The sequence below is a fragment of the Aulonocara sp. 'chitande type north' Nkhata Bay genome, linkage group LG7 (genome assembly GCF_057382095.1).
Source record: "Aulonocara sp. 'chitande type north' Nkhata Bay isolate Kocher_YH1m ecotype deep benthic linkage group LG7, A_spYH_male_GT1.1, whole genome shotgun sequence".
Classification (NCBI taxonomy): domain Eukaryota; kingdom Metazoa; phylum Chordata; class Actinopteri; order Cichliformes; family Cichlidae; genus Aulonocara; species Aulonocara sp. 'chitande type north' Nkhata Bay.
Window position 1 is genome coordinate 43793784 of NC_141350.1, and position 119460 is coordinate 43913243.

Consider the following 119460-nt stretch of genomic DNA (forward strand, 5'->3'; position numbering starts at 1 on the left):
TTTCACTTAGGCTTAGTAGCTGTTGTTGACATTTCACCTTCAAATGTCAAGCCAGTGATGACATACCTGTTGAAGAAGAGGAGATAAAGCTCCAGGTGTGACGGAAACATTTGCGTCAGGCATGTTTTGATGTATATGAATACAAAAACGTTCACACTCACACACACACACACAAATGATATGCACCGTTGCCACCATTTTTTCCCTCTGGTTCACATAACATCTTGACTCGTTTAAGTAAACACCTCGCTGATCTTATTTTGGTCTCCCCTTGTTGTACAAGCCGCTGTGCACTGAAGAGCACCAGTGTTTGGCGGCACACAGTCTCATACTGTGTTTTTTCATAACTGTTAACAACCAAGCCTCACGATTAACACACTGCTGTTCAGGCTACATTAAGTCTGGAGATAATCGTTTGGATGTAATGTTCATATAATTAAATGATAATGGCTTTCATCCTATATTTTCTTAATTAAAAAAAAAAGAATAAAAAAATATCACTGCTTTCATCTTTTTACTGCTTTTAGACTCAAAACCGTTCTTTTTCTTCTTAAAGGGAGCGTGTTTTGCTTTTCCATTTATATCGTCACAGTGGTGGACTGTCATACTAAACATGGCAAAAGGTTTAAAATAAAGAGGTTAAAAGGCTATTAGCCAAAAAGTTCAGACTGCTCTAGACTCTATAGCAGCGGTCCCCAACCTTTTTTGCGCCACAGACCGGTTTATGTCCAACAATATTTTCACAGACCGGCCTTTAAGGTGTCGCGGATAAAAACAACAAAATAAAACCAGTACCAAAAAAAAGAAAATGTATTCATAACACATGGGAAAAGACCAAGTTAACGATTAAAAAACAACGATAAAAAACCTGAAAACCATCAATTTCACACCCGAGCTTCAACTCTCGCGGCCCGGTACCAAACGACTCCGGTCCGCAGCCCAGGGGTTGGGGACTGCTGTTCTATATGGTCGTCTCGGGCACATGGCTGACATGTGGCACACGGGAGGGTGGCCTTTAGGGGAGAGCAGGTCAAACAGCTTGTTTCAGACACCAGATGAAGAGCCACTATAAAATAAATGAGGATTTATTTTTGAACCGTGAATCATCAAAAGTTAACAGTAATAACAAATAAAAAATAGGGAGCTGCTATGGAGCATAAGGGCTTCACTTTAAGTAAGATTTAACATGCCCATGGAGATATTTCTGCAACAGCTAGTGTGTGCATGGCTACTGCAGAGTACAAGATCTTAAAAAGAAAGAGCATCTTAAAAGGAAATAGTTCACTTAAAGTAGTATGTAGCACTAATAGTGGCCCAAAATAAAAATATAAGTGAACTTAACAGATGAGTGATGGTCAAAAAGTGTTAAAAACGAAGAAAATTGCCACCCTGAAATATAGGAAGCTGAATCATACTGCTAAGAGAAAATGGTTAAAAAATAGTTCAAACTGACACATTTAATCTTTGATGAAGTTAGGTAAGTCCAGTAAGGCTAAACTTGCTATAATGTCTTTTAAATCCTAAAAATAAGTTTTGCAGAAAGATCCTTTTATATTTTTATGTTTGCTTTATTATTACTGTGTACAATCATTGGTTTTATGTTTTATAAAACTTCAGCATTCCTCCATCCCTTTCACTCTCCATATTCCTTTTTGTCTCTCCCAGATTGTCTCTGTGCCTCTCACAGCTTCCTGTCTCCCTAATCCTTAATCCTGTGGAAATCGGTCAGGCAGAATGAGCCAGCTTTGATCAGGCTCTCATATCAGGCGTGCTAACAGTGTAAGCGCACCCGGATCCCACAGAACCCCGGAGCCCAGGGGGAGAACTTCAAACAGGCGTTCACCCCTGACTCTGCCTGAGAGGAAGGTGAAAGCGAGGCAGCAGAGATCCTGTCTCGAGAGACTGTGAAAGAAGCTGTCTCTTTCTATAAATTTAGCAAACATTTACATACGGACGTGTCACCATCCAGCTGTAATGACACACTTTCTTTCCTGTGTGAACTAAACTTGCTGTGGGAACAGAGATCAGTACAGGGTGTAAAGCAGAGATGTAAAAGTCGCTTTTGTGAGCAGTGTCTCTGACACCAAGCATAGAGTCTGTGTCACTGGTGTTCCTGTGTTGTGATTTATGGCTGAGGATTGTAATACTTATCCTCAGCCTTATCATAAAACGACTAATGGACAACCTTTTAAGCTTAGGCTTCTTTAAATGGTTGTACAGAGCACCAACAAAAAGTCCAAAACAAACATGGCACATATGCCATATTCATTTGGTAATTCGGAATGAATCCCATGAGGTACACAAGTTATGAAAATGACATCATCCTTTCAATCATTCATTCTCTTCAGACTTTGTGCACAGGGGCAGGTATTCTAAGTGGAGAGGTTATCGTACATTGCTAGATAGTGATCACATAAAAAAAAAAAATGAATCACAGAGGCCAGCCTTGTAAAACCAACAGACAGGGTACATAAAGGATTTCCTTTCTCACAACCACATGACCTGGAGGTTTGTGCTCTCTGCAGATGTACAACAATACTGACAGTGTACTCAGACTCTCTGTTTAATCAGTTCAGAAGTATAATCAGGTGCTTTAAATCAGCCAGAGAAATGAAGCATTTAGCAGGGCCAGCGTGAGCGCAAGATGTGCACCATCTGATCTGTGATATGTGACTACCTGCTGCTGTAATAATTTTTCCTCCTTTTCTCCTTTTGAAAACATCACTTTTGGCAATACTGGACTTTAAAAACTTAGTTTCAGCAAACATGGCCTATATAAACTGAATTTTATCTGATAATAACAGCAAATAACAAACAATGAGAAAAAATAGAAAGCCCTGCATTTACATGATCTTCCAAGTGTTGCGCTCTGGTGTGGCATCTAGCTTGGTTTTACTGTAAATGCTGACACCTAGTGGCCAAGCATGTACATAACATTTAAGAGGAAACAGTTTGGATGTACCAGCTGTGGTGAGCCCTGGTGAATAAGGGAGCAGCTGAAAGTTTCTTCTCCTTCTTTTTGTTTCACCACATAATTATATATCCAAAAGCATTGTCATAGATGCAACTTCACCTGCAACCTCAATCAGGTACAAATGTTTTCAATTAAAAACATTAAAATATACACATGCAGCCTATTATCATTGTTGTAGTGTGTGTTTCTCTCTGTGTGAAGACATATTATGACAATGTAATCCATCATATTTATTGTGTGAAAAAGTCCATTGTCGCTGATAAGTAATTCTGGTTCAGCTATATTTTGGTACTTTTCCACTATTTTTAAACCTTGCCCAAGGTCCTCATTTCATTTTTTGCAATATTTATCTATAGACATAAAAACACACATTAGACAAGATGTGTCACCTCTGAGCTCATGTGTGCTAATTACGGGAAACGGTTCAATATTTGTAATTATGTACTTTATAATTTCTTTTAACAAAGTTAGCTTTTACCAAATACATAATTCCCATTTTTATGTCATTTGTAGGCATAATTTGCACTTCTTGTTTCATATTTTCACATTTCATTATATCTGGAAGATTTTTCTTGTGGTGTTTGATTAAGTGCTGTTATTCTTAAGCTTCTGACCAAATAAAATTATTTTAGGGAGAAACTGGTATTTTAATGACTTTCAAACACCACTTCAACCATCTGTTTCACCCAAAAGATCTCCCCATTTTATCCTCATTCTACCCGTTGTTTAGAAAAGATTAACTTAAGATTCCTACATAGTATTCATTTTTTTAATTAAACATTCTGCATGTGCTTTCTGTTTACTTTTGGGATAATTCTGCAAGGCCAAACGCGCTCATGCACCAGTGGATGCACTGATGGACATTTGCCTATAGACACTTTGACATGTGGATTGAAAGAACCAGGGATTGAACCTGTGACCTTCTGTCTGGAGCTACGGGGACAAACTTTTTATGTAAACATTGAAGTGCTTCATCGTGTATGCACACCACTGGGCTATGGTGCATTTCTACATATGCCCGATGTATCTGCCATTCCCCTGTTGGTGTTCTTCCTTCGTTATTGGAATAATGTTGGTCCAGGATCAAAATTGCAGCTACTCAATCACACTGTTGTGACGTCATAGCTTTATAATGTGTGGAGGGGGGCGGAGAAAGAAAAATGACTTTTTTATAAATTAACCTGTCTTTTAGAACAAACAGTAAGCACTTTTTTGTGTTTTTCCTTTATTAATTTATACAATATAATAAACATATTATCCAGTTAGATTTGCCGTTAGCTAAATTTAGGTCGCGTTCGTCTGCTAACTTCTTGGCTAATGCTAACTGACTGCTCAGACAACACCAACGCAGGGATATCAGTTCAGGCCATGTAACCACTGACATTAGTCAATTGTAATCCCACAATCAAATGTTAGACTGCATAATCAGCTCATAGATCCATATGTTCATGTCCACCTGTCACCGTGTGGACAAAAATTTTCATTACTACTTGGCAGCTTTTTAAAATGTTTTTTAAAGGCTAAGAAACGTCAAAGATAACAGGATTATGTCTTGGAGTAGCACTTTTTTCAGTAGGTTTTTTTCTTTTAGATATTTTATCACTTATTCATCTGTTACTTTTGGCTCTGTATCTTTGAGCTAAGACACACATCCTTTAATGAGCTTTTCTTTGTTCAAGAAATATGTTTGTTTCAAAAAACATTTAATGGTTTTCATATTTTTGTGATTTATTCTTGGATGTTACTGCATGCAGGACCAGAAGCTTTCATTACTAATGTGCTAAACAAGTTCTTAAGTCACACTTGTTGGCTGAGGTGGTTAGGAGCTGTGCTTAGTGTTCCCACAGTGCAGCTCATAACTGATCTCAGAGTAGTGACAACTTGTCTTGCACGCTAATCTCCTGTCAGAAAACAAATAGATTTCACAAGCACATGGCTTGCCTGCCCTGAGGGAACGCAACTGATTGAGACCATTTCTACGTTTTTAGCTAATATCTTGGGAATCATCTTGAGGTGTAATCTCACCCCAACCAGTCGCAGTAGATGGCTGCCCCTCCCTGAGCCTGGTTCTGCCGGAGGTTTCTTCCTGTTAAAAGGAAGTTTTTCCTTCCCACTGAAAGGAAGTGGGGAGTGCTTGCTCATAGGGGGTCATATGATTGTTGGGTTTTCTCTGAATCTATTATTGTACGATCTACCGTAAATATAAAGTGCCTTGAGGCGACTGTTGTTGTGATTTGACGCTATATAAATCAACAGTTTGCCCCAAAGAGATATAATCAACACTAAATGGTTTCAGTTCCTCCATTGGATGGACTTTAAAATACAGTATGTTCAATATTTCTCTCTATTACTGTCCGCACATAGAGATGTTTGCTTTTCAATTGTATGATCAACATGTTCATGTGTCTTTGCTCTAGATATTATTTTTACAAAATCGTAGAGAAAGTTTATTTAAACATCAGTTAATTAAGAGCATTAAGAGCATTATTTGATGTAAGCACATGGGTCTAAAATGAATAACCTGCCAACTGTGTTACAGCCATGTAACTGACAATGTACCTGTCACAGACTGGGCCTCTGACCCAGCGCTCTGAGTTTATTTTTGTATTCTTCTCATGTTAGCGTTGTGATCGTGTGTTATTCCTATTTAGTTTAGGTTAAAGGCAGCCATTATTTATTGTTTCCTTGTGTTGTGTTTTAGGTCTGTGAGCTTAGTGTTGCCATGTCTACTTTCTTGTTTTATTTTGAAGTAAATCGTGTGTTCTGGGTTCCTGTGGTTACTTTTTCTCTCCCGTGTTGCCATTATGTTTGATTCTAGTCAGCTGTGTCCCCGTGTGTCTCCACTTCCCCTGATCACCTCATGTGTGTATTTAAGTCCTCAGTCTTCCTGTGTTCAGCATTGCGTCGTCTGTTAGCTCTCAATCAATCAATCAATCACTCTTTATTTATAAAGCACTTTTCATACAGAACAAATGTAGCACAAAGTGCTTTACATAGTTAAAAGCAGCCCACCCCACCCTCCAACTCACTCCCCACACTCTCAATACACATATATCCCCCCACCCCCACCCACACACACATACACACACGCGCACACTTAAAGAGTAAAAATTGGGCTGGGTTCGCATGAGCCAAGTGAGGAAACATTATAACAGAGAGCCGTCTGCACCGGGAGCCGGTCACAGACCGCAGCCTCCGGGCTGGGCACACAGCAGGAGGGAGGCCAAGGAGCCCCCCAACCAGGCTGAGAGGACCCCAGAGACCCAGCAGCCACGGTCAATAACAGCCCCGGTGCAGAGAGCGCCCTCCGAGGAAACACTGGAGATATGACGCAATACGATATATACAGGGTAAAATGATAAAATAAATAAGAACAGGATACAATATAAATATAAATAGAGTAAGAAGATTAAAAAATGAATAAGAATAAAATCAAAAAATATTAGGTAAATCCTAAATTAATAATAGAATAACAGGATAGAATAAATAAGCATAAAAAATAAATAAACGCTAAGTAAAAGCTAAATTAAAAAGGTGGGTCTTGAGCCTGTTCTTAAAAACATGTACGTTCTCTGCGGCCCTGAGCTCCTCCGGCAGGCTGTTCCACAGACGAGGACCATACCACTGAAAAGCTGCCTCTCCGTGAGTATGTGTCCTGACTTTAGGGACAATCAAAAGGCCAGTACCAGAGGACCTCAGGGTCCGCGAGGGTTCGTATGGTAAAAGCAGATCTGAGAGATAAGAAGGCCCAAGACCATTAAGACATTTAAAAACCAATAAAAGAACTTTAAAATCGATCCTGAAACACACGGGGAGCCAATGCAGCGATTCTAAAACCGGTGTAATGTGGGCCCGCCCTCTGGTCTTCGTCAGCACACGAGCTGCCGAGTTTTGCAAAAGTTGTAAAGTTGAAATATTCTTCTTAGGAAGACCAGAGAGCAGGGCATTACAGTAATCAATGCGACTGGTAATAAAAGCATGCATCAGCATCTCCGTGTTGGCCCGAGAGAGAATAGGGCGGACTCTGGCTATATTTTTTAGATGATAAAATCCAATTTTGGTTACATGTTTAACATGTGGGATAAAACCAAGCTCAGAGTCAAAAATAACACCCAGGTTTTTCACTTGTAGCGAAGGACATAGTGAAAATGCCTCTAATTTAGACAAGAGTTTCTCTCTCTGAGCCTCAGGACCGACAATTAAAACTTCAGTTTTGTCCTGGTTAAGCTGTAAAAAGTTTTCTGCCATCCAAGATCGTATATCCAAGATACAGTTAAAAAGGGCATCCATTGGTCTGGTGTCATCAGGAGACACGGAGATGTACAGCTGCGTGTCATCAGCGTAACTGTGGAAGTTCACTCCATGCCTCCTGATGACACTGCCGAGAGGCAACATATACAAATTAAAAAGTACGGGGCCTAGAACTGACCCTTGAGGCACACCACATGTCATTCTATGGATCTTAGAGGAGCATGTATCCATACTCACCATAAAAGATCTGTCAGAGAGATAGGAAGTGAACCAGTTGTGTACAGCACCAGAGAGGCCCACCATGTGTTTCAGTCTGTTTAAAAGAATAGCGTGGTCTACTGTATCAAAGGCTGCGCTTAGATCCAGTAGCACCAGGACTGAGAGCTTTTGGGCATCCTAGTTACATCTAAGATCATTTAAAACCTTTAGGAGAGCAGTCTCTGTGCTGTGGTTCACCCTAAATCCAGACTGGAATATCTCCAGGATCTGTCTATCATTGAGAAAATCAGTAATCTGAGTAAAAACAAGTTTTTCTAAGACTTTACTTAAAAATGGTAAGTTGGATACAGGTCTGTAGTTATTAAAATCATTACAATCCAAATTGCTCTTCTTCAGAAGGGGCCTCACCACCGCCGTTTTAAAGGCAGCAGGGAAGACACCCAACTGAAGAGAGCAATTCATCATGTATAAAAGCTCAACCTCAAAAAATCCATAGTCATAGGTTGTTGTTTTTTTGTCTTCACTATGTTTCATAGTCACTCAGTGTTCATGGTTTCCTCATAGTTTTTTCACTGAGTTTCATAGTCTTTTAGTTACACAGTGTTCACAGTCCTCTTTGTTTTAAGTTTCATGCTTTGTCTAGCTTTATTTAGCTGACAACGCCTCTCTCTCTGCATCTGCATCTGGGTCCTGAAGTCAAAACACTCCGGCGCACCTCGTTGTTACAGTACCAGGGTTTAAGCCCATTATCATAGTGTTTGATTTTTTTTTTTAAAAACATTCCTTATTATTAGTAGTAGTAGTAGTAGTAGTAGTATTGCCTCCACAAAGAAGATTGCATGCGTGTTTTTCTGTCTAAAACATGATAGTTCAAAACGTTTTGAATTAATTCTGATAAAACTTTGTAGGGGTGTAGAGTGGGGTTAAAATTGGGCTTACATCCACCAACATCCACCAAGGTCTTCAAAGTTAACATAAAAATTTATTGGTCAAAAATTGACAAAAAGCCTTATAACCTAGCTTAACTATGATTCTTACAGATGTGGTACACACTGTCAACATATACAGAGCACTGTATAAAGATTTCAAACCAACTGTCACATTGACCAACTGTTACATTGACCTTTGACCTCTCATTCAAGGTTAATAAATTGATCTGAATGGCATAGTAATGCTAATATAGATCTATTTAAAACTGCCACTGTTTGTATTAACAACATATAGGAATACAGGGCATGATGTATGGCAATTTTAAATAAAAGATTACTTTGGACCTCTGACCTCTTCTTCCAGGTCAAATAAGGTCACATTTCTTTAAAACTATCCTTCAAACTCTGCTGTCTTTGTTTGTTTGTTTTGGTAACTTTTAACAAACGATATGGGTGAATGGGGATTTTTTTTAATATACCATCATAGTTTGGATCCAAATATCATGTCATATTTGACCTCTGACCTCACTTTTACTTTTCACATCTGCCTTTCTTTTAAGTTGACCTTAAAGGTGTTATTTTTTTAAAGAAAATGGTTTTTGTTGTTGTGACTTGGGAAAAAGTAATTTGCAAAGTAACTGCATAAAAGGGTGTGCTGTGCATGATACTTTTATAATAAATTAATGTAACTGATCTAAAAACTGTGATAATGTTTAGACACAGTATATATGAATAAATCCCTACACTCTAACTAGACTTCACTGTCTGATTACATTCACAGGGGTAAATCTGCAGTGTTATATGCATTATTATTACTAAACAGAGTGTTTTATGTTTCAGGGAGATGAGGTTATCAGATGCTGATTCTGAGAGATGAGCTTCTTATTTATAGAAACAGAGAGAAAATAAAAAGCCTTTTTCCTCTTTAACAGTTTCTCTTTTTCTCCTAATGCGGCACGTCAGCTGTGTTACTTTGTCTGTCAAAATGTACGTTTTGTGTCATAAATCTTTTAAATGTTGGCTGAAGTGCAATAAAAATATTCAACTACATTAGTGTAGAGGCAAGTCTCACGTAAGGACCTTGAATAAGCCTAAATTCAGTGTAATGTGGATTTATGTTGCAAAGGTTATTCATCCTTGGAGATATCCCTCGTAGTGAGTAAAACAGAGCTGTTAAACTTCATCACTATAGTAAAGATATTTTATTTACCCCTTTCCTTGCTTGTCCATGGCTCAGGTCCCTTACCTCACTTCCTGTCTTTGTTTTCCCATCGCTGATTGGCTCCTGTTTTTTCTGCGTTCCTTAATTGACTCACCTGGTACACATAAGACGACTGCACTTCCTTGCGCTCTCACATGGCGCAGCGGCGAAGGGGAGCTTATTTTGGTCTTCTCTTGAGTTTACTGAATAAATTTTTCTTCAAGTTAATGTCTAACCTTCTAAAAACAAAATGAACCTTAAACACTGGAGAATCATTGACATCTGTATTCTTTACAGCAGTCCTTTCATTTGAACCCCCTAATTAAAATGGTACTTTGAGCTGGAGTTATGTTACTGTCATTCACAGGGAACAACTGAAACCCTCAGATGTTCCGGTCACGAAAGTCAACACTTTGCTTTCCTGCAAGATGATAACGTTTGGTATCCTGGAGCTAAAGGTGCTGGATGTGAAACAGGAAGCCAAACAGTATGTCAGCATGTTGACACAGACACACAATGGCTGCAGGATAATAAACAAGACTAGCAAAGCCAACAAGATCCAGACCCTGATCCTCTGCTTGCTAATTATTATATTTATGAAGGAACTTTAAGCGATAATAAAGGAAGCTGGTTTATGATTAACTCATCCACTCCCCATTCTCAATGATTCTTCAGATATCCAAATCTGGATCTGGAGATATCAAACCCTCTGTATGTAAATAACCAGCAGTTTCCCAAATACAAAGGCAACCTGAACAGTACCTGGTAATTAAACCACCAACCTTTCAGTCAAGTTCTTGTCCGCCGCAGGTTAGCCATCACCCTACATCTGTTTCCTCTGCCATGTCCCAGTTACAATGATTTGTCAGTTCTCGATGCTTCAGCTAGTTTACTATACCAATCCTCGCTGCACAAGATGATGAGATACCTTCTAGTTTTCTTGCATCACTATTACAGGGTCCCCTACTGAGTTGTTGTGATCAGCTTTCAAATTCTCTAGTTGCAGGCTCCACTCAGCCTCTTATTTCCATTTCCTCTGGGCAGAGGCAGTGTTCTACTTTAAGGCCATAATCATCTACATCTCATGCCTTGCAAAGGCAGCCAGTACTACGACCACTTACTAGTAGAGCACGTGCATACCAGCTTGAGCGCCCTTCATTCACCACACTTTACTAAAGATGAAATGCAGTGCGGGATATTGCAGATGGCACTAAGTAACTTACTTGACCCTAATGAGACAGTACTTTAAATATAAAGCTAAGTGACTAGCCCTTGCCTTTTATATTCATCATCATCATCATCATCAACTTTATTTATAAAGCACTTTAAAACAACCACAGCTGACACAAAGTGCTGTACATTGGAACTGTAAAATAAAATTACATGAGATATAAATAAAAAACAAATAAAAGAAGAGTGAAATCATTAATTAAATAACTACTGCATTAAAAAAGAAACTAAGTCTCACTGAGGTTAAAAGCCAAGGAATAAAAGTGGGTTTTAAGACGTGATTTAAAAGTGGACAGTGAAGGGGCCTCTATATGGGTATATTGTTTATACCCATAAATTCAAACTGTTAAAGGCAGATATTCTTTATCTCCTTTTATCTCTCCATTCTTTATCAGAGTAGGTGAAGGCCATGCTCTTAATAACTTTTCGTTGTTGTGTACAAACTCTTCTTCTTGGCACCAAGGATGATCAAGGACATCCAGAACTACGCTATGGCTGCAATGTTGTTCTTCTCCTTGAAAAGCTGCCTGCAGAATGCACTAGTCACTTTAAACAGCATCTCTAGAGGTAATGACGACATAAAATATGACTTACCATTTTTCTCATCTTAGTTGGAAACTGTATCAATCAAGAAAAGAGATTTATACCATCTTCGTTACTATGTTACTACGTGTCCTTTTGGCTCTCGGAGGAGGCGGACGCACTTTTCTCCTCTCTTCTCCCTTATCTTCCCTGCTTAGCTCTTATGTCCTTGTCTAGTCTCGTTTTTTTTGTATTACTTTCCCTGGAACACTCTCTCACAGTCTGTTTCTAAAACCTAAAGAGAATTATGGATTTGATCAACTGGTCTCTGAATGCTATTGACACCCTTTTCTCAATGAGAAGTCTGGGCTCAGGAGAGCCCGAGTGCCCTGGAGGGACTTTCCCTGCCGGATACACGATGGACGGGTGGCAGAAATGGGGGGTCGTGTGCCTGGCGGGACTGTCGATCGAGGACGCTGAAGATATCTACCTATTCGGAACCATGATAACAGGGTTCTTGCTGATCTGAACTGGCTTGGCCCTGGCTTATCGGAGAATTAAGAAAGTGGAACTGGCTGTTCAAACCCCCCAAGGCTGCCCGCTGGGATTGAAACGATGGGACGAGGCACGACTTCTCAGAACGGGCTCATTGAAAGCAGCATGGTTAAGACCTTGGAGACGCTTACAGCTGCCGTGAATACTCGGAATAACACCTCTGAGCGTATATTGGGTTACATCAAGGAGAGGCCTGCTCAGAATAACACCTTTGAGCGAAAGTTGGATTACATCGTGGAGCAGCTAACTGCAGTCGTGAGGTCTCAGAATCGGCTCTCTGAGCAAAAGAATGACAACACCAGTAAGTTTGATACCATCACGGGGAAGCTCGTGGTTCTCCAACGAGAGATTGAGAGACCAGTGTCGGAGTGTTAAAGAACAGCTTTGAAATTCTCATGAGTTGTTGCAAAAGAAAAATTACCATCACAATCCGGCTACCCCTTCAGCGCCAGCTGTGGGCTCAAATCTGGAGCCGAACAAAAACTCTCTGATAACGACTGTGTTTAGTCTGTTCCTTCCCATTCCATGCAAGGCCACCTAGGTTGGCTGGAAGACTGTTTACTTAGCCTGGCAGGGCGAAGGACACTGTCTCAGCTGAACTATGGACACGCACACACATACATATACTGATAAGCACTCACTGACGCATCACCCTCCCTACCCCGGATCCAACGCCACCTCCAATGCTTACCTCCCCTCTGATGTGGACATTGGGACAGTTGGAGGCGCAGTCGAAGATTGCAGCGGTCCCAGATCAGATGTACACACTGGAACTCTTTCCCATGTTGCTTGTCTGCGTTTATTGTGCTATGGTGTGTTGATATCTGTGCATTCCTGTATTATCCTTTTGTGTTACATATTTCGATGTTTTTTTTCCTCGCTACCTAGCCTGACCTGTCTCCCCAATGTGATGTTTGTGTATTGTATGTACGGTCGGCAAGGTCTGTCATCTTGGTTGTGGGCAAAAGACCTGCAACTGACAAATAAAGGCTATCTCATCATCATCATCTCATAACGCCATACTTCCCCCTAAAACAATTCTACATAGAGCAAATAAACTTTGTGTTTTAGTGCAGCCTTCAGAGCCTTTTGCAATGTGTACAAAAAAAGAGCAACTTGTGTATATTGTTGCTTCTCTGAACAACACATTAGCAAATGTCCCGGGTTCACTGATGTATGAAAAGATAAAAAAGTACTAGGACTCACCAGGCTGCTTCAGAGAACACCTACAAGTCCTGTGAGAGGTAAATCAGAGATCTAACAATGTTGCTAGCTTTATAGTGCAGATATTGTATCTGCACTATAAAGTGCAGATACAGCATGCTGACTGTGACAGCATATTTCTCAAAGTTGTGAAATGTTTCTACATAATAGCAAAAGAACCCTTGAAACATGTACTGTTCTTGTAGTATGTCCACCTAAATGGGAAAGCTGAAAGTTGTCACTCTTTTCTATTTACCAAGAAGTTGAAACCATTCGAGGTTCTTTAAGAGTCCTGATCGCTTCTGTCCTACACCTAGATAAGGTTTTCACTATGAATGCTTTAACTGCAGGCACTAACTAGCACTTTCAGACCTCACATATCTTGTATTGTCTCTTCATAGAAAGTAAAAGCATCTTCAAAGCATCACATTGTCATCTATTAAGGCCTTTCTACTGCTTCTCATAGGCTTTGACTATACCCACCTTATTACTCCTATTTCTCCAGTCAGATGCATTATCTTAAGTCTTATGGGTCTCTGCTGCAGTCAAAACCCATTTAGGATGGATACTCCAAGGCCCCCTCACAGATCTCCCGTCACATAACCGTCCAGTGCTGCATGGGAGTGTTGAAAGGTTTTATAAACTTGACAAAGTGCCAGTGTGCAGTTAAAAAAACTATCAAATCCAACCAGGACCCACAACAGAAGCCTTAGAGGTTCAAGATGGCAGTTACCATTATGGCACTCCCCTTGCAAGGCCAGCAAGCTCCCCCCTCACAACTCCAGAAAGGTGTGAAGAGACAAAGTATAAATACTTTGTTACCGTATTTTACTTGAGTATTTTTCTGACAACTTGTTACTTTCACTTCCTTCCTTTTTGCACAATTATCTTTACTTTCTACTCCTCACACTTTCAAAATAGGCTTGTTACTTTAGGTTTAACACATTTGAGTGAAGCTTTTATTTCAGATTGCCACACGCTTTGAAACATCAAACTAATTTGAGCCTAAATGGAGGGAACAATAATACAGTACTATTGGTGTATCCATGACAGAGGCTTATCAACAACACATACTTTTATAGCATTTACAGTTCTATAATCAGGGATCTATAATTGGGTCAGAACAATCAGGAACTGCGTTTTTGGTGCAAATGTCCATAAGCTGTAGTGCAGTACTTTGGCATCTAGCTAGTGCTACAAATGAGAAGTGAGCATAAAAGGAGCAATGTTGGGCGATCAGCTCAACAAAAATCAGTAAACACACAAAGTGTGTGCAGTTTGTCAGTCTGCTAGCTAAAGGTGCAGCAGCTGCTCCTTAATTTCCCAGAATGAGACACAACTTCACCCAAAGATGGAGAAAGATTTTAAAAAAAAAGATGGGCCATGAGAGGAAGAAGAGAGGTTATTTTTAAAGGTATGCTTGATAAACTGAAAATGTAAAGCTTCCATGTAATGTCATAATTATTTAAATCAGATATTGGTTTTTTAAATGATATGAAGTTATGGGTTTGTTTGTTTTTTTCACTTTGTGAAACATCCTGCAAAAGCAAATTTTATATTGTTTAAAGGTTGCATGAAGCCCGAGTCTGAGTTAGGTTACATCAAGTGCAAAGATTCATTCATTCATTCATTCAAGATTTAGATTCATTTGCTGAATTCAACCTTTATACCAACATTATATGGTCCATTATTAAGTTAGTATAAACGGCATACTGACAATGTAGGGAATGGAAATCGGGTAAATCCACAAAGAGCAATAAACCTCAAATCAGCAGCAGCAGCACAGTTCACATGAGCTCTCAGTATAAATTATTGTGTTATGATTCTTTTCGATCGGCCAAATCCCACTTTAAGCCCCAACTGTTCTCACTTTTCTTTGTAAGCATGGAGGCAAACAAAAAAAAGTTTTTCAAGTTCTTTCAATTTTCAAGTGTTAATATTATTTCGTAATTATAGTAATATAACACAAGGTTTATTTAACTTTATGCAAAGACAGTGGGTAGCTATCTTCAAAGAGCTTTAAAGAGCTATACTTTCTTACTTGGAGTGCATTTCAGAGCCTGCACTTTGTCACATATTATTTGTATTTGTACTTCAATATTTGTATATGTACTCACGTAAAGAATGTGCCACTGCTGCATGCACTGTCTCTTATCTGTTGATCCAATCAAAGCAATCTTGTCTGCAGACTGTTATGAACCCTAGTTGATTGTTTATCCTAGATTAGTGACTGGTTCTCCAACAATTACCTTTAAATTTTAACAAGCATGAGTAGGGATGGGTATTGATAAGATTTTCACAATTCCGATTCCAGTTTCGGTTCTGTTTAATGATTCTATTCTTTATTGATTCTTTTTAAAAAAAAGGAGAACACTAAGGTCGATTAGCTTAGAACTTTGTTTTATATCTTCTCTTTGAACAAGATAGAAATTTAGGAGTACCATGGCCTTACAAACCCAACAGTGACATCTTAAGAGATCCAGCCTATGGTGGGGTGTCACAGGGTCCCCAGGAAAAAAAATTGTAAATGTAAAATTGTAAAATAAATATTCTTCTGTAGCAATAACAAAGTATAACATAAATTATTCTGTAGCAATTACACAAGAATATCCAGTAATGTCCCTGCCAACAATTAAACACATTCACTTACCGAAAATCGGGGCATCTTCTGTGGCAAATGGGTGCAAACCTTTTACCACAAACTTAGACACTGCTCGGTGACATTCGTCTATCCTGGCCTGAAAGGAGACGCTACCGGTAGACTGCAGCGAGAACTGCCAGCATCTGAGCCAGCCAGACTCTGTCTGTCTCTCTCATCATGGTCACCTAAATGCACAGTAATGGCAGGTTTTGTAATAAGGCAGATCGCGCTAACATAATATGCACTGTTAGTTGATTATTTACCTGCCGCATTAACGGGAGAGGACGTGCAAACGTTACCGCTGCCGCTGGGTTGAGATTCACGAGTCCGGAGCGGAATTAAAAACATGACATTCATTTAAGGTCATCATGTGTTTTGTGAGCAAATGCTTTTGCATATTCGTAGTGTTTCCTCCCTTAAATGAAATATCTACTTTTCAAGTATTGCAAGTTGCCCTGTTGTCATCCGTTCTCGTAAAGTATAACCAAACTTTTGAGCATTTGAGCCGCTTAGGCGCTGTGTTTTCTGCCAGGTAAATGACGCTCCGCAACGTGGTGACATCATTTGGGGCGACTGGAATCGATAAGGGAATCGTTTGCAAAAATGGCAAACAATTCCAAGGAATTGAAACAGTGGGAACCGGTTCTCAACAAGAACCGGGTTTCGATACCCATCCCTAAGCCTGAGGCCATGATTGTATCTCCACATGAACTATATCCTTAACAGCAGTAAAACACTCACTTCCTTTTGTTCAACTGTGCAATGTTCATAATCTTTATGCATTATCAGATTCCTCACATATAAAAACCATTTCACATCTCTGTCTTTCATTTAATGAACATTTTGAAATTGTAACAATTGCAATTGGTCTCTTTGACTGGACTGGGAAAAAAATCATTGTTTTGTGATCATAATTAAATTGCAAAGGCCTGTTTACTGGTTTAGATGAATCATCTGTCTCTCACCTCCATAATACACAAAATGCCCTTCCAAACTATTAACAATAAGTTCTAGTAACTCAGCTCACCTCGACCCTATTATATACTCTTTATTGGCTCACAATTTATTTTAGAATTGATTTTTAAATTCTTGTAATCGCATAAGGAGTATAAACAGACAAGACTATTTATCTTCTTATCAACCTCCTAGAACCTGGCGTCCACATATGTGGACATCAGTTTGGGTTGTCTAGACCAAAATACAAGGTTTTGATCTACAAGGGCCTGATATCCACTTACGAGGACATTATACTGCCACTGTTCTATTAAAATTTAAAACAAATGTCCTCGTAGATGCCGCTGGCACAGCTGGCAGCCTTAACCCAATTTCCCTCGGGATGAATAAAGTATTATCAATCAATCAATCAATCAATCAATCAATCAATCAATCAATCAATCAATCAATAAGTGGATCTAATTTTTCTCAGAAACAAAAGTCAGGTAAAAAAAAAAAAAAAGCAGGTAATTCTTTGTCTTTACATTCATCAGATCCCAATCAGCCCAAATAGCAAAGAGAAGTTAAATGCATGCCATGAAAGATTTGGGGTCTTAGGAGGTTAAACACACTGCTGCTCACTCTTTGTGATGTTCAGAATTTTTTGGTTGCTCCACGTATGAGATTACAGACTCTGGGAAGACAGAGCCTTTCAACCTGTGGCACCAAGGACCTAGAGTAAATCCCACTGGATTCTTTTAAAGAGCAGCTAAAACCTTTTTTGTTAAACCACTGATCACTGACATGGTTAAACAACTGCACACTGGCAGGGCCCCTGGGGATAAGATTTGCTCTAAGTTCCTGGATGGTGGTGGTTCCTATCTTTAAGAAGGTGGGACCCAGGACGTGCTCCAGCTACAGAGGGATCATACTCTTCGGCTTCCATGGGAAAGTCTATGCCAGAGTGCTGGAGAGGAGAGTCCATTCGTTAGTCAAACCTCGGATTCAGGAGGAACAATGCAGTTTTTGTCATAGCTGTGGAACAGTGGACCAGCTCTCTATCCTCCCGAGGGTACTTGAGGGTGTGTGGGAGTTTGGCTAAGGGGTCTACAAGTGCTTTGTGGACTTTCAGAAGATATTATGGGTCATTCTATCCCTGTATAAACGTAACAAGAGTTTGGTTCATATTGCCGGCAATAGGTCAGACTTGTTTTCGGTGGGTATTGGAATCCGCCAGGGTTGCCCTTTATCACTGATTCTGTTCATAGTTTTTATGGATAGAATATTATGTCTTACCGGGAGAATGCTGCAGTGCAGACCCAGGACTCGCTGGAGAAGATATATTTCTCGGATGGCTTGGCAATGTCTCAGCTCAATATGAGTTGAAGGAGGTGTCTGGGCTGAGGGAGATCTGGGGTTCTCTGCTGACTGCTGCCCCCGCAACTTAACCCCAGAGAAGTGGCAGAAAATGGATGGGTGGAGGTGATTCATCATTGCCAGGTTCAGTGGATTGAACTTTGGAGCAGCCATTTGATAGGTGTGGTGGGCCACTGGTTCATCTGTTTGGGATGATAAGATTTGACAAGAATTTGTCTCTTGTGTAATCTTTACCAGCATTATGGGTTAGAGGAGAAGTGTATTAGGCTTCTTTAGTGCTGTGATCCACTTTAGGGGTTAGCTTAGCCACATATTCAGTGTACTCTAGGATTGGAAAGTGCTGTAGAGTAATAAATCTGCTAGTTGTTTAAGTTTCAACTCTTGGAAATCACCAACAAATCTCCCCATTCCTTCCAGTTAACCCAAGAGCAGAATAAGAAACTCCCCGTACACAAATGGGCAACTTTAACATTCTGGATCCAGTCCTAAAGGAAGTATGAGTCACTTGCCTTAGTGTCTTATCCTGGCTCTGATCTCTTTGGTCAGTGACACTGGCAACATGGGCAAATACTAGCAGATCATTTGTAGGACCAGTTTATCAAATTTCTATCAGGCCTATAGCCTGTCAGCCCTCCCTGAAGATACTTCCAATTACGGTTTCTTTAAACATTTTTCTCTCTAAAAAATGGGAGTGTAATAAACTTCTCTATTTAGCCTTTTCCTATCCACGCCTCCCCACCCTTATCTCACTTCTTGTCCTTATTTTTCTTATAGCTGATTGGCTCTTGTGTTTCTTTATTTCTTAATTGAGCTCATCCGCCACACATAATTCAAAAAAGGCACTCCCTTCACCACCACATGGGGTGGCGGCTGAGTTATTGTGTCTCTGTCAGAGCTCAGCGTGTTGTGCATATGTTCCCTTTGTTTAAACTACCTATAATAAACCCATAATACTGGAGTAGTCATTCATGAATGTGTTCTTTGCATTTTGACCAGATGTTCATGCTGATAATAATCCCTTTGTTTGACCCTTGTAATTACAAAAAAGAAGAAGAGTGCATTTTTATGATATTTTCTCACTCATTGTTTGATGTCTCATGAAATACAGCTATTTAGCTATCTCTTGTCATGAATCTAGAAGTTTTCTTGCATGGTGAAAAGTGACTGGAGCTGCTCCGAGGCAGCCGGGAGTTCTACATAGCCAGGATGTTTTTACCTTAAATGGCTTCATTTATACTCTAACATCGGTAATCAGGTAAACGGTATGAACTTGATAAGTCAGCCTGAGGTTTTTCAATCTAGATTTGAGCATGTTAACATAAAAGAGGTTTATTAGCAGCAGAATGATATTCATTTCAAAGTAGCAGCTCAAAGTATAATTTTAGAAGAATACAAAAAGCATAAAAAGCATATAGGTTAAAAAAAACAGCACAGCTACTGCAGACAAGAAGCAGCGGGTGTGAGTGTGTATTCTACGATAAGTGATGTACACTGGCATTGTATTATTAAAAGGCACCGTATTAATGTGTGCACTTTAAGCACTGTGGTCAGTGAGACTTCACTGTAAGCTGACAGACCTCTACAGCTCAGACTGGGACTCCAAATTTTGTTTTTACTTAAGTTAGCAGTCTATGCTGTTTAGTGTGCTAAACTCACGACCTTATTCTTTCAGCTGCAGACATGGAGGTGTTAAATAATCAGAGAGTAAGAAAATTAATTCCAAAAAACTAAACAAACAAGCAAAAAAAACCACATCTCCATATTAAGGATTATAAAACAATACAACTGTTTTGAAAGTGCAACCAACAGGAGAAATCAAAGACAAAAACTAGCCTGTACCACATCCTCACACAACCAGTTCCTGGGACCCTCTAGGAATAGTGACACTAATATACGGGGAATTAATCAGTTAGTGGGGGTTGACATTGTACATTCCTCCCATCTTGAGCATAACCTGATCCAGAGCAGATTAGACCTGCAGGAAAAGTTACCATGGCAATCTAAGGTGTGATGTAAAATGTGAACCACATTAATTGAACTGAGAACCCAACAGTCAAACAGTCAAACCTTGTGGTACCTGTTAAGTCCCAATTCTTGTTGGTACACGCCCATAGTGTCCAAAAGTTTAACTGTTTATGCAACAACAGTGTTAAACCTAATGCTCAGCAATCCTACTGCGTGTTCAGTGACAGCACCAGCTAAACCGCAGAAAGGTAAATTACCATGAAGCTTTGGGTTGAGCGCAGCTGCTCCTCTCGTGAGCCGGTGCAATCTCGTGCTGCGTTTAAGTCCCAAAGGTAATTGCCAGTTTCACCATTTACAAATAAAGTTCTTTGAAGTTGTAAACATGGGATCTTCACATCAGTAACCTGCAATTCCCACATGACATCAATGCAGCACCGTGGGTCCGACCAATAAAATGCTGAAATAAGTAGCAACAGGACGGGGCACTTCAGGGACCAATCAGATCTCAGTTCTCATTGCCCCCGCACCTGGACCTGCCCGTTATTTAACAATAACTTTCCAGGTAGTTCTTGGAAATTGTTATAATTACAGGCATTTTCTTGGTATTTTGTCACTAATAGCAACCCCTTTGTTCCAGGAAGCTTTTGACTACAGCTCCTGATTTCAAGGAACACAGAGATTTTTATCACAAGCACTACACAAGGCAAGATCTGTTTGACGTCTGTCTCAGTAAATAAGCACGCCATGGTTACGGGCGCCAAAATACATAATTTAAGAGTTCTGACATCTAAAGTTACTATAACTATTGTGCTTGGGGTTGCAAAGGTTATTTAATATCACTTAACATTAATTCGCTGAAAGGCTGTGTGTTACAAGGTTAGCTCATAGTTCCTTCTTGCCTCTGTCAGTCCCGATCTGAAAGCGAAACCACTCCAACTGGTGTCTAGAAAGAAAGAAAAAAAAACATCCTCTCAAACTAAACCAGCAAGTGGTTTCTAAGAAATGAAAGGCTAAACTTGCTCTCACGAAAGACTGGGGTAATCTCGTGTTTTATTTCACGAGGCAGTTAAATGTAGGATGGTCGATTATGCCCTAGAATTTCAGCTGTTTTTTTATGCTGATTCTGTGACTATGTGTCTCTCGTGCTGAGAACAGATTGTACATAATCTGTAAGAAAAGAAGCTCTTTATGGACTTTGGTAATCCCAGCACTCATTGGCAAGAGGGAATCCCACTGCCCCATTTATGACCCCTCATGGTATTTGTAAGGAAAAACCTCCCTTCTTCTGTTTTCAAGCATCTTATTTTCCTCTGATGAATATATGTACAGTCAAAACTACGTATTTTGACAGCTTGAATGTGGGTGTTACAAATATGCAAGAACTAAATAGGAGACTTTTAAGGCATAGTTTAGAGGTTCAGAAGTAATTATACTGATCTGCATGAAGCTCAAACAAAATTATCATCTGCAGTGCTTTGTTTAAAAGCTGTCTGCAGTCATGCATAAACTATACACACATGAGCAGAAGGCCATACTCTCTCAAGCGTTCTCTGCAGCTTCTTTCAGCCTATGTTGTTGTAAGGTGTTAGGATTCAGCCACTTCGTGTATACCTAATATTCAAAATTGATTTTTTTAAGTGTCTACATTGGCATAACCACAATCCTCAACTTCCTCATCACATAAGAAAAAATACTGATAACAACAAGTTAGCTTTCCAAGACACACTACTAAAAATGAACAAGCCACACACAGATTTAGTTTACTTCAAATAAATGTTGTTTAAGTCAAACTGAATGACAGACAAACGAAAATATAGAAAAAAATATAGTCAAACATGAAAGTTGCTCACTTAGAAATGAACAAAAATCAAATCCAAATGCAAATTCTTAGTGATAAAATCAAAGACAAGGGAATTTCAAGTTTTCGGTAGACAATATGTACATTTGCATGCTTGAATCTATTCAAATGAGGGGAACACTGTGTATGACCTTCAGAGTGTCAGTGAATGTTTCCAGCAATTCGTATGAGAAGAGTAAGTGTGTATTTGTTAGGGTTTTAATGCCCAAGAAGTTTAGAAGATGAGAAACATTAACGTGAAACAAGGACCCACAAAGACAAAGAGGTCACTGCTGTTTCCCAGCAGGTCAGAAATCAGCTCATTTTCCTCTTTGTCTGCATGCCAGGAAAATTCAGACAGGTCTGTGAGCTCTCTGTAGCACTTATGGTTACAGTTTATGAGTACTTCTGCTGCTTTTTCTTTCCCTATCTCTCAGTCTGGTTAACCTTCCTCCCTTCCCATCGTCAAAATGGAACGGGCTGTTCTGGAAAGATATTCTTCGCTGTCTGCTTGGCATTGTTGTCGCAACACTTCTGTCAGCAGTAAAATCATCAATGAAATTAATGTCAGTGTGCCAGTTTTATTGGCAGCTGTAGATGCTCACTCTGTTACTGAACCAACAACATGTTTGACAGATTGCTTTATGATCTGGGTCATGAGCCGTTCCCCTTTCTTTTCTTTCATCAACCCATCATTCTCTTATATTAAATCTGGTGAATTACACGTTCATGTGTCTTGTCTTGTTAGATAAGGTCAACACCTTGCTTATGTGCTTATTATTATTATAATATAATGTAGTTTTGTTTCCATGCACTCATCTGAATACAGTTTGATCATCCAAAGTATATCTATGGAAAATTCCTAGTGAATATCAGACCCCTGCCATGACCCTGCCTAATGCCAGGACTTTTCAGCACAACTGCTTGTGACAGTGTATCTAAAAAAAAGATAATGTCCACGAGATATGTCAAATATATTGAGTCATTGCCTAATTCTTCTTTCATCCCCATCAAACCAACATTTCCACCGTAGCACAAGAAATACTGAGCAGATTACCATCAAATTTCCTGACCACACCCATGATACCTAAAGAATACGCCAGTTCTATTTTGGACATCTGTCCTTTAAGACCCCATCTCATCAGTTTGTACATTTTGTGTGGCCTTTGATGGTCCTCCTGGGAACTGAGTCCTTAATGGTTTTGGTGACCCCCTCTGACCTTTCCTCTCTTACCACCGTCTGGCCAAAATATCCACTTGAGGACTTCAAAGTCTAAAGGGCAGATTGTCATTCAGTTTACTAATATATGCTATCCAGAGGATAAAAGGTAAAATTTGCATTCTTTTGTGCACATTTGCTCAAAAATGCATCTTTATCAGATTGGCGTATTGATTGTGAGAAACTCTTACAAAGCATTTGTGTCATTCTCAAAGCAACAAACCCTGGCTTTAATGATACATTGATCTTTTAGATGTGTTGTGTACTGATAAGGCTTCTTTAAAAGGACAAACAGTCTATAGATGTGTCACTGCAATTGTGAGTGATGAGAAAAATAAACTGTTGCAAAACGTGGCTACAGGAGAAATCAGGTACAGAAACGAAATTCCAGAAATTCACAAAAGTCTGCACAAAAACAGAGCAATTCATACAATAACTGCAAATCACAAAAAAATAACAGCCACGGGTTAAAGAAAAAACCCAATGTTCATCCTTTACACAAGACTTTGTGGCAGTCTGTACAATTATAAAGCCTGAACCAAAGTCAGAGACCGGCAGACAATGCCATCACTAGAGCTATACATTTAACAGGACTGATAATAATAATTTTGTGGTCTTTGGGTGCCATTTGGGCATTAGACCAGTTGGGTATTGCAGTGTTTTTGTTCCCATAAAATCTCCATTCCATGTTCACAGAGGGAATCAATATTTTATTAGTGGGTAGGCTGTGGTATCACTAGTAGGAAAGGACAATAGAAGGCAGCAATATGAAGTTACACAATGGCACCCAACATTTACCGCTGCATGACTGACATAAAACATTTAGAAATTAAAGCTGAGCCAGTCTTAACTTTTCTTTCAGTGCTCCAGTGGTGCAGGCAAGCATCAACCAAACATATGCTTCCATTGTTTGCTTACTCACAGTGGATTTATACTTTTGTGTTAAATCTGTGCTGTAGTTACATTGTAATTGCAAACCCTATGTGGTAACTGGACATTTACCTCCCTAGAAGTGTAACTACATGTTGCCATCGACACAGAAGCACAGATATAATTGCAGGAAATGGCGTTGGCCACAGAACTATAAATTAAGCTACGGATAAGTCCGCCCATGGATAACGTCACTGAGTGTTTGAGCAGAGATCTTGTAACTTGGTCAAGCCCAATACACGTTGACCTTTATTTCACCTGCAAAGTCCCAATCTTCATGTGGAGTTTATGTTTTTTTTACCACTAAAAGGGGAACGACAGTGAATGCCCTACTATGGTTATTACATTGAGGAGCCAGAGGGGGCGACACAACAAATGGATTTATTTACGTAATCATCATCATAAACATTGAGAACATAAACATTGAGAAAAAAAACAAAGAACTAGGCCCAATATATTTTTTATATAAATTTGACTTGATTATTTCAGTAAATATTGCTATGTTGCACACTCTTTTATTTATATTTTGATAAAGGGCATCTATGGGGTGATTCACATTTCCAGTCAACATATTGTCCTGACAACTTGATAACCGCACGACATTTCTTTTATCGGCTTTTGGTCCCTTTTAAAAAACAAAAAATCACCAAAGGAGTCGCATTATGCAAAACAATATTTTTAAAAATCTTAAAACGAATTTATTTTTTATAATTATACACACGTATTCAATTTAATTTGCTCTGAAAAAAAGTTGTTTTTCTTTTTAATTTAATTTACAATTTTATTTTTTGTCATAATACTAAAGTAAATTGGTTAAATATTCATGCACGGCCCGTTTTTTCCGTATTTTGTATGTCACATAATTCAGCAATTAATTGCAACAACTCGTTGCCTTTCACAATCGCTGTGTATATGATAGGCTGCAGTGCTGCCGGGAGGGGAAACCATTACAAACGTTTTCGATGCATGAAAGCGTTTCAGTGCACGTCCTATTTGTAAACCTCTTCAGTAGGGCGATTTTGCGCGCTCCCGTGGACTCGCCATAGAAAACAAAGCTGAACGTCTTCCATAACAGCTAGAGGTGCAGACTTGAGGAATATCCGAATTTAGTCTGCATACAGCGAGCTGAATATGGATTTACTGTGGGTGTAGCATCGTTGGAGACCGAGCCTTCTCGGTTGGAGTGACAGCAGGACACTAGCGAAACCACCGAAAATAACAGCTGTGTCTTTTTTTTCTCGGGGTGCTTTGTCTAGTCCACCTAACGATAGCAAACCATCACTGTCGTTTTAACCGCAAGATATTCAGCTAGTTCTTACTAGCTGCTGCCGGGATGTATCACCATGTTGTCACCAAAAAGTAACCGCTAAGACGTCGAATTGTGAAGGAAACGCAAGAAAACATCTCCCGGGTCCCGACGGGTTGTCACTGGGACCTGAATCTGTGTTAGCCACAGTCGCGGAACCCACTGTTTTTGGCGATATGGCGGAGCAAGGCTACTCATCCTGGTGAGTGCGTACAGGCATTGCGCTACCGATTGGTAGCCGCTGTTGCTATTGCTAAACCAGATTGCAATAGGTCATTAAACCAACGAACCGTATTTCTGTCAGTATACAGAAACCTTTGTCTCTTCACATCGACACTTCACATGCATTTATCAACGTCTTCAGAACAAAAGGTCACTCATCCAGATATTTTTCCATCAGCTTGATTTTTTTTTTTTTTTTTGCTAAACTGCTAACTTTGGCTAGCCCTAGCTAACGAGCAGCCCCAGCTGATGCCGTGCTAACATTGTCCAGCATCGGTTAAATCCAATGGTGGCTGTTGCAAGGAAATGCTAACGAGTTAGCTGCCCTGCTGATAGCTAAAGCACAATGGGGTGGTCATTTTAAAAATTTTCCTTCGCTTTTTGGAGTACGGCTGGCTTTGTTGGTAAACCCAGTTGTGCACAATAAACGCAGCGTTTCATGACAGTGTTAAAAGGCTTAGTTTGTTGTCTGTGCCAACAAATTAGCGCTAGCTGGCATTCGTCGTCGACCTGCTGCTCACACAATAACAAAGGTTCGGCTGTAGCTAAGCTAGCATCGGTGTCAAGTCACAAAAATGCAGTTTTTCCATACAGTGACAAGCGATAGGCGGTCACAGATGGCACCATCAGGTCTCGAGGTATAGAAACGATATATAACTATAGTGTCATAGTAATTTTTGTGGTCGGCGAAAGTATAGATTGCACGAAATCATTCAGAGATGATGTGATAAGTGAAATGCGTTGTCTCCGAAAACGACCTCTTTCTTATGGCCTAGTTAATCTATACTAGGTTATACTTGTCTGATCTATGAACTAAAGATTAAGTGTTTGTGTCATGTCTACTACAAGATTGTTTTGAGTCTGAGAAGGCCGAGCCAACCGGGTCTTCCCTAAGAGAGTGCATTCATTGAGTTGTACGAGTCGACTGTTTATTTCATATACTAACCTTTATTTAATGTCACACCTTCTGCCTCTGAAAATCCCAGTATTCATGCTCTTTAAAAAAAATCACAATTGAATATCTTTCATCAGTTTTAGATCAGTGAGCAAAAGTCTTTCCCAGTACAGCGATATCTGTAAATGCAGATAAAACAAAGTTTTTCCCAACGTTTTTGCCAGCAGTGTGCCACTGTGTGCTTTTAGCTTCATAAGTGGTCTATCAAACTGTTTGTGTGGTAAATGTGTTGTATAAAAAGTCCAAATCACTGTAAAATGTGAGGCCAAAGAAAGAAAATAGTTTGTATATTTTTTTTAATGCACAATTTTTATGACTACACCCAGTCCACAGGCTTTTACAATGAAACTTGATATTTGAAAGGGTTGTTGTCATAAATTTTGTGTGCAATGTTATTGGATCTCAGAATGCAAATTAGTGTCCAAAAAACAAGCTTCATGATCCCGTTTGACTTGTCAACGGCTGTGATATATCAGAAGATAAGCGAAGCACTGGTGAGGATTAATTAACATAGTAAGCTTAATTTATGTGACCCAGCAGCAATAAAACCCACTGCCGATCAAGATGGATTTACACCTCGATGAGATCGGATCAAAGCACAAGCAAAACTACCTCCAGATGTGGTTAAATCAGTGGATTGATTCGTAACACAGCAGATAATGTCCATTTATTCTTTTGCTTTAAATGGGACTAACATTGAAATATGTCTTCACAATATTACAGCCCCATCATTTTTCTTTTTTTAATTACATTTATAGGACTGAGATCATCTCTGACTGGGAGGGGAGGAGGGTTAACTTTATGTTTGATTATTTATTTATTTTTTTAAAAAAGGTATGAATAGAAATATTCAGGCATGCCTTATATGATCAAATTAAGAATATTTTCCAGGTGCACTGTTATCTATACTGTTCTACAAACATAAAAAATGATTTGGGGTTATTTTATGTGCGCTCCTACACATGACCATTTTGCATGTGTTTGTTTTATATATGCTGATATTTAAGTTATAGTGATGCAGATTAAATCAAGTATGAATTCAAAAGCTAATGATGATGATTTAACATGTTATTGGGAAAACAACCTGTAACAATCCTCTTGATCGGTAAGCTATCTGGGATTGCTCTGAACATATTTATTATCATCTGTCCCCAGGCCTTGCTTTAACAGTGTTAACGTATTGTTCATTCTCAACCTTTTAACACTTGTTGAAGGTAGCTTAGTACAAAGGGAATCTGAAAAACGGATAACCTCCATCCAAGAGAGTGAAAAAGAGGAATCAGAGACATTATACTGGTTGAAATTTATTCAGAACAGCAAAGATGGTTATGAAATTTTAACTGAGAGGGGGGGAAAGGGAAGGGGGGGAAAACCCCTTGCTTTTGGGGAAAATCTGTACATAATTTCATTATGATTTAAAACATTTCATTTGTGAGTGTAGTTTGTCTCAATTGCCGCTTAAGTTCGAGTTCATTAGATACTTGCTTTAAACTAACTCCCCAAACAAGTGCCACAAAGCTTTACCCAGATGGCTGCTCAGTGGCAAGACTTTCTTCTAGAAGGATTTTGGGAAAATTCAGCCACTTCAAAATTCTCTCTGGTCTAATTTGCATACATTAGTCTATTTTTTTTGAGGAAAAAAGAGGAAGAAAAGAACCACACACACCCACAGAGGCAGTTTATAGAGGGGAAAAAAGAAAACATACAGAAACACAATAGAAGCACTGATAAGAACATGCCAAGTGGACAAACCATAAAGCCATGTCGGCCAATCAGAACCACAGGCTCTGCAACGTCAAAAACTGCCAACCCTGCAAATGCCTTTTCTGAATTTCTTGACCCATGATTTCCAAAAGGCCAGTTTCAGTGACCTAAAACTGCGTGTGTGGCTAAAAGGCTAAAGTCCATGGAGAAGGAAAATCTGTTTTGTTTTTTAAACACGTAGTGTCAACAAAGCCTTGTACATTTTGTGACTTAATGATTTTGTGTTAACCATGGCTAAAGAGTTGTTGATATAAGGATTCCTGCTTAGAGATGTATTTATTGTAATATTTATGATTTAACTCAAGCTCCTCAAAAGAAATTAGTCTAAATGGGGTTTAGATACATAGTTGCTTGTGTTGATTTGCAAGCTCAGCAGAAAAACATTAGACCGTGACTATCTATTGTGCTTGAAATAGCTTAAATGTCACTGAGGAGCTTCAGAGATGAATAATGAGTAAATGTGGAATTATAGTTGAATCTCAAAGCTTGTGTGCTCGCACTAAATTTTCTTTTTGCTTTGCAGCCAACCTGAGATTTATTTTAATTACTACAGTGTGCACAGCCAACCATCAGGGCAGAATATCATAGTGTTTGTAGACATAAGCTGTTTTCAAACACAAATTTAGGACAGTTTTGGAACAATCTGGTTGAGATATTTTCTGCTTTTCTCACTTGTAGTGAACAGCAGGAAATAAATTTGCAGTGTGCTGGAAATGTTAGATTTGCTGCAGTATTAGGTGCTCTGTTCAAACATCACATGGACCCATGAAGCTGACAGGTTCCCCCCCCCCCAAAAAAAAAACCCCAAAAACTCATCCGATCCAATTGCGTGGGATATTTGCATTTTGCCCTACACTTCTCCTGATGTAATCTGATAGAAGTTAAGAGCAAATGCATGAAAATGGCTTCATATTTTCTACATTTTTATTGGTGTTATCTAGTAGTGATGTTTTCTCTTCATATCAGCATCATCAGGTTAATATAGTTTAATATTGCACTAGATCAATTTTAAGTCATCCTGTTACAGTAGAGTAAGTGATGCCACTTTTGTCCTCACCTCAGTACCCGTTTGTCAGAAGAGCAGCAGCTAGGCCCAGTGCAGCTACCTCGCACACTGAGCCACTGAATGCAATGTGTTCCTAGTAACTTTCAGAAGACACCAGAAAGCACTGCTGTTTTAAATCACATGCCTAAGTTTATTAATAGTGTTGACAAAGAGCAGATATTTGAAGACCGATCTCTCACCGCAATTTGTAGAGACATTTGTTAAATGTGCACTTAGTTTCTGTTGTGCGCAGCTAATTTTATATCAAGTGTATTGCTGTCCGGCGCAAACGACAGTGAGCCCCTTTCAACCTCACAACAACCAGCTGACCAATCTTTCTGAAGAGTCTTCATTTGTTGCCACTATCAACTCTTGCAATAGCAGCAATTTGCTTTAAAGTTAGATTACTAACCATTGGTAGTTGTTTTGTTCTAGTTTCTCTTCCTAGCTTTTAGTTGTGTAGCTGACAGTGCATGCAGTGTAAATGAGAAATTTTCAACCGTGACATTTTAAATCAAATTATGAAAGTCACACTTCCTGAAGTGAAAGCATAGAGCAGCAGAACTATTCAGTTGTATGGCACTCTTTTGTTGTATGGCACTCTTTCTCAAGTAAAGTTTATTTATAAAGCACATTTAAAAACAACCGAGGCTGACCAAAGTGCTGTACAACAAAATACAAATATAAAATACAATAAAACTCCTCACTGATAAAACAATAAATTAAAACAATAAGTTAAACCTTGCTAAAAGCCAATGAGAAGAGGTGAGTTTTAAGAGCAGTTTTAAAAGTTCCTAGGCTTGTGGAGAATCTGATGTGAGGAGGTAAACTGTTCCACAGTCTGGGTGCAGCCACAGCAAAAGCCCTCTCTCCCCCAGTCTTTAGTCTGTACCTGGGAACATCTAAAAGCATCAGGTCTGCTGACCTCAAAGATCTCCTGGGGCGGTAAATGCTAAGAAGCTCTGCCAGGTAAGGAGGTGCAGTACCGTTAAGGACCTTAAAAACCAGCAGTAAAATTTTAAAATCAATCCTAGAAGCAACTGGGAGCCAGTGGAGAGAGCAGAGAACCGGAGTGATGTGGCCTCTCTTTTTGGAACCGGTCAGCATGCAAGCAGCAGCGTTCTGCACCAGTTGGAGGCGATGCAGACAGGAACGATCTAAACCAACATAAAGGGAGTTACAGTAGTCCAGCCGTGAAGTAATAAAAGCATGGACCACCCTTTCTAGATCGTTCCTGCACAGGTAGGACTTGACTTTAGCTAAAATCCGTAGATGATAAAAAGATCCCTTGACTACGGAGCTGATTTGTTTATCAAATTTAAAAGCACTGTCAAAAGTAACACCGAGGCTCTTAATGGAGGAAGTACATTTGGATGTTAGGGGTCCCATAAAATCAAAGGAAAGGTTGGGGTCTTTAGGAAGCCCAAACACAATGACTTCAGTTTTACTTTCATTTAGATGTAGAAAGTTAAGCGCCATCCAAGTCTTAATGTCAGACAAACAGGAGAATAACGGCTGCAGAGAGTCCTTACAGTCTAACCTCAGAGGGAGGTAGATCTGAATGTCATCAGCAAAGGTGTGGAAGGACACATTATGTTTGCGCAGCACATTGCCCAGAGGGAGCAAATACAGAATAAACAGCAGGGACACACTGATTTCTGACACACTGATGGGGCACTGCCCTATTTGTAATATACTGAAAACTTTTTTTTTTCCTAATATAACTGTTTAAGTCCTGCCACCACCAGAGAGACCCAGTAAAGATATAAAGTGTTGGAAGATTTGACATAACCCCTGCCTGCTGACCTGTTTAGGCTAGTGATGGCGTTTACACCAGTTACTGTTATCAGTTCATCTGCACAGAAAACTGGGTTAAGTAGCACAATAGCAGAGAAGATGACGTTGTTGTATTTTATGGTAGAGCTGGAGCCTCACCTCTGACACACATTCACCGAGCTGTGAGCAAAGAGACAGCCCTTGGGCTAAGACTAGGGCTGCACAATTTTGCATAAAATGAGAATCACGATTTTTTTTGCTTAGAATTGAGATCACGATTCTCTCACGATTTTCTTTTCCAGTATAAATATTTATTGCACTTATTAACTGCACATCAACTTCGTAACAGTTGAGACTGAACATAAAAACAATAAATAAACATAAAAACAACAAATGTCTCACATTTTGTCGTTGCCGCAAAATGTTGTACTGCTTGAAATTCCGTCTCCACCGTTGCTCGACGCTGCGTGTATAGAGCAGGTAGTGCAACAATAGAAAAATAGTTGCGGGACAGCACTGTGTAGCGTTGTCTAGGGTGTTGATCATTTTCCTAAATCCCTCGTTTTGCACAGTGTTGATGGGAGCCATATCTTTGGTCAGGTGATAAGCAGTGTTGGGACTAACGCGTTATTAAGTAACGCGTTACAGTAACTACGTTATTATTGTGGTAACGAGCACGGTAACTAGTTATTATGCCAAAATCAGGAACGCGTTAGTCGTTACTGGGATTTAGATAGGGTCGTTACTTCGTGTGGTGGCTATCGCGGAGCTTCCACAGATTCAGTAACATTAGCAAGTGGTGGAGGCCAGCAGGTGGATGAAGGAAAGGGGACGCAGAAGGAAAAGAGACCCGAGGCAGCCGCCGGTCCAAGTGTGAACTGAACTTCAGGTAAGAAGTTATGACCTGCAGTCTCTCTGGGTCAGATATAAACCAAGTTTAGGTGGAGTTTATTTTCGTTATTCTGACTTTTTCCGTACTGCGTGCTAGCTAGCATGACGGAGTTTCTATACAGCTGGGTGGGTGCTATGAAGTTAATGAAGTTGAACTTTATTTTGTTCATAAGTTATTAGAGTTGCCAACCGTCCCGTCTGGTATTCAGAGAAAATATTAAACGCTTCTTATTGAGGTGAAAAGGAACAGTTTGTCCCGTTATTCAGCTACAATGAAAAAGGCACAAAGCTGGAGTTATTCTGTGTCTTTGCTGCACAGCTGCCTCTTCTTCTCTCATTCTCCCCCCTCCCTCTCCCGTTTCTACTTCAATCATGAAAACTGATCAATGATCAGCTGATCGGCTCTCTTGTTTGTTTATCGCTCACTTTGCGCCGAAAGAGGAAATCAGTGGATGTCACGCTAAACAACAGCAGCACGTTTAAGCTTGATCAGCTGTTGTTAGAATTTATTTAATATTAATTTCTAGTATCAGCTGATGTTTGCTGGAGCCACAGCTGTAAACCTGCTGGTCATGATATGGTTTGGTTATCTGGTGAGAGGGAAACATGAAGATGAAACCAGGAGATGTCCTTACTGGATCATCAGAGCTGAACAGGTGATGGAGAAACAGGTTTACCTTTTAGGTGACATGAATGAGTTGAAGGGAAGTTATGAACTGTTTCTGAGAGACAAATAACCCCAGGATCCTTTTTTAGGTAGCTGACAGCTGGTAACTGTGCAGGTGCGGATCTAGCAAAGTGTTGCCAGGGGGGCATGTAGGGCATTAACAGGGAAAGGGGGGCACAAAGAAATACTTTTCTTTCTTATTCCCATTTAAAATGTCTAGCTTTTAAAAAATAAATATCTGAATCTTACAACAAACGATTGATAGATTGATGCATATATACCATCAAAACAGTGTACATCACTGTCACAACAGTGTTTATTTTCATTCAAAGGCTTTATGATTTTTTCCTATAATGGTGGGACGGTCTCTAGTCAAAATGCCCGGGACGATTTTCTGTCCCAGTCCAGCCCTGTATGCAGCTCATCTGCAGTCTGGTGTTACCTACATCTTCCTATTCAGAAGGCAGAATTTCTGAGTTCTGAGTACAATCGAAAGCACCACGACTACAGTTTTTGTGTTGGATGTAAAAGGTGCACATGACTCTGTGACGTAGGCTAGAATCATGGCAGCAGTCAATGACGGTCCAGGCGTGGGATTTCTCTCGTGGAAATATGCACGTTATCATATCCTTTCTATTGGTAGGCGGCACAGTGCACTTGTGGCAAGTAAGCAAGCTAGAAGACTGGCAAAGTTATGGGAGAAACACATTAACAAGAGAATTCTGAGTAAAACCAAAGTTACTTTCCCTAGTAACTAGTTACTTTGAAAGTAACGAGTAACTTGAAGTAACTGCGTTACTTTTGAGAGAAGTAACTAGTAATGTAACTAAGTTACTATTTTAAAGTAACTTACCCAACACTGGTGATAAGTGATAGCTTCCATAATTTCTTTGTGCCTGCGGGAGTTCGACGTGTATAGGGAAGCGCTGCATAAGGTTCCTGTTATTGATGTTTGGGTGGTTGACCGGGACAAATTTTCTCCAGTCACTTTCTTGTCATCCCTGACGTGCTCTCCGTTGTTTTTTTTCCCTGCCAATTTCAGCAGCCAGCTTCTGTATCACGTGGTATAAGGCTCCGCCCTTGTCATTTGTTGAGCAGGAAGAGTGAGCGCTTGTTGCAGATTGTACCCAGATCAAAATGCGGTACAATCATCGTCTTTTTTTAAAAAATTGTTGTCATTTGGAAATGAGATCGCACATAAGTATGAATTGAGATCGCAATTTTCTAACGATTAATCGTGCAGCCCTAGCTAAGACCGTTAATTTTCTTTCACTTAACCTGAGCTTTAATTTTTTTTTCTTAAGTTGATAGCAACAGTGCTCGTTTTTATAATCACAATCAAGACCTATATTGGTAAAAAGCTATTAAACTTATTATTTTAGTTTAAGCAGCCCAGTTGTGGGTGGGAAGAGTGGCAGCAAAAATATCCAAAGGGGGCAGTAAAACTGTATTGGCCTTTTTGTACTGTAGTTTAGTTTATGAATTGTTTGATAAGGAACGTTTTACCAATATGTGGATGGGTAAAATATATCTGAAATGGTGTTACACTGTCTGCATTTACCAACATCTTAAGTTTCCTTTTAGGTGATGCCAAGTGTGATTAGGTTTGCTGGCCTGAAAACTGTGTGCAAGATTATTGCTTATTGTTTGAGCTCTTTGAAATGATAGGAGAGGAGGCATTTCAGTGATTCCACTCAGTGATTCCACTTAGTGACGGTTCAGCTTTTAAGATGTGCCAGTGTCTGTTAATTATGTCCCTGGATTTCTGATGATAGTGGTTCAATTCAGTGATGAAAGTTATTCTTTCATTTTTTTTCTGTTAAGGTTTTAAGGCTTAAGCAGTTCATATCTTGAAGATACTAAAGCATGGAATTAGGCTCTGACGATTATGGAGGGATGGCACTTTCCTTAATTAAATCATGATTTCATCTCCTTTGTCATGCTTTTGAATTCTTCCAAGTCTGAGAAATTTCTCCAAAGGCATAAAAATTGCCCAGTAGGTATGTTTTCCTTGAGATGACTTGGATGGTGTTGCAGTGAAGAAGAGTGTTATGTTCAATAGGGTTCCTTTAAATTGAAATATGTAGGCTTCCATCTTGGTGTATAGACATGGGTAGATTACAATGAAAAAGTGTCTAGAAGGAAATACTTGAATTTACATGTCAGAAACATTTTGAGTTCTCCAAGAAAGTACCATCTCTCCATAATTGACATAGCCTACAGTCATATGTCATTTCTGTGTCAGTGTGACCTAAGGGTGGAGGATGTTAAGGATGATTCAGGTAACAAGTTGTTACCTGAATGCCAGCGTATCATTGGTAGTGCAGTGCTGTTTATGCATAACAGGCCTGTGCAGTCTTGCAGTCAAGTTAAACGGTGTGAGTCTCAGCAAGTTAGTTCACTTGAGGAATTTAACTAGCTAGCCACCATGCTAAAACTGAATCCATCTGTCTAATCTTTGAAACACTTTCAGTTAGTTAAAATACTTTTCTGTCAATTCAGATTGTGGATCAGGCTAAAATGTTAAAAAATAATGCTATATATCTTGACGCATGCCCAATCATCCAGGTAAGTAAATCCCAAAAGGTTGATTCTGTTCATCTGGACGTTTCGTCACTTGGGTGGGTGACGAAATGTCCAGATGAACAGAATCAACCTTTTGGGATATTGCCATATAGTTTCAAGGTTATATTAATAGGTTATATTATATTTCAAGTACCCATGCATTTCCTTTTTGTTACTGACAAATGAGAGTAAAAAGGCAATAAAGGCTCAGGTTTTTTTAGAAAAAAAAATTAATATGGGACAGGATTAGGAAGCTGAGGAAAAATGAAGACAAGATAGTGGCGCTCGTAATAATCATAAGATTTAAGTTGGGTTACTGCTCAGTTTAACAGGCAAAACTGAAGCAAACTACAGGCTCACTTACCACAGAGATACATTTGCGGTAGAGTTACGAGTGCCTGCGTGTTTTTAAAAATATCTGTATGTCTGAAGCGTAACTATATTGTATAGCAAGATGGGGCACTATGATATGCAACATGAATATTTTATTGCACATGTAATTAGTGTGTCCTTGTGTAGAGATGCCACAAGACCCAAGACTTGAGTGGAAAGCCAGTACAAATAGTTAAGGACCTGATGGTACTTCTATTTTACTGTAATTTATATAATTGCAAGAACTATGAAGTTTACTCCAAAATAATAACATAATGCTGCAGCATGTAGGTGTAAAGGGATGTACAGCAGAATCTTTGTAAAGAATTATTTGTTTAAACTAAGAAGTTTGGGTTTTGTTTTTTTTGCTTTTTGCTGGAGCTTTTTGTTCCTAAAACATTAGACTTTACATTGCATATCTGCTGATTGTCATATCCAATCAAATTTACAGCATATTTAAAAAATAGAACTTTTCTTTTAGTTGTGCCAATCTGACACATTTAATAGTTGACAAAAAACAAAAGGAGAGAAAAGCAGAGATCAACTTGTGTGTGGATTTATGTCAACATATGTTCTCTCTCAGAACAAACCTGTAGAACAAGCTTTCTACCTGACACTTCAGGTTTGGCATGCTAACCTAAAGTCTTATAGCCCTTTTTCACTACTACCTGCTCAACTCAACCCTACTCTGTTTCGGCCATTTTCCATTACGATCAAGTACCACCTAATGTATGTGGGGGTCATTGAAACTGACAAATGCAGACTTGACGTCACAGCTCCAGGGTCAGGGTGCCGGTGCTTTAAATGCTTGTACACTGCATGTCGTGAAAGGAAAGCTCAGTCTGGAGTCTGGATTTAAAACACTTGCTCTTGCCAACTAGCAAGAGTAGCAATGTTTAAACATCTGGTCAACTAGATGTTTAAACATTGCTGCTTTTGCTAGTCGGCACCAGAAGTACTTGTCAGGTAAACAAGTGATTCTTATTTTATTGATATCCAAAATTACCCATTGGTTGTAATATCTCGTCTTCCGTCTAAGGGCAGGCAGTGGTGCTTGCTCCCTCTTTGTGATGGAAAGTAGGCAGACAGCTGTGAGAACTAGTGCGGTTCTACAATGCTTTGAAAGATGAGTGGTTATACGTTAGATATTACAAGAGTTAACATAAACAAGACTGAAGCTGTGTGTAACCACATTCTGCACAGGCACATATGTAGATGCTGGCCAACAGGAAAGGTGGATAACTGCTGCTAGCAGTGCTAATGTAACACTTGGCAAACTGATCTAATACTGCACGTGTGTAGTGTTATACACAGCACAAAATCTTCAGCAATATTTAAAAGCACAATGTCATTAATGGAATGTTAAATGCAAATGCAATGATTGTATTTGCAATGTTTAAGCTCATCTTTTAGATGTTTGAAGCACTTTTCCTGCACCTTTTTTTTTTTTTTAAATAATCTTAATACAAACTTTTTAAAAATATTGTTCATATGTACACTAATGTGATTATTTTAATGAATGAATACCTTAGTAAAAGTTAATAGAGTTAAAAAATTAAAGAAGAAACTTTACACCTGGAAACCTGGTTTTTAAAGAGATAAATACAAAGTCCTGTTAAGACTTATCTACAGTACAAGTCGATGATGCTTAACCCTTTAAAACCGGTCGGAGCGGGTATGCTCAGTTTTGCGTAACTATTTTTAAATCCCTGTAGAACCAGAACCACGTAAGCTAGCACAATAATTTTTAAAAGTCATTTTTGAGTTCATAGTTTTCTGAATAGTTTCTGGGATGCTTAGAACTCAAATTGCACTGCTGGAAATAGTTTATTTTGATGCACATGGTGTTTATTTGCATTGTAATATTTATTTTCACTTCTCCAGCAGTATATAAAAATTGGTGCAGCTCAAACATAAAACTATGAAGACACTCAAAATAAATTTCCTGTTATTAGAAACTATTTTGTGCAACTTTTTTGTATTTACAATTTTGAGGGATAAACCTCTTAAAACCCAAAAAAGTATTATCAATTTTTTTGTAGTTTATTGCACTTTGTTGTAATATATGTAGTTATTATAGACTTAATGCATACATATTATTAAAATCTGGGCTATAACGGTTATATTGATGTATAGCAACTTGAAATGCTCCCAAAAATGGCACTACTGCATGCAAAAATATAAAGATAACTCTGGCGGACTTGGTTCTATAGTAGGTCTTAAAGGGTTAAATGACTTTTGCACTTTTTAAATAATCCTGTTAAATCTTAAGGAGTTTTGAGGGCTTCTTCAGTAGATCTTACAGCTGTATAGACAGAGCTAATCCTGCTGAATTTTCTATTTAAGAGCACACATTGACCTGAGTTTGGCACACTACTAAGGCACCTGTTGGATGTGTCCTGAACAGAAGCACCACTAAGATAACCTCTCAGAGCTGAAAAGCTCAATTTGTTTTAATTTGGAGAGACAGGCGCCTAATCAAGCTTAAATTTTAATGGTGGTCATCTGTGCTGATTAAATGAGTAAAATTGTTACATGTTGAGGCCAGCCTTAATAGGTATGTGCAACAGCTAGTATTATCCCTGATGTCTTAATACAAACTGATAGATTCTTGGTTAGTTGGTTATTCAACTTATTTTTTCATTAGCATACGTCATGCAGTTACAAAACTTTAAAACATGTCTTTTTGCAGGAGATTTTCTCTTTTTGTTTAAAAAAAAAAAAAAAAAGATTAATTCAAGAATGTATTTTTGATCTCATTATTATTTTTGCTTACTAGTCACTGGACTCCAAAATTGTAAACCCCTCCTAGAGGCAATCTTTGCTACGTTAAGATGAACGATGGGCTGTCGGATTGTAACACCAGAGATGAAGCCTGACCAGAACCGCCTGGATCTGACCAAGATCCATTTCAATGCTAAATTCTCAAACAAACACAAAATGGAAAGATAACTCATTACAGTACCAATGCAGAGGAAATGTGTCCTTTTATATTGGGTGTAGTCCATTAATGTCCATAATTGATCATAAAGGTGAGACACTAAATGCTACCTAATTGGAAGTCAAACACCCAGTGCCTCGCTTAATGTAATTGATGGGAAAACTTGTTCGCAAGATTAATGTTAGTCCTGGAAGACTTGCCTTTTTTCTGTTTAATTTGTGTGTGTGTGTGTGTGTGTGTGTGTGTGTGTGTGTGTGTGTGTGTGTGTGTTAGACCAGACCTGAGTAACATGTTCATTTTGCAATAGTAGACTTTTGCTACTATACCTCACAGTAGCAAAAGTCTTTATTGTGGCCTGTTGACCTGGCCTTTAGTGGTCAGGTCTGCATGCAACTAGGACTGGGCGATATGACCCAAAATTCATATCTCGATATTCTTTTGCTGGATGGCGATATATGATATATATCTTGATATTTTATTTTATTTTTTTAATTTTTTTTTAATCCCTAAAGTAAGAACAAAAAGTGAGTTCGTAGTCAAAGCTGTGTCCCAGATCTCACACAGGCACTTTTATTAATATACAGCGTACATGAAAAAATTACTCAGAAATAAATTATCAGCATTTATTAAATAATAATTCTCCATAAATAAAATAAAACAATGTTGTTTTTGTGCATAACAAAAAGCTCACAATTGTGTTCTACTATGTGACTGACAGCCTGGAGTTTGAAATCCTCTTTGTAACCATGTCTCTTAACTGGTGCCATTTGTGGTCCTTACAAACACACAATGCGGTAATATTACGTTGAAGCACAGTAGGTATTACTCCGCGAGGCTCCTGACTACGGTAGCCGTAATGCTCCAACAATCCATCAAGTGGTGCGGCTTTGTAGCTTACAGATTGCTGAGCGCCGTGTACCATATAAAAGCGGTTTGCGGTCAGTAAGCACAACCAGAATTCATACATAATTCTGGTTGTATGAATTCATACACTGTCGATTTTTGAGAAAATGAAAGGGTTTTAGGCCGGGCAGCCCCCGTGCGTGGGGCTGCATGGTGTCAATGTGTTAGCCCGGTTGGCTCGTTAACGTGTTGACGCCGTCCAGCCGCATTGACGCATTAATGCAGTTATGGCGTTAACGTCGTTTTAATGAGATTACCATTTTAGTGCTGGTAGCATTAATCTCCAAATGTTTACTTTTTACCGACCAGCTCCTCTTTGATAGCTGCCATGTCCATCTTGTCGTTGCCTGCAGGTGAAGCGATGGGAGAGGGAGTTGTGTTCAGTGAAGGAGAGAGGCGAGGCAGAGTAACGTTGCGTAGAGACAAAAGTGGACGAAAGACAGGCAAACTTGCAGCTCCTCAAGTATAATTCTAACTTAACACATACTATAGCGTTACGATATTGTCACATCTCATATCTCGTCTAAAAATATATCAATATATTTAAAAAGTCGATATATCGCCCAGTCCTACATGCAACTGCTTTGATTAAGAATGGTATTGGAATTGTTATTGAAAACCTAGTCTGTCAGCGAACAAGGACGTCTTATGGCACTTCGGGCTACCGTCCAGGCCTCAACAGTCCGGGATTGTATTTTGTTTTTAAATGTTCCATTCATCTATCTCACCCATGTTCTACAGGCTTCTGTGCACAGAATTCAGACGAACCAGTTCGATGCTAGAATATGAATTAGGTCTGTGGGAGATTAAACTAGCTGTCTGTCTGCTTGCTGTGTTGACAGTGGAGCAGTGACCTCATTGGTGTGTTGTAAAACAAAGTCAGCTTTCCCTTATCACTTTATGAATGCTCGAAACCAAACTGACCATGTTGTTTTAACCTGCACCTAGAGTCAAATATACCAACCCCCATTGTAATGCTGTATGATGCAGTGCTGTCCTAGTGTCCCGTTTCCACAGTGAACTGTATGTTAGTGTTCCAGACTCAGAGACCCAGTAGAAGTTTCTGTACCACTGAATAAATGAAAGCGACAACGGTCTTGCTTTTTTTCACTTTTGCAGAGTAAGAACTAGAGCAGGGGGATATGATCAAAAATATTTATCACGATATACATTTGAAAATTTGTGATTAAAGATATAACTGACGATATAATTGACACTAGACAAAATACTTTACAACTCCACAACTTTATTAGTGCAAAAAATCAATGTATCAATGTATTTTCACTTAAACAAGCAGCTGTTTTTTGTGTATTAAAGTTATATAAAAATTTATCAGTGCAAATGCAAATTCCTTGCTGACTGTTTAACCAAAAGGCATTTCCAGTGGAAATTGGCCGACATATCCTCAGCATAACCATGTATAATATCCACAAAACTTAAAAAGAGGTTATAGACACACAATACAGTAATATTATGTTGAAGCACAGTACGTATCACTCTGCGAGGCTCCTGCCTACAATAGCCGTAATGCTCTGCCAATCCATCAAGCGGTGCTAAAACATTTGACAGATTTTCGAGCGCCGTGTACCGCATAAAATCGTTTCGAGGTCAGTAAACACAACCAGAATTCATACATAAGGCACACGGGATAATAAGGGGCACTGTTGATTTTCAGAAAAATCAAAGGATTGATTTTAAAAACACCAAAAAACACGGTAATAATGACGGCCGGCTAGCATGCTCTACCAAAATAGTGCTTTGTTGTGTATCTGACGGACGAAAGCTAAACCAGTTCCACACCACTGAAGTTGCAGCATTTTTACAAACCAATTCTGGTTCATCCGTTTCATTTAACGATCCGCTTTCGCCCTTCTCGTTCTCCTTCGCCGCCATGTTTTTTCCACCATGTGCGTATGAAAACAAAGGCACTGCACATGCACGTTTTACCCATATTCTATCACTATATTTCATTTTCTTATCGTTGCCCAACATTATACCAGAACACCAAAGTGCAGCTTGTGCCAATGGAAGTGATGTCACTTCTGGCGTCCGGTGCAACTCGCAAGGATGAGAACTGAGTATAAAGGGCCCATTATGCTAACTGTTCTATCAGTGTTTGGAGGAAAAATAATTATACAACTCAACTGCATGCCAGCAGAAAATAAATCTTTGTAATTGCACAGCCAAACTAAAAATGCATCCCCTTTATATCATGATATTGTGTGTGTGATAAGCTTTACATTCGGGTCAGTTCAGGCCTGCAAAATAAAGTCAGCATGGGCCAAAAACAGCAGTTCCTCTGCCACTAGAACCTTGTTCCAAAAGCAAGTCAGCTCTCATAGACTCCCATCTTAAAATGTCCATCTTTGCAGCAGGATCAATTTTACATCCCCCAGTTTTAATAGCTGACCTGTTTGAATTGTACAAAATCTAAATTCTGTTGGAGGTGTGGCAGCATAGTCTGACAGGTGGCTGCCGAGACGTGGGTGTAGCTGGTAGATATTTCCTGGGCTGGACCTCAGCCAATTAATGTTGATGAACTGGATCTCGGTTCGTGTACATGGTGTTGGAGTATTTCATCTGTGTTGACACTGTGTGTATTACGGTATATGTACCAATAACCAATTCAAGGAAACTGTTACTTATAACATTCAACCTATGGAGTTGCTCTCAAACTTATCTTCTACTGGCTTTAATTAAAAAAACAAAAACAAACAAAAAAATATCCAAGGATTGTTTGATTTAATTAAAGCTGAGAGGCATTATGGTGCACACTACAGAGATAAAACATCCAAGATTGCATTTGTTCATTGTCGCTCTTGAAGTATAGCTCACGAAATTGGCTTCAAAAATGCAGATTTTCAGTTAGTTATGATTGCTATATATTATAATATAGCTTTCACATTTTGCTGGTGCTGACAACACAAACGGAAATGTAATGTGTATAATACAGGATGTTGCAAAGGAAATCATTTTTGCATCCATTCAGTGTTGTTTCATAATAACCAAAGAGGATGTAGCTGCTGGCATCAGGTGTCATAGTGTGAGAAACATTTGAAACACTACGAAGTGATACTATATTATATTACTTTTAAATGTCGTACATATAGTCCACATATAGTTTCTGACACTGTGTGTTTGTATGTTTTCTCTTTTTTAACACCTTATTTCTTTCTCTGTATATTTTTATTTCATTTACTCTTTAGTAAACATTAAATTCAACAGCACTTTTAAATACACTCTGCATTCCTCATCCATGACCAGAGTTTGACAGGAGACACACGGGTAGGATTTGGGTCAAATTTGCACCTCGTACTAAGGCAGGCAAATTACAATACCAGCCTAGTTTTTGACTGCATAATAAGGTTGCATGTCAAGGATGTGCCGCATATTGATATGGGACGAAGATCAAAATAAAAGCCTGGGTAAACATTTGTTTGAAAACAGCTGCCACTGTTTAATGTGCAAACATCCAGATTAGATGCAGAACTCTAATCATGACTGATTAACAAACTGAAATGGATAGATGGATATCTGAAGTTTTAAAACCATGCTCACCCTTTATCAAAATAAGTGCAATGCATCTGTCATTGTGCATAACTATGATTCCTGCTGCTTTCAGGCTGAGTTGTGTGGATCATATTTTTAATAGTGACTGAGCAGAGGGCTATTGCGTTGTTGTGCTCAATCTGTTCCTCGGCTATTTAATAAAACTGAAAAACATAAGTGCTATAGCACATGGGGATTCCACTCCAGAGGCATTATTTCAGCAAGATCTGCAGATGATCATAGGTGGCAATCCCAGACTATAGAACATTTTCTATACAATCTTTTATGTTACAGAGTATTCTAGGAACCAAATGCATGATTTATATTTTCTATCTGGAGTGTTGGCTTATGCATTTCAGTCCGATCAGGAATTGTTATACACACAGTGAAATTTCAGATGTTCAGATGTTGATGGATCTAATATAGGTGCAAAGCTAGTATTTAGTGCAAGCTCAGCTTTTATAAAACCTCAATGTGCCAGTCATTTGCTTTTAAACTACACCAATAAACATAACACCTAAAACCTGAACTTAACATTAGTACAGTTCTTTCTTTTCTTTTTTTTAATTCACACCCTCTTCTTTAGTATACAGTTTCCAGTGTGCCTTCAACTCTGTTCCATTGGCCTCATTGATTTTCATAATCAATAACTTGCTTTTCCTGAGTTCTCATTTTAACATGCAGCAAAATTAGCAATTCAGATTCTGCTGTCGAATTGGTTTCATTCGCTCCTTTGGTGTGTGTGCATTATGAGGTCCGGTCATCTCAGGGGAACATATGCTCATGGTTGTGCGGCTCAACAGTATTGTGCAGCTTCAGTGGGATGTAGGGTGGTCATAATTAATTTATTCAGATTCTTTTCCAGTTCTGTTGCATGTTTGGTTATGTAGTGATAAACGGGGATTTTTTTTTGTTCATTTTATTCTTATTCTTTAACAGGCCACTGTGATGGTTAACTGAACTCTGCTGACCCAGTTCCCTTTGTATGCACAATGCACAATGCTGTACCTTTGTATAGAATGGACATGCTGCCCAGTTAGTTTACACTTGCTGGTACAGTCTGCAGACTTCATTATTTTATTTCCAAGCATTAAACTTGCTCCACTCAGTTTATCATTTTTGTGGTTGCTGTTGGTGCCGTGCTACTTTGCTGGGACAAATGTGTCTCATGGTGATAAAATTGCCACAGCCAATTTTTCCATTGTCAGGTATAGAGTCTGAAAGGAGTCACACAAATTGCCATTTTCAGCTAGAGTCTGTTTTTGCTATGTTTAGAGTATGATGATTTAAAAAATAATACTCCATGGAAAGAACAGCACAGCCATAATTTATTCGGACGTCACCAATGGTTTGTATGTCTCTATGGGTGAATTGATTACAGAGTAGAATCCAGCAGGAAAACCACCTTTTATTCTCAGAGAGAGGCTTATTTACACAATTCACCACAGTCTAGCAAATCTAAGGGCTGAACTTTCTTCCCCTGTAATATACCAGCTCTGAAGCTCATATTTCCTCTTCCATAATTGAACTTTGAGTAAATTTGACAGTAATCACATGCATCCTGACTCACTAAATAATCCTTGTCAACTCAACATGTTTTGTTTCATAACTTTATTTGTTTTGCTGGTGTGATAGTTTTTTGGTTTGTTTTTTTTTCCCTTCTTTTTGGTAATGCTTGTATTTTAGTGAATATTTTCTTCTCCTTTAGCTAAAAAAGGAGAGGCTAGGAAGCCTCACAAAAGCTAAAATCACTTTTAAACAATTTCTCTTTTGGTACGAGTTGTCAGATCACATCAAGTGAGAATTCAACTTGTGCAACAAGCAAAAGTATATTAAAAAAACTGAAGAGTGGGCAAATCCCAAGTTAAACTTTTCTAAACTTCAAGACAAGCAAAGCTGGCACTAATGAAAGTACGGGATAGCGTTGATTGACATAAGAGTGAGTGGTGCATTTAGAGCAGGGGTTGGCAACCGTGTGGCACGCGAAGGGTTAACTGATGGCACGACCATAGCTGGATTGGCCATAGGGCATACCGGGCATTTGTGCGATGGGCCGATTGTGATTTTTCATTTTTACGGGCCGATGGTTCTTTTTTTTGTTTGTTTGTTTGTTTGTTTGTTTTTGTAACGATATAAACAATGTAAGGTGGTGGATTGGCCAGATGATGGCCGATGTGTAAAAATAAGTTCGTTGTTTGGTGGTGGCTATGGCGGAGCTCACAGAGGCCAGTGGGTGGATGAGGGAAAGAGGAGGCAGGAGGAGGGCGAGACCTGAGGCAGCCGCCGGTCCGAGTGTCAGGTGAACTGAACTTTAGGTAGAAAGTTATGACCTGCAGTCTATCTGGGTCGGGTATAAACCAAGTTTAGGTGTAGTTTATTTTCATTGTGCTGACTTTTTACAGTCAGTTACAATAACTCGTACTGTGTACTAGCTAGCATGATGAAGTTTCTATACAGCTGGCTGGGTGCTATGATGTTACTGATAGTGAACTTTATTTTATTCATAAGGTTTGTTAGCAGAGTTGCCAACTGTCCTGTAAAAAAACAGGATCGTCCCGTATTCAGAGAAATTATTACGCGTTTCGTATTGAGCTGAAAAGGAACAGTTTGTCCCGGACTTCAGCTAGAATGGAAAAAGACACAAAGCTTGAGTTTTTCTGTCTTTACGCTATCAGCTGCATCTTCTTCTCTCATTCGCTAGTACATAACAGTAACCTATAGCACACCAGAAAAATAGATTCGGACTACCTTTTAGGCTCAAGTGCAGTGACACGACTTTAACAAGTAGAAAAGTCAGTCATTCACCACCATCTTTCTCTTCTTCCTGTGCACTAAAACCACCAAAGTCCTCTTCTCCAGTGTCGGATATGAACAGGCTCATGATGGCTTCGTCATCCACTCTCAGCTTCTTTCCTTCGTTGTCACTTTCAAAACCAAACAAATCCTCGTTGTCAGTGTCAGAGTCGAACACCCTCGGAAGGGCCGTGGCGGTGTCCTCCTCTCCATCATGCAGCAGTCCAGCCCTTCGAAATCCGTTGGTGATCGTGGATGTTTTCACACTTTTCCACGCTGTCAGAATCCACTGGTGGAGTTGAGCATAACTTGCTTTTCGCAAGTTTATCGCCTATCATTATTTACGCCTCCAGCTGAACGCGTAGCGCTACTTTGAAGTTTGTTTTTCGCGCTACTTCGTACGGCACTATGTTGCCTGGCGGATGGACATGTGACCAACATACCACTCTTGAACCCTGATCCTTCCGCCAGGCAACGTAGTGCCGTACAAAAGCGGAACAAACAAAACAAATCCTCTTACGATATGACAAAAATCATGGACAATCCATAGAAAGCCGCACCTGACTAAAAGCCGCAGGGTTCAAAGCTTGTGCAAAAAGTAGCGGCTTATAGCCCGACAATTACGGTAATATTCATTTCTAGTATCAGCTGATGTTTGCTGGAGCCACAGCTGTAAAGGCTGCTGGTCATGATATCGGTTTGCTTATCTGGTGAGAGGGAAACGTGAAGATGAAACCAGGAGATGTCCTGATGTTACTGAATCATCAGAGCTGAACAAGTGATGGAGAAACAGGTTTACCTTTTAGGTGACATGAATGAGTTGAAGGGAAGTTGTGAACTGTTTCTGAGAGACAAATAACACCAGGATCCTTTTCTAAGTAGCTGACAGCTGGTAACTGTGCAGGGGCGGGTCTAGCAAAGTTTTGCCAGGGGGCCAGCTGGGGCATTGACAGGGAAAGGGGGGCACAAAGAAATACTTTTCTTTCTTATTCTCATTTAAAATGTCTGGCTTTAAGTAAATAATTATCTGAATCTTACAACCAAAGATTTCATCTCATGTAAAATGTATAGAGATCATACATATACCAACAGGACTGTACATCACTGTCACAACAGCGTTCGTTTTCATTTAAAGGCTTTATGGCTTTTCCTATAATACCTGGTGGGCCAGTCTTTAGTCAAAATGCCCGGGCCGATTTTTTTTTTTTTTTTTTTTTTTTTGTCCCAGTCCAGCCCTGGGCACGACACGCAGTGAATTAATCTGAGAAGGTGCATTAAAAAATAAATGGCTGGGCCAGCGGTGCACATCGCACACATTAGTTGTGCCGCTTCTTAATGATGGTATTTTAGCTGACAACTCCAACTACCAGATTCAACTTGTAGTTGGCTAAAGATAACTTAGCCTACCGGTGAGAGGGACGTTGCTAGCTGGCACCTTTTCAAGCGATGTTGAAATTTCCACATTCCGACACTTCAAATGTGCTCGGCGCAGCAACAGCACTGTGGAAATACATGGATACATCCGTAGACTCAAGACAGAATTCACAATGTGTTTTCAGGACTTTCAGGTGTATGGACCACTGTTTTCTTTTCTGATCAAACCAGAAAGGCTTAATGAGCAGCTGGATTTGGCGCAATGAATAAATTTAATAGTTAAAGACATTCAAACATTTTCTGAACTTTTAAGTGCCCACTGACACTCTGTTTTACACAACAAAATAAAAAATGTTAACTCTTTACCCCTTGAAAGCCTTAGAGGAGCAGTTTCAGTAATGTTTCAGGGCTGTTAGTGAAGGTGGTCTCTGCTTATGCGGCTACCCTTGGAAAAAATGGTCATCGAACCACATCTTTATTATTTATATGGATTCTAGCAGAAGCATTTCACCACAAAGGTTTGATTTGTTTTTACAGCAAAAGCAGTACCTAAACTCTTTTTTTTTTTTTAAGTTTTTCACTCGAGTTAACTCCTCCACATTGTTGTCTCCTGCTGCATCATCCTGACTTTTGTTGTTAACCTTTGTGGTTAAAAAAAGAGAGACTTTGGTGTTTTCTTTTCTTTTCGCTCATACTTTGAAGCATGTGACACTTGTTTTCAGTCTCCTTTTCCTGGCTGCTGCATGTCTTAGCACTTATTGAAAAAAACATTTAAACTGATGAAATATCAAGTCTAATAATGCCAAGTGTTAGAGGCCACACCACTGTATTTTTAGTTAAACAAATCCCATCAGCATCACAGTTGTGAGACTGCTCTCCAGAACAGCAGCCACTTTGCTATAGCAGTGAAACTCATCGCATATTCCTCATATTCTTAGCAGTTCTGTTTGTGAGATGTCATTGAGGTTGCTGGCATTGGTCTATTTAATACTTTTTTATATGCTGTTCACTATTGAATGTAGTGAATGGAGCCCAGAGTTTTGCCCTGACAGCTGTGACCGGAGAGTACAGAACATAAACACACACAAGCATCAAGTATAATCGCTTGACAACAGCATCTGAGTGTTAGGAATTTGAAAACTTAAGCTGTGGTAAAATAAATATCAACAGCAGCACAGTTAATTATCAGATTCATGTGTTTCTGCTCTTCAACAGTACATAGCAGTAATCTTGTGTTAATAATGAGACAGTTGTGCTTTTGTTGTTGTTAAATGTCCATGCGTAGTCATTTGTGCCGTAAGTAATGTTTGTATGTCTCTCTTTCTTCTATAGGGCGTACTCCCTAGTTGACTCCAGTCAGGTGTCCACCTTCCTCATTTCCATTCTGCTCATTGTCTATGGCAGCTTCAGGTGAGTGTTAATAGCAAAAGGGGTTTTTAGTGTTTCTATTACAGTAGATGAGCAGTAAAATGTAGGTTGTTTTTTTTTGGGGGGGGTTTTTTTTTTAATAAATTTTTTTGTTTGTGTTCAAGTCAGTAAAAATGCTCAAGTTCTAGTTTAATTGTTTGGATTAGCAAACAGCAAAATTACGACATCTCTCTAATTTATATTTTGTGATTAATCTGTATGGATATATTATCTTCTCCCATCCCAGTAATAACAGGTGTAATCTATCATTAAAACTGGACATAATTTAATTAATGATCAAAATGATGATAACATTTTCACAGTGTTTTACCAGTCAGCCCACAAAACAGTCCCTATGAATTTTCACGTAGTCTAAATTTGTCTCCATACTGGGTACCTGAGGGGCTTTACTGTTGACTGCGGCAGTCTTTATGTGACCAAAGCAATCAAAGGTTTTCAGTTAGCACTGTATAACCCTTTGTGACCAAATTTACCTAGTGACAACAAGCAACCTCCAGCAACTACTCACAACCACACAGGGAATATTAATGTTTCCCTAGAGAGCCGTGGTTGCCTGGGGGTGGGGGAATGGGCTCCTGTTAGACTTGTAACCAAGACCAGAGGGTATCAAGACCAAGACAAAGTCGAAACGAGACCAAGACAAAAAAGTCTTTAAACTGCAGCCAGATGCTGCTTCGTTTATGGGTGTCAGGCATATTTATGTGTTTTTGCGATGCACTTGCACACCCCTCCTCACCGCTGTCTACTGTCTCACTCACTTACTGAGAGGACAGACACAAGCTCCACTTGACTGTCGTGTCTCTCACCCTCTGTTTTCCACATAATGATATTATCCTATATCTTCGCATGTGATTGGCCACAATATGGATGGATTGGACCATAGCTGAGCCACTGTGTGAGAGCTGAGCAGTGAAAGGAAATTGAGGAGCCGGCTCTCGCTCAATGGGAGTCGACTCTGATTCACTACAAAGCACTCTCTATGCACGGCTCTTAGAGCTGATGCTTTTGCGCATGACAGATTATCGAACGTTGCGTTGTGTGTCATGGATACTGTTGACTCCAAATCTCCCAACCACTATGTTGATCTGAGACAGCAAGACAGAGAGAGCGAGACCAAGACAAGACCGAGGGATCCGAGACCAAGACAAGACCAAGACCACGTAAAAGTGGTCTCGAGACATCCTACTCTAGCTCCTGTGTGCCCGGTGCCTTATTCACACTTCTAATTATATGATAGAAATCAATAAGTCACACTATAATCTGTGAACAATAAACAGTTTAACTCTAATAACTGCACATTTGCAAAGCTACACACATGCTGGGTAATATTTACTAGCTAGGTAACCTGACATCATTAACATCCGACATGGAGTCCATCATTGCATTACACAAAGAGACCAGGAATATGTCAAAAACATACAGCACTCGTCTACTGTCTGACTTTGTTCAATTTAAAAAAAGAAAAAAAAAATTGTGCTGAACTTTCACTGTGGTTGTGTCTCAGGCAGCTTCTTTACACAAAGTATCAGGAAACCAGCTAAGGCACAGAAACATGTTACTTGAGGCAATCGAGTGTTCTTCCTGATAACAGGATAGTTTGTGCCACATAAGTTTGTTTTAAAGTCTTAGTTCACAGCTCTGCTATGGAAATGCTAGCCTGACTTTTAACTTTTAAGGACTTTTTCCTTAAAATAGGGCATCACAGCTAACCAAAAACAACAGAGAACGCCTCTTATGGGAGTCTCTGTCTCTTTTTATGACCTTAAAATGTTTTATACACTTTGTGGTACTGAAAAAAGGTTGAAACACTAAACATTCATATAGCTGTGATTATACCATGAAACTGCCACTCAGCCATCACTCCAGCAAGCACAGCAGCTTGCAAAGCATCAGACAAAATTTAGTTAGTTAATTATTATTAACTTATTGCACTCTGCTCATTCTAGTCTGAGGCGGCTGCTGTTGGGAGGCATGCCATTTGATAGTATAAATTTGAGTATAAATCTCTGGCAGCGATGACAAAAATAAATCAAAATGTAAAAAAATTCCAACGTGGCTAAGGTGAAATCTTAATTAGAAACAAAAAGTGATACAATTTTTTACGATAAAAAATGTCAGTTAAATATATGATATAGGAGACACACACAGTGATATTTGAGAAGTGAAACAAAGTTTATTGGATTTACAGAAGCAACCAATGATTTATACAGGAAAATAATGACTATTAAGGTTGCCCAAACTTTTGCATCCCACTGTAAGTGATAAGTGGCCTCAAACTATTTTTGCAGGATCTCCGAGGCAAGATACGTTTTTGTGTAGGAAGTGTTTGAAATGCGACTTGGTGGTAACTGATGTTCCCAAACTTTGGAATTTCCCACATTTTCATGTGTGTTTGAAAAGATGGTTTACATTAGCAAGTTTGACTTACTCATGCATCTCAGATCAGCTTGTTGCAGCTGTTGACGAGACTATCTAAAGAACCTCAGCCCAACCACAAACACAAGTGGCACCTTTAAGTAACTGATATCAGGATTTTTTATTTTTGGTTACTGTGTTGTTGGTCTTTAAAACTTTCGTTTTGTCTTTGAATCAAATCTGGTTTGAACTGTAGGATCCCAGCCTCTCTAGTGTGACAGTAATCTTGTACTTTATTAACATGAAAAGTGCCATAGATGTTAAAGAATGCAAAAAAGATGGTTAGAGAAGGCAACGAGTTTTCAAAGATATCCAGTGAGCATTTTTCTATCTGTGTAACAATAAATGGTATAAAGTCTGCTTATAATTGTTTAGATAAACATGCATCCATACGTAATTTCCACTGCTTCTCCACATTTTCAGTTTGCACCCTCTTCTGGTAGTATGGCTTATAGTACCAGAATGGAAAATTGGTATCAAAGTATGACTTAAAAAAGCTACTGTAGATAAGCATAATTAATTCAAAACATGCATCAAGTTTAAATTTGCTAATGTTTAAGGATTAAATTTTTTTGAACTCAAGGTTTCCAGTCACGGGATTTGTGAGTCAGGCATTCTGACTCAAAGAAAAGATGTGCTTTTTCAGGCACAAGCTTTACACTCTTCTGCCCACACTCTTTATTAGCAAGTCATCAGACTGGACCTGTGTATGCAGACTTGGCCTGCACAATATGAAGAAACTCAGTATTGATTATCTGTTTGACATGTGACAAAGAAATATTAAAATATGCATTTTTGGCAGTACAGGTCTCTTGTCTTTTTTGCTTTAATAGATACACAGCTTATGTAGAAACCAAATATTTAAAAAACAAAAAACAAAACCTATGCCTAGTAAATGAAGAAATAAAATTAAAAGCTTGCATGCTAAATGTGAGGGTCTTTTGCAAGGTGCTTATCATGCAAAAGACCCTGAAATTGAGCTGCTAGAGCATCCACAATGAGATCTGATTTGCAGAGATTGCGTTTTCACCTCCCTTCACCTCATACTAATGTACATGCTTTGAGGAGCTAATTGTGGAAGCCAGAATCACACATAGGTTTTCTTTCCCTTCCTTGTGCAGGTCATTAAACATGGATTGTGAGAACCAGGACAAGGATAAGGATGGAAACCCTTCAACAACGGGGTCATTCAATAACAACAATACAAACAACAGTAAGTATTACATACAGGGCAAAGTTGAACTGTGCATGCTAAACGTTTTCTTGGATTTTCAGGTAATAACTTATGAATGATTAAATTCTCTGCTCGTACCGTTGTTTTTAAAGTCATATATAATATCCATTTCTGTTTTGTGCATTTTAATCCATCTTACATTAATGTTTGAATTCCTTTTCAGGCATTCAGACTATAGACTCCACACAGGCCCTGTTTCTGCCCATAGGAGCCTCAGTGTCTCTGCTAGTCATGTTTTTCTTCTTCGACTCTGTACAGGTGGTCTTCACCATCTGCACTGCAGGTAACTACCAGTCTTGAACATACCACAAAAAATAAGCTGTGGAGTTATTATAAAGCTTTTATGTTAGTGTTGTGTAATTACGCACTGGGGAAACATCTTTACTGCATTGATTATTATAACTGAAGACATTAGCTGCCCCATTAAACTGACAGGAACCACTGGAACAAGCAGCGGAGGTGAACTGGGCTTTGGATTTAACTGCTGTGTTTTGTTCCTCTCCTCAGTTCTTGCAACAATTGCATTTGCATTCCTTTTGTTGCCAATGTGCCAGTATCTGACCAGACCCTGCTCCCCACAGAACAAGTAAGAAAATCATGTTTCATAGTCTTTCTGGCTCCTGCTCAATTGCTCTGTGGTGTTTTGCGTTTCTTCCACAAAGTATTCAAAAAGGTCTTTTACTACTGCTTATCAAATGTCCTTGTCCTCTCAGCTGTTCCTGGTGTGATGGAAATGCTTTGTATTAATTTCACAGAGTAGAACGGAAACTAGATGCAAAGCTCAATACCACTGGGAAATTTATTTTGAATGTTTGGAGGTAGTAAAAATTCAATAAATTCTCTTGCATTGCCTTGCTCCATATAATTTCCATTTAAAAGTTCAGCATAGTCTCTAGATTAAGACATCTAGAATAATCAACTCTTCTATTCCACCGGGGAGTTCACACAGAGTCACCAGGAGAGCTCATCTGCTCAATAAACTGACACGGAAAAAACTGCTTTAAATAAAAACGACTTTGTTTAAACATTCAAATCCCCATATCTAGTTTTCAGTAAATCTTTGTCTGCTTCTCTCACCCAAAACAATTCCATACCTACCCAGAATCCCTTTAGACTTAATAAAGTATGGTCATGATGGCAACGGCTTTCCACATGCCATTTGACAAAAATTCCTGACATCACCCTCCCATCAAAGCATCAGCTGAATGCCCCAGAGCAAGCCTGAACCACTGAGGCTCCACCCTACAACCCACACAATGTAATGGTTTCTCTGCCAGCGCCACACCCCAGGGAAAACTCCTAGCTGAAAGATGGACACCTGCATGCTATTTACCAAAATAACTACTGTTAACTTGATCTGTAAAGCAGTTTACAGGCTTACCTTCCACTCTCACTCATCCAAACATCAGTTGTCTCAAACATAAGTTCTTTGTACAGTAGTCGATATGCAGCAGATCCTCAGTTAAGAAATATATCCACCTGTAAAAGTTTTTGTGCACTGCATTTTACCCCAAAGTGCTCTGTGAGATTTAAGTGGGTCACTTCTGTGTCTTTTTGTCTCATTGCAGGATTTCGTTTGGTTGCTGTGGGCGCTTCACTCTGGCTGAGCTCCTGTCTTTCTCACTCTCTGTTATGCTGGTGCTCATCTGGGTGCTGACTGGACACTGGCTTCTCATGGACGGTACGTTGCTCTGCCTTAACTTTTGTATGAATGTTGCTTCAGTTCATACTACAAACAGAATGAGAATCCACAGATAAGAGCCGCAGCAATGAAATTTAAACACAAAGTAGTCAGGTTTCAGAAATGTAACTGCAATGTGTGATTTGGTGTTGTTTTAACATGCCCTGCTACACAGCATGCTAAAAGTAAGCATTTTAACATCTTCAGCTTGTAATGATTCATAGTTTTAAAAGAAGTACTTCTCCTAATGGTGGAAAAGTACATGCTAAATATTAGTCATTGGTTCTATATTTTACCCACATGACTAACCCATGAACTGGCATTCCAGTTCGCTGGACTTTGAAAAAGGTAATGACAGACTCCCAGCTCAATATAAAGGTATATGTTGGTATTCATCTTCAGTTATGCAGCCCTGAGAAAATCAATTTCAAGTAGGAAAATAATTTGAACAGCTTTATTGTGTTGATGTTTTCATTCATTTCTTTTGAAAATGTGAAATTATATGTTGTCCTCTCCTTTCAGCTTTAGCCATGGGCTTGTGCGTCGCCATGATAGCGTTTGTGCGACTTCCCAGTCTGAAGGTGTCTTGCCTGCTGCTGTCAGGACTGCTCATTTATGATGTTTTCTGGGTAAGAGATGCTCCCAACCCAAATTAAACCTGCAACACATACAAGCAGCTTCCATGAGACGCAGCAAACAGACTGCGATATATGAAGCACACATTCAAAGAGAAAATTTCTGTTTATAAACAAAAAACAAACAAACATGATGATTCACGATTATGAAAGGCTTTGTATTTATTCCTCAAACCTGCAGGCCGGTGTCTGTCATTGCTGATTAAGTGAGGCACTTTACATTGAACAGTATTGAGTTTGGGGGAGAACTTGATCGCATTGACTGCTGTGCAGAAATTAAATAAATCATGAAAAATTAAAAATTCATTTGGCAGAAAGCAAAACTGATCGAATTAACATGTTAAATGAATCATGAAGGTGATCTTGCTACAGAGGGTGCTAGTCCAGGAAACACTAGATCACTAATTCACTAAGACATTTAAGCATCTAAGTCTTGCTAGCATTTTATGGCAGACTTTTGGTATGTCTCTCTTCTTTGTTTAATATCCTCTAATTTTACAATGCTACACATCTTTCAACAGCCCCATGTCTGGTCAGTTAAACAGTTCTTCCATTTTGTAGGTAGTGTGTTGAGTACTGCTTAGAGCTGCTCAAAACAGAGGAAAAAAATATATTTTAAGACACAAAAAAATAGTTGTGTATCTGTGTTTACATGCACAAAAGGTTTACGTTTTGTGTCTATAAATAATAGAGCGATGTTTAGCTGTCTCTGCAGTAAGTTCATCTCGTGGATGGTCTTCAGCGCCACTGTCTTAGACCACTCGTTCTGCTCAGCAACCTAGATGAGCTACAGCATCACAGCAGCAGCCCTTTACCTGCTGTGGGTTCATGTTGTCCTCCAGCTCACAGCAGATCTCCAGAGCAGAACAACAACTTTAATAATGGCAGAGACTGTTTTAAAAGTGTGCCGTCATAACGCCACCCATTCATTTCTGAAGTCCTGATTGTGAAGCCTCAGGTTGAGCATTTCTGCTCTCTCGCTTCCTTAATTGTAAAAAAACCCCCACAAAAGTGACAAGGACAAGTCTGACTGTGAAGCCACATGCTCATTTTCTATTGACTTGTGATTCATACCACAGAAATTCCTCTATGTTGAAACAAGCCACGACGAAGATTTACATAACAGGCTTAATTTTCTTAATTATTTATTTTCGTGTTCAAAATTACCCGAAATGATTGACTGAGCCCTTCAGCTCAAGGAAGGTGTATACAGGCATAAAGTCAGAAAGCAGTTTTTTCCCTTAGACCTCTATAGGACCAGAAGTCTTTTTGAAATTATAGCCATCACTATCTAGTCGCCTTCAGATAGATTCCAGGATTAAGACACTTCCCACGTCTGCACTGGCTTCATTTTTCTGACCCGGTAGCTGCATCCATATTTTATATTAGACAGTTGTCTATCAAAGACATCTGCAGTTGTGGCTTCAGCAATGAGAAAAAGAGTCAAGACATATATACATAAAAATATATATATATGTGTATGAAACTGGCAGTGATTTCTAAACAGACGATGCAGCACTTATTAAAATCTCTTGAATTAAAACTTATTAAACTACACCTCTGGTATGCAAAGACAGAACTTACAAACAAGTGTCTTATGATCGAAATACTTATGGACGTAGTTGTATACTTGGGTGACATTCGGTGTATATATAAGAAGAGAACCTGGCCAGTTTATTGGAGGACCCCTATTAAAAATGTTTCAATCTGTCAGTATATGGCTTTAAATGAAAAGGAAGGGACAGAAAAAACAACCTTCATCCATGTTATGAAATCTGTTTGTTTCGTCTACCTGGAAGAAAAATATCGGTCAATATCTGAGATTGTGGCAGCACAGTGGCACGGTGATTAGCACTGTTGCTTCACAGCAAGAAGGTCATGAGTTCAATTCAACCACCTGTTCGAAGCCTCTCTGTGTGGAGTTTGCATGTTCTCCCCCTGTTTGCATGGGTTCTCTCCAGATACTCCGGCTTCCTCCCATAGTCTAAAGGTGAGGCTATTTAGGCAAACTGGTGAATCTAAATTGCCCATGTAAGTGTGACTGGTTGTCTGTCTCTGTGTTAGCCCTGCAAAGAGCTGGTGACCTGTACCCCACCTCTCGCCCTGTAGTAGCTGGGATAGGCTCCAGCCCCCAGTTCATGTTCAGGAAGAATTCAAAATTAACTTGATGACAGCCCTATGATTTTTTTTTTTTTTTTTTTTTACAAAATAAAATTTTTTGTTGATTTTATTTTGTAAAGCACTAAGGAATGGGTTAAATGTGCATGTCTGCTGTCCACTGATGAAGCCGTTTGCTTTTCCCAGAACAACCAGCATTTTGAAAAGTGCTTAAAAATGGTCAATTGTATTTTGCGCTAAGTACAGACATTTTTACACCAGTATTGAGTGTTACCCTAATTTAAAGCCAAGTCAGTTGCCTTTGAATTTGACAAATGCCATAAGCACCAGAATCGGAAAGCAGTACAGCAGCAGCTTTGCAAACAAACATGCCGCTTTCCTTCAGATTTATAGAAATTTTAAATTCACATGGGTAAAAGGGTAAGGAAAGCTGAGTGCCATATACATTTCATTTATGGCATTCAGTAGAATTTCCATTAAATACATCAAAGTGAGCACACGCTCTTGAAGAGTCTGCCCTGTCAGCTATGACTGAAGAGCACATAATGCAAACACACAGTAGTCAGACATAATCTCCTGAGACCGGTAGCTTTGTCTTTATTAAAGAGCTGTTATGAGTTGCTCTGTCAGAGTGAATTAAAAGTGCATAAATACTGATGGTGCCTCTTATCAAAACTTGGGCATTGACAAATTTATAAGCCGTCCCTGCTGTGGAATTTCCGTGTTACTTAATATCAAACTGGCTGCAGCCATCTTCTTTTAAGTGGGATTTTCTTGCTTTTCATGCCATAAACATTGTGTTTTGAGTTTTATGAGAAAAGTCGCAACAGTCACTTTGGGTTGTGGTGAAGCCTGATAAGTATTAACAGCCGGCTCTCTTTCTTTCCAGGTGTTTTTCTCAGCATACATCTTCAATAGTAATGTGATGGTCAAAGTAGCCACTCAGCCTGCTGAAAATCCCATAGATGTTCTGTCCAGGAAGCTCCATTTGGGGCCGGGGATGGGCCGTGACGTACCCCGCCTCTCCTTGCCCGGCAAACTCGTCTTTCCCAGGTAATGCTGCTCTCAATCATAAAGCAGTGCAGTGTGTGCTTGGTACACATTCATTTGGGATCACCGAGTCGTTTGCTTGTGATCAGCCTCTGCGTGTGCATGATGTGTGACCTTTATTCAGTCACTGATGCTCACTTCATCACACCGCTCAGCTTTTTGACATTTAAGTTTGCTAAATGTTACCGACCCTTGAAAAGACATCTTTCAGGTCCCACGAGGTGAATCCTAAAGTATTGTTATCTCGCGGCTGTTGGTGTCGCCAACAAATTTACAACACCTTCAGGAAACAAAGGACAAACATTTTAACTACCTCTTAAGATCTGCCTCAAGATTAATGCTAAAGGGTACATCCTAATAGCTGAAACTGTCAGTGAATTAGTATACCAGTTTGTGGGGTTTGTTTGTTTGTTTGTTTTTGTCCCTTTGTCACAATGAGTATGTATTCTTTGTGTTGGATGACAACCTAAACATGAACTTAGACACCGTCAGACAAAACACGTGCTTGTGCTTCAGAAAGGTTTGATATGTTATGTTTTCCTCGTACTCTGCTTTGGAGTTATATTGATTAAGTGAGAAAACAGCTGTTAATGTTTTATTTCCTGCCATAGAATGAGTTGCAAACATGACCTTGCTGATTCTCTATACCTCCATTAAAGGATTGAATTGCATGAATCGAGTCCCTGGATCAATATTAGTTTGATGTTTTCCCTTTTCCTTTTTATTTATTTATTTATTTATTTATTTTCAGAATTGCATATTTTTCAGGATATGATGTGAAATTTTTTGCCCCGTCTTGCAATGGTAAACAGTCCTTACAAATGGAAACTTGGAAACCGAATCTAAACCCAGATTTGGACCAATGCCAGAGGTTAATCATCTCCAGCTATAATTTTGTTGCATGATCCTGCTAGCAAACTAAACCAATCACATATTCTATCTTACTCTGCATAACTTTCTTTACTGAGGTAAAATCAAGTGAAGCTCAAGCCTCAGACTGCATTAAGTGCTCCATTTTGGACAGTTTTTTGACTCTTGTATTATGTCAGAGAGGAGATATACTTAATATGGTCCATGGTCTCCAGCGCAGCAGGTCAGAAGAAACTAGGCTTAAAGGTAGAGGAGCCACAAGTGCCTTCCAGGTGTAGGTTGAATTATAAGTTAAATAAAGTTTATTATTATTATTATTATTATTATTATTATAAATAATAGCTGGTAATAAGCAGTTCTAGGGCCCCTTTAAAAATGAGTGTGTTAGTAGCACTAACAGAGCTGCAGTTAACATAATACAGCTGAAGCTGACACCTAAAGCTGTCAGTTCCTTTTCTGTTTCAGTGATCGTAGTAACCACAGTGCGGCTACCATGGTGACTGACTTTTGGCCGATTTCAGTCTGATATTTGCTCAGGACCTTGTGTTGGCTTTAGCCAAGTAGTGATGAAATGGAAATAAAAGACACAGGAATTGATTTGCCATCATTTCTTCTTTTTTGCTCTTTGCTCCTGCGCAGTTCCACAGGAAGTCACTTCTCGATGCTGGGAATAGGAGACATCGTGATGCCAGGGCTGCTGTTATGCTTTGTCCTGCGTTATGATAACTACAAGAAGCAAGCGACCGGGGAAGTCCCAGGGCCCGGTAACATGTCTGGACGCATGCAGCGCGTCTCCTATTTCCACTGCACTCTCATCGGATACTTTGTAGGTAAGCAATCAATGAAGGGATGGATAAGGTCAAGGTTATATTGTCTCAGTGTTAGGCAGTGGTGAATTTTTGTTTTGTTTTTTTTAAGCTGTGACCTTTCAAAATGTTTTGTCTTAAGTATTTGTGACATTTCTGACATGTTGTTGATGTTTCCTCAGGACTGCTGACTGCCACCGTGGCCTCCAGGATCCATCGTGCTGCACAGCCCGCTCTGCTCTACCTGGTGCCCTTCACCCTGCTGCCTCTGCTCACCATGGCCTACCTGAAGGTATAATAACAGCCATGGACTGTGGCAAAAATCTAGCTGTTGCAGTTCTGATTTAGAAATAACAAAAGAAAGAAAGAAAGACTACGTGTGGGGGGAAAAAAATGAGCTCTTTGCTTTGTGCTGCTTTTAGAGAAGTGTGAATCTAATTGTTAAGTGAAACTATAAACTGCACTCAATTTCTATAAATGGTAACATTTTCTTCGAAAGTGCTAAAGGCTTGCCCATGTTGTTTAATAAACTGGTTACTGGGACTTTAAACTAAGGAAAATCAGAAGACAGTGATAAAATGTCAGCATGCTTTTTCAACGCACATTCATCTGACTTCAACAAGAAACTCATACTTGTGTATTTAAAGGTTCAGTCAGGGTTTATTTAACAGAAAAAACTCGTCATACTCGTGTGTGTGTGTGTGCGTGTGCGTGTGTGTGTGTGTGTCTTCCAACAAACTAATGCATACTCTTAAACTTAAAATTAGTCCATTTAAAAAAACAAAAAAACAACAACAGCATAGAAGCAGGCGCCACTTTGTGGAAGCCACCATGTTGGCCTGCCATCTTGAATAATACAGTGTTTGAGATGGACATCGCCATCCTGCCGATAGTCTTTTAGGTATGTTGACCTAACCCTGCAAAAACGGCAGCGCTTACTGACAGAAAGGTTCAGGATACGCTCGATACAGTGGGGCAAAAAAGTATTTAGTCAGCCACCGATTGTGCAAGTTCCCCCACTTAAAATGATGACAGAGGTCAGTAATTTGCACCAGAGGTACACTTCAACTGTGAGAGACAGAATGTGAAAAAAAATCCATGAATTCACATGGTAGGATTTGTAAAGAATTTATTCGTAAATTAGGGTGGAAAATAAGTATTTGGTCACCTCAAACAAGGAAAATCTTTGGCTCTCACAGACCTGTAACGTCTTCTGTAAGAAGCTTTTCTGTCCCCCACTCGTTACCTGTATGAATGGCACCTGTTTGAACTCATCATCTGTATAAAAGACACCTGTCCACAGCCTCAAACAGTCAGGCTCCAAACTCCGCCATGGCCAAGACCAAAGAGCTTTCGAAGGACACCAGGAAAAGTATTGTAGACCTGCACCAGACTGGGAAGAGTGAATCTACAATAGGCAAGCAGCTTGGTGTGAAAAAATCAACTGTGGGAGCAATCATCAGAAAATGGAAGACATACAAGACCACTGATAATCTCCCTCGATCTGGGGCTCCACGCAAGATCTCATCCCGTGGGGTCAAAATGATCATGAGAACGGTGAGCAAAGATCCCAGAACCACACGGGGGGACCTGGTGAATGACCTGCAGAGAGCTGGGACCAAAGTAACAAAGGTCACCATCAGTAACACACTACAACGGCAGGGAATCAAATCCCGCAGTGCCAGACGTGTTCCGCTGCTGAAGCCAGTGCATGTCCAGGCCCGTCTGAAGTTTGCCAGAGAGCACATGGATGATACAGCAGAGGATTGGGAGAATGTCATGTGGTCAGATGAAACCAAAGTAGAACTTTTTGGTATAAACTCAACTCGTCGTGTTTGGAGGAAGAAGAATACTGAGTTGCATCCCAAGAACACCATACCTACTGTGAAGCATGGGGGTGGAAACATCATGCTATGGGGCTGTTTTTCTGCCAAGGGGACAGGACGACTGATCCGTGTTAAGGACAGAATGAATGGGGCCATGTATCGTGAGATTTTGAGCCAAAACCTCCTTCCATCAGTGAGAACTTTGAAGATGAAACGAGGCTGGGTCTTCCAACATGACAATGATCCAAAACACACCGCCCGGGCAACAAAGGAGTGGCTCCGTAAGAAGCATTTGAAAGTCCTGGAGTGGCCTAGCCAGTCTCCAGACCTCAACCCCATAGAAAAGCTGTGGCGGGAGTTGAAAGTCCGTGTTGCTCGGCGACAGCCCCAAAACATCACTGCTCTCGAGAAGATCTGCATGGAGGAATGGGCCAAAATACCAGCGACTGTGTGTGCAAACCTGGTAAAGACCTATAGTAAACGTTTGACCTCTGTTATTGCCAACAAAGGTTATGTTACAAAGTATTGAGTTGTATTTTTGTTATTGACCAAATACTTATTTTCCACCCTGATTTACGAATAAATTCTTTACAAATCCTACCATGTGGATTCATGGATTTTTTTTCACATTCTGTCTCTCACAGTTGAAGTGTACCTCTGGTGCAAATTACTGACCTCTGTCATCATTTTAGGTGGGGGAACTTGCACAATCGGTGGCTGACTAAATACTTTTTTGCCCCACTGTAACTCACCTCAGTATCACTTTCATGAGACAGAAGTGAGCTTCACTGAGTCGTTGCCTCGTATCAGACTACTTTCACAAAGTTTTACAGCCTCCTCCTACATAGAGGTGGACACCTGGCATATTGACACCTGAGGTAAACAGAGGGATGAACAGCAGCGAGAGTTGTTTGTCCTACAGGGGCCACCGTAGCTTACGCAGTTGAATTGGGAGGGGTAAGAAAACAGAATTCGGTTGACTGCTGTCTGCAATCTACTGACATTTGAGTGATTCGCTTAAAGACTCGTAACTTGTGTTTGTCTTGGTGTTTGTGGCCCACAGGGGGATTTGCGGCGCATGTGGTCTGAGCCTTTCCACACTAAGTCTAGCAGCTCTCGCTTCCTAGAGGTATGATACAACTTGGGACAAGCGACCAGCACGGAGAAGTTCTTTTTTTTTTTTTTTTTTTTTTTTTTTTTTTTGTTGTTGTTGGGTTTTTTTTTTCTCCCTTAATTTTAGGGAGAAGGAGAGAGGGCACACTCACAGTGAGGCCATGTTGTCATCACTCGTTCATGCTTTCCACCAATCTTCTGAGAAAACCCTCCGAAGGGACACCAGTGTGTGGATCACAACGCCCCGACACAACTCATCTTTGGTCCCTATATCCTCCCTGTTTCATCTCTGCTTCCTCTCTGCTGTTTATTTCCTCTTCACTACAGCACATCCTGCCCATGCTGTTTTTGTTCTGCCCCCCCCCCCCCCCCCCCCCCCCCCTCCTTTTTCACACGTGTATAGTTGGTCTCATTTGCCACTTCCCTCACATGGCCTCGTCTCATTCGTCAGGCCTCTTCTCTGTCTGCAGTTTCCTCCTTTTTCTACGTCTTTAATTTCCTCTGCATCTCTTTGTCTATGACTCAGATGAACTCGAGGGCAAGGCCTCCCCTCCCCCCTTTTTGTGGACTTGCAGTTGTGAGACATAGCAGGGGTTTATATATATTTTTTTAGCATTGTCGTGGTCATTATTATTAATATTGTTGTTATTATTATTATTATTATGGAACAACTGAAAAAAAATGGAGTTGAGGTGGAGTATTGCAGCGGCACAGGAGAATGCCCACGAGCAGCGACACCGTAAAGGAGAAGAGTCTTCCCCTTCCATCCGTCTGCCCTCGTTCACCTTAGCTTTCTCCCATCTGTTCCACCATCGCTCCATAATGGCTTCTCCTCGGCGCTCCTGCTCTCCTCTGACACTCCCCGCGAGCTCCTCCTCTCTGTTCATCTGCTGTCCTCATTCCCCACCCTCACAGATAACTATGTATTTTATTTAGAAAAGTTTTATTCTTGGCATATACAGAAATGATGCATTATAAATTGTTAAGCTGCCTCCTCCCCCCAGCATCGGCGGGTGGGGGGCGCTTCTATTTGTATATATGTGTACACATGTATTTGCAGTATCTTGAGTTTGTATTTGTGTTTGGGAGCATGTTGAACAGGGTGGGAAACTGACGCCAGCCAACAGCCAAATTTTTGGTGAATTTTGACTGCCAGCTGCGTCGACAAGCAAGCGTCCATCTATTGGAGACAGTTTTCTAAATGTTTGTCGACTTGTCCAATAGAATCAACAGATGGATTTTTGTGTGTGTGTGTGTGTGTGTGCGCGTGTGGTTTAAAAAACAAAACAAACAAAAAAACAATTTCCTTTGTTACTGATCAATTGCAAAGTTAGTTTCCTGTTCTAGTGTTAAAGTGTGTGTGTGTGTGTGTGTGTGTGTGTGTGAGACAGAGAGAGAGAGAGAGCAGAACAAATGAGTGAATGGTTGTTTTACATGGGTTTTAATTTGAAATCACGAACACTGAAGTTTAGAAACAGCGACAATAGTCAGGTTTGCATTGAGCTGGATGTTCAATCAAAACTTGCATGAACTTTTACACAGAACTCACCAGAGGTCATTTTTTCTTCGGACAGGTGGAAATGTAAAAAGTGTTGTTTTTTGTTTGTTTCAAATAAATGAATGTTGAAGTAACTTGAAGGTATGCTACGTTACTTTTATCCTGAAACTACATGTTTCAGTGATTTTGCACATCCCAAATTTGCACCTTTTATATATGACCTTGAAAATACACTTCTTTCCAGAATACACAAGTCTTTTTGTGTTTTGGCAAAAAAAAAAAAGGAGGAAAGGAAAAATCAACAACAAACCACAAAAAGAACAAATCAAACGAAACATCTGATCTGAACTCTGTAAATGTCAGTGTTTGACCTCAGTCGATGAAAACCTGACTATTGTGAGAGTTTGAAATCGAAGCCTGCTGCAGAGGAGGGTCATTGGATATGAAGGCTTACTGAGATTAAAGTAGCTACAGATTAAAGGTTTTGTGGATGGATGGTGAATGTGTATGCGTGTGTGTTTGGACCTGTTTGAATCCATTGAGCTGAGTCATGAATCAGTCACACCATTCAGAAATCAGTGAAATAATTGAGGTTGAAGCTAACCCACAGGATGTTTTTACTGTCACCATTAACTGATGTTTTTTTTGTTTTTTCTTTTTCTTTTGGTCTTTCCACTGTTTTGTGGTGCTTGTCAGTTAATATCTAATGTATACTGGAAAGTGTGTGATTGAAGATGTCTGGATGCATTTTGCTGGCTTTTTGGGTTTGGGGTGGTGTTTTGTTTTGTGTTTTCTTTTTATTCTTTTTTTTTTTTTTTTTTTTTTTTACTTTTTTATGCTACCTGGCCGTGCATGTTAAGTGTACAGTGTATCATTTCTCAGACTGCATTAAACAGGGCTACTGCAGTGCTGAGCTCTGCTGGCCAACACGGAGACATTGGACCTATGAACTCCTGTCAGTGGGTAGTACAAAGGCTGCAGGTCAGAAGGACTTTGATTGGTCAGCTCTGACTGAAAGTTTTGACCTGAGTACTGTCTGCTTCGGGATTTCTGGCAGTTTGCTCATTGCAGTCGTCATAACTGACATCATGGATCTACACCCCCCTTTTCACCTCTTCATGGACAAGGCAGAAAATATATAGATTTATATACACATATACATACCCGTGTGTGTGTATGTATATGTGAATATATGCATAACTAATGATCTTGGGGGGTTTTTTGTTTTGTTTTTTTTATTGAAATTTGTTTTCTTTTTAGCCCCTCTGTATTTTTAGTTTAGTGCTTTAGGTTTTTTCTTTTTCTTTGTTTTTTTTCTTTCCATCTCTCTTCCCCTCCAGCAGAGCACACGAGCTCTGTCGGTTGAGTTGATATTACGGCTGAATGGATTCTGTATAGAAAAATGGTGAATAAAATAAATTAAGAACTGTGTAGTGAAACATGAATCCTGAAGCGCTTGATCTAAAAACACTTTGTCTCCTTTTAACCCCTCTTCCCCGCCCCCTTTGCTCCTCTCCCCCCTCATTCAGGATTCTGCTGTAAATAAACATGACTCTAACTGTAACACGAGTGCATCTCTTTCTTTGGGTCCATCTCCTGTGTTGGTTTGTCATACATGATCGGTAGTGCCATTGAAGAAGGGGGGGAAAAAAAGGTTGTGCTTCGACTCAGGTAGCACTTGATTAGGCACACGTTAAATACAGGGTTGGTCCTTTTTGACATGAAAGCATTACACAGTTTTTGCACATCCATGAGGCAAATCTCATTTCATCCCAAATGTGCTTCATTGGAGGTCATTCAGTACAGTGAACTCATTGCCAAGTTATGAAACACTGAGGTGATCTGAACATTGTGAATGGGTGTGTTATCCTCCTGGAAGCAACCATCAGAAGATCAGTGCACTGATCCTAGTGGGATAAACACGGTCACCACCAATACCTCAGGTAAGCGGTGGTGGTTAAATGATGCTCGGCTGGTACTAAGGCGCTCAGAGGGTTGCAAGAAAATCTCCCACACTATTACACCACCACCAGTTTGAACTTTTGATGCAAGGCAGGATGTATTCATATCCCAAATTCTGATCCTACAGTCAGAAAGTTGCAGAAGAAATTGAGACTCATCAAACCAGGTGAAGGTTTTCCAATACTGTCCTGTTCTTCATGCGAGCCTTAATTGTAGCTTCGGTTTCCTGCTCTCAGCTAACTGGAGTGCTACCCAGCGTGGTCTTCTATGGCTGTAGTCCATCACCTTCAAGGTTCGACGTGTTGTCCATTCAGAGAGGCTCTTCTGCATACTTCAATTGTACTGAACAGTTATTTGAGTTGCTGTTTCCTTCCTATCAGCCTGAAGCAGTCTTGCTATTCTCCTCTGATAATAAAGCATTTTGTCTCAGAAAGCTGCAGCTCACTGGATATTTTCTCCTTTTCAGACCATTCTCTGTAAACTCCAGAGATGGTTGTGCGGGAAAACCTCAGTAGATCAACAGTTTTCTAAAATACTCACACTTGCCTCATAGAAAGTTCAAAAGTTACTTAAATCACCCTTCTTCTCCATTTCTGATGCGACAATTTGAACTCCAGCAAGTGATCTTGGCAATGAGTAAATCCACTGAATTGCTGCCATTTTATTAACTGATTGGGACAGTTATACAGGTGTGCCTAATAAAATAGCAGGTGAGCGTAATAAACGTTTTCCTATGCAACAATTTTACATGACATGCTAATATTGACTAAATAATGGGTGTCACACTTTTCATCAGCTCTGTGGTGTAAATCATCAACTCACACCAGAGATGGGTGATGAAGGCATCAGCAGTACAACCAAGTAAAGGTAACGTATATCACTGGTGTCAAGCCAGCCTCCAATTCGAGACTTGCAGTCAAGCCAGCCTCCAGTTTGTTTTACGTTCCCTGTGTATTCAAAGTATTACGGGAATGGATGTGGAAACCGGATTTCAAAATAAAAGCCAACTTCGAGTGAATTAACAGATATGTTAAGAACATAATAACATATAATTTAGAAGAAATTACAAACAGCTTGCAAACCAACCATGACATCTTTCCACAGACTTAAAATATAAACGTACTATCAATTACAACCTAGTGGCAATTTCAGCTTCCTTTTACATCATCTTTATGATTCAATTCTGTCATAATCAATTGAGTCTGATTTTGCTTTTCAATGAAAACCCAATATGTGTTGAAACAGCAATTTCCATTTTAGAGCATTTTGAAATCACTGAAAGTTAGGTCAATTGTGGACAATTTGAAAAGGCTTTTACTTTGGAAGGCAAAATCAGAATGACTTGACATTGATATGGTATCACTGTGGGGCTGTATACTGTTGATCTAAAGTGGAATTACCCTGTGGAAACAGGAAATTTCCATTTTAGAGCATTTTGAAATCACTGAAAGTTAGGTCAATTATGGACAATTTAAAAAGGCTTTTATTTTGGAAGGCATAATCAGAATGACTTGATATTGATATGGTATCACTGTGGGGCTGTATACTGTTGATCTAAAGTGGAATTACCCTGTGGAAACAGGAATGTGCCATTTTAGAGCATTTTGAAATTGTTCCAGGAGCAACTCAGATATGGGCAGTTTGAAAATGCTTTTATTTTTTAAAGCAATATCAGAATGTCTTGATATTGATATGGTAACATCGTGAGGTTGTATACTGTTGATCTGGAGTGGAATTACCCTGTGGAAACAGGAAATTTCCATTTTAAAACATTTTGAAATCACTGAAAGTTAGGTCAATTATGGACAATTTAAAAAGGCTTTTATTTTGGAAGGCATAATCAGAATGACTTGATATTGATATGGTATCACTGTGGGGCTGTATACTGTTGATCTAAGGTGGAATTACCCTGTGGAAACAAGAATTTTTCATTTTAGAGCATTTTGAATCGTTAGAAGATTAGGTCAATTATGGACAATTTCAAAGGGCCATTACTATGAAAGGCAAAATCAGACTGACTTGATATTGATATGGTATCACTGTAAAAAGACTGTGGTTGGAAAGTGTTGATATAAAGTTCAAATAGTATTTGGAAATACGACTTTTGCTTTTAAGAGCATTATTAAGTCATTGAAAGAGTAGTTCAAAAATGAAGATTCACAGGGCTTTTACTTTGAAATCCAAAATAAGATGGCCTTGATAGTGACAGGGCACAATTAGGGTACAAGGCTGTGTCATATAGATCTAACATTAGAGTTTGTAAAAAAAAAAGAAGCCTAAATTATATGTTATTATGTTCTTAACATATCTGTTAATTCACTCGAAGTTGGCTTTTATTTTGAAATCCGGTTTCCACATCCATTCCCGTAATACTTTGAATACACAGGGAACGTAAAATCAACTGGAGGCTGGCTTGACTGCAAGTCTCGAATTGGAGGCTGGCTTGACACCAGTCAGATACCGAGCAAAGAAAAGACTGTTTTTGAAGTCACCCCCCGCTGAATTCCAATATACGGCGTTTAAAAGAAACCACTGGAGGAAACGTCTGTGTCAGCATCCTGTAATATCCACAAGGTCCACTGGCAGAACAGAAGCCAGCTAGAGTTTTGGTCAAAGTAATATACCACATATAATGTGTGCCGGAGTCTTCACCCAAGCCTCTGCTCGCGTTTATGCGCACCCTATGGGCGCAGTGATGTGGTTTGCAGGTGTAAATTGGTAGAAAGAAAATAGTTCCCGTGTGAAACTGCTCACAGTAAGAATAGTGGATTATGATTTCTATTTTATGATGTACACTTTGGAGAAATACTTTAGCTAACAAACCTAAAAAAAAAACAAAAAAACTTACAGGTTTTCCCATTTACGTTAGATAAAAATAAAGAAAAATATATTGTCAGCCTAGAAACAGAAATTTCAAGCCATTTTTAAGGCAGAATGCATGCACTGGTGATAGATTCTGGCGGTTTTCATATGCAGCTACAGAATCGACCCCATATCTTCCTATCGAAAATGAAATTTTCCATTAACTATCAGTCGCATAATTCTCTGCAACATGAACATCGCCCAGCAGATGGCAGCAGAGCACAAATATCTGAAAACCCTATGACACCAGTCAGTTATGAAAGGTTTTTACTCCTAAACTCAGCGTGTGTATTTTCACTTATTGGCCGATGTTATAAGCTTGTTTTCCATTGTATATGAGCAGCTTTCACCCAATGTATCAACACGCAGATGAGCCGCAGCGTTTACAGTTCACATTTTCACAGCCAGGCTACATTGGGAGAAGCAGAAAGCTGCAGAATCAAACAATCAAAGAGAGAAATCATCCCTTGATTAAGCAGTTAACAGAAATGAAAGGTGTGCTCTCATCAAAGTACAGTAATTGGTTCCTGCAGGGCTCTGTAGGGAGATCTTAATGGGGGGAAATGGCTGCCTCAATGACAGACCAAAGACGCTGAGTCAAGAGTTTACAATAATGTTGAGATCTTCACTCCGTGCTTGTGTCTGTAGTGGATGTGAGGCATTTTGTCTGATCTGCTGTGGCAGATCAGCGCTAAAATATTTGAGTACGAGCAGGGTCAGGATTGAGCTCCAACGTTTATGGAGAGGAAGCCAATTTACTCTAGCAGGGACCAGTTTAATGAAAAGATGCTGGTGTAACATTTGGCTGAGGTTTCGTGCTAAAAGAAACGGCTCCATATTGAGTGCTCGTCATTGCTTAAAGACACCCAGAAGACCTTCAAACTGCCATACAGATGAACAGGCCGACCCACTGACTGACTGATTGACTGGCTCGGTGGATAGGTGGATGGTGTGGATGGTGAGGGGGTGGATGAAGGCCAGGACACTGAATGCGTGGCTGGGGGAGGTTTTTTGGGGGGGGAAGGTCTCTGAGGTCAAAGCAGGCAGGGTCCATCCCCCTCCACCTATTGGCCAGAGCAATCCACGATTCCTGCACAGCTTTGAAGCCCTGAAGTGGACAGAATTCCACCACAGTCATGGGGATTGTAGCATGTCATTTGTAAGATATTTTGGCGAGATGGTCCTAAAACTCAGGAAGCTGGCCCTTGCCTGGAATGCAGGGTTTTGTATTTAGAGGCGCTCGTACCACTCTCTCCTTTTGATCCTAAAATTAGAGACATGCAGATCAAGACACAGTCCCAATTAGCCAGCAACTGCTGTAGGAATCAATCCTTTGTTTTAATTTATGGGGACAGAAGATCAATAAAATCCAATGAACTTTCAGGATATTTGTCTAGTACTAAGTGTGAAAGCTGCACATGAAATAGAGACAAATGTGGATATAAGCCTCGCTGGTGTGTCTTAAGGAGTGCCAAACACAATTCATATGAAAGGTTTTCCAATAATATCAAAAATATTTGGATGAATTCTGCACAAGAGTTTTAAAAAACAATGCAAAAGTCACGAAAAACAGATTTGATTGGGCTTAACTAATAAAAAACAACAACAAGCCTATATTAATCTACGCAACACTGTCAGTATGTATATTAAACTGAGTATAAAGTCTATATGTATTCATTGTCCATCTTCAGAGCTTCTCTGTTTCAGAGGTTGATTGCACTTCCTCAGTCTGCACGGCACATCTGAGCACACATAGTAATTTCACCTATCATTACAGGAAGACTCATCTAAGCAGTAAACATCTAATGAGGGAAAGCTCATAATAAATTTCAGAGTCAGTAGCAGATGAACTCATCCAGTGCGGGTAATTTAAAAAGTGCTGGTATTCATTGGCAGTGGCCCCTTAACTCATTTTAATGGCATAGAGGTTCCTTCCCCTTCTTCTTCTCCTTCTTCTCCTCTCCTCAAACCAGGCATTCCTGGCTTGTTTAAATAAGGCCTGCCTGCCTGCCTGGGCGGGGGTGGATTCCCCTCTGGCCCTTTGCCCTTTGACCTAATGTGCATTCCGTATGTAAAGTGAGGAATTCCTCTGAAGTTCAGCTAATGGGGTTGAGTTTTTTCATCCTTTGGACTCTGCTCCTGCACTCGCCCGGTGGAAGTGAGGGGGGGGGGGGAACAAGCCTGACGTAGCCTTCGCTGTGAGTTATGGACGAGGTTTGTTGTTTGTTGGTGGTAGGAGAGGAATCGATGTCTCCCACCCGCAGGTTTTGAGCTTCAGTAAGTTTCTGCAGTGATCCTCATGACTAATTGATTTAATGGAGGGTGCTGTTGAATGGAGGCATGAAGGTCTGTGGAAGCTGAAGGCTGTTTGGTGCTTCCACTCCCTGCTACCACTACAGCTCAGCTGTTGGGTTAATATGATGACAATAAAATTATTACTGATGCTTTTGAGTTTTTTCCCCGTTATTTATTCCAAGGGGGGCTGGGAGTCTCTGGGTAGAGGGGACAGATTGAGCCCCTTGTGGCAAATTTGTGACACTGAGCTGTATAAATACAAACAGAACATGTGTCAACAAGCAAAATCACAAATTATTAACCTGCGCTGACATGATTCATAGTAGACTGGTGAACAGTTTCTATAATTTTTAGTCGAGCACTGAAAGGCATTTTGTTTATTTTTGATATCCTCTTTACTTCTTCATAAACTCCACTCGTCTTTTTTAAAAACTACCAACTTTACTAACTTTAATAACCCTCACCCTAACTTTTAGAAGACCGCCATAAACCTTTGATCACTGGTTTGTGGTGCATGATAATGTAGTTGTGACCAGCTATAAGAACATTTTTTGTAAGGTTTGTAGGTCTCAGTATCCAATTTTGTCTTTTTGATTCCTGAAGCTGAGTCGTTAATGTAAATTATTACATTAACGACGTTATCATGATCTCTATCAGAGAAAAAAATGATGGTTCTGCCTTCAGTCAAATTTCTATTCACCAACTTTATTTATTGTGTGCTTTGTCTATTTTTTAACAAACGAATTACACGTAAAACAAAAGTATAGTGAAGGCGAGGGAGTCTCTGACCGTAAGAGTACGAAAGGTGCAATTAAACCTTTGAGCGACTTAATACATGTGCATGCGCAATGTTTATTCACTATTTCCTTCCACTAAATATCAAAGTTATTGCCATTACATGGATATATGGAGAACATTTTTGAGGTGAACTGAAGAGCAAAACGAAAAGTATTGTGATTACACTTACTAAAGATATAGTTCAAATGTTATATATGATATGGAAATGTATTAAAAATGTGAGCTTTCTTTAAACACAAAGGTAGGTTCCAGACAAATGTACACACTGCTGTAGATTCTGACTTTACTTATGAGACATATAACTGGCTATTAAAGGCTTTTAAAACTCCAGTAATGGAAAAGCTACATATTTATCACAGATACAGGGCACATGAAAATCTTTCATATTAAATTGTGTATTAAAGCTGCTGCCTACAGCTATTTCCCAAAACATATAACTAATTAGAAAAATCATGTTTAGAACAAAAACATATTTTTGAACAGCCATGAGGTGTCAAGGTGGTAAAACAAAATTCCAGGAATGCTTCTGAGCTCCTTAAAGCTCTTAAAACACAAAATCAGGGTTAAAGATAAAGAAGAGGGGAAAATGTGCCGCCTTGTGACTTATTCTTTCACGTGTCCTGCCCTGTGAACTTTTGGGTCATCAGATAACGAGCCATCAACATTTGTGATTACATTTCTCAGGTAAAACCGCGGCACAGAGCTGAAGTGATGAAGTGTAAGTGAAGATGGATCGTGGGCTCCTTTGCTGTTGTGCTTTAGGAGCCATGTGTACTGTTGGAGAAGCTGTAAAGGCTGTGCCACCCACACAGCTGGAATGTCATGTATGCAGTCCATAGAGTCTGTTTCAAGAAAGAGGAGAGAGGGGGGAGGTGAGGTGGGGAAACCTCTTTTAGGAAGGGAGCCGGTGCTCGAGGTGGGGTCTTCTACTACTACGTTTTCCACTACTAGCACTAATACTACTGCTGCTACTTCATAAAAAAAGATGAAGCAGAAAACACCTCTCTCCACTGACCAAAACCTTCTCCATTAACCTTTTTCTGTGTGTGGGAAATTATCAATGACGATCCATCACAGTTGTTTGGTCTTCAGCCGACGAGAGGCGAGAGGAAATGTTGAGGGGGAGAGACACGTAAGATGGAGGGATAGGGGGTTGGTAGAGGTTAAAGGGCAGAGGAAGAAAGGAGGTACATTTTCGGAGGATGGGAGGTTGGGAAAAAGAGAGGGAACAATAACTCCCATGTTTAAAAGGCTTTTCTCAACCCCCATGACACCTCACACAGGCAGCAGTTTAAAGTCAGGCCTTTTTTTTTAGCTTTTAGCTGGTAATTTTCTCCCAAGCTCGAGCTCAGAAGAAACATTTTGTGAAAAATGAAACATTTTTTTTATGTTTAAAAATATGTTTTTTGCTTCTGTTATTTGCTTAATGAAAGGAGGATTTGAGTGCACCACATCCTGTGTTTCTATAGGTGTATTCCTTCTTTAATGTCCTCTAGATTAACCAGTTTAATTAAGGTGTAGCTATCTCTGTTTTGGGAAATACTGATCTTCTAAATGTTTTTTAAAGTTAAACCAAAAAAAGAAAAATAATTGAAAAAATCTGATAAAACTGAATTGTTTGATCCTTTTAACTCGTGGTTTATTTATTAAATTATATCAGACGTAATTAGCTCAGAAAACATCAGCCCTAAATGTCAGAAATGTAGATAAAATGTCCTAAAAGGTGTAAAATTAACTTATAGATGTGTCAGGAACTGCAGTATATATGTGCATAAATGAACGGTGACATTATTGGTGTGTTTTCAGTGATAGCTGCTTTATCAGAAACTGTAAACAAATTTGCTTTATTAACAGTTTATAGTTTAAACCTAAAATGTAAAGGTTGAATTGTGGGATCCTCGTAAATGTGAGTCAAACACTGTATTTAAATCAGGAAACACATGTTTGAAATAATCATAAAACATATGTTGTTTTAGTCTTTGTTATTTACAGAATAAATTATTCAGTTCTGTAAATCTCTTAAATTACAGTTATTAAAAAATCCAACTGGATTTCCCTGAACTGAAGAATGCAAATCGTCATATCTGAATTAAACACAGCTGAAAATCAGCCTTTGGTGACCACAAACCTGATTTGAGTTTAGCTGTAAAATGGTTTAAATTGTCCAATCAATAAATGTATTTTATCTCCTTTTGTTTGATGTTATTTTATTTCAAAATATAAATATGTAATTGTGTCACATTTTAAATGAACAAATCTGAAAAGAAAGTATCTCTTTGTACTTTCTAAATTTGATTCCTTTTATTTTACCAAAGGTAAACCAAGTGTGAACAGAGTCTAATGAAGTGTATTCAGTTTTATAATCTTACAAAATATATACATATAAATTCATTTTAACAAATAATCAAGTCGTATCATAGATTAGTCGTTGCTGTGTCTTTGAAACAGTAAAATGTTTTTTTTGTAAAAGTAATTATGTCAATCCTGTTAAATACTCATTAATCTTTCCTCAAACATTTTTGAAAATATGCTTATTAATAATAGCAATAATAATAATTCATTTTCACTCCTTGTGAAACCAGATTTTTATTTTAAATCCAGCCTGAAGCAGCAGTGAATCAGCTCATTTCTCCAAATTGTTTTTGAAACTGTCTATTTCCTTTTAATAAATTAATTTCTTTAATGTGAAAAACAGGTCTATTTCATACATATGGATCCTAATATTCTAATATGGATCCACTCATTTTCATATATTGCATGTCAGTGTTTTTTAAACAGATTTCCAGTGTTCCTGGTGTATTTATCAGATTCATTAAAACGTCTGTCTGTCTGTTTCTATTTGGTTATGAATGAGGACAGAAACAATGTGTGAAAATGGGCTTCAGCAGCAGTGATAAAATCAGAATATATATACCATAATTGGTCTTTATGATCAGTTTCAGAGGTAGTAATAAACGTTGACAGGACTCGGTCCAGCATGCGAACAGTCACAGGAGGGGAAAAAAGCCTCTCTGTGGATTCAGATGGGACATCACTGGCCCAAACCTTCACCGGATCCATCATGCCTCGCCTTACATCAAACATATTTTGCCGACTGGCTGCACAATCAGATCCCTTCTGAGTGGGCTAGAGTCGGGTGGGTGTGTGGGGAGTAAAAAGTGGGCCCTCTCCCACTGGATAATGCCATTATTTCAGCTCCTCTGGCCAGGAATGCCAAATTTCACAGCCCGCTACTCCTCTCTGTGCGTCAATCAAAGCTCTGCGAGGGGCCGAGGCGCCCAGTAGGTCCGCCTCCAGCACCGTGTGATCCGATCCAAGCATTGACCCCTCACAAGCTGATCCATACAGGCTAATTATGGATATTCTTTAAAAGAAAAACTTGGACAGGCTTTAAACTAGTGGTTTAAAGCCTGTCCAAGTTGAATTTATTATTCTAATTTCTTTTAATAAAGGTTGCATATCGGCGCCCACTATGGACTACATACTACTTCCGCCTTCCTGTCATAATTATATTAAATCGATTATTTTAAATTTTGGGTCACTCCTGATGGTCTGATCCGAGCTATCCAAGCCGTGAGAATAAGCTGGACTTAGTCCACATTTTAACTAATGAGAAGCTTACTGTCCCCTCAGAGACCAATTACACACCAACCATAATCTCCTTTATAAGCGCACAAAAGGTTTGTGCGCCACGCAGTAAACGCAATAATTAGTGATTAAGTATCCAGATAATGTGCGGGGCAGATGATGAGAAATTTGTGAATGGGAAACATTTAATCAGGTATTCGTTGTACGCTGTGACGCTTCCACGCCCGCAGCCAATCCCGTGCGCGCTGAAAATGTCGAACACGCCGAAACCAAACCAATGGCGCATCATATAGCAAAGACTAGCGCAAGAAGAGGCCAATCAGCGGGAGGCATGCAAACGAGGAATTTGCTCCGGCAGGCTCTGAATGTCAAGTAGTCAAAGATGGAGTCCGGGTCTGCGAGGCCGTGTGCTTGTGCATGGAAGACTTGCGATTTTTTCTGACTCTCCGAGCTCCGCAGATTTGATCCGTATCCACCCGCAGCCTCGCAGGATGACGGCTCGAATCCTCAAACTAGCGGAACGCGAAGTGTGGTTTGTGGAGAGGGCTGCTTTTCTTTGTTTTATGGACAACTTTTTCCCTTTTCTCCCCCCCCCCCCCCCCTTTCTCTCTCTTTTTTTTTTTTTTTTTTTGCCCATAACGGATTGTCCCTCCCTGGCTTGATACTATTCATGATTTTGGAGGAGGAGGTTATGGAGGTGGAGAAGGTGGAGGAGGGGGAGGTTGGCCACGATGAGTTGTAGCTGATTTTTATTTATTTATTTTTAAAATCTTTTCTTTTTTGTGTGCGTAAATTGTCAGGAGCTCAGTGCAAACTTGGAAGTTGCAAAGGTCGAGATACGAAGATTTTCCTGTTTCTGTGACCTAAAGGAGCAAAACGGCGATAAGAGTTGAGTGAATCCCGCGCGCTGCGCATCTGGAAGCTCGTTTCAAAACTTGATCAGGACACGATTTAACGCCTTGTGGACAGACACCCCGCGTCCTCCACCTTATCGCGCCGTTATCTTAGTGCGGTGGGTCTCTCCGAGGGGGGTTCGGTGGGTGGGGGGGGGGACATTTTCACGGTGCTAGCGTGTGCGTACGTTTAGTGCAGCCTATATGCTGTTGTGCAATCTAACAAGTCGTCAGTATGGTTCTGTGGGTTTGTGAGAGCTGGCCGGAGTGGCTCGCACAGCAAAGCCAGCGCTTCTAGATGGCGTATAGGCCGCTCACAGAGATGTATGGCGGATAAAGCTCCCAAGAACAGGTAAAAAAAGGGGGGAAGAAAAAAGGGGTGGGTGGGGGGGAGAGGAACACCTTGAGGTGTATTTATAGGAATCGTCAGATGTCTGAGGAATGAGGAAGCTACGCTGTGTTCTGGACGCTTGCAACGCCTCTTTCCTGTCATGCTATAGATTCTGTACGTTGTGTAACTGCGCACCCATTGTGTAAACTTGCAGGATTTGCTTCACTTTTATTTCCAGGGAGTGCTACAGTTTACTAATTTTTTCCTGTATTGATGCAAACTTTTTTTCAGTTTGAATATGTTAAATAATTTAGCTCAATTTTTCCCCCACCATGTGTTCGTTTTGCACAAAACTAATATTTATTTATTTTTAAAATGTGTTTTTATAGTTTGGCATTATCAGCCCTGGCTCTTTGAATCCTTTGAGAGAGAGAGAGAGAGAGAGTGTGTGTGTGTGTGTGTGTGTGTGTGTGTGTGTGTGTGTGTGTCCCCTCCCCTGTTTCCAACCTCCCATTTCTCCACCAAAATTAGAATGCATGTCATTCACTGGAGAGAATAGTATGGGCCCACATGCTGGGAAATTCCCATTCTCCCAGGGTGAGAGTAACCAATGCTGTTTAATTTGGGAAGTTCATTTAACTCCTCAGCTGAAAAGCTATACTGTTAATCTGTGACATCCTAACTTTTGTTTCCAGGACATGCACGCTTGCAGGGCTGAACTTTTTTTGAGCTAAACCCATGACTTTGTGCAGAAGTAACAATTTGTTTCCGGTTTAATTTAGTTAGTTTGCAAACTAACTTTACTTTTTTTTCCCTCTTTTTTTTTTTTTTTTTTCTGATCCAACTGTGTGTGTGTGTGTGTGTGTGTGTGTGTGTGTGTTTTAATTCATTTGTGTGATTTAAGCGACTGTTTGTTGCAGGGCTGAGAAAACAAGGTGGGTAGTTGAGTCAGTATGTGCAGTGGAGGCTGATTGTGTCCATGTTGTTGTCCACTGCCCTTTTTCTGTTGCACTACTGGACACTGAGATGAGCAGTGCAATATTAAAAGGGCATTGGCTGATGAAACAGACACTCAAACCTCCCTTTACTGCCTTAACTCTTAACCTGCGTGTGGAGAGATTTTTTTTTTTTTTTTTTTTTTCCCCCGGGTGTGCTTAAATGTGATGCAACTGTGTCTCCTGCTGCACGGAAACCTGTAGACTTAAGTCCACACTCGACAGACGTTATCAGCCACATGGAAGAAGACAGGTAAATTTGCATTTCAACACCCACCTTCTTGTTTTGTTATAAATAACACCTTTGCTTCTTATTTAAGCGTAATTGGAGTTTGGCTGTGAAGAATGGCTGTAACCCCCCCACCCCCCCCCCCCCCCCCCCCACCCCCACCCCATGTCCACGTGCTGACACATGCTGAGGTCAGCTGCTTTGACAATGTTGCACTACTGTACCATCCATTCTAGCAGTGCAATAGTATTGTCATAGCATTTGGCCTCAGTTCACACTAAAACCGGTGCTTAAAGGGCTCGCTTCAGACGAGCTTGTGTAGAAGTAAAGCCAGTGTCTGATGGCAGGTAGAGGCAGAAAGCCTCCTAAGCTGTTTACCTAGTACTGTATTTACAGAGCAGAGTTTACACACATTTTCTAGGCTGACATAAGTCCTTGTGACCAGAGTTTTGGGTAATGGTTCACAAATGAGGCACATGAAGTAAAGAAGACACATATGGTACAGTTGGGTTTTTCTTTTTTTAGGAGGGGTCAAGCTTGTGATGGAAATCATCACATATTTCCATCAGGCGCCAAACAAAGTGTGAATTTAACTTAAAAAAAAAACCACACACACAACTGTAGATGGATTTGAAGTAAAAGCGGACACTGCAGTTTATTTATGTTAAAATGATTAAACAATCAAGTTTTTCTCTTCTTATCAGACTTCTACCTTTTTTCTTCATGGTGTTCTGTTGTCAATGAGATGGTGAGCATGGATGTTGGGGTAAAATAAGCAGATGAAAAAGAAAAGGAGGAGGGGTGGGAGGTCAATGTATGTGGGGGGTTTCTTTCTTTCTGAGCATCCTCGGTGGTAGCAGGTCGATGGGGGGAGGGGACGTTTGTGAGGAATGTAGGGAGCAAGGCCCTCTCACCCTCTTGCCTTTTGCCTTCCCTTTATTTTCTTTCTTCCTTCTCTTTCCGTGTCGAGATTAGGTGTCACTGCTCCTGTGTGCGTGCGTGTGTGCCTCGTGTTTGAACCCTGAAGTAGGAGAGCAAAGACGTTTGTTTTGATGACTGTCAGCGGACCTTTCTGGGTGGAAATGTTTAACCACAGTCCAGTTGCTGTTACAAGCTGCTGGAGAAGGACTCAAGGTATTATTAAAAACAGACAGGAAGCATATTTTGGGGCACAGATTGCCCCGCTGCAGTAAAAGGTTTCAGGTGAAAAGAAGGTTTGCTGTGACTGTGTAGTAAAGCTGGTTTATAGAATCTCATTAGGTCTCTCCAGAAAGGAACAAGGAAAAAAAAAGACAAAAAAGAAAACGTATGATAGTAATAATACATTTTAAACGGTGACAGAGGTGTTTCAGATGTAAAGGTGGGTCTTTCTGATTGCTCACCAGAGGGAAAACAAAAGCAGGCTTCAGTCACTTGACTGTGTGAAATTCTTCCTGAGTAAAGAACGTGACTTGTTTAGGCTTGCTTGCAATGCTTGCTGGGAAATCCTGGAATGTGTGGAATGGGGGACGGTGGTGCTTCTGCAGCTATCTGACTGCATAGAGCAGCAAGTATCCTGCAGTGAAACCCAACATGTCAGCAGTGCTTTTTGAGCAGCTTAAAACCTCAATCAGAGAATGCACGGTTAAACTCCAGGCAAGAGAAGCTAATTAAATGATTACATGAACTCAATTACAGAGCAAACGCTGTGCTTGTTTTGTTTGTCATTTATTTTTGGAGCTACTGCTCACGAGTTAATGTGTTTGATTTAGTTTTTGGTAATGTACATTTTTGAAAAGGGGGGAAAAAAACAAGTTAAATTATGTGATGCATTTATATAATTGATCTTAAACCAAGTAAATGTGTATTTCTTTTAAATAATTTATTTAACAGGTTTGTGAAACCTTTCCCATTAATCTGCTGTCATGTTCTTCTGTCACCCTCTCTCTAAATAAAGTCAGTTAAATTTACATCTTTGTCAGTTTTTTATTTTTTTTGCAAAATGATGGGTTTAAATGAAACCACACGATTGCACAGCAGATGCAGCATTCTCATAAAAATATAAATTGCCCTTTATACTCCAGTGACAAAGTCTAGAAAGTAGAGGGTGGAAAAAAAACATGAAAATTGTCAGTTTTTGTACCTAAACTTTGAAATCCCTGCAGGCCTTAAACGGACGGTTTAGCAGGGTGCACTTACAGCTTCGACAGTTTTGATGCACAAACAGATTTTCGCTCTGGATCTTGTTGCAAAATTGTGTTGCATTTATTAAAAACATTTATTTATTTATTTATTTTGCAAAACTTACAGAACTCCATTTTTAATTTGAGAGGAAACTAGAAAGTTTAGAAAGATGGCAGAAATCCTGCCTTAAATAATCAACTATTGTGAGTACGTGTGAACCGTATCGGTGTTATTGTGTCGTGGAAAAAATAAAAGTATATATTTGGGTTTAAATTTCACTTGGTGTAGACTATCCAGTCAAGTGGAAGACGGGGAAAACACTCAGAGCTTCACACGCAGTGAGGAAAAATGTTTGTAAATGCAAACAATGACCCAGCAAAGGCATAGGATCAACAAAGTGAAAATCATTAGGTTTGAAATTCATATGGCAAACATTAGGGGGTCAAACTCATCTGACTTCATGGGCCTTATACAGCCCAGTTTGACTGTAAGTGGGCCGGAGCAGTAAAAACCACCAGTAACTTTCAAATTACACCTCCAAGACTTTCCATTTGTTTTAGTGTAAGTAAGCACAATTTATTTTTAAATGTTTATATTCACTGAACCTTCCGTTTGCAAAGTAGATGATGAACAAGAAATAAAATATGATTTTTTTTAGTTTGTTGTGAACAATAGTATCTTATTTGTAGGCTCAGATCTAAAACCACTTTGGCATTCCATACATTTTCACTCTCGTGCAGTGATGCTGCTTTCGCTGCATAACAAAGCAAATAACTGGAATTATTAACGATTTCTTTGGCATTTTCACACTTTGCAAAGCCATTCAGTGTGGTGACATTTTTCACATTCTAATAAATGCAACAAACAGTTCAGAAAGGCCTCCAACCAAAAGCACATTAGCCACTGTGTTTAAATCAAACAGCAGGTTCTGGATGCTTCGACGGTGTGATGAGCTCTCTGGAGAGCAGACATGCTGTCATCGTTCAGCCGGGGTGCCATGTTAACCCTGACTGATGATAAAATACATCTAAACTGTGGCAGTAATACACATGTTGCATATATTGTAAAATATTTGCATAATTGTTCCCATTATATGCTTTTAGAAATTCATAACCACAGACTCTTTCACCACGTCTGTGCACTTGGATTTTGAGTCACATTCATTTCCCCCCAAAACACAGAACATATACGTGTTTTAATGGATTTCACCAACAGTATTATGGCTACTCGTGTTTCAAGTTCTCCTTTAATATCATGATAAAAATCATTGCTGTGAATTTTGTTTGCCAAAAATAATGCTGGTGTGAAACTTTATTAATGTCACGGCCCTATTTTGGATCCTGATGGCACTCCTCTTCCTCCTCTGTTTAAGCAGTTAGGCTATTAAAGGAGTGATCAGACGCTAAATTATTTTAAAGACAAACAGTTGTGATTTACAGTTCTCCCATCAGAGAGCGGTGTGGTGGCTATTGTGTGATGCGTAGGGTAGATTTGTATGTTAGTCTGATTTTTGGACAAGTCTAAAAAGGAAATTATTGTATTTTTGGCAGGGAACAAGTTTCCTATTTTATATAATCTCTTTTGTATTTCAGCAACTTTCAAAATATTTGAAACAGGAAGCAATGCTTTATTTTCATATTAAAAATGGGAGCTGGTACATTTGAAAAGAAAAGCAAAACTTGTCGTTTCTCTCGGCTCTTTTCTTTGCTGAGAGATAAATGAAGATGCACAGCCTCTCTGCTGATGTGCTGACCGTGCCCATCATTTAACCCTCTTCAAAGATTCATCCCTGCTGCAGAGAGGCAGTTTAATGCCATCCAAAGGACAGGCGCTGTAGTGCAGAGGCAACTAGTGAATTTGACACAATCACAAAATGCTCGTTATGCTGATGTGATAAATGATTACAGTTTTTCTCAAATGTTAAAACACAAAAGCCAATCCTGTAACCCAAATGACCAGTAGTCTAAACACATTTACCAAATGTAGCCACCATATTCCAGTACCATAAACACATGTCACATGAAGACACAATTCACAAAACACAACCCTCTGTACTCATAAATCTAAACACATTTTTCCTTGCTAAAACACATGTTGCAAAACAACTCTGCTCATATTCTCAAATGAAAGCCCATGTGATGCAAAATGATTGCCACAGTCACCAATCTTTGAACACAGGGAACACACCTGGCGTCATTCACTACACACAATGACTCAAAATTGAAGACACTTGTTGCTAATGCTGTACCCACATGTAAAAGCAAGTTCAGAGTGCACAGTATGCTGAAGAGTCCAAACAAACACAATGGATGAAGGCAGAGTCAGGGGAAGAGGAATTTGATGCAGAGGAGGGAGAAGAGCTGGCCCTGGAAGAAGAGGAGCAGGCCAATGAGGAAGAGGAGTTCAAATGAGAGGAGGAAGAGGAGCGACCAACGAGGAAGAGGAGAAGACCAACATGGGAGAGGAGAAGGTCCAGGAGGGAGAGCAAGACAACCTCGCACCATCATTACTGACGAGATGCGAGCAACAGCTCAGCGACATGATGCCGCACAGTGATTGTGGTGTGTGTGTGGTGTGAATAACGTAAATAAAAAAACTTCACACCCTGTTCATGTTTTCAAGATTACTGTTGTGTGCAATAGATTCTGTTTTTGCATTGAGTTGTGTTACAGTAGTGTACGTACATGCAGGATTTTCTATAGATTTATACTACTCATATGAAACTCACAAATCTAAATGCCTAATCCTCTGCAGAGATCTACGACGATCCGTTACTGTATAGTTTCTAAAATATGCATTGGCAGTTATGAAACAAAGAACCTTCTCACAAATTGGGCATTGTGTTTTCAATAGTTTTGCTGTAGTGTGTAATGCTGTGTATAGTGTTTACAGTTTTGACAGCTTCGAGCTGCTCTCTTGGTGTGGGAGTTTGAGTTTTGCAGTGGGAAGGTGTGGTTGTGTTTATGTAGCTTTAGAGAAGGGTGTTGTGTTTAGACATTGGGGGACCTGGTGGTAACGTTTGTGACATGTGTTTTAGCATTTGAGAAAAACTGTAATGATGAAATGAAAATTTACCACAGCGACAAACTGATCATCAGAGCCTGCTTTAGTTTCACTGAACATCAAATAGCAGCGGACGCCGAGTGTGGGTTATTCTCACAAAATGCATTCATTCAAAAGCAGATTAAACAGAAGCGATCAGCTGATTTGTGCAGGTGAGAAAATACAACAGGGCAAAGCGAACACAATGACTCAAGAAACAGCAACAATAAACACGGGTGACCAACAGACAATGGGCAGGCAGAAATCCAAATAAACCAAAATAGCCCCGATACAAGAAGTGAAATCATCAAGGAAATGTTTATGTGCCTGTTTTGACAAGGAGGAGGAGGAGGGATTGAAAACTGAGCATTGGATTTACCTCTCGTGGCTTATCTGAAAACAATCTGAAGCAAGCAGCGAAAAAACGCAAAAGAGTTCATCTGTGTTAATCTTAAAGCAGCTGAAAGTTTGAAATATTTTTAAAACAATGATGACTTTAGATTAAGTTAGATTCACATTTAATCTCTTCACACACATCATCTTTACTAATGCTCTAAGTAATTAATAAATAAAATAAAATAACACGATCAGCACATCACTGTGAAGCTGAAGTTTGGCTCCAGAGTGAAGCGTCACTGATGGTAAAGGATTTCACCATTTTCACCATCGTGACACTCTGATAGAAAATTCCTCCACAATCACACATGAGCGCGGAAATCCTACAGTAACAACGGAGAGAAAGTGTGTGTGTGTGTGCGTGTGTGTTCCTGAGATACAGAAGGAGAACAAATGCTAAATGTCCAGGTGCCCTGTGTCCTGCAGAGCCACACATATTTGTGAGTGTGTTTAGGTGTTTGCTCATGGATTGCGTCACATCTGTTTATGTTGGTGCTCTCCATGATGAATGAATACCCAGATGGAGGCTCCTGATATTAACATCTGCTTCTGCTTTCATGTATTCAAAATAAATGTAACTTATTTAAGTTTAACGATCAAGACGAGCTTCTGCAACAGCTGTGAGATAAATGTTTCTGGTATAAAAGTGATGAGAGCTTTTTGGAAGATTAAATATTTGTTTAAGGAGATAAAACTATTCAATATGTTTGTTGTGGGTATAAAAATAAACTCATTCAACCACACAGGAATCAATCCTCAGGTGGGCTGCAGAGGTGATCAGGCGCCACCCACTGGACAAAAACTTTAATGCAGAAAGTAAAATCTTTAACTACACGTTATTTTTCCTAAAGTATGCTATATTGCTATATTTTTAAGATTTTGCCTCCTAGTTTAAACGATCTGTTGCTGAGCTTTAAAATAATAATACTTATATTTTTGTGTGAAAAATCACATCTAAAAACTGTGATTGCAACAACTACAAAAAAAATTCTGAATATTATTTATCTCTCTTAGACAAAACTGATTTATATGCTTATTTAGGAGCTTTACTTCATTGAGAACAATAAAAACGGATTTTATGAATGTTTTATTGAACCAATTCAACAGATTATGGAGTAAAGCTCCTTTTTTTGAACATTTAAAAAAAAATAATAAACCATTACATAACCTTTAAAACTAGAAGTAAAAACACTGAGTCTGTTTCTGTTTGAAATCCTAAACTGTCAGCGTGCATGTGGAGCAGTAAGTTAATTTCGTGCTAGTGTGTGCACCTTAGGTTTACAATAAACCCTTCATGTGTGCACGGGTACAAGCAGCCGTCTTCAGTGTGTGAAATGTTAATGACAAGAAGATGCACATTACTCTGTAGCTTCTTCATCCCTGAGTCTGACTCTGCCGTCACTGCAATGGAAGAAACAAATGAACTACTTGTGAACTTTTTAACATGAACAAATGTAGAGAAGAAATACAGTTTATCATAAAGATCTGTTACCTCAGTTTTTGTTTGTGAGAGGATAGCTGTTGAGAGTAAGCGGCGATGACACAAAGTCTGGAGATGCCTCAGAAACAACCTCGTGGGGCATCTGAGAGAGAAAAAAAAAAGACTCTCAGGATAAATGATGAAAGAGACAAACATCTCCTTTCTGTGATGTTTGACCAAAGAGGAGGGCTGACCAGGACTGGAGGAGCCATGAAGAGGTAATTGACGGGGTAATGCATCAGATTCAGGCAGGAGGAAGAGTACAGATCTGCATAGCGCATGAGCTGGCTGGCGAACAGCGTCTGCCTGGAGCCGCTGCGCAGGAGGCTGCCCATCTGGCCATATGACATGTCCATCCTGTAGGTCAGCAACTGCAAGTATAAAATAAACAATGCAGTGGCTTAATGGCACACATCACATCGAACATTTTAAATGTTGATGAGTGAAAATATACCAATCTGACTTCCTGCTTAGTCCAATTTAATTCTAAGAAAGTTTACTTTTTTGGGAATAGACTTCTTATAGACAGAGGGAGTCAAAAGTCATAATCTACCTCTGACGTGTTGTTTTAAGGAGATTCGTGTTACGCTCAGGAGCGTGCAGAGGTTTCCCTGCAGTCTTGGAGACCACAGATATTATCTGTTACTCGGTCATTAGTGTTACTGTCCTTCTACAGTTTTCATAGCAGAGTGCAGTTGCTGTTGTGTTGGAAATCATGTTGCACCATGAGTGTCCATGGATGGTAAATTTCCACAGAGGAAATGTGTCAGTGTACAGTTCAAGTCTCTGGCATGAGAGACACATTCCAGGAGCATGTTCATTCTTGCTCATTCAGGGATGATTTCTTGTTCAAAAACAGCTTCATTTTAACCATAAACTTTTTTGTACTGTTTTCTTTTATTCTGTCCTTTTAGCAGTAGACTGTATATGAAAGCTAGACACAACCTCAGGGTCTGAAAACTAAAGCATATTTTGAGGTGCCTTAAACCTGTATTTTTTCCAAAGGCCAGCAGGGGGCATCACCACCAGCTGGCTACAAGTCAGAATGTATAAAAGTCTATTGTAACATGACTCCCTGTTCACTTGATTTATGACCTCAGCAAACACTTTTATTGTTAACACTCATGGTTATAAGTTTTAAGTCATACTGAAAAGTTGATTATGGTCTGGTTTATGGAAAGATTGGGTATCCTTCAGTATGACACACGAATGAGTTACATCCTCAGGTTTTTTTGTAGCCAAACTCACCTTTTGCTCCTCGCTACCACTTTTGAACAGCCTTTGGTGGACTCTGTTCCATCTTTTTCATACAGTCTATGGTACTGGGCGTGTCAGTGTAATCGGGGATTGTAAACAGACTCCGAACAGTTTCCATAAAATACAAATCAGCACATGATTTCAACATCGAAGGCAATTTTATGTCTTCCGTACTGTTAACATGCCAACACCTGTATTTACTATTAAAAAATACACTTATTCTGTGAACCTTAACACTATGGGTGACTTGTGCCAACTAGTGCTGCAACTCGGTGACTGTGGAAAGTTACTCAATACTTTAAAAAGTGTAGTTTTAACCATATGTAGAGCGAAGGAATAGAAACACTGTCAAAGTGGTGAAGTGAACTGTAATGCTGCTGAACGACAGTTATGCTGCACAGACACATTTGGGTTTTCTTCTGCTACAATAGTGAAGCATTGCTATCGTAGTGGTAAATTTTAGAAGTGCATTTATGCATTTAAAATGACATAAAACGTATTCCAGGTATATCTCAGGACATATGAGACATATTTATTTCATGGTGGTGATAATTTAGCTCCCATGCAGGACTTTGAGCTTTCAACATACAGAGAATGAGGCAGAATTTGAATCCAAAAAAGCATTTCTAATACCAGCTGAAGGTACAGTGTAGGTTGTACGAATGCATTGAACTTTACGCGCATCCACAACTAAGGTGTGGAAATGTTTAAAATACTGTGTTGTGGTGTGCAGAGCTCACCTTCATTCTCATATGAATGGAACCGATGTCACGATATTCTTGACTGGTGGTGTCTGGGTGCCTTCAAAAGACACATATAGAAAAATGAACACGTGCTATGTCACTTTATCTAACTGTGTCACATGTAGGAAATGAAAAATCAAATGCAAGTCTTATCAGCATTAGTGTTAGTGAGTAAATACGCAGCGAAGAGTTCTCTCGTTTGGAATCTCAAGAGCTGCAAAACATCAACAAACTTGTTTAATTTCCAGTAAAAATGCATGAATTAATAAAACATTTAAAATCTTACATATGGTTACTGAATAAAATGTTAGTCTATCCCATCTATTCATGACACAAGATGGGATTTTTTTTTTCCAAAACTGGGGCTTGTGGGTGCTTGTGCTCCACCTGCTAGCCACATATAGAACCCTGCACCTTATGAGAACATGTTGATTATTTCATTGGGTTTAACTATTTTAAATTATAGTAATGGTAAAGCTCACCGATCTAAAAACTGCAGATCTGAGTGCCTTTCAAATCTAAACATATCTACAGGAAATATACCGAAACAAAAAATAGACTCACTTGTTAAGTTCAGCTAAGTAGAGATCAAGACACTTGAGCTCCTCAAAGATATCTGAAAAACCAAGTATTGCATCAAAACCATGACACAACAGTAAAACAGCACACAACGAGTGGATCATTGTTCTTACTTTTCCTTTCCTCCCACACTTGCAGCTCTTTGGTGAGCTCAGGAACGACCAGGAAAGTCTTCCAGCCCTGTCTCTTCTTAGACTTCAGGATGTCGCCAAAGATGTGATCTCCGACATAGAGGATGTCCTTGCCTATGACGCCCAGCAGATCACAAACAATGTCTGAGGATCCTGTAACCAGAAAACACAAGTTAAGCAGCTGAACTGAACAGAATTGAACGTTACTAATAAGGACAAAATAGTCGAAGGAAAACTCAGTGCTGTCTCACCTCCTGCGTAGACTGTTCCATGCTGGAGGTCACCGGTGTATGTCCCGATGTGAAGCTTTCCTGTGTTCTGTGTATAAAAAGGAAACAGATTACTGGAAACTGTTGATGCTCAACATTGTGATGCAACTCTTCAAACACTCTTTCACACCGTGTCCACTTGTCTCAGCACAGTCCCCTCTGCAAAGAACAGCGGCTTTTTGGTGTCCACAACGACAAGGTCGAAATACGAGCGCCAGCTCTTTCTGGGGCTTCCAGGCTGGAAGGAAAAAAATTTTTTTTTAAATGTCATTCTCATGATTCTCTTTAGAGGACAGAAAGTCCAACCACAGTTGAAGATGCCTTACCTTCACATTACTTTCCAGCAGGTATGTCATGATGACCTTGATGAAGAAGGTAAAGTGTAAAATATACAGTTAGAATGATTTAAAAGGCAGAATGATCATTTACAATGATCTCATAAACATTAACAGGCCGCTTCATTAGGTCTACCTATTCAACTGCTTGTTAATGCAAATATCTAATCAACCAATCACATGGCAGCAACTCAGTGCGTTTAGCTGTGCCAGAACCCAGAGAAGCCAGACTACTTTGAGCCATAAAGGAAACAGTATCTCAAACTTTTGGCTTCAACATTCAGACTCAGAATTTGTTCTCCGAGGAAGGGCCTTGTTGAATATATGCCACAAAGAATTGAGGCAATTCTGAAGGAAAAAGGGGTCCAACCTAGTAATAGCAAGGTGTAGCTGACGATGGGGGCATTGATTTTCCTTTGTAGTTGGAAGGTTTTAGTCATGGCACACTCACCTCGGTGTAGTAGTAGTCACTGTTAGTGGCGAGGAAAACCTTGGCCACCTCTTTGATCCGGGTGAGGAGCACAGGGAGGTTTGGCTGTAAACATTTATACTTTCAGTGTTTCAGTCTGCTAACATAAACTCAGACTGATAATCTTTTCAGTTTACTCACATCTCTGACAACGTATTTCTCCAAATTCTTGGTAGTTAATTCTTTCAAGGATCCCTAAAAAACAGTTTGAACATTTTGTAATTTTGAGAAGTCCACACATTTTCTTTGTGTTTAACGTTGCACTTTGGCGGGTTTTGTGAACTCACCGTATCATGAGTGTAGTCCACGGCATCTCGAACATCCTGGAACATGCTTCTGTACGACATTAGCAAGTCACCGTGCTGGAAACCTTTCAGGAGGCTGGAAGAGTTTAACACAGGTATGGAAGGGACAAAGAGTTTATTCAACAGTGAATATTTCTCCAAGTCTTGGTGGGATGATAGTTTAATATAATATGGATAAAATATGTGACTTACTTTGTGTATCTGGTACATCCAGTAAAGAAGTCAACCAGGCAGGCATAGAGATAAGTCTCTGCAGGGTGCATATAAATCGTAAATTGTTTATAATGCATAGGAAAATTTGAAAAATTGTAGAAAAGCAAAGACGCTAAACAAAATTTACACAAAGTATAGCAGAGTGCAGGATTTTATACCTGAAAGATTGAAGAGAGTGTTCAGGATGTAAAAGCGATCAGTGTCGTCTCTCTGGATGAACATGTTTGGGTAATATTTGTGAATGTCTTTACTGTGGCACAAAATGATAACACGGATCAATGTTAACAACCCAGATGCACTGACTGGCTGCAGAGAAACAAAAACATTTTTGCAAACGTGCGTGAATTTACATCTAGTTTGTGTAAATTCTTAGCTTTGAACTCACTTGCTTGTACTGACTGCTGCGATTTACAAGCAAAAAAGAAGAAGTTGACAGCCATTTCAGTGAGACAATATAAAGGCCAAAACAAAACTACTCAATTTTGAGATTTTTTTTTCTTCCTTGTCTGTTGGATATCAATGCAAACCAGTGTTTATTCAGTGAGGTAATATCTCATTTTCATATTTAAAAGGAAACCTGATGTTGCTTTTTTTATAACAACAAAAAAAAGGTGGGACTTAATTACACAAGTGAGACCGCTGATGTTGATAACTGTTTGTTGACATTGTGTCTATATCTAACAATTTTATGCTGACTTGATTTTTTTTAAAACAAGTTTATGGAATTACAGCCATGTTCATACACATTCCCCTGTTTTCAGAGGCTCAACAGCAATTGAACAAACCAAAATTACTTTATATATAAGAATTGCTTATAATACTTCAATAAAAATCCTTTGCAGTCAGTAACTGTCTGAAGTCTAAAAGTCTAGAAGAATGGATGTCACCAAGTGCTACGTTTCTTCCCTGAAGTTTATTTGGGATTTTCAGTCTGATGATGGCCTTCTTCACTTGCACTGACAGCTCTTTGTACCTCCTGTTGAGAGTTTCAAATATAGTTATGCACTTGGACCAGGACCTCACCTGGCTATGAAACTGTCAGGGAGCCCTCTGTCACAGAAAATAGGGGACTGTGTATAAAAATTACTGTAATGTAATTTTTGAATTAAAGCTGAAAGTTTATAAGTTAATCACATCTTGATTGTTTAATATAAATTTAACTCTAGTGGTATATATAGAGGTGTATATTATTACTTCATAATATATATATATATATATATATATATATATATATATATATATATGTGTGTGTGTGTGTGTGTGTGTGTGCGTGCGTGCGTGCGTGCGCGTGCGTGCGTGCGTGTGTGTGTGCGTGTGTGCGTGCGTGCGTGCGTGTGTGTGTGTGTGTGTGTGTGTGTGTGTGTGTTGAATCCAACTGGCCCAGCCTTGCTTGGGTTTTAGTCTTTATGTTTCTGTCTCTTTCTCTCTGCCTGTCCTCACCTCGATGATCTCTATCATTCCAAACAGTACAAGATAGATTATACAAACATTTTCTTTACTGTATTCACTTGTTTCCAACTTTACCCTTTGAGGAACTGAAAGCCATGACTGCAGACTAATATATTTCCATTTGAGTCCACCTTCAGGAGGTTCCCATATGTAGTGTCAACCACTAAGCCACTGAGGGGGAGAAAAGGGGTGAAGGTTTATCAATAATAGACAAGAACAAACAAAAAAATATAAGAAGAATTGATTGGCTACTTCATTGTGGCGTAAATCGACTTGGAACTAACCGAGTGGGGAAGCTGTGGTCGTACTTGTAGCGCACAATCTCATGAGGGTATCCAATGGACACCATCCTGTCTCGTATCTGCTCAAAGCCCAAGCTCTCGTAGTCGGGAGACGTATACGCTGCAAGCAGAAATGCACACAGCAAAAACATGAATACACAATCATCCACTGTTGTGCAGCTTGTTTGAAAGGAAAGTCAGAAACTAAAATGAAGAATTCAGCACAGAGAGTTCAAAATTATGAATGAAGACAACATGTAGCATCTTCAGGGTGATTTAATATTTTATACACATGCTGTAAAAAGTATGATAAGCAAAATATAGTTTAAAAATGAACAAATATAGATTAAGTACCTTATACTTCATTCTGCTCAGGGAAGGGTTTTATCCTTTGTTAAGTAATAATGACTTTATTGGTAGGATACATGGTATCCTGTTGGTATCTAGACCATTATACACTCTATATATTGTACTATAGATAAATAGGTGGCAATTTTTAAAAGTGTGCAGTAAACATAAATTAAACAATCAAGTTAAAGTAAAAGTAAAAATGACATTATTATACAGTTATACATAAACTGTACTGTTCTTGGCCAAGTGTATCAAATGTAAACATTGTATAGCTGACATCATCACAACACTGCAAACTTAAGGATTTGTAGGTAAATAATAATCCTATGACTCTCTGTGCTAGACACAGTCATGTTCCTCAGAAAGCAAGGAGAAGTACAGATAACTCAATATCAAATAGAATAAATAAAGATGATTAAACTTTTTTTTTTGCTTCTACTTACTTGCTAGCGTGTAGTCCATGTCGAAGCCATAGCATTTAATATTTTCCAGCGTCAGGCTTCTGTTGACAAACACCCTGTGATCAAACAGAAACACAGCTGAAGGCAGACAGTCATAGAAATTCATTTTTTATGCACTATGGTCAATTTGATGTTTTCATTTATCAGAATGGGTTTCCTAAGGTTCAGTTTGCGTCTTGGCTTTTTGACATCAGGTCTGCCCTGAGATGTGGATTAAATGAATCTTCAAGGGGCAGAAGTCATTTAGTGTGTGAAGCTATGATTTAATTTCTCTTTTCCACCAAAGAAATTCAGAGACTTCCATACTTAGTTTGAACCTATCCTACCCTTGAAGTCCCTCAAGTCAGGGTGGTGCTGGGTGGAGGCTAAAGATGTTATCAAAACCAATGTCATCACAGATGTTTGAAATGACTGCCAAATACTTAACATGGTGTATTTTGAACAACATATTAAAAATAATCATGACGTATTTTTGTCTGTCATGTATTTTCTACATCATTTGCCCCCAGATGCTACCTTTTAACCACACAGAGCAGGGAGGCCTGTCTGCAGCACCAGGATGGCCCAGTCTCAACCTTTCCTGACAGTTCATACATATAGAGTTGCTGTAAATAATTAATCTGTAAGCTCTTGTTCTGTGAATGTGTTTCTCCTGAGTTCCACACAGAAAATAAAAGCTGTCAGCAAGGGAGTGTTTCTGATGCAGGAGCACTTACTGACAGGAAGCAGCTGAATAAGCTGATGATTCAAATAGTTGTGTAGGTTAGAGTGCAAACTTTCAGAATAGAGAAATAGGTCAGAATGTCAGAAAGCACTGGAAGTTGTGGAAATATACCAGTGGATTTTTTAAATTTATTTTTTGCAATTCATTGTCTAACTTATTATATGAGCAACAGTATTCTTATGATGTAAAAATACGTAATTAACTTGTGATCAGCAAAAATGCAAAGAAAGAGCTGAAACTGACGACTTTTCTTTTCTTTTTGTGTTCTTTTTTAAAAATATATTGTAAAACCTTAGAAATTCTGATCGTGGAAATTCATCTTTAGGTTAAAAAGTGTTTCAATTAGCAGCAGTTTACATATTCGTGTGCAATATTACCCCAGTTGAACTTACTTTTGTTCAAGGCGCCTCTTCTTCTCCTTGGTGGAGATGCTTGTGTCCATTGCCTCCATGGTCCACACCTGCTGATGTGCAGCTCCTCTTTTCAAAGAGGTATTTAAATTCTCAAATGTACCCAAAACTTTGTAGGCGTGCCGCTGAGCGTCTTCTCTGTTTTTGTGCACATGTTGAAACCCCTCCTTTTGACTAAGTGCTCATTAATGACGTAAACGGCCGTGGGACACGCGCACGCAGCCTGCCGCCCCCCTGCATTGACACCCATGGTGCTGCGGAGCTTTCAGCTTGGAGTGGGTAGATTGTGTTATCAGAGGCACACACATGTGCACAGGCTACATGTGTGCGTAACTAATGGGAGTTTTGCTGATGGCTGTCAGTCCCGCTGCGACTCGAGCAGCTCAAGTACACGCTGCATGTATCAAAGCAAAACATTTCTGATATTTGATTTATGAATCATTTGGTTTGCGTTTCATGTGCAGAAGCGTTATCAGCAGCATGCGCTCAAAGTAACAGCAACAATTTGGAGACATACTGTCCAATTTCACCCAGAAACACATCCCCATCCTCACATTTATGCACAAAGCAGCCTTAAGGGTCACCAGGAAGAGAAAAACTGTATACAAGCATCCATACATTGGAAATCATTTTCATTTCTCTTTCAGTCTCCCTCTCTTCGTTTTTACACTGTTAACTTCATATGTATAGTGTCACACAGGTGCTTTTACGTAATTGAATGTTGTCATTTTGTTTGTGCATTGTGAATGTAAAAGCCCAACAAGGGAAACGTGTTGGAAATAGGCAACAGCTATATACTATGTGCTGCACATCTGTCTCATGCTCCATATATGTTAAACTGCATTGCCCCTTTAAGAAAAATAAGAAAATGCGTTTTCAAGTATGCTTTTAAATCTCTTCACCTTTTAGTAACTTACATCAAACTTGAGCTTCGCAGTTTTTGGGGGTTTTTTGTTTGTTTTGTAGCAAATATTATTTGTAAAACTCATGTTTTGTACATTTGTGGTTTGTGTACTGCGGTTGTTTCTCTATGTGCTGTACTGTAAGTCCCTTTGGGCTGGGACTTATCTGCATGACACACCACCATGACATAACCAACCCTCTTTTTCTATATATAGTGTCACACAGGTGGAAAAACGTCATCAGTATTTAAACGGCACTCCAGTGATACAACTGGTCAGGATGGAAAAAGACTGTGGAGCAGTTTCAACTATAGAAATGCATCATGTTTCAGACGAGTTAAATATTATTGTGTAATTTATGGTTGATTTACCACATTTGAGGAGAAATTAAAAATCATAGCTTATAGCAAAAAGCACAAGAGCAAACACAACAATATTTTAAGGTCTGATATTAAAGTTTTAGAGTAAAGTAAGAAAACGCAAATAGAAAAAAATGCTGCTACAACTCACTTTAAAATAATTTTTTTAATAATCAAACAAGAGTGAAAGATCTATAACGTGTCAGTAATGTCAAACTCACAATATGGGTCATGGGCCATATGCAGCCCACTTTGATCATAAGTGGGCTGGACCAGTGAAACTCTCCTTTCTGTCTGTGTAAAGACATTTAACTACACACTGAATCCCTAAGACATCTTAACATAAGAAAAAGAAGTGCAGTTACAACAGCACAGCTCAGTTTTTCTACGCCATATACTATACTGTTGTAGTAAATGAAAGAAAGTTCGGGTATAAACTGTAAGAAAATGTTTGACAGAAATGTTAAAAATTACAAAAAAAGTTCAGGTATGGAAACAGAAATAAATTATTCATTGACAGAAAATGTCCTATTTTATATTTAATTTTTTGTTTGTTTGTTTTTTATCTTACTGCGTATCCATTGTAAAGAAAGAAAAAGAAAAAAAGAAAATACGTTTTTATAGTAGATAAAATGACTTTTCTGTCATTTATTTGTTTTTTGTATTACACAGTTATTTTGGTGCAGTGTGAATGTCCTTCATCAGTAAAAAAAACAAAAACAAAAAAAACCTCTGTGCTATGTCCTTGATGACCAGTTTAATCCTAAATATTTATTAACGTCATTCATATCCTGTCTGTCTGACATACAGTGACTAATTCAAGCTGCACATTTAACAGCATATTTTCATTTTTTTTAATAAATCTAATCACAGTTTGGTTTCGTATGATATGATTCTATTGGCGTACTTCTCAGTCACGTCTTCTCTTTTGGGTTTGCAATGCATCTTATCAAATTCTGCAGCGATCTCCAGCGGTGTCTTATTTTTGATTTCGGGGACGTTGAACTTCATATAAAGCCCACAGATGAAGCAAGAAAACAGAAAAATGAGAAAGCAAAAGTAATCCAGTTTCTCCTGGAAATAAAGCATTTGGAGGCAATTTGTCAGTCCTTGTGCTTGACACATTTCAAATGATCTTAAAAATATGCCACATTTTACATACTTTTAACATACTTACCACTAGGATGGGGAAGACCATCCCAACCACAAACAGGACTAACCAGTTGAGGCTGCAAGAGATTGTGTACGCAGCCGATCTGAAAGGCTGAGCAAAGAGTTCCCCTGGAAGACTAGGTGTAACTCCAACTTTGGGGAAAATGTACATGCTACAATAAGATCTCCTCATTGTTTGGTCAAAAAGAAAAACTTCTTGGTGTTAATTTTACAGTCTTTAGAAATATTAGCTTGAGAGATAAACGTACCCGGACCAATGGCAAAAAAGACTATACAGAGGAAAATAAGGACCATGCTGCAGTACGGCATCCAGGAGACCTGACTCTGAGGAAAACAAAAGGGTTTAAGTTTGTTTATTTATTCAAATATGCAGATGTATATACTATCTGTCAAAGGTTTCAGAACACCCCAATTTTTCCAGTCATTTATCACAATTCAAGTCATTCAAGTCCAGTGAATAGTTTGAAATGGTACAAAGGTAAGTGGTCAACTGCCAGATGTTTTTTTTTTTTTGTGAAGGTAAGTTTACCCAAAACTAAAAAATAATATACATTTCAAAATTATTTAAAAAAGGTCTTTTTCGGGGAACACAAAATGGGTTAACAATTTAAAGCTGTCGTTCAGCAATGGAGGTTGATCAACCATTGAAAGCTGGTGCTACTAATTGCAACTTTTCTGGATTACTTACTGGCCCCTCTGTCTGCATAAAAGCAGTGCTGGAACACACTGTGGTACCATGCCCTCGTGAGCATCAGTTGAACAGTATTGTACTACAGAAAGTGTGTGGCTACAAAAATGGCGAGAAAAATGGAAGAGAGACAGACCATCATAGCACCTAAAAATGTAGGTCTTTCCTACAGAGAAATTGCAAAGAAAGTAAAGATGTCAGTGAGTACAGTTTCCTTCGACATCAAAAGGCACTCAGAAACTCAGACGGGAAGAGCTCTGGCAGACCCAAAGCCACAACTGAATCTGAGGACGAGTTTCTGAGAGTTAACAGTTTGCGTGATAGGCGGCTCACAGGACAACAGTTTCAAGCACAGCTTAATAGAGGTCGTAATAAGCAAGTCCCAGTTTCAACTGTGAAGAGAAGACTTTGAGCAGGTTTAACAGGACAAGTAGCAATAAGAAAGCCATTGCTAAGAATAATCAGAATAAGACAAAAGGCTTGCCTGGGCCATGAAACACTGCCATTGCACTACTGAAGACTGGAAAAAGGTATTATGGACTAATCAAAATTTGAAATCTTCCCATCATAACTACCCTTTCGAGTAGGCGAAAGGATGGTTTCACAGTGTGTGGTATCAACTGTCAAATGTGGGGAAGGAAATTTGATGGTGAGAGTGAAAGGGACCCTGAACCAAAACGGCTACCACAGCTTTCTGCAGCCCCAAGCAACACCCTCGGGTATGCGCCTAGTTGGGGTTTATCCTACAGTAAGATAATGACCCAAAAGATAAGTCCAAGCTTTACCAGAACTACCTCAGGAAAAAAAGAATGAGATAATTAGCTTGAAAACATGGAGAGGCCAGCACAGGCTCCAGACTGAAACCCCATCAAGCTGGTTTGGGATGAACTGGAAAGAAGAGTGAAAGCAAAGCAATCTACAAGTGTCACACATTTATGGGAACTTCTGCAAAAGATATGGGAAGAACTTCCTGAAGAATATTGGATTTCTATTGCAGAAAAAATGCCACGGGTGTGTTCAGCTGTTATATCTGCCAAAGCTGGCTACTTTGATAAATCAAAACTTTAGAATACATTTTTGTCTATAAATTGATTCCATGATTTCTCTTTTAACTCCAACAGCTTATTTGTACTATGCTTTCATTTCAGGGTGTAATGAGACATTAAACAGTGTAATTTTCAATTAAAAAATGGAAAAAAAATAATGTGTCCTAAAACATTTGACTGGTAGTGTATATATAAATATATTTTTAAAAGTGGTTAGTTTTGCAGTGACTTACTTGCAGGTACAAAGTGATGGTGAGGAAAACTAGTGTCACAGACATTCCTGCGTAGCCTCTGAAGAGCAGGGCCGTTTTTCCTGTTCTGTTAATAATCATGAACTGCAACATGAGAACAGATTTAGCCTGCTGCTGTAAATGTTTTGCACAGAATTAAAATTAAACAATTAATTAAACAGCCACATGGGGGAGCTACGATTACACATGAAAACAGCTGCCACAAGGCATTTACATCACTGGTGAGACCTCCAGACGTTTTTTCCCTTAAATGATTTGATACATCAGCAGGAAGTAAATAAAACAAACATTAATGATAGAGTGTTTACAGGATGTTAAACACAAAGTTTCCCTAAAATTGGCTTGTGCTAAGTGACTAACATTTCAACAGAAGTCTGAACAAAGAAATGACGATGAGTCATAGGACACAAGTTGCCCTTGTTAGTTTTTGTCCACTCTGGCTCCACCTGCTGAAATGCTAGTCTGTTTGCACAAGTAAACACCTTTGGATCAGTCATTGTGCTGCACTACTTTTTGTCCTTTAAAGTTTGTCGTTCTTGAGCTGAGCACCTATATTTTGCTGGACAGTCCGTTTTTTATTGGATACAAACATGATTGGATATCAGTGAAAGAGTACTTACACAGGATACAACAGTAGAAAATTCACAGAGCCCTGTCCCCAAGGCAGTGTATGGTAACTTTTCTTCTGGGATTCCCGCCGCACGAAACACATCAAAAGAATAAAAGTACACCTGTAGAGAAGTTAAACATACACAGATAAGAAACTGTGTAATGTTTCTATTCATTTTACTGAAACTGGCCAGTTTTCCTGCTGAATATTTCACTGTTATTGTTAGTTATGTATTTATTACATTTTATTATATTTAGACATTACAGGATTTTTTGAAAGAACATAATCTAAAAAAGGAGATTACAGAGACTGGTGAAAGAAAGACTCCTCTCTTTCTAGCATATACACTCACAGCATTGATGCCACAGAGCTGCACTGAGGTGAAAGTTACAGCGACAGTGATCAGCTGCCAGCGGATCGTTTTGTTCTGAATCAGCTCCAACACTGAGTAGCTGCGGACACTCTGCAGGGCAGCTTTCTCCTCCAGCATCTCCTCGATCTCTCTGCTGTAGTCCTTATTGCCCCAAAGCTGCTTTAAAGCTAAGGTGGCATGAAAAAACATGAGATTTAAATGGTAAGTTAACAGTCACTAAGTAAAAAAAATCCCCTAAGGCTAAAAATGTTTTTGTACACCTTTTTCACAGGTTCGTTGGTCTCCTCTGTCCAGCAACAGGAAGCTGGGAGATTCTGGCAGGAAGAACAGGGTGATGAGTTGAAACAACCCAGTGAAACCGATGAAACCAAGCAGCCAGGGCCACAGCTTCTCTGTACCAAGTAACTCACTGCAAGTATAACATCAATAGTCAAGTTATCACAGGTTAATATCTAAAATAGCAACATGCTTCCAAAAACACCGTTATGAAAAGTTTTAAAGGGACAAAGATTTTTGCATATAATTCTTTCATACATGGTAACAAAGTGCAATAAATTGCACTTAAATAAATTGCAAATAATCCATCCATCCATTTTCATCCGCTTTGTCCGGGGCCGGGTCGCGGGGGCAGCAGCCTAAGCAAAGAGGCCCAGACCTCCCTCTCCCCAGCCACCTCCTCCAGCTTATCCGGGGGAATACCAAGGCGTTCCCAGGCCAGCCGAGAGATATAATCTCTCCAGCGTGTCCTGGGTCTGCCCCGGGGCCTCCTCCCGGTGGGACATGCCTGGAACACCTCACCCAGGAGGCGCCCAGGGGGCATCCTTGTCAGATGCCCGAACCACCTCAGCTGGCTCCTTTCGATGTGGAGCAGCAGCTGCTCTACTCTGAGCCCCTCCCGGATGGCCGAACTTCTCACCCTATCTCTAAGGGAGAGGCCAGCCACCCTTCGGAGGAAGCTCATTTCTGCCGCTTGTATCCGCGATCTCGTTCTTTCGGTCACTACCCACAGCTCGTGGCCATAGGTGAGGGTAGGGACGTAGATCGACCGGTAAATTGAGAGCTTCGCTTTTACACTCAGCTCCCTCTTCACCACGACGGACCGGTGCAGCGTCTGCATTACTGCAGCTGCAGCCCCAATCCGTCTGTCGATCTCCGGCTCCCTTCTCCCATCACTCGCGAACAAGACCCCGAGATACTTGAACTCCTCCACTTGGGGCAGGAACTCATCCCCGACCCGGAGTGGGCACTCCACCCTTTTCCGGCTGAGAACCATGGCCTCAGATTTGGAGGTGCTGATCCTCATTCCCGCTGCTTCACACTCGGCTGCGAACCGCTCCAGTGCGAGCTGGAGGCCCTCACCCGATGAAGCCAACAGAACCACATCATCTGCAAAAATCAGAGATGAGATTCTGAGGCCACCAAAGCGAAAGCCCTCCGCCACTTGGCTGCGCCTAGAAATCCTGTCCATAAAAATTATGAACAGAACCGGAGACAAAGGGCAGCCCTGGCGGAGCCCATCACCCACCGGGAACGAGTCCGACTTATTGCCGGCAATGCGAACCAAGCTCTTGCAACGGTTGTATAGGGATCGAATGGCCCGTAGCAATGGGCCAGACACCCCATATTCCCGCAACACCTCCCACAGGACACCCCGAGGGACACGGTCGAATGCCTTCTCCAAGTCCACAAAACACATGTAGACTGGTTGGGCAAACTCCCATGCACCCTCAAGTATCCTGGAGAGGATAAAGAGCTGGTCCAGTGTTCCGCGACCAGGACGAAAACCGCATTGTTCCTCCTGTATCCGAGGTTCGACTAACGGACGAACTCTCCTCTCCAGCACCCTGGCATAGACTTTCCCAGGGAGGCTGAGGAGTGTGATCCCCCTGTAGTTGGAACACACCCTCCGGTCCCCTTTCTTGAAGATGGGGACCACCACCCCGGTCTGCCAGTCCACAGGTACTGCCCCTGATCTCCACGCAACATTGCAGAGGCGTGTCAACCAGGACAGCCCTACAACGTCCAGAGCCTTCAGGAACTCGGGGCGGACCTCATCAACACCAAGGGCTCTGCCACCAAGGAGTTGTTTAACTGCCTCAGTGACCTCGCCCCCGGAAATTGGCGGGTCATTCCCCTCATCCCCAGACTCTGCTTCCTCCTCGGAAGACGTGTCAGTGGGATTAAGGAGGTCTTCGAAGTATTCCTTCCACCGCCTGACAATTTTCTCAGTCGACGTCAGCAGCGCTCCACCAGCACTATACACAGTGCAGGTAGAGCACCGCTTTCCCCTCCTGAGACGTCTGACGGTTTGCCAGAATCTCTTCGAGGCAGCCCGAAAGTCTTTTTCCATGGCCTCTCCGAACTCCTCCCACACCCGAGTTTTTGCTTCAGCCACTGCCCGAGCCGCATTCCGCTTGGCCTGTCGATACCTGTCGGCTGCCTCCGGAGTCCCACTGTCATGATCCTGGGTCCTTTTGACCCAGCGTTTTGTGTTTTCTCTTCACGATTTTGGTTCTGTTCTCTAATTGGTGTTTACCCTGTTCCCCCCGTGTGTTCCTGTTTTATTGTGAAGGTCTGCGTCTTATGTGAGTGTTTTCAGTTTGCCTCCCTGGTCTCGTCATGTTAATCACTCCCAGCTGTGTCTCCCACCTGTGTGTAATCTCCCTGTGTTCTGAGTGTATTTAAGTTGTATTTTCTGTCTTAGTAATCGCTGGTTCGTCTGTGTTGTTTCCCCTCGGTCTCCCTGCGTCTCCCCGTATGTATTTCTCCGGACCTCCCTGCATCCTCATTCTGGTTTGTCTTATTAGTTTACCCAGTTTAGGTTTCCGGTTTCATGTTTTGTCGCCACCGCTGTTTGTACTTACACCCCTGTAAATAAACACTCACCTGCACCAGAGCTGCCGCCTTTTGGGTCCTTACTACAAATCCACACGGCTTGCCCCGCAAACCGTGACAGAACGAACCAGCCACCATGGACCCAGCGGCTGTCAATCCGTCCGAGGAGCTCCAGGATGACATCGGCTACAATGTGGAGATCCTCTTCGGGCTGTGGCTGGAGAATCCTCCGTACGAGCTTCGCCGCGCCGTGGAAGGTCGGCTACAACGTCTCTTTTCCGGCCTGCCATGGCTACTGAATTCACTTCCTCCGACCATACAGGCTTTTCTCCGGCACACACCTCACCTTCTCTCAGCCACTCCTGCCTCGCTGCCCGACTCGCCGGATGTGATCTTGCCCGGCCCGTCGGAGCCGTCTGCGGGGAGGAAACGCCGATCGCGCCGCAAGCGCGCCACCCCACAGCCGTACGTTCGGGCTTCTAAATCACCGGCTGTGGTGAGTGAGGACTCTTTTTCATTTTCAGACTGCATGACTGTTCATTCAGGGGCTGCATTTTGTGTGGCAGATGTCAACGCGAGCTGCTTATCGCCTGTGCAGCTACCGGCAGCTCAGTTAGCTCCCCCGCAGCCACTCTCAGCTCGGTTAGCTCCCCCGCAGCCACTCTCAGCTCAGTTAGCTCCCCCGCAGCCAGTGCTCCTTTCAGTTCAGTCTCCAGTGCCACCCTCAGTTCAGTCTCCAGTGCCACCCTCAGTTCAGTCTCCAGTGCCACCCTCAGTTCAGTCTCCAGTGCCGCCTGTAGCGCAGGCCCCAGTAGCTCCAGTGCCCCCGCTACCCGTAGCTCTGGCTCCAGCAGTACCGGTTCCACTCATTCACTCCATGCAGGGAGAAGATTTAAGGTCCAGTCAGGGAGTTTCTCGCGCTTTAGCTGCTTCAAGCACCGTTCTGCACTCCAGGGCTTCCCCAGAGGCTAGGTCTCAGTCCCCAGCTGATTCTGGACCCCTGAAGATTAAGCAGCCCTCAGAGAACAACTCCGTGTCAGTGCTGTCTGAGCAGGGCCAGTGCTCAGCACAGCACCCATTGCCTTCATGTCTGCCAGAGGACTCCATGCCTGCTGGCTTTGTGATGGCTTCTGCTGGAGGGTCCAAGGGGCCCGTTCAGCCACCTGTCTCAGCTGGAGGGCCCGAGGAGCCCGTCCAGCCACCTGCTGCAGCATCATCATCATCCTCGCCGGCTGCAGCATCATCATCATCCTCGCCAGCTGCAGCATCATCATCATCCTCGTCTGGTCCAGCCTCAGAGCCTTCAGCCTCGTCTGGTCCAGCCTCAGAGCCTTCAGCCTCGTCTGGTCCAGCCTCATCCGAGTCTTCATCCTCGCCTGGTCCAGCCTCATCCGAGTCTTCATCCTCGCCTGGTCCAGCTTCATCCGAGTCTTCAGCCTCGCCTGGTCCAGCCTCATCCGAGTCTTCATCCTCGCCTGGTCCAGCCTCTGCAGCCTCCCCTGGTCCGGACCGCCATCGCCTGAGTGGCCGCCGTTGCCTTCCGCACGGCCGGCCCCCGGACCGCCATCGCCTGAGTGGCCGCCGTTGCCGTCTGCACGGTCGGACCCCTGAACTGTTTTGGACTCCTGTGCTGTCGGCCCCCTGAACTCTTCTGTTTTGGGCTCTGTTTTTTCCTGTGTTCTGGTGTGCTTCGTTTCTTTTGGTTTTGGGCTCGTTTTTTGTTTTTGTCTTTTGGCCTTCTGGTGCTCCGGTTTTGTTTTGCTTCGAGCCCTCCTTCCTGGGCCCCCGCCGCCCGCCCTGGTCGGGTTGTTTTCTGTTTTTTCTGGCTGTTTTGTTTCTTGTTGGGCTGTCTGGAGCCAGCCTTTGAGGGGGGGGGGGGGGTACTGTCATGATCCTGGGTCCTTTTGACCCAGCGTTTTGTGTTTTCTCTTCGCGATTTTGGTTCTGTTCTCTAATTGGTGTTTACCCTGTTCCCCCCGTGTGTTCCTGTTTTATTGTGAAGGTCTGCATCTTATGTGAGTGTTTTCAGTTTGCCTCCCTGGTCTCGTCATGTTAATCACTCCCAGCTGTGTCTCCCACCTGTGTATAATCTCCCTGTGTTCTGAGTGTATTTAAGTTGTATTTTCTGTCTTAGTAATCGCTGGTTCGTCTGTGTTGTTTCCCCTTGGTCTCCCTGCGTCTCCTCGTATGTATTTCTCCGGACCTCCCTGCATCCTCATTCTGGTTTGTCTTATTAGTTTACCCAGTTTAGGTTTCGGGTTTCATGTTTTGTCGCCACCGCTGTTTGTACTTACACCCCTGTAAATAAACACTCACCTGCACCAGAGCTGCCGCCTTTTGGGTCCTTACTACAAATCCACACGGCTTGCCCCGCAAACCGTGACACCCACAGGCTAACCAAGCCCGATAGGACTCCTTCTTCAGCCTGGTGGCTCCCTTCACCTCTGGTGTCCACCATTTGGTTCGGGGATTACCACCACGGCAGGCACCAACCACCTTGCGGCCGCAGCTCAATGCAGCAGCTTCGGCAATGAAGACGCTGAACATGGTCCATTCGGACTCAATGTCCCCAGTCTCCCTCGGAATGCTGTTGAAGCTCTGCCGGAGGTGTGCGTTGAAGATCTCGCGGACTGGGGCCTGAAACTGAAGCGGGACCTGCGCAGTCATGTTCACTCAAATGTCCCTGATGTACCATCCAACCCTGTTCCCTCCACTCCCACATCACTTTAGCCTCCTCCACTGCCTTTGAAGTGTGGCCATCCATCCCTGCAACTATCACTTTTTTGTTCTTTTTCCTTTTTTTGCAATTGCAAATAATACGAACCATAAAGGACTGTTTTTCAGAAATACAGTTAAATACTATAAAAACCTTAAAGTAGTGATGTTGTGTAGAATGCAAATAAAAGCTGAATGCAAATGATTTTCAAATTTCAGATTTTGTTCAAAATAGAAAAGATATGTTGTTTAAAATTTCATGTAAAATATTAGCTCATGATGAATTTCATGGCAACAAGACAGCTCAAAAAAGCTGGGAATGTGCAATGAAAGGCTGGGAAATTAAGTTTTACTAAGGAGTTGAAGGAACATTTTGCATCTAATTAGGCTAACGGTAACAAGTCAAAAGAGCATCTTACAGAGAAATGGCCAGATGAAATTTACCAATCCACAAAAAAATGTCTACAAATATGTGAATATGTCCCACATTGTAATACCACATGATCTGACCCTTTGCAGTCCTGTTGCATTGGCTGCAGTGACTCAGTCAAAATTAAGACCTGACTGAAATGCTGTGGTGAGCTCTTAAGAAAGCTAAATGAATGCCCAAAGCAGTGCTGTGAAGAAGAGTGAGCCAAATTTCCTCCACAATGAGAGAATGATGATGTTATACAGAAAATGATTACTTCTGGTTATTTCTGCTGAAGGTGTTAGAATCACGAGATGTACTTAGTTTTTCACAGGACTGTGAGATACTTTCGTTTTCACATGTAGGCTACCTCACCTGATCCCCAGCAGTTGGCCAGAGAACTTCCCCAAAGACATGAAGGAACCAATGAACACGCCAACAATCCCTTTCAGCTTCCGAGGAGCGATTTCCATGACGTACATTGGATAAACTGCAAGACTGGCTCCTAAAGTAACAGGAAAAATCAACAACACACATACACAATCTGACCAGATTCAATGAGGTGACAGTTTGGACAGCCGGGAAACTAGCTCCAGTGAGTTTGCTCAAAAGGTTACCTGAATTAATGCCAAAGAAAAATCGTCCTGCCATGATCATCTCAAAGGACATGGCTGTTTTACTCAAGAGCATCAACACGCTGCCAAGTATAGCCACAAAGGTGTTTAACAAAAGGCATCGCTTTCTATGGGACAGGAAAACAGAGACTTAGAGCCTGAGGCCAACGCAGAACATCTATTTATGCATGTCTTTGACAGTGCCATGTTAATAGCTAAACAGAATATGGAATTTTTATGCTCATGTACACCAACCTGCCAAATTTTGACGCCAGTGAACCAGCTGTTAGCGACCCCAGTAAACCCCCAATGCAGAAAATGGACACTGTGAAGGACCAGATGAGCGAGAGCTGCCATGGCTCCAGGGAGAGACCGTATCTTTGCACGCATGTTTGCTTCACCAGCTCCTTTATAAACTACAACAAGGTGAACAGGTATAGACTTGTCTATGCATGCTGAAAATACAGCTTAAGGTTGTCTGTATTTTAATTTAGTAAAGTATCTCACTTACAACAGAGGGGGAGGTCATCACAGACACGCTGTATCCATAATGAAATGTCCCACCGATACCACACACAAAAATGGCAGCAAATACAACAGGATAAGCTACCTGTAAAAATGTTTTTAAAGAAATCAAGAAATGTTTTTATGGAAAATGTAGGTACATTTTGTTTAACGTCAATCATGCTAAATAATCAAATTTTAATTTTTCAATACCACATTTCCCTAAACTTACATCTGTCAGTCTGTATGTTCAATTATTTTTATGGATTGTGTCAATTCTCCATATACAGCAGTCATTTAAATATCAAAAAAAAGAAGTTTTCCTTTCATTTATATGCTTGAGCTAGCCATTCACAATTCAAAAAACATAATGTAAACATAAAAATAGTTTTAACTGTCACCTACCAGGAGTCCTAAGTGCTGAATCATTGTTGTAGGTCTGTCGCTTTCGGGTGAGAAGTCTTTTCAGATCATTCACATGGATGCAGCACACATTTAACTGAGCGCTGAAATGATTAACTTTTTTCTGGGCCAAAGAATAAAAGGTGTTTGGAACAAAAACAACAACTTAAAAAGTTATGTGTCTGATGTGGAATAAGTCATGTGGGCATGACTTTTGTTTGCTTAAGGATTCTGCCCAGTGATCATGAAAGACCCTTAACCCTCTCCAGGCAGAAGTTGCAGATTTGCAACAGTTAAAAACTAACAACCTGATTACCCCACATACATATTTAATGAGTTTTTTTTTACTCAGAAGTACCACTGCAGGACTTGGTTGTGCATTAGCAACAAAAAACTTAATTTGGGCCTGAGAGGGTTAACAGGCTGCTCTAAAGAAAAGTTATTTATTGTCCTGCAATCTGTTTAAAAGTTTGAAAAAGTTACACAGAGAAAGACAAAGACGTGATTATGAAGTTAAGCCAAAACCTTTAACCTATTTTTATTTGTCTCAAAGCTTAGTGGAGAATTGCATCACAAAACACAACAGGAAAATCATCTCATGGAAGGGATACAGAGCCATAAGTCTCAAAAGAAAGGTTACATTTTGGAAAATGTATTAGCTATCCAGACAGGGAAAACCTCAGTGTCAGTTGTCAGTAAACATTAAGCTACAACCAACATAACTTCCTTAATGTTTGCACATACCTCATTCAGTTATACAAACAGTGAACAGGAGAAACTGGATGTTGCTGGAAGATTCTTCAGCAAAGAAAGAAACACATTGGTCTTGCACTTTTGTTTTGTAAAAAAAAATATTGTGTGGGAGTTTCTTTTTATTCTAAATCCTTTGTTAATTGTGTGTAGTAATCTGTCTTTGAAAGGCACAGTGAGATGTCTATTTATTCAAAGTGTTGCTTATTAGGTTTGATACCCAAATTAAGCTGTTTCAGTCGTTTCCACTAGAAAAACAAGAGTGGCCCAACACACCTATTATTACAAAACTCTGGTTCAGAGTCAGAATCACAAATATAAAGTATCAACGAACGATCAAAAGCAGCAGTAAGACGCTTCACTGTGAAAAGCACAAATTTTGTTACATAACATCTGGTTCTCAAAAGTAAGCCGGTTCTCCAAAAAGGACAAAAGCTGTGCACAACTGTCCCAAGGAGACAGTGTGTCTGTGTCTGACACATGATGCAGCCAGATGTCACACAGCTGACCTCCAGAGAGGAAGCAGAGTCAGCTTCAGACTAAAAACACTGTCAATAAAGCACTGAAAGACCAGAACTTAAAAAAATAAATTCCTGCTGGTGAATGAAGCTTTTGCAACTGCCGTTGAGGCTGTATTTTCAGCTTGACTGAAGGAGAAACAGCTGACACTTTATGAGAAAGCTGTAAGACTTTTCTTACGGAGTCATTACTGCGAACTGAATGATGAACCAGTGTGTTTTTTCTTTCTTTGGAGAACCACACATGCACCCTCAGATCAAATTATAAAGGATTCAATCTTTAACTTGGGCTCCAAATTGACTCGTTGTCAATAGTGAAAAGGACTAAAGAAACAATGGGGATAAAGGGGAAAATGATCTTCATCTGAAATCAGTAAAAGATACATAAATATATATTTCACCAAGGAAGGCAAACCTACATACATATTAAAAAAACCCCACAATATTCATGAAAAACCTACTAATGCAGGGCAAAAATAAAACCATCAGTATCAATGTTGTACAGGTTGCACACGTTGCTGTTCAATTCTCTGACTTTGTTGTTGGATAAAAGTTATTTTGAATAGCTGTGAGTCTCTATGTCAGACTTCCCACTCTGAGAAGCATAGGCCGATCTTCTTTATAAGCCTGTAACTGCAGCCACATCCACCTGCCCATCACTCTCCTGTGTGAAGAGAACATTCCTGTCAAAATACTGTGATGATCTATCAAAACAAACAACTAGAACTTAAATACAATACACTGGTTTTAAATGGTGTTGGTGAAACATGAGCAAAGTTAAACCATGAGCAATCTGTGTTGTGTGCTAACTGAGACCAGCTATACCAAGCAAACATGGCTGGAGCCCCAGATGGGTCCCAAGCCCATACTATGTGCCCCATGGTACACTATCACCGTGACCTGGTGTGGCTTTGTAGTATGTTTGCTGGGTACTACAAAGACACTTCCACATTATGATGCTTTCTTTATGCTAGCTATCCTCAGAAAACATAAAGACCCCGTCAGCAATAATAGGGGTGACATCAGCGTTATCGACTTTCTTTGTTAACTCGTGCTCTCTCCTTTAGGCTCTGTTCTGAAAAGTTCCACAAACTTTACCAGCGAGACACATCATTGTGTGCCTCAACTTCACAGGGTGTTTTGGTCTTTTATCCCCAGGCTAATCCACCATTTTTTACCCTCCTTGGTTAGGTTTAGGGATTAGAGATCTGGTCTACATTATCATATTAAAATTTGGGACACATCGTCAGTAGTGGACCTTGGATTCATCGGGTGTTATCACTAGACACCCTCATCCAAGGAGGCCCTGCCAGGGTTGATCAAGCCCCAGAGTGTGTCAGTGTGTCAATTTAAAATAAACTTTTAAATTGTTATTTCTCTTCTACTTTCTTCTGTTTAGTTTTCTACAATTTATTTTCTTCTATCAATTCACCGCAACTGAGAAATAATACTTACCTCTCTAATATTTATGGAGCCTCACTTCTTCAAAGGAATAGAAAAGGTAATAGAGAGAAGTAAGACAAAAGAGACAAAATAGAAGAGAGCAGAGAGTGCCTGGCATCCCGCGCCTCCCCGCCGGATTGGGCTGTGCGCTCTACCTCCCCAGTGCCTCCCAGAAAAGGGAAGAAGAGCAGAGGGGAGAAGAGCAGAACATTTTTTTCTTTTTCTTTTTTTCTCTTTCATTCCTCCTTTAGGTTTCACTTTCATGAACTGCACAGCTCCCAGTAGGCTCTTAGCCAGCTGTATCGGTCAACCAGCAAAATTTCTACTGTTAGGTTTTCTACCCTTTTGACACCCTCTCCTGAGGCAGGCCCACCACGGGTTGTCTCACGGTTAGCAGACTGCCTTAGCTACCCAAGTGATGTCAGCCCTCTTTAGCCATAACCAGTGACTGGTCCTCTCAGCAGTGTTAGCTAATTCTCTTATAGCCTGCTGTCGTGCCTGTTCTCTGATCCCAAACTCTATAAACAGGTTTGCTGTTGTACTGGCAACAAAGCACCTGCACCCCACTTCCACCGGGCACACTTTGATCTCCCAGCCTCTGTCCTCTGCCTCAGCTGCCAAGTTGGCATAGCGCAGTGTCTTACGCTCAAATGCTTCTTCAATTGCTTCCTCCCATGGTACCATCAGCTCAGTTACGTACACAAATTTTTGGGAGTTAGACCTAAGGACGCGGTCTGGTCGCAGAGTAGTTCTTACGATCTCTGTGGGAAAAATTTGCCTCTGATCCAAGTCCACTTGCATCTGCCAATCCCTGGCAACCTTCAGTGAGGTTGAAGGGCTAGTCCTCGGCTTGTCCCCCTCCCAGACAATCAGAATCAGAATCAGAATCAGAATACTTTATTGATCCCTGGGGGAAATTATTTTTTGTTACAGTGCTCCATTTTAAACCAACATTAAGACAAGACAGACAATACGCTAACTAAGAATAGTACAATATATACATATATATACATACATACATACATACATACATAAGTCACTTATAAATAAATATTTGGAAAAGAAACATGTGTAGCTGTAGCAGCAAACAGTGTGTTAAGTGCTGATGAATGCTGATGAATGCTGATGAATGCTGATGAATACTGACGCTCCTCTTGGTTCATGAAAGGTTGAGCGTTGATGGATTTTATCTTGCTCTCAATTTTCTCAGCTAGACACCTGAGGACCTGATTGTGTCTCCATGTGTATCTGCCCTGAGTAAGGCTAGTCCTACAACCAACCAAGATGTGCTTAAATGTTGCTGTGACTGTACACAGGGTGCAAGATGGGTCCTTTCCAAACCACAGCTGCAGATTTATTGGGGAAGGTAGCACATCGTATGTCGCTCGGATGATGAAACTTAGCCTATTGGACTCCATTCCCCAGATTTCACTCCATGTGAGTTTCCTCTTTTCAACACTCTCCCAATTCATCCAGCGACCCTGCTTGGCCAGCGCTATGGCTCTGGCATGTCTTACTGTTTCTTCCTGTCGACGCACCTCCTCCACCACCATTTTTTGACGTTCGGTTACAGATGCCTGTTGCCACAGAGGTGTTACTGCTCCAAGACCAAATCCTCTTCTGCCAAGTTGGACGTGACCCACCACGTCACAATGGCGAAGAGCAGATTTGGCCCGTGGCACAGCTGTGGCTGGGGTCCACTTCCTCCCTGTTGCTAGGGTGGGAGCAGTGCCTCTCACTATTGGGTCCCGGAATTCCGTGAGTGTGATCTCAAGCCTCAATTTAGGGATAGGCAATGACAGTATCCATTCACTGTAGATTCCAACTCTGCTGAGGAATTTGGGAAGTCTGAGCCACTTCTTATCGTAGGAGCTCATTAGCCTCTTTAGTTGATTGGCATGACTGAGTGAGACCTCGTACACTGTCAACGGCCACAGTAGTCTGGGTAATAACCCAAACTGGAAGCACCAGCGCTTCAGTTTCCCTCAGAGTGCAGTGTTGTTAATCCGCTTGAGGTCGTTAGCCATGTTCTGCCTTAGTTGTTCAAGTTGCCACATCTGCATTATACCACTGTCCCAGGCTCTTGATGGACTTCTCTAAGACTGTTGGAATTGGTTCTCCACTGATATAGAATTGCTCGGCTGTCAGTTTTCCTTTTATGATGGAGATGCTGTGAGATTTACTTGGCTTAAACTCCATTCTTGCCCATTCGATGTTTTCCCGGAGCTTATAGCAATCACCTAGTACATGGTTTTGTTTTCGTAATGATGGTCATGTCATCCATGTAGACTCTAATGGGAGGAAGATGAAGGCCACTACTGAGTCTCTCATCTCCCGCTACCCACCAAGATGCCCGCATGACCAACTCCATTGTCATGATAAATGCCAGAAGAGAAATCGTGCAGCCTGCCATAACTCCAATTCCCAGATGCTGCCAGGCTGTGGTGGTGTTCTCAGCTCTCACACAAAACTATAAATCCTGAAAATAGGTCTTGACCAGTCCTGTGATGTTGTTTGGTACACTGAAATAGTTGAAGGCCATCCACAAGATCTCATGCAGAACTGATCAAAAGGCCAGATGAAGGTCTCTTCGTTCTTTCTTGGCAGTTTGAATCTGGTGCCAGATGACGGTGGCATGCTCCAGACATCCCAAGAAGCCCCGGATGCTGGCCTTCTGCACTGATCTGTCAGCATAGTTATTTCTTTGCAAGAAAGTAGATAGTCTTTGACCAAGACACTAAAGAAGATCTTTCCCTCTACATTCAGCAGGCTAAACTGACGAAAGTGGCTGATGGATGAGAAGTTCTTCTCCTTAGGGATCAGAATACCTCCTGCTCTTCGCCAAGCCCTTGGAACCACTCCTTTATGCCATGCTACCTCCATCAGAAGGTGAGAACTGTTTCTTTTATCTGGCAGGGTTTGGCCTGGGATGTTATAAGAGAGAGAAAGATGCCACTGAAAGAAAATCAAACTGAAATCTGTGCTAAAACAGCAAATACAAGGGTGAAAGTACAAGTTAAAATAGGAAAGCTTGTTAAACCTAAATTTGAAGCAAAGTCAGCAGGTTTGAAGCTGCATTTATCAGATTGAACTGGTGATTGTACAAATGTACTTTTTATGTCTCCATTAAAATGTAATTTAATTAAGGTTCATTTAGATAATGCTTCAAAATAACTGCTCAAATAAATGTCCAAAGTGGTTTTGAGTGGGTGCAAAGCAGTGAGACTCTTCTTATATTTTCTAAGAACTTCAAACTAAACTGTGTCAACAACTACCAGATATCCATAAGACAAACCCTAATAACCCTGGTGATCCCTAGCCCTTTTATTTAGCATCACCAGCAGGACAAATCTTCACTTAATGGTAATGATAACAATAATAATATTATTAATATACATTCTGTATATAGACAGCCAAAGTGTCCCCGCACAGAGATGGAGGCAAAACTCATTCTTGTTTTAAGTGGTCTCTTGTGAGCCCTCCAGTTTAATAGAAGTGCAAAATGAATCAGTGAAGAACGCCTTAAATGAAGTCAGCCTGAGAAGCTGCTCCAAACCGAGGTGTCACTTAGCATTTTCACGAGTGCTGTTATTTTTCCATTGCATTTATCCAAACTGTCTTCACTTTTATCCAAGCAGTTTCGGTTCTTGCAAACTTTTAACCACGGTAGAGATTTTGTTTATATTGTGTATGGTGTAAGAATGTTTAGTACACAAATGGGAAAAGCAGCACAGTGGTGCAGTACTTAACACAGTCACCTCAGATGAGTTTGCATGTTCCTCCCATGTATCTGCGTGAATTCTGTCCGGGTCCTCTGGGATCCTCCCACAGTTCAAAGACAAGCAGTTAGTGGAGTTGGGATAATTATTGATCCTAAATTTCCTAGAGGTGTAAATGTGAGGGCAAATGGTTGTCTGTCTCTTTGTGTTGGCTCTGTGATAGTCTGGTGTTTTCTCTTGTCATGTGTCAGTGACATGTTTTGCATCTTCCATCCCTTGCACTGACTTTAGATTTGGAACAATGTGTCAGTTTCTCCATTTATATTCCCAGGAAATAACTCTGTATTTCTGAGTCTGGGCTCTTTGTTTCAGGCTGTCTCAGAAACACTTGGCAGTAGAAACTGACACTCAAGGCCTGGTGCCAAACTCGTGAAGTCCTCCTAAGTAGACGGAGACCCATGGCAACGCTTGATCACGATAAATAATGAATGCCTAACAGGTTCACTTTACAAGGAGCTTTTCAGGTTCACACACACACCTTCTATATCCTCATTAACTCCAGTCTGGTCAGGGTGACTTAAACTGTCTAACAGTTTTATAACCTCTCCTCTCGGCTGATTATTTCCAGAAACACTGCACCCCTGCTTGGCAGGAATCAACCCTTTCAGCTAAAATGAAAGGCACATGATTGCAATAAATTATGGGGATGGGGGGTCTCTATCAGAACTTCCACTGACTCTGTGGAGAATCAGACTAAAGAAAACTGTTGAATAGGCTTCCTTAGAGCACACACAAAGCAATCACAATCCTACTTCTATTCAATGAACTTAAACTAAAATCACTTTTTTTATAGTTCAGGGAAGTGAGGTTGTAATCACTTGATTAAACATACAGATGAACAAAAGGGGAGAAGCAGAATATCAAACTGAAGATATAACCAAGCCAGTCTGAACGAGAAACTCAGAGAAACCACTAAACAAACAATAGGAAGTGGGAAAAACTGGCTAGTTGATCAAGACTGGAGGAAAGCACAAAGAATAAATTTACGCAAGGGAGGCCAGGGTGAGCACAAACAGTTCACAGCAGAGCAGGCCATCACAAGGACAGGAAAAGAACAAAGACAGGATGAGGCACAAAGAAAAGTATTTACCAAAATAAAACAGGGAGAGCAGATAACTGAGACCCAGAAAGGACACACACACACAAACACACAAAAAGAGAAAGAAAGACAGACAAGAAAAGTACCCAAAACACAAATAAGGATTAAAATAAAACTGGAACTAAAACTCAAAAAAAAAAAAACTATGAAAATTGACTGGTGCTTTCACCGATCAGACATAACATTATGACTATCTGTCTAACATTATCCTGGCGGAATAGACTCACTAGTCGCCTAAAGGTGTGCTGACGTATCTGCACCGAGATGCAAATCCTGATACAGAGAAACTCGTTGTTGTGCATCCTGGTCTTATTTTTTACCCAGTAAGAAGCGCACAGGCACCCAACCATCCACATGATGCAAACGAAAATGTGATTCATACAACATGACCGCCTTCTTCCTGTGATGGCATCAGCCACACAGGGGTAAATCAGTCCATTTTTCCACTTTATTAGTTTGTTTTGCAGTTTTCTTCATTAATATAATTCATTAATCATCAGTGTTGGGAAGGTTACTTTTAAAATGTATTCCATTACAGATTACAGAATACATGCCCCAAAATGTATTCTGTAACGTATTCCATTACGTTACTCAATGAGAGTAACGTATTCTGAATACTTTGGATTACTTAATATATTATCATGCTGTTTACAACTACATGAATGTGCTATTGCTGTGATTTATTACTGTTACTGAAGGTCCGCGGCTCCGGACCGTAGTAAAGGGACCTCTGACTAATACGGTGGGTTCTGTGTCAGGCACGTAGCCGAAAAATAGCTTTACTTTGTTGTGTGGGTCAACTTTGCTGGCGAGAGACAGAAAGAGGAGTTGAAAGGCTGCTCCAACGGAACTTATTGTTTTTGGAGGAAAACACGAACAGTCGAGTCAACTCCAAAGCCCTTACTTACAACTGGGCTCGTCAGACACTCTTCTTGGCTGCAGTGGTTATTATTATATTTACATGCTTCCAGCTCCCGTTTCTGCTCCGTGACAGCTTGTACTTTTCCTTTTTCTCCCTCCTCGCGCTCACAGACACATAACAGGTATGGCAGTCCATTCTCCCTGCAGCACGGACTACACTGCCCATGAGGCTACATTCTTCCTGTAGCATTCTGCCTATTAGCTTAGCACAACAACAACAAAAAGGCGCTCTCTCACCCAGAAAACAAGCAGAGAGAGAGCCTCACCCTGTAACGATGGCAACCGTAACGCTGCCGCCTGGAACAACAGAACATCACAGCTGTCAAACAAAACCCAAACAGTCCTGACCCGCCACAATATGAAACAGGGAAGTACCGCCATGTAATCCATTTATTTCAACAAAGTAACTGTATTCTAAATACCACCTTGTTAAACGGTAACTGTAACGGAATACAGTTACTCATATTTTGTATGTAACGGCGGTACATGTATTCCGTTACTCCCCAACACTGTTGATCATTTGGTTAAACCTAACACTGATATTACGAGGCGCGCACATAGCATCGTGTGGTTTTTCTAAAATGTTTTGTTATATTAATTATGTTTCTCTTTCTTTGAGTTCCCTGGGTTTGGGCGGTGGCTGTTTCCTGTCTGGGCAAAAAGGCTGAGGACTCTGGGAACAAAATGCCTGCTCAGCAGGACCAACCATGGGCTTACCAGGAGCAGGGGTGTTTTAGGTTTAGTTAGGTTATTCTGTGCTTAGTTAATATTAGTATGTTTTTGTTTTCCCCCTATTGTGTGTAAATGGTTTGGCCAAATCATTATAAAAGCTACCCTCATGCATCTTTCTAATTAGGTCAGTTTGTGAGTTAAGTTGTGTCTCACTTTGTTTTGGTTAAGTTTCTGGAAATTACTTTTCGTAGCGTTATATTTAGTTGACCTCTTTTACGGGCCTGCTAAGTATGTTTTTGAATGTTGTTAATTTTGGACTTTTTGGGGGTTAAAATAAAGAAAACACTTTTTGAAGATACCTTTTTGCCTGTGTCCTCTTTGCTTTGGTTGCTTGGTCCCTCACACTTCCATTGCTCTGTGGTCCGGTTCTAATGCTCATGTGCCCATCCGGTGCTCAATTGTAATGGAAAACATCAGAAACTGAGATGTGTCAAGTTGAGCCATGTCAGCCGAGTCGAGGCGAGTAAGTGCTAGTGGAAAAGGACTTTTCGACTTGTGGACCCAGGTGCTGCACCGTCAACACTCTAAATGACACACAACCATCTCTGTCCAACATGTCTGTGGGAGAACATGCAAAAGCCACACAGAAAGGCTGAGAACCTCCAAACCCAGCATCTTCTTGCTGAGAGGTAAGAGTACTAAGTGCTACACCACCATGCTGCCCAGAATTAGACTCTCCAGGCTTAATACAGAATTATTATTCCAGAGAAGTTTTCTTTTGTTATCTGTAGGTGGGGTTATAGAAATGATCAAAGAACAGCAAAGGGGAAAGGCACAGCTGACGTCAGACTTTCAGATAACCCCTCATTTAAGTTGCTGTGCTCAAAGCAGTGTCCTATTATGTACTCGAGCGATGCTGCATTTCTGGATCCATAATTTGTACAAAATGACAAAGAGTGGTACTTTCAGGTTGTCAGACAGACACACACACACACATAATTTGAAGAAAAAACATGCTGAGCTTGTCAGGGTTGTCCTCAAAGTGCCACTCACAGTGGATACATTTTCTAATCTCCAGTGGCAGGAAAGAGACCGATGAAAACAAAGCAAGTTTAATAAAAGGATTTTGCAAGTACTGATGTTAATTATGTTCAGATACGTAAAATATGTCTTTGTGTTTTACTACTAAATCTTCATTTCTTGATGCCACATGCCGCAGTCAGAAACCTCACTCCTCACTTTGTGTTTCACATTCATCTTCAGTTTTCTTGCCATAAAGCACACGAAAGTCAGACAGACTAATTAGGCTGCGAATTTCTGCCAATGCATGCATGGCTGCTGCCCATTCTCCAGATTACAAGTGACACATTTACAGATGAATCAGCACAGCAGCACTATATCACTCTTCCTCATGGAAACCGAGAGTCAAAATCCCAGGTTCCATGACGCGCCATCATGCCCTTGAAGGTGCCACTTAAATCAGATTGCCAGTAAATCTGCGTCTCAACACAAATGGCTCTTCTGTCAGGTGTGACGCACCTAAAAGCCCTCCGTAATCAGGTATCAGCGACATTAGAGGAGGAATTGTAGTGAAAACAGATGCAAACTGATGCTGGAGTTAAAGCTTCTCACTCAAGTCAGGTATCCAGTGTCCATATGACTCACAGCTAAATAAATCATGTTTAATTCATTCCCAGCACAATGGAGGTGGGTGACATTGATCTTGAAATGCCTCAAGAAAGTACTTTCCCTTCTTTATCTATCCATCTACAAAATCACAATGTAAATAATTGCGTACGCACATTTACATTCAAATACGAATCATTTATGTGCAGATGGACAACAGCAGGATACCGCCCATTATAAGACCAAATGATAATAACAATTATAAGACTTATTTGTCATTTTACATAAGAAATATGCATTTAAACATTAATTAATATTAAATGGTTATTTAAAAATAAAAATAAAAAACATTAAGAGCAGACACTCGTATTTGTACATGTTGGACATGACTGGGCTTAAGAGATTATATTGAAGGCAGTATCACCTTGAGCAATTTTAATACTGTTTTGTCACCAAAGCATCTAAATAAAGATGTTCGGGAATCTGTTTTGGTGACACTGGGTTCAGGTGCACGACTCCGTCAGATGTGCTTTGAAAGGAAGGAGCAAACTATACTGTTGACTAAGCAGGCTGTTAACTTTGCAGCTTGCTTCTCTCCTCACTTTTTCCTAACCTACTTGTCAGTATGATCAAAACACAGTCCAGTAGATAAACACATGGAGTTGCAGAGCAAACTGGTGCTGACTCTGTAATTGTGTAAGGAAGCATTATGTTTCTCTTTCAAGGTACATCAGAGGCAAGAATGGAGAAATGGCACAAAGGAGGACAGACATAACTCTGGTGCAAAACTCATGAATCTAATCCTGGAAATTTCAAAACACATTCCTGTCGACGGAACCAAAGCTACACACGTTCTCTTAATTACAGTACAGTTTAAGCCTGAATGAACAGAGATAGCATACTTTTAGATTGTAAATGCAAAGGCCCATATATTCAGTCATGTGGAAAAGGAACTTTTTCACATGACTCCATGTAGTCCTGTAAAAAACTAAGTACTCCATTACTGTTTCTAATTAAGAGGGTAAGTAGCAGCCAGGTGCTGCTAATCAAAGGTACGTGGTTAATTGATCATCAGCAAATGTGAGCACCTCTGAAAAAGCATCGGTTTTGGCGGTTTGCTGCTCTGGAGCATTCAACTGTGTGTAAACACAATGTCACACTCTGTGCAGAAGTTGATGTCCTAACAAATTCACTCCAAAGTCAGATCATGCAATGTTCAGAGAAACTGCAAAATGTTATATCTCGAACTCTACAGGCTTTAGTTAATGTGTTAAATGTTAAAGGTAAAGTTCTTGTGTGTGTCTTGTTTGGAAGGATTGCCAAGAAAACGTCTTCCATGTCTAATAAGAGCATGACAGCAAGGCTCAGGTTTGTAATGTTGTATCTGAACAAACCACAGAACATCTGGAGCAATGTCCTGTGGACAGATGGGACCAAAATGGAGATATTTGGCAACAATGCACAACACCATATTTGGAGAAAACCAAATACACTATATTAGCACATATCAGCACCTGGACGCCTTGCAGACATTGAGTCGACTATGAAATCTTCTTTATATCAAAGTATTCTATAGTCAAAGGTGACTGACTGAAATGCTGCAGCTGGATCTTAAGAGAGCTGTGCATAGATAAAGCCCATAAATCTCAATGAACAGAAGCAATGCTGTAGAGAAGAGTGGACCCAAATTCATCCCTAACGATGTGACAGACTGACAAAGTCAAACGAAAACCATTATTTCAAGTTATGTTATTCCACAAAGACCCAAAGTTTTCCATGGAACTCCATATGGTCCTGTGAAACACTTTGGTTTTCATATAACTGGATCTACAAAAAGGCATGAATATAAAACAATTTATCTGGGTTTATTCTCCAGCTTGGAATTCACATTCATGTTTATTCTTCCTTGTTTGGTGCACGCCATTTTGAAAGAATAAAATGTACACCATCACAGCTGCCAGCATCTCATTAGAATATGTGCTTCCTGTCTCCTTGTCTACTGAAATCTCTCTCCCCTTCTGTGCAACCACTAGAAGGCGCAATAATTAGTTCCTCTGAAGTGAGTAACTCGATCATAAATCTGTACCTGGGTGGGTTAGCCAGGCTTTAGCAGTTTTAAAATACTATTTTAACTAAATATAAATTACCGAGAATATCTGATTTTATAACTTCCTGTTTTTCCCATATTATTGTGCATATGATTGTTCTGGATCTTGTGGGGTTTTTTTTCCTAAGATCTGGAATTCCCTTACAATTAGAGCTTCTCTTTTTTTGTCTTATAACAAAAATAGTGTTGTGACATTGTAAAATAAACATATTTTTAAATTACCTAAGAGGACAAACGTGTTGCTGTTCTTACGGTGTAATTTCAAAACACCGCTCAAAATGCTTTTAAGGACTAAAATGCTCTGCCCGTTTTGCAGAGAAACGAAGGCTAAGATATCTGACAATGCTTTCTATTCAAAGTGGGGGGAAGAAATGACCATTCTGTTTCAATGAAGGCTATTTTATCTGCCTTACAGAAAAGAGTCCATAGACTCCCATAGATTGCGTGCGATTTGTGGCTTGAATTAACGAGCACGGCTCTCATTCACCGGACTTCACAGAGAGAGAGAGAGAGAGAGAGAGAGAGGGAGAGAGAAGAAGAAGCTTCCGGCTCGTGAAGGCGAGAGATGTCACGTGGCGTGTGCATCAGCCAATCAGGAGTAAGTGCGCATTGCGATCCTGTGCTGAAGGTTTGTTTTATTGAGGGGTTGGTAGTGATCAATGGGCGAGTGGAGCAGTCCACGGAGTCGAAGTTTCTGACTTTGAAGACTCAAATTTTTTGTCTGTGAGCTCCAGTAAACAGCTCCACTTAGATAACTGCAGGAAAACACGTGCACTTTAATGCTTTACCACGCACTCTCGTGCAGTTCAAACTTTTGCGCCCGTTTGGAGCTGTTTTGTTGTTTCTGGATCTACGCTTTATGCTTAATGT

General features: G+C 40.3%; 3 protein-coding genes across 7 annotated transcripts; 1 reads left to right on the forward strand and 2 right to left on the reverse strand.

Moving 5' to 3' along the window:
• The first annotated feature begins 24925 nt into the window (after positions 1-24925).
• On the forward strand, positions 24926-65363 carry sppl3 (signal peptide peptidase 3). Of its 2 annotated transcripts, XM_086300578.1 has the most exons (11): positions 24926-25494; positions 48442-48519; positions 52074-52165; positions 52350-52469; positions 52694-52772; positions 53755-53867; positions 54390-54496; positions 57510-57673; positions 59180-59370; positions 59529-59638; positions 62236-65363. In XM_086300578.1, exons 1-11 carry the CDS (start codon positions 25469-25471, stop codon positions 62305-62307), a joined length of 1152 nt encoding a protein of 383 aa, XP_086156704.1. In that variant the 5' UTR covers positions 24926-25468; the 3' UTR covers positions 62308-65363. The 2 variants fall into 2 exon arrangements, with proteins under 2 accessions (XP_086156704.1, XP_086156703.1); XM_086300577.1 differs by lacking the exon at positions 24926-25494 and having other exon boundaries at positions 48413-48519.
• Positions 50748-92934, reverse strand: nt5c2l1 (5'-nucleotidase, cytosolic II, like 1). Of its 4 annotated transcripts, none has more exons than XM_086300576.1 (19): positions 92777-92934; positions 91643-91716; positions 90852-90969; positions 90643-90738; positions 89277-89368; positions 89098-89155; positions 88888-88981; positions 88742-88795; positions 88583-88666; positions 88123-88158; positions 87927-88034; positions 87779-87845; positions 87510-87680; positions 87382-87433; positions 86815-86875; positions 85012-85188; positions 84830-84920; positions 84700-84738; positions 50748-54525 (listed from the first exon to the last, which is right to left on the reverse strand). In XM_086300576.1, the coding sequence occupies exons 1-17, from the start codon at positions 92833-92835 to the stop codon at positions 84831-84833; spliced, it is 1491 nt and encodes a 496-aa protein (XP_086156702.1). In that variant the 5' UTR covers positions 92836-92934; the 3' UTR covers positions 50748-54525; positions 84700-84738; position 84830. The 4 variants fall into 4 exon arrangements, with proteins under 4 accessions (XP_086156702.1, XP_086156700.1, XP_086156701.1 ...); XM_086300574.1 differs by lacking the exon at positions 50748-54525 and adding an exon at positions 77915-79291; XM_086300575.1 differs by lacking the exon at positions 50748-54525 and adding an exon at positions 77918-78757.
• A 1325-nt stretch (positions 92935-94259) lies between these two features.
• slc2a11l (solute carrier family 2 member 11, like) lies at positions 94260-105936 on the reverse strand. The gene is made up of 12 exons (XM_086300571.1): positions 105675-105936; positions 105281-105375; positions 105025-105185; positions 104773-104897; positions 104531-104660; positions 98457-98605; positions 98176-98363; positions 97834-97944; positions 97196-97297; positions 95477-95552; positions 95233-95360; positions 94260-95129 (listed from the first exon to the last, which is right to left on the reverse strand). The coding sequence occupies exons 1-12, from the start codon at positions 105700-105702 to the stop codon at positions 94923-94925; spliced, it is 1500 nt and encodes a 499-aa protein (XP_086156697.1). The 5' UTR covers positions 105703-105936; the 3' UTR covers positions 94260-94922.
• Between the last annotated feature and the right edge of the window lie 13524 nt (positions 105937-119460).

Excerpts from the sequence above, each read along its gene's own strand:
- sppl3 (XM_086300577.1), top strand. The coding sequence starts at position 48,413 with ATGTTTGTATGTCTCTCTTTCTTCTATAGGGCGTACTCCCTAGTTGAC. Across the intron at positions 52,166-52,349 it reads TAACAACAATACAAACAACA|GCATTCAGACTATAGACTCC; the intron begins GTAAGTATTACA and ends ATTCCTTTTCAG. Across the intron at positions 59,371-59,528 it reads TCTCATCGGATACTTTGTAG|GACTGCTGACTGCCACCGTG; the intron begins GTAAGCAATCAA and ends ATGTTTCCTCAG.
- nt5c2l1 (XM_086300576.1), bottom strand. The coding sequence starts at position 92,835 with ATGGAGGCAATGGACACAAGCATCTCCACCAAGGAGAAGAAGAGGCGC. Across the intron at positions 87,681-87,778 it reads TGGAACAGTCTACGCAGGAG|GATCCTCAGACATTGTTTGT; the intron begins GTGAGACAGCAC and ends TTCTGGTTACAG. Across the intron at positions 84,921-85,011 it reads TCATGGCTCCTCCAGTCCTG|ATGCCCCACGAGGTTGTTTC; the intron begins GTCAGCCCTCCT and ends TTTCTCTCTCAG.
- slc2a11l (XM_086300571.1), bottom strand. The coding sequence starts at position 105,702 with ATGATTCAGCACTTAGGACTCCTGGTAG. Across the intron at positions 98,364-98,456 it reads CCAACGAACCTGTGAAAAAG|CTTTAAAGCAGCTTTGGGGC; the intron begins GTGTACAAAAAC and ends ATGCCACCTTAG. Across the intron at positions 97,298-97,833 it reads TTTCTACTGTTGTATCCTGT|TTCATGATTATTAACAGAAC; the intron begins GTAAGTACTCTT and ends CTCATGTTGCAG.